This window comes from Callospermophilus lateralis, chromosome 13 (genome assembly GCF_048772815.1).
Source record: "Callospermophilus lateralis isolate mCalLat2 chromosome 13, mCalLat2.hap1, whole genome shotgun sequence".
Classification (NCBI taxonomy): Eukaryota; Metazoa; Chordata; class Mammalia; order Rodentia; family Sciuridae; genus Callospermophilus; species Callospermophilus lateralis.
The window spans coordinates 84065872-84210050 of record NC_135317.1 but is presented as its reverse complement, the minus strand read 5'-3'; the positions used below and the strand labels follow the sequence as shown (position 1 = coordinate 84210050).

The following is a 144179-nucleotide window of genomic DNA, read 5'->3' as shown; positions in this document are numbered from 1 at the left end:
TTGCAGCAATATTCCCAGATTCTGGCTGCTAGCCACCCCAACTACTGTTACATGGAGGGTTGCATGTGCAGGTGCTCCTGTAGGTCTCAGCACAGCCTGTTTGGCACTCTCCTGATATTAACCCTGTGGCTTCTGGGAGTTTGCAGTACATCCCACAAACCTCTTCACTCTGTTCTAGTGGCCATGTTATTCTCTGTTCCTTGGAACAGCCCACCCTACCGGCAAAGTCCGACCTCCCCATTTTCCAGGACCCTACTTATAATGCATTAGCCTGTGAAACCACAGAGCAAGTTCATCTTGTAATGTCTGCATCCTTCAATGATTGCAATAGGAATGTCAGTGCCCTGCAAAATGAAAGAGGTTGTTGGACAGGAAGGCTCTGGTTGTTTCTGTAGTGCTCAGCTTAACAGCTGGTGGGAGAACAGATTGCAAACAGGTTTGGGGGATATGGGTGCAGAGGTGACTGGTCCCCTTGGGCTGGTTTTTGCGTGGTTTTGGCTTCCTGGCGATAACATGTTGAAGAACTGGGAGCCATCCCAGATCTCACTCCAGGAGCACCCACAGTGTTAGTCCCATGATAACTCAGGTAACCCAGATCTTCAGCTAGAGAAGATCAGTGCTGAAATATGGACAGCACCCATTTGGTCAGTTGGACCAATCAGTTTTGAAGACATTCCACTGTAGAATCTCAGAGCAGGAAAAGAATTTGGAGAAAAACTGCTTCAATTCACATCTTTACAGTCAAGAAAAAGGCTCAAGCAGTGGCATGGCTTGCCAGGGATGGCACAGGGGCCCCCACAATTGAGAAGCTTAGCATCCTCTCTTGGGAGATCCTCTGAAGCAAGAGGTTTTTAACACCTCCAAGTGCCCCCACATTGATATTTATGGCCTGAAACTATTATGAACTCTGACTCATTCCCAACTGCCCAGAAAAATCAAAATGCAACCTGTCCAAGTAAAAACCTCCATGCCTTCACTGTAGCCTTAATGATGGTTGCCCACACAACAAAGGCTGAATCCTGATGCAAAAAGTATCCAGAGGTGCCTCTCAAAGGGGATTAGGTCACATGGATATGTCCTTATGAGTGAAATTAGCTTAGCATTCTTATCAAAGAGGCCCAGGATCTCATTTACCTGCAGGGATGCATGCAGAATGCCTCTCTGTGAGCCAGAAAGGGCAAGACATAAAATCTGCTGGCACCTTGATCTCAGACTGTCCAGCCTCCAGGATGGTGAGGAACGACTTTATGTCATGTATAAGCCACTTGGTCTACGGTATTCGGTTCTAACAGCCGGCACAGATGGAGACAAACTCCCTCTAAACCTGCTGGTCCTGGAGCATCTGAGGAAATGGCAAGATCATGGTTCCAGTTCTCAGGACCTAAGCTGGGAGTCACCTTTGTCACGTCACTTTCACCAGTCCATCTGGACAATCAACCCCATCTCTGGAACATACCAAGCCTGGCCCAGGCTTTCCTCCACTGTCCCCACTGGATCTCAGCTCCATTTCTCCCAGCCTCTTACCTCTTGCCCTTCAGGCCATTAACAACTCCCAGACTCTTCTGCTCAAGAGAGCACTCTGAAGGATGTCCCCCAGCTTGGAGCAGGCCCTATGAGTCCTCTGCTCCAAGCCCTCTGTTGATTAGTCACCTTATTCTCAGTGACAAGAAGGGAGCCACCAGAAATCTAGGTAAACTGACTGTGACCATAGGTGACCACAGGTGAGAGCCTGGTGAGCTACATTTGGTGGACATCAGCATCGTGATCTTGTTTCTAATGTTATTTCCCTCAGGTCCCAATATCTACTTTAAAATTCAGAACTTTTTTCAGCATCACAGGTCACTCTGAATGGGTCTCTACATCCAGCTGCCATTGTGCAAGAGACATGGAGGAAAGAGAAAAAAAGGTGTGGACTATATTCTAAATATGAATTAGCAGAATCCAGATGTGAGGACCTCCATGGGTCACAGAGCCAGCCACTGTAACAAAGGCAGTCCAAGGAAAAGACACATTTGGAGGGGAACCTGCAAACGAGGACCCGCACCAAGACATACCAAGTGGTGCATGGGATGTCTCAGTCTGTGAGCATGTGGGCCGTGGGGCTGGTGAATTCTGGAGGGAGGAGGAACTAGGTCTAGGATGCAGCCATGCAGGATGCAGGCAAGGTGCTGTTCCTGACTTGGTTCTAGGGTGTTTCACCCAATTTTTCCCTAAGTTACACCTTTTTCCTGTGGTCCCCTCCCCTGTTTGTACTTCCATTGCCTTCCTTTACTGGGACAAATATCTGAGGTGATCAGCTTAGAAAGAAAGGTATATTCTAGCTGACTGTTTGCAGGCTTCAGTTCATGGTTGGTTGCCCTGTTGTTCTTGGACCTGGGGTGAACCACAGAGCACCCTGGCAGTGCATGGTGGCAAGTGACTCACTTCATGGTGGCTGGGAAGCACAGAGTGGGAATAAGAGGCCAAGGCTCCTCAGCCCCCTGAAATCAGGCACCTAACAGAAAACCCTTCACTTGCCTTCCCCCCAAAGGACCTGTCTCCTCCCAATAGCACCTGTGGCTATGACCAAAGCTTTCCCACCCACGCCCATAAGGGTCATTCCAGATTCAAACTTTAGTAGTGGCAGTGCTTTATTTAAAAAGGAAAGGATTGGAAGTATACCCTCATGGTCTTTTCCTACAGATAGAAGTCTACAGGTGGGAGAAGCCAGGAGCCCACCTGGGGTCATCCCAGCAACCAGGAGAGAACACAGCTTGACCAGGGAGGCCAGAGCAATGGAGGCATGGAGTGGAGGACAGGTTCTGGATGCACTGGAAGTAAGAACCAGCTCAGCTGTTGACAACTGAATGAAGCATAAAGAAAGAGAAGATGGCACCAGGGTGGAGCTCAGGGGCAGAGCACTTGCCTGGCATTGGTGAGGCCCTAGATTCCATCCCCTGCAGCACAAGAGAATTGTTTTAAAAGAAAGAAATAGGAGATTCAAGGTCAGGCCTGTGCTTCTCCTTCCTTTGTTGCACAACCAGACAATAACAAACTCTTTCACCTTAGGTTGATATTGGTCACCCCTGGGGCAAAACAGCAATATGCAGGGAGCTGTCAGGGAGATCTGCTTTGCAGCCATTAGAATTCCAGTTCCTCTGGCTTGCCTTCCTGTCCTGGAAGGTGCCTGAAACTTTGTTTCTGTTCTCCCACTAGCTGAGGGTGCCTGGCCACGGCCCAGAAGGTAATGCAGGCACAGGATGCATTTACCTGGTCCAGGGTCACTGCAGTCTAGACCCCAGGAATGTCTTCGAGTCCCCTGTGTCACCAGATCAGTCACTGTGAAGGTGCTCTTGGCAGGAAGGCTGCCTGCAGCTTCAGTTGCTACAGGGTGGGGCCTGGGGAGTCTGTAGCCACCTGCCCTTGGAGTGAGGGAACTGATCCCAGTGATGAATGCAGCTGCCTCCTCCCCAAACTCACATTGTTAGTTGATTGGTGAGCCCAGAAACCTGCTGCTTTGGGAAAAGAGAAAGTGTAATATTTTCTGCTACAAATGGGCCAAGGACCTGAACAGAGACTTTTCAGAGGAGAATATACAATCAATCAACAAATACACAAAAAAATGCTCACCTTCTTGAGAAATCAGAGAAATGCAAATTAAAACTTCTCTAAGATACTATCTCACTCCAGTAAGAATGGAAGCCATTATGAAGTCAAACAACAACAAGTGCTGGCAAGGATGCGGAAAAAAAGGTACTCTTGTACATTGCTGATGGGACTGAAAACTGATGCAGCCAATTTGGAAAGCAGTATGGATATTCCTTGGAAAGCTGGGAATGGAACCACCATTTGACCCAGCTATTCCCCTTCTCGGACTATATCGAAAAGACCTAAAAAAAACATAGTACAGGGACACAGCCACATCACTGTTTATAGCAGCACAGTTCACAATAGCTAGACTGTGGAACACACCTAGGTGCCCTTCAATAGATGAATAGATTTTAAAAATGTGGCATTTATACACAATGGAATATTACCTCCCTTAAAAGTGAGGTATTGGTAACATATAGGGACACTATAAGACAATAGGGCAGAAACTGTCATACCTAGGGTCTACACTGCAAGAGAGGAAGACTCATAGTCATCATGAAAAAACAAGGGAAGAAAGTGCCTCAAACAAACCAGGATACTACAACAATAGAATCCATAGATAGTGAAGTAGGTGAAATGTCAAAGAAGGAGTTCAGAATATACATAACTAAAATGATTCGGGAATTAAAGAATGACGTAAGTGAGCAGATACAGGCAAAAAACGGATCACTCCAACAAAGAGATGAGAGCAAATACAAGTTGCAGGAAAAAAGAGAAATAATTGAAATGAAAGAAACAATAAGCCAATTTAAAAACTCAATAGATAGCATCACTAACAGACTAGATCACTTGCAATTCAGGACCTCAGACAATGAAGATACAATATACAATCTTAAAAATAAAGTTGACCTCACAGAGAAGATAGTAAGGAACCATGAACAGAATATCTAAGAATTATAGGATACCATCGAAAGACCAAATTTATGAGTTATCGGGATCAAGGAAGGTTCAGAGATTCAAACCAAGGGAATGTACAATCTCTTCAATGCAATAATAGCAGAAAAATCCCCACGCATGAAGAATGAACTGGAAAATCAAATACAAGAGGCCTATGAGAAACCAAATGTACAAAATTACAACAGATCTACATCAAGACATGTTATAATGAAAATGCCTAGCATACAGAATAAGGATAGAATTTTAAAGGCTGCAAGAGAGAACAATCAGATTACCTATAAGGGAAGTCCAATTCAGATCTCAGCAGATTTTTCAACCCAGACTCTCAAAGCCAGGAGATCCTGGAACAATATATACCAAGCTCTAAAAGGTAATGGATGCCAACCAAGAATCTGATATCCAGCAAAATTAAGCTTCAAATATGACAATAAAATAAAAACCTTCCATGACAAACAAAAGGTAAAAGAATTTACAGCAAGAAAGCCTTCACTATAGAACATTCTTGGCAAAATATTCCATGAGGAGGAAATAAAAAACAACAATAAAAATCTGTAAAGGGAAGAACTACAAAAGGAAAAGCCCCAACCAAAGGAGAAACCAAGTCAAGCTAAATATCAAAAATAAAGGAAAATGACCTGTAATACAATTCATGTCTCTTTCAACTTTTCGATAAATTTTCACACATAAAAATTTAAACTACAATATCATCTAATTTTTCAGGTGTTTGTTTATTTCATATTTTTTGTTTCCCATTTCTCCTCACAAAGTTATATAAATATGTTTTCTAAAAGTGTTAGCATTTTATATGTTATATTTTAATATGTAATTAATCTAGTATGTGTATATACATACTAGATTACATGAGATATGAGATGAGGTATACTTTACTCTCTTATAATTAAAAGATTCAAAGATGGAAAAGATCAATCAGAGGAAAAATTGTTTACTAAGGTATTTATAAGGATAAGGGCAAGGTTGAAGGTAACTAATAAATTTTGTGAAGCACCTTTCCTTCTGTAAACTTGGAGAGGTAGGAGGTGAAGTAAGAGAGAGCCATTATGAAAAACTTGTAGGGGAAGGTGACCGAACTGAAGTTATTCCCACTCAAAGCATGTAGAAACCAACTCACCGTCTATAATAGAGTCTTATAGGAAGGAATAAAACACCTTGCTCTACTCTTGTATATTTTAAGTTCATCTCTTCGGTGTCCCTTTCTGATAGAATGCAACAAGAAACCACATAACAAGGAGACTTATCATGCAGCCTACAGCATGTGTCTCATCCAAAAGTGAAAGATGGATAAAGGAGCCAATAGGGCAGCCATTGGTTACATGAGGCCACTGAGTATTTGAAATGTGTATATTCTAAATTGAGGTGTGCTATGTGTTAAATAGACATTAGATTCCAAAGAATTACTAGGACTAAGAAAATGAACATGAAATATCTTGCTAACAATTATTTTTTTTTGCAAATGATAGTGGTTATCCATTGGGTTAAATGAAATATATTAAAATTAATTTCTCTATTTGTTTAAAAAAAAAGAAGGAAAGGAGAACAAGGTAACATTCTGTACCTTGCTGGTAGTACCATGTGTCCATGTATACATGTTGTCACTTTTTATATTTTTGTTATCAAAATACATATAACTATAAAGTAAATGGGGTAAATTGTATCATATATAAATTATATCTCAAGACTTTAAAAAGACTTTAAAAAGACTTTAAAACATGACTTTAAAAAGAAATCTAGTCTATGAAGTGTTTTAACAGTTTTGGTCACACACTAATGACCTGATAAATAATGACTATTATTATGATTCATTAAAACAACCAGCATCAAGCTGTTTCATAGTCAGGTAGGAAGGGGGAGAAATAGACAAACTCTAGATAGAGTGGGAGGGGAAGGGAGGGGACATGGGGTTAGAAATAATGGTGGAATATGATGGACATAATTATCCAAACCGCATGTATGAAGACAGGAATGGTGTGTATATACTTTGTTTCCAACCAGAGATATGAAAAGTTGGTCTCTATATATGTAATATGACTTATAATACATTCTATTGTCATATAAAACAAATTAGAATAAAAAAATAAAATTTGAAAAAAAAGCTAAGAAATGGAAAAAACATAACTATAAATGGCTACATTTGGACAAAGGCTATGATATTGGACAGTGCCACCATTTGAGTCTCTTCTCCTTCCAGACTTAAATATGAGCATGACTCCAGGCTATTTTTGATTTTCTGCCTTTAAGCTTTCCTTTGAAGCCCATCTGCTGGTTTTTAAATTTTTTGTTTTTGCTTTTTGTTTCTGTTTCTTTGTTTAGTAATGGGGATTGAACCCATGGGTGTTTTACACTAAGCTAAATCCTCAGCATTTTTTCTTTCTTTCTTTTTTTTTTTTTTTTTTTGTTAGTAGGGATTGAACTCAGGGGCACTCAGCCACTGAGCCACATCCCAGCCCTATTTTGCATATATGAAAGGGTCTGACAGAGTTGCTTAGTGCCTCGCTTTTGCTGAGGATGGCTTGGAACTCTTGATCCTCCTGCCTCAACCTCCTGAGATGCTGGGATTACAGGAGTGGGTCACCTAGCTCAGCTTTTATTTTTAAACAGTGTCTTACAGGGTTGTTAAAATTCTAAATTTCCCAGGCTGGCCTGAAACTTGCGATCTTCCTGCCTCAGCCTTCCCAGTCCCTGGGGCTTAACTTTAGAGAGGTGGGCTGGAATTGCAGGAATGTTAAGCTTCCACATGAACCTACAAAATCCAGTGTGATGGCACATACCTGTAATCACAGAGACTCAGAGTGCTGAGGCAGAAGGGGTCACAGTTTGAGGCCAGCCTCAGCAATTTAGTGAGAAACTTTCTCAAAAAGCATAAAAAAGGTGGGCGATGTAACTCAATGATAGAGCACCTCTGAGCACCAAAATCCTCAGTATTAAAAAAAATAATAATAATAGAGTTGGTAATTGTATTAAGTGGTAATTGGCCCTGCTAAATTTTATTGGTATGAATTTCATAGTCCTAAGGGTAAACATGTCCTAATAAGATAATAGCTACAGATGCTTTTTTGCCAAATAAGCATAATATTACAGGGCAGTATTCAATACACATTTTTAATAAAATATTTCACGGTATGCTATCTCTATATAAGAAATCGCTGCAAAGTTTTTGGCTTAAAAAAATTGTGCTGACAAAATTGCAGTCTAGCCAGGAATTGACAGGATGGTGCTTCTCTAGTCACCAGAATTTCATTAGAGAGGACTTGATTAGAAATGGAATATCTGCTCCCAAGATGGCTGACTCATGGGTAGCACATGACGGTTAGCACATTGGTGCTGCCTGTTACTGGGAGACTGAGACTGTAGACCTGGGATTTTAGTTCTACTCCAGGAGGGCTTTTAAACAGAAATGTTTGGACTTTCTTACATAGTAAGTATTCCAAGAGACAGCAAGTGGAGGTAGCCACAAACTTAATACCCGGGCCCAGAAATCTACATGATACAGCTTCTACCATACGCTATGGGTCAAAACAGTTAAAGAGACTGTCCAGATAAAGAGAGTTCCTTTTTCAACCACTTCTTGATGTGATGAGTATCAAAGAATTCATGTTCTTCTTACTTCACAATAAGCCAGCAAGAAAGATGACTTATGGGTTTGATTCCCAAGAAGTCTTTGGGTGAATATGTCAGCTGTAGAGATTCTGAATTGGAACTATGTTCTGAGACTGAAACAAAATAAAACAACAAAACAACTGAAATGAGCAATAAGACATTTAGAACAAAGGAATCTCAGAGGATACAGAATGAATAGAAGACTAAAGGCCAAGTGACCTTCCCCAACCCTATAAACTCCTAGCTTTTGGCCTGTGTACACTGTAAAAAACTTAGTTGCTTTACAGAAGATAAAAAAATGAATCAGTTCAGTTGCTTAATATTAGAAGTTCTGTCTCACATAAAGGCCTTTCAAAACACAGCTTGACAAAATCTAGAGATTCCGGCACCAACTAGGCTCCCTCCACATACCAGGACTAGTGGATCCTATTCAAGACTCGGCCTTGGACCTCAGACCCTGTTTCTGGAGACTCCTTCCAGGGAGAAGGAAAGCAGGAGGAGATGTGCACAGACCCTTGGATGTGTCACGCCCTCTCCTATGATCCGCCTCGTGTCTGTGCTTCACTGTTCATGAGGCTAAAGTGTGGGTCCTGTTTTGTCACAGGGCATAAATATACTTTCATGAGTGGTGGGATCCTGGGGCGAATCCCAAAGACAAGCATGTGTAAACACACACACACACACACACACACACACACACACAGACACAGTAGGCGCTCAATAAGGCCTCTGGAATAAACAAGAACTCTAAGGCTTGCAGAGTTCTGTGACATGTCCATAGTAACTCAAAGGGTCAGTGGAAGAGAATGGATCTGAATTGAGTCTTCTGACCCCATGATCAGCCTCAAATCCACATTCAAAGCACAGTCTACACCCCTCTTGTTCTGCTCTGAATCTTCCCAGTCCCCAGAGAGCTCCTAACTTGAAGGCTTGCACCTCAGGGGAGCAGTACTCTGTTGGGGTCCTGGGGTAGGTGAATGATCAAAGGCGCTGTAAAAGGCGCTTTGAGTTCACGAATGGATGGAGACATTGGTGACTGTGTATCTTGGTGGGCTAGGGGTAAATGGTAGAGATATTAGGACGTGGGCCCAGCAGGAGGAGATAGGTCACCGAGGACATGATCTCTGGGCACATGTTTTGTCCAGGGCACCTCCCCTTCTCCACCCTCTTCATCAGGGACCAGCAGGGCCAGAAGGTGCCCCACAGGGTCTGCACTGCTGGCCCCCAGGCAGCTCAAGAGCCTCCCACCTTCCCAAGCACTTGAGAGTCCTTGTTTGCCCAGGGGACCTCCAGAGGACCCAGGAGTCCCTCTTGCCTTGCTCTATTCCCAATACTACAGAACCACCCCTTCGCTCTAATGGACGGTGGCCCAGCCCCAACTCAGAGCAGGATGCAACCCAGACAAATCTCCCTGGTCCCCCTGAAAGCATCCAAGCAAGGAGATCTGTGAGGAAGAGAAATTTATTAAGAACCAGCCGTGTCTGCCATGGCAGAAACAGGGCACAGAGGAGAGCAAGAGGAGGGAGGGGCATCCCAGGAAAAGGATTCCCAAGTCTTTCTTGCAGGCCAGGGAGGGGGTTGGTGGTAGAGCACTTGTCTCCAGGCATCCTGTCCCCAGCAGGCCCTCTGGACTGGAACTCATAGGAAGGAGGTGCCTGCAGGTGGCACGCCTCTATGGAGCACCGGCGCCATGCTGATCAGATCCTTGCCAACTGCCTGAGGGGAAAGACAGGGACTGGCCTGAGCCTGAGCGCATCACGCCCCCTTCTCGGTACCCACCCAGGGACAGCGGGTTATGTCCTGGCGAAGGCCATCAGGGATGGCGCAAGGGCTGCATCAGGCTGCACCCACCCACCTGCTTGGCTGCGCCTCCATCTCAACTGGACACCATCTCAGGAACCACTTTGTTCTGCAGTCTGCGTGCCCGCCCTTCTGGGGTCCCAGCCACCCCGTTTTCCTGCCTGGGCCCTGTCCTGGGGGCCGCCACGCAGCAGCAGCACATTCGTGTGAGGCAGGCGAGGATCCTCCTGGCCACCCTCCGCCAGGCCTTGGTGCCTTCCTGGGAGGAGCCCGCTGTCCCTCCTTGGGCTTGCTGCCTGGGGAGGGCTTGCTCTCCTCTTGACACTCCCTGGGGGCTCCTGCTGCCCTCCACCTGTGACCTGTGGCCTCCAGACCCAGGGCCAGGAGGCAGGGCGGCAAGGTCCTGCTGCGGGGCCCTGCTGGGGGCAGCTGGGCTCTGGGCCTGCAGGCTGGGGAGGGCCAGGGCAGGCAGGCTGCCTCCCTTGCTGCCCCTCTGCCCAGGTCGCAGGTGCTCCCCACGCGGCTGCTGTACAGCTGGCACGACCCGCCTGGAGTGAGAGGTGGGCTTGCTGGCGCTCCTCTGGCGGGGCAGGGTGGCTGGGAGAGAACCCGCAGAGGACTTGGGCTGGAGCCCCGAGTGCACAGACCTCCTCTGGACCGTGAAGTCCACCCCCTGCGTGTGCTGGTGCCTGAGCAGGAGATAGGTAGCCATGGCTTCGTCAAACTTTCGGCCCTTCAGGGACGTCCAGGTGTCAGTGAGGTCGAAACCCAGGTCAAGCATGGCCTTCACTGTGGAGGGATCTGGGCAGAAGCGGCGGCGGGACTTCCTGGTAGCAATCTCAAAAGGCCGCTGACCCCCTTTCAGCCACTTGTGCCTGACGACTTCGGCCATGCTGGGCCTCTCCATGGTGTCCACGGTCAGCATCTCCGCCACCAGGTCCTGAGCGTCGAAGGACACGTGAGCCGGTAAGACCCAGGAGCGGTGCAGCACCTGGTGCCTCAGCTCCTTGAAGGTGCCCCCTTCAAAGGGCAGGTGCCCCGTCAGCATCAAGTAGAGGACGACACCCAGGCTCCACACGTCCACCGCGGGCCCGATGTACGCCTGCTGGAGGAACATCTCCGGGGCCCAGTAGGTGACCGTGCCGCACACCGTGTCCAGCAGCTCTCCCCGCCTGAACTGGCAGCCCAGGCCAAAGTCGCACAGCTTGATGCGGCCTCGCGAGTCCAGCAGGATGTTCTCCGCCTTCACGTCCCTGTGCGCGATGCCCTTGGAGTGGCAGGTGCGCAGGGCGCTGGCCACCTGCTCGAACAGTCCCTGCGCCTCCCGCTCTGGCAGGCCCACCCCCTCTGGGATGTACTGCAGCAGCTGGCCCCAACCAGCGTACTCCATCACCAGGTACACGTGGTCAGCCGTCTCCATCACCTGGAACAGCTGCACCACGCTGGGGTGCTCCAGGGCCTTCATGATGGCCACCTCGGCCTGAAGGAAGGCCAGGTCCAGCTCGCCCTTGCGCACGGTTTTCACAGCCACCTCCGCCCCCGTCAGGATGTGGCGGGCCAGCCTCACGGTGCCAAAGTTGCCCTGCCCGATGCACCTCAGCACCTCATACTGGCCCGTCAGGGCATCCTCCGAGGACGAGCTGGCCTCCAGGCCCCGCTGGGGGCTCCTGGGCGCCCTACTCTGACTCTCTCTACTCTCTCTAGGCATCAGGAGCGGCCACGCCACCCGAGGACGCTACCTTAAAACAACACAACAAACAAAACCAACAAACAAAGCAAGACTAAAACAACAAAACAACACAACAACACCCCAAACCAAAGAACCAAGACACAAACCAGAACCGCCAACCACCAACCACCAAACGCACTAACTAGCTGGGAGTCCGACAGGTCACCACCAAGAGCTTCCTGCACAATGGACGAAGCCCAGCTGTTGCCGCTGCCTTTTATAGAGCCCCGCGGAATGCCCTGACAATCGCCCCTTGTGAGGTCACGGCCACAAATGGCCCTGTGCGCCCTGCCTGGCCCATGGTGCTCCTCTCCCTGGGGGTTCTGGCCCCCAGGACCTTGGCACTGGTCATGATGCGAAGATCAAAGTCCACAAGCTCACAGATAGGTGCGTCCTGCCCACCCACAGTGTCTTGCGCACCTACCAAAACCTGTAGTGGGCTCCAAGGCCCTGGCGTGTCTGGTCCCAACACCCGCAGCTCCTTTGGCCTTCGGTCCATAGCGCCTCCACCCTCCTTTGTCTGCCGCCTCAGGGAGGTTGGTGTCCTAATGTGGTGGCCCTTCATTCACATCACCGCACCCTCACACAATGCCCTGTCCCCTAAGACACCCGGGTCTAGCTTCTTCACTCCAACGGGGCTGAGAGCAAATGAGCCTTGGTCCACATTTCCCCCAGAATTTCTGAGACACCTCCCTCTCTAGGAACCCTGGAACCCCCAAGGCAGTGGTTTCAACTAAAAGCGATCCAGGACACACTTGTAGGCCACCAATGGGTCCTGCCTTGGCACAGAGAAACACAGGTGTGCCCAGAGGCCTTGCCCTGTCACACTCCTGCCCCTCGCCATCTTAGGCTAGCTCATCACAATAAATCCATGGGTTCAACTTCTGGGTTTCCCGGGGTCTGATGAATCCAAGGTCAGGTGGCCAGGAGATTTGGTGTGTGCACAGAACTAGCTTCCTTCTCCCTCACTTAGCTTCCTAGCTTTGTCCTCAAGAGGAGGAGAGGAAGAAGGAGTAAACTCAACTCTACCTCCTCCTTCCCCCAGCTTTCCTACTACCACCTTCCTTTTTTTTCTATCTTCCTTCTTTCTTCCTTACATTTTTTTTTTTTAATCCCTCTAGTTGTGGACACCGGAGACTAATATACCACACAAGAACTTGACCCCTTAGCTCTACACTGTTCCCCAGATGAACTTCAAAATGGTGCTCCCAAGTTCTCAGTCTCAACATTTGAAGGCATTTCAAGTGAGCACCATCTTACCAGGCTTCGTAAATGTGTCTGCGTGTGCCTGTGAGAGTGTTTGTGTGTGTGTGTGTGTGTGTGTGTGTGTGTGTGTGAATGCATGGGCACAAGTGATATTGGGCACATATGATATTGGGGAGCTATCTAGAGTGTGCCTGCTCCCCGAGTGTACCAGAAAATGCCATAATTTCTTCCTTAAGGCTGAATAATAGTCCATTGTGTATATATGCCACAGTTTCTTTATTCATACATCTGTTGAAGGGCACCTAGGTTTGTTCCATAGCTTAGTTTTTGTGAACTGAGCTGCTCTAAACATTGATGTGGCTGTATCAATGTAGTAGGCTGATTTTAAGTCCTTTGGGTATAAACCAAGGTGTGGGATCGCTGTGTCAAATGGTGGTTCCATTCCAAGTTTTCTAAGGAATCTCCATACAGAGTTGTTGCATCAATTTGCAGTCCCACCAGCAATGTATTTAGTGAAACTTTTCCCTACATCCTTGCCAATATTTGTTGTTATTTGTATTTTTCATAATTGCCTAACTAGAGTGAGATAAAATCTGAGTTAGTTTTAATTTACATTGCTCTAATTGCTAGGGGTGTTGAACATTCTTTTTACCAGTTTTTGAACAATAGTATTTCTTCTTCTGTGAAGTACCTTTTCAGTTCCTTTTCCCATTTAATGATTGAGTTATTTGGGTGGGTTGTTTTCTGGATTGCTTTTGTTTTGTTCTGTTAGTGTTAAAAGTTTTTTTTTTTTTTTTTTTTTTTTTTTTTTTTTTTTTGCGTTCTTTATATATACTGGAGAGTAATGCTCTATTGAGGTGCTGGTGGTAAAGATGTCCCCTTCTGTAGGCTGTCTCTTTACACTCTTGTTTCCTATGTTGTGAAGAAGCTTTTTAGTCTGCTATCATCCCATGTATTGATTCTTGGTTTTACTTCTTACACTCCAGGAGTCTTCTTGACTCCTAAAGCCAAGATGATACAGAGTTGGGCCAACTTTTTCTTCTAGTTATGGCAGGGTCTCTGGTCCATTGCTTAGGTCCTAGGTCCACTTTCAGTTGAGTTTTTGCACAAGCCTTTTGGTGCTCACATCATACCACCCTGTGACATAGATGTTGAATATGGACCTACAGGAATTGATGTTTAACCTGGGAGGATCTGGTCTTGCTTTGAACTATTCCTCTTTGTCATTTTCCTACTCCTTCCTTTGGTAATGGGGACATTTATCCTGTGTGTGTGTCTTGGGAACGTGCAACTGTTTGATTTTTTTACAGGGGCTCACATCAAATATTTATCCTGAGTCTTGAGAGAAGACTCTGAACTTAGATGTTTGAGCCATATTGGAACTATTGACTACAGGAACTCTTGGAGATTAACGAAATGCAATTCACATTGTCTCACAGACAACAGTTCTGGGAACTGTGGGCAGAATATTATGTTTTGGATCTTACATGTCCTCATTAACCCATGTGTTAAAGACTTGGTCCCCAATGCAGGAGAGCTCAGAGATTAGGCCTTGAGCAGAAGACGGGATCATAAAGGGCTCTGACCTCACAAACAGATTATAAGAATGCTAGTGGATCCATCACTCAAGGGGTTATTTGGAGGTAAGAACTGGAGAATGTGCTCAAGGTTGGAGGATATAGATCATTGGGGGAATGCCCTTGAGGGTACATTTTGTCATTTAACCCAGGCTCCTTTTCTCCCTCCCTCCTAATCTTTGCTTCCTGGCCACGATGAGGTAATCAACATTGCTCACTACATGCTTTCTGTCATCATGTTCTATCTTGCCAGAGGCCCAAACAAATACAGTCAAATAATTATAGACAATAAACAGAAATAATACTCAGATACTATGACATGGTACAGTAACCAGAGATGTAGTCCTTTACTGTGACTTTGTATAATTATCAGAAACATACAGAGAAATTGTGATCAGGTACAGAAAACACAGACAATACCCAGATACTGTGACATGATACACTATCCAAAGACATTATCCAGATATCATGACCAGGTACACTAAACAGAGACATTACAGAGATACTGCGACCAGTAATGAAAGAGTATTAGTGAGGTTTCTCTAGAGGAACAGAACCAACAGGATATAAATAGGTATGGTTATAAAAAGGGGATGTGTTAGATTGTCTTATACAACCAGAAACTGGATAGTCCTACAGTGGCCATTTGCAGACTGGAGAGCTGGAGAGATCAGTAGCTTCTCAGCCCATGAAACTGGAGTCTCAGAATAAAAGAAACCATGATACCACCCCTGTCCTGGACCAAAGGCCTGGAAACCCCCTGGAGAGTTGCTGGTCAGGGTCTGCTTTGGAAGAATGAAGGAACTAGATTCTGATGTCCTCAGGTGATCACAGCAGTAGTCAAGAACCCATTCAAGAAGAATTGAGCTTGTTTCTGCTGCTGCTTCCTTGTTCTTCCAACTTTTATTCCATCCAAGCCCCCAACCTATTGAATCCCCACGCTTACAATGGGTATCCACTTAGCTTGCTGTCCCATATGCCAATCCTTCCTAGAAACAACCTCACTGAGACACCCAGAAGCTTTTAATACTAGGCATCTCTTAATTCCATCAAGTTGGAAATTCAGAATAACCATCACACCAGATATACAGCAGGTAGAGTAACCAGAGATGTCAGCCAGATACCATGACTAGGCATAGCAACCACAAACAAGTATGTACCATGACCAGAAATCGTAACCAGAGAAGAAAATCAGATATGTAAAGTGATCAGAGACAAAATCCAGGGTCCAATATCAGGTATAGTAATCACAGATGTTGGGCAGTATGACCTGATCCAGCAACTGGACATTATCCAAGTATTGTGAGTAGTTACTATAATCAGACTTTAATTAAATAATGTCACAGACTTAAGAGACATTAGCCAGGTTCTGTGACCAGATGAAGTAAACAGAAATGATACTCTAATACAGGGACCAGATATAGTAAACAGATATAATAACCCAATGCTGTGACAATGTACAGTGAACAGAGACCTTAGCCAGATACTTGACCAGGAACAGTAAGCAGAGACTATGCTACTGTGACCTATTACAGAAAGGAGAAGCATAGTCAGATACTGTGACTAGGTACAGTAAACAGAGAAATTGGACAACTACTGTGGCCAGGTATGGTAACCAGAGACATTAGCAAGACACTGAGACTAGGTACACTTAACAGAATCATTATGCAGATACTGTGACCAACTACAGTAACCAGATACATTAACCAGGTACCATAATCAGGTATAGTATATAGAGAAAATACAAGATACCATGAGTAGGTACAGTATCCAAAGACTTTAGCTAGATACCAAGTTCAGTAACCAGTGACAATATCCAGATAACTGTGACCAGATATAGAAATTAGAGACATGAGTCACATACCACAAATAAGTACACCATTCAGAGACAATTGCCTGATATTGTATCGAGATACATCCACTATAGCCCAAAGCCTGTTACTGTAACTGGGTGCAGGAACCACAGATAATAGCCATAAACCATGGAGAGGTACCAAAATCGAACATTATCCAGACTGTATGACCAGGTACAGTAACCAAAGGTATTAGTCAGATAACCTGACCATGAATAGTAAACAGAAACAGCCAGATAACATGACCAGGTGCTGTACCCAGAGACATTTGTCTCATACCATTACCAAGAACAGTATATAGAGATGAAACTCAGAGATAGTAACCAGATACAATCTTGGGACACCTTAGCCTCCTACTATAACCAGTTCAAGTAACCAGAGACATAGTCAGATGTAGTGAACAGATCCCATATCCAGGCCTGATACAATGACCAGGGAGAAACAATGTCCAGATATTATGCCTGAATACAATCAACAGAGATATTAGCCTACTACTGTGACCAGGTAAAGTAAACAAGACAATAGCTAGATGCTATAAATAGATATAGTAACCAGGCCTGATTCAGTGACCAGGTAGGTAATGCTCAGATACTGTGCCTAGATACAGTTAAGAGAGACATTATCCTGATATGGAAACCAGTCACTATAACCAGAGGTAATATGCAAATTTAGTGATCAGGTTTGGGAATGACAGACAATAGCAGATACAATGACCACATGCATTAGTATGGCAATTAGACACAGAAGCCGGATACTGTGATAAGGAATAGCAACAGGAAACATTATCCAGATACCCTGAGGGTGACATCAGCCAGGTACTGTGACCAGTTACAGTAAACAGAGACCATATTCAGATACTGTGACCCAGTACAGTAAGCAGAGACATTTTCCAGACACTGTGACAAGGTACAAGGTACAAGCAATAATACCCAAATATTTGACTGGATAGAGTAAGCAGAGCTATGAATCCAATACTGGGACCAGATACAATAATCAGAGACATTAGCCAGATACCATGACCAGTTATGGTAAACAGAGACAATATCCTAACTCTATGACTAGGTATAGTAAACAGAGACCTTAGCCAGATTTTGTGGTTAGGAACAGTAAGCAGAGACAATACCTCATACCTCAATGAGTTACAATAACCAAAGGCATTAACCAGAGATTGTGACCAGGGACAATAACCATAGACATTAATCAAATACCATGACCAGATACAGTAACCAGAGTCATTAGCTAGGTATAGTGACCAGGTACAATATACAGAAACAGAATCCAGACATTTTGGTCACGTATAGTACACAAAACAATACCATGATGAGTCATTAGCCATATACTGTGACAAGATACAATAATCAGAGACATTACCTAGATACCATGACCAAGCATAGCAACTAGAGACATTAAACAGATTCAAGTACCATGACAGAAAAAATATGGAGACACCTTGCCTAGGTACACTAAACAGAGACAATATCCAGATACCATGCCCAGGTACAGCATTCAGAGACATTAGCCAGATATCTTGTCCAGGTATTGTAACCAGACTTATCAGCCAGATACCATGACCAAGTTGAGTAACCAGAGATAATATCAGATACCATGACCCAACACAATAACCAAAGACATAAGCCTAATATTTTGCCCTGATACAGTAAACAAAGACATCACTCTAATACCAGATACAGGTGCACTAAACAGACACAACAACCTGATGCTCTAAATTAAACAGAGATTCTGTGGCTAGGAATAGTAAGAAAAGACAATACCTCATACCTCAACCTGTTACAATAATAAGAGGCATTGTCCAGATACCATGTCCAGGTACAGTAACTAGTGATGATAACTAGATTACATGTGGAGCTACAATAAGCAGAGATATTAATAAGATGCTATGAATAGATAATAGATTATCTAGAGACATTAGCAAGATACTGCAACCATATTCAGTAGCTGAGACTTTAGGAAGACATGGAGAACCAGTAAAATAAATAGTCATTACCCAGACACTGTATCCAAGTAGAGTAACCAGTGTCATTAGCCAGATACCATGAAAAAGTCCAGCCTACAGAGACATTAGCCAGATAATATGACCAGATATAGTAATCTGAAACATTAGCAAGGTATGGTGACCAGACATAGTAACCAGAGACAGAAACTGTTACTGGGTACAGTAAACAGATTCTGTCAGTAGGAACAGTAAGTAGAGACAATACATCATACTCCAACCTGTTACAAAAAGGAGAGGCATTAACCAGAAACATTAGCTAGAACTTTGACCAGTCACAGAAAACACAGACATTACCCAGATACAGTGTACAGCTACTATCACCAGAGATATTGGCCAGATACCATGACCAGGTATAGTATGCGGAGAAATGGGTCAGACATCTTGAATAAGTACAGCATAGAGAAAAATGTCCAGTTACTGTGATCAGACACAGTCACCAGACATTAATCATATACTTTGACAAGATACACTAACTAGACACATTACCCAGATCCATGACTGGGTACAAGAACAGGAGATATAAGCCAGACAATGTGACCATCTACAGTAACCAGAGAAAATATTCAAATACCATGACTTGGGTACAGTAATCAAGAGACATTTCCCAGACATTGTGATCAGTTATAGTAACCAGAGACATTAGTTAGATACAGTGGCCAGATACTATAACTAGAGAAATTAAACACTTACCATGACGAGGTACGGAAACCAGAAAAATTAGCTAGTTACCATAACCAGGTTCAATAACAAGAAATATAAGCCCAAAACCATGACCAGGCTCAATAAATAGAGGGAGAAAGAAAAAACAAAGCAGATATTGTGACCAGTTACAATAAGCAGAGTCATTAGGCAAATACCATGACTAGGTACAGTAACACATAAGATGACCAGGTACAGGAACCAGAGACATTAGCCAGATATAGCAACAAGCACAGAAACCAGAGCCATGAGCAACTCCTGTGAGAAGTATGATAACCAGAGACTATTTAGCCCGATTCCATGACCAAGTACATAAACCAGAGAAATTATACACTTACTCTGGCCAGGTTCACGAGCCACAGACGTTAGCCAGATACTGTGACCAGTAACCAGAGACATTAACCAGATACCAAGGCTAAGTAGAGTACACACAACAAGATACCATGACACAGTACAGTAGCCAGATACCAAGACCAGACACAGTAAAAAGAGTCATTACCCAGGTACTGTGACCAGAGAAATCAGACACTTTATCAACTACTATGACAAGATACAATAACCAGAGAATTAAACCAGATATTGTGACCAGGTACAGTGAACTGAGACAATACCCAAGTATGGTCAAGAGGTACAGAAATTTGAGACATTGGCCAGATCCCATGACAGGTACATCAAGCAGAGACCCTGATACCTGACCAGGTACAGTAACCAGAGTCATGAGTCACATACCATGACCCAGTACAATAACCATAGTCCTTAGCCATGTAGGGTCCAGGTACAATAACCAGAAACAGCCAGGTACTCTGACCAGACACAGTAAACAGAGACAATACACAGATACCACGACAAGGAATGCTAGGTAACCAGAGAGGTTTAGTCAAATACTATGACCAATTACAAAGCCAGACACTGTGACTACATACAGTAAACAGAAACAATATTTAGACACTGGGACAAGGTACAATAAACTGAGAGACAAATAAAATAAACAAAATACTACCCATATACTGTGACTAGATACTATAACCAGAGTCTTTTATGCAGATACCTGACCAGGTACAGCAAACTGAGACACCAGCCAGATGTCATGACCAAATAGAGTACTAGAGACAATACCCAGAGAGATGACCAGATATTGTTCCAATTAGCATTAGCCACATATTGTGATCAGATTCACTAACAAGAGACATCTGATACTGTGTTCATGTAAAGGGAACAACATGCAGATACTATGATCAGATATAGTAACCAGAGACATTAGCCAGGTATCACGACCAGGTACAGTAAACAAAGATAATGCCTACATACTGGGATCTATTACAATAAGAGACATTACCCAGATACTGTGACCAGGTAGAGTAACCACTTAGACAATTGCGGTGACCAGGTACAGTAAACAGAGACAATAATTAGATAACCATGACCAGTTACATTAAACAGGCATTAGCCACATATTTCTGACCAGGTATAGTGTGAAACACTGGACAGATGACATGACCAAGTAACCAGAGACTTTAACCAGATTCCATGAATAGGTACTGTTCAAGCTGCCCTGGGCTCAGCCCACCTGTCACTCCCTTGGTGACTTGGCTAGGGATGCCTGGGGCCATAGAGGTTCTGCCCTGTGCTGGGTTGCACTGGAGAGGTGGCCCTACTTCTCCATATGCCCTTCACCTCTGCACCAGCTCTGACCACAAGGGGTGGGGGCCAGCTAGCCACACAGCACCCTTCCTGGTTCCCCAGGCCTGACCTCCAGTGCCAACCTCACCCCACCTTGCCCACCTGGGCACCTTTCCTACCTGAAGTTCAGTGTGGGGATTCTGAAGCCTCTGCAGTTACCATGTCCTGCAGCATGGCCATGGCAGTCCAGCGCCGAGTCCCCAAATGTCCCCAAAGGAATGGAGATGAGGGCTGCACCGCTACACCGCAGACAAGGTGGTCAATAGGAATGCAGGGCGGACAATGGACTCCTAACATGGGGCCCAGCTTCTGAACTGGGAACCTTGGATCAGGATTATACCGTGTCCAGGCCGGAAGGAGCTCCAAGTCCCTGTTCAGCAAGTTTAGGGCCGCCGCGCACTGGGCAGTTGGTCGTGGGCCCTTGGCCAAAATACACATCAACCGCCATCCCAGTGGAGCACGTGGATCATCCACAAGTAGAGCTTCTGAGCATCTGAGCCCAGGAGAGCTAAACCACGAGGGGGTGGGGCTGCCGAGGGCTTGCCACAATGTGTGAAGGTGGACCCTATTGCCCTAGGCCTCGCCCCCAGGGTGCCCTCATGGTGCAGTGAGGCCAGGGCTTGAGGGCCAGGACAGGGGGGCAGTGTGGTCCTCTTTGTGGAGCTTAGGGCCCCCAGGGCTTGCAGGGATGGTCAACGTGAGGGCAGGGATGTCAGGGCAACTTCATGGAGTTGCATGCTGAATCCTCCAGTCCTGAGACCCAATTCCCCAGGGGAAGAAGAACAGGTCCCAGTTCCAGGCACATATGTGTGCAAGCTTGCAGCTGTATGCAATGTGGCCTTTCACCTACTGCTTGAGATGCAGGAGCGGGCACTCACTAAGCCTGTGGCACGCATGTAGCTCAGCTGCCTCGGTGCCCTGCTACAGAGGGTCATGAACCCACTGTCCCAGGAGGAAGGTTTTAGAGATGGCTGCTTGCCAGGCACAAAATGGAGAGCCAGGGCTGGGACCTCCAGGTGCAGGGATCCCACCCTAGGCCTGTGGGACAAGGTTCTGATGGCTGAGTCTGAGCTGGCCCACCATTCTGGGGCACTGCAGGTGAAGACATATTCCTGCCTAAGGTGGGAACTGGACAATCAGGAGGACATAGCCTGGGCACCTGATGGGGTCAACAAGCAGTAGGTAGACTTGTGAGGGTGTTTGAGATCCCTCAAACCATGACAAGTGGATTCTATGTCCACTCTCCTAAGGCAGAGCCATTTTGTCCCCAGTCAGGAAAGCCAAGGGAGTTCCAGGAGACAGGGAAAAGGTGAGACCTTGGTCCAGTGCTTCTGGCCCACTTCAGTCTCATCACTCTCTCTCCACCTTTCCCAGCTCACTGTATAGTGCTCACCCTGCAGCTCCAGGTGCAGCCTGTGCTTCCAGAAGTGGGGAACATATATTCCACCTCAGGCCCTGGGTGGGACACAAATCAATTAGTCCTCACGCCCACCCCCTGTGTCCACATGACACATATCAGCCCCTCTGCCCTCTGGCACCCTAGTTGCCTACCCTGACCAAGCACATGTCCATCTATACTGTCTGGGGCCCCAGGCCCACTGAAATCAAAATGGACTGCCTAGCCTCCTCAAGTACATAACTCCAAGGGGCTGTCACATGGGACCCTTCCCACGATGCCATGGGTGGGGGGACATAGCAGCATATTTTATCCTAATCCATCATGGAGCAAACAGTTATTGGATATATGGGTCTGATCCCTGACCCCCTGGACCTCATTTCCTCTGGTGAGAGGACTATATTGGGTTTTCTGATGTGGGGCAGGCGTCTGGGCTGGGACAGGGAGGAGGGGACAGCCAATGAACTGAGCCCCTGGAGTCTGACTTCCCATCTGAACCTCCTGAAGATCCAGAGGGGATCCTCATTCCTAGGATGGTGCTCAGAGTACACCCTGGAGCTCCAAGAGGGCCGACTCCCTCTGCACCCTACACCTGCTGGTCTCTGGGAGGAGACCATGCCTCCAACTTTGTGCACTGAACTCTGCTTCATTTCTACCAGTTCCTTGGCAGAATTGCTGTTCTCTCTGTGCCAAAATGAGGAAAAGGGACTTGAAAACTCAAAAATATTGAGAACATTGTTTTAATGTATTTAATTATGTTCTGGTCATTTTTCTCAAAATTTGTCACAACACATAGTGTGATTTCTATCTTAGATATGTGAATTAGATTGCATGCCAATTTTTATTTCCCTGAAGCTTATTTTGCATATATGTGTATATGCCAAACATTATATTGTGGGAGGCCATTGTTGCACGTGATTTGAGTTACCTCCCTGGCTGGGTGAGAGGCCCTCAGACACAGCTGTGTCAGAGCTTTCCCCACCCTTCTCCAGGTCCTAGGGCTTGTCCTTGCAGAGGCTCAAAGACCCAAACGTAGCCCTGATCTTGGGATGCTGCCCCGATTAACCTTCATTGGATGGGATTTTCCTCAGAATTTTTTGTTCCCCAATAAAAGTCCACTCCCTGGTGTGTTCTCTCGAATGTGCTAGCCTCTTTAGTAAACCTCACTACTGCATTAGGTGGCTGGAGGTTGGAGCTAGGAGAAGCCATCCTGGAGCTGGTTTTCAAGGTAATTAGAGTGTTGCCTCTTTAATTTAAAATTCCCTAGCATTTTGCTCAGAGTTCGAACCTTCTTTAATGAAGCCAGCGCTAGTTGCTGGCTAGATTATATGTTTACTTTCATTTATGCTCAAATTTTTATTAAGAGTTTTATAGGCAAAATCTGAAAAAGCATAATGTTTCACATGTATTAGAATGAAATACCATTTTATCTTAAATATTATATGTGAATAGGCCCTATACATAAATATCACTGACTTATAACTACATGACAATAAATTTTTAGTTTCCATGCCATACTTGATGGTTAAAGGAAAACCCTTAAACCAGTTAAATTTTGTAGAGTTCATTTAAGCAAGAAAATGGACGAGTGGCCGGGTGGCGTACACATGTAATCCCAAGTAGCGCAGGAGGCTGAGGATCACAAGTTCATGCCAGCCTCAACAGTGAGACACTAAGCAACTCAGAGAGACCCTGTCTATTAATAAAATATAAAATAGGGCTGGGGATGTGGCTCAGTGGCTGAGTGTCTCTGAGTTTAATCCCTGGAAGCCCCCACCACCAAAAGAAAAAAAAAAAAGGAAGGGGGAGAAGAAACAAGGACCCACTGACTTGGCAGCCCAGGACTGGAACAGCTTCAAAGAACTTGGGTTCCCTGTGTGGCAAGACAGCCCCTGTAAACAGGAGCCTCATGGGTTGCAAAGACCTTGAGTCCCAGGACTCTGAAGTTGATGGCTCAGTCGCTGCCCTGGGCTGAGACTTAGCTGTGTTACTTTAGTGTCCTCCACTCTAGACTTTCAAGTAGTGTGAGCACTAAACTAGTTGGAGTTTGTAACCTGAGGACTCAAGTGTGCAGACATCCTCCCACCAAACCTAATGGGATAATAACACAACAAATACAAGATTAAAGGATGAGTAGCATCTCTGATTTTTCACAAGTTATTTTAGAAAAAAATATACTTGAGGACTGTAAATACTTTATATGATTTCCCCTATTTTTTATTCAGAGCAAAATGAAGTGGGCAGTAACTGAACTATTATCAACACTGGTTTGAATATAGTAAGCAAAATGACTATCTCGTGAAGTGTGAAGTCAAAGCATTGTGAAAGGTGTGAACAAGGATTTCTCAATGATAAATAGTTGTGGGACCTGTATTTTAGGAAAGACCTACAGTGCAAATAATGATACATAGAAAACTGAAGTTGAGAGCTGGAGACACAGCTCAGTGGTAAGGCACATGCCTAGTGTGCGAGAGGACCTGGGATCACTCTCCAGCCCTGGAGGGAAAGAAAATTAGGTTGAATATTTTCAAAGCTCAATATTCATATGTAATATACTTCAGAATGCAAGATATATTAGTGTAATGATCATTAAAAAGTCTCATTTCACTGGGTACAGTGGGGCCAAGCCTGTAATATCAGTGACTTGGGCGCTGAGATAGGAGGACCACAAGTTTGAGGCCAGCCTCAGCAATTTAATGAGGCCCTAAGCAAATTAATGAAACTCTGTCTCAAAATTAAAAAGCAAAAGGGCCAGGGATGGAGCTCAGTGGTAAAGTGCCCCTGGGTTCAATCTTCAGTAATAATAATAATAGTAAAAGGCTCATTTCAGCTCGGTGTGGTGGCACACATATATAATCCTGTAATCCCAGCTGCTCTGGAGAGGCTGAGTCTGGAGGATCAAAAGTTCAGGGCCAGCCTAGACCACTTAGTTGGACCTGTTCTCAGTTGTAGAGTGGCCCTGGGTTCAATCCCCAGTACCAGAATAAATAAGTAAATACATATATACTTATATACATACCTCACATGAGACATTATTCTATGCCATATAAAATTGAAATAGCTCAATATGTAAGTAAAGGAGAAAAAAGAAATGATGAATACCCCATCACGGAAATTATTTTCACCAGTTCCTGATCTCTCTTGCACATATTTGTTCTTAAAGGAAATCATCAGTGTACTTTTATTACTAAAATATCAAAGCTATGAGGATCCTAATATTTACTGAGCACATAATTTAATATTTATGTTTAATTAATTTTTATGAAGCTTATGAATGCTTCCTAAATTCAGGTCAGTACACTTCAAAAAAATAGATTTTAGATGAACAATAAACTGGCATGTTTATTTTTCAACTATATAACGACCACCCTTTAAATCTATGTTCAATACTATCTACTGACATTTTCTTTTACTTCTATTGCATATTGAAGAGCACTGAAAATTGAAAATTTATTTTTCTACTGATGAATTAGCTGTACTGTTGGTTTATATTGCTGATCATTTTGTATAAAATCACAGTTAGTCATAGGAATGTTTGTCTTCCAAAAAATAGGATTCCTAAAAGCTGCAACAAAGAATTGTTCTTCCTTGTGATAGATAACTATTCAAAATTAGCTTACACTTACGCACCATGGAACCATAGAAACACTTTTAGAGGTAACATACTCACCAACACTTATTGTTATTTGTATGCTGTTCTTGGACCTGGGTGAACCACATAGCACACTGACAGTGCATGGTGGTAAGTGACTCACTTCATGGTGGCTGGGAAGCACAGAGTGGGAATAAGAGGCCAAGGCTCCTCAGCCCCCTGAAATCAGGCACCTAACAGAAAACCCTTCACTTGCCTTTCCCCCCAAAGGTCCCTTCTCCTGCCAATAGCACCTGTGGCTATGACCAAAGCTTTCCCACCCACGCCCATAGGGGTCATTCCAGATTCAAACTTTAGTAGTGGCAGTGCTTCATTTAAAAAGGAAAGGATTGGAAGTATACCCTCATGGTCTTTTCCTACAGATAGAAGTCTACAGGTGGGAGAAGCCAGGAGCCCACCTGGGGTCATCCCAGCAACCAGGAGAGAACACAGCTTGACCAGGGAGGCCAGAGCAATGGAGGCATGGAGTGGAGGCCAGGTTCTGGATGCACTGGAAGTAAGAACCAGCACAGCTGTTGACAACTGAATGAAGCATAAAGAAAGAGAAGATGGCACCAGGGTGGAGCTCAGGGGCAGAGCACTTGCCTGGCATTGGTGAGGCCCTAGATTCCATCCCCTGCAGCACAAGAGAATTGTTTTAAAAGAAAGAAATAGGAGATTCAAGGTCAGGCCTGTGCTTCTCCTTCCTTTGTTGCACAACCAGACAATAACAAACTCTTTCACCTTAGGTTGATATTGGTCACCCCTGGGGCAAAACAGCAATATGCAGGGAGCTGTCAGGGAGATCTGCTTTGCAGCCATTAGAATTCCAGTTCCTCTGGCTTGCCTTCTTGTCCTGGAAGGTGCCTGAAACTTTGTTTCTGTTCTCCCACTAGCTGAGGGTGCCTGGCCACGGCCCAGCAGGTAATGCAGGCACAGGATGCATTTACCTGGTCCAGGGTCACTGCAGTCTAGACCCCAGGAATGTCTTCGAGTCCCCTGTGTCACCAGATCAGTCACTGTGAAGGTGCTCTTGGCAGGAAGGCTGCCTGCAGCTTCAGTTGCTACAGGGTGGGGCCTGGGGAGTCTGTAGCCACCTGCCCTTGGAGTGAGGGAACTGATCCCAGTGATGAATGCAGCTGCCTCCTCCCCAAACTCACATTGTTAGTTGATTGGTGAGCCCAGAAACCTGCTGCTTTGGGAAAAGAGAAAGTGTAATATTTTCTGCTACAAATGGGCCAAGGACCTGAACAGAGACTTTTCAGAGGAGAATATACAATCAATCAACAAATACACAAAAAAATGCTCACCTTCTTGAGAAATCAGAGAAATGCAAATTAAAACTACTCTAAGATACTATCTCACTCCAGTAAGAATGGCAGCCATTATGAAGTCAAACAACAACAAGTGCTGGCGAGGATGCGGAAAAAAAGGTACTCTTGTACATTGCTGATGGGACTGAAAATTGATGCAGCCAATTTGGAAAGCAGTATGGATATTCCTTGGAAAGCTGGGAATGGAACCACCATTTGACCCAGCTATTCCCCTTCTCGGACTATACCGAAAAGACCTAAAAAAAGCATAGTACAGGGACACAGCCACATCACTGTTTATAGCAGCACAGTTCACAATAGCTAGACCAGGTGCCCTTCAATAGATGAATAGATTAAAAAAATGTGGCATTTATACACAATGGAATATTACCCAGCACGAAAAATAACAAGACCATGGCATTTGCAGGGAAATGGATGGCATTAAAGCAGATTATGCTAACTGAAGTTAGCCAATCCCTAACAAACAAATGCCAAATGTCTTCTCTGATATAAGGGGGGGTGACTCAAAATGGGGTAGGGAGGAAGAGCATGAGAAGAAGATTACTACTAAATAGGGAAGAGAGGTGGGAGGGAGTGGGAGGGAGAAGGGGAATTGCATGGAAGATGGAAGGAGACCCTCATCGTTATACAAAATATATGTATGATTATGTGAGAAACAAAAAGAAATTTGTCACTTTAGATTGGGTAGAGATAGGTGATGAGAGGGGAGGGGTGGGGAAGGCGGGACAGGAAGGGCAGCAGAATAAAATAGACACTAGTATTGCTGTATGTATATACGTGGATGTATAACCAACGTGATTCTGCAACCTGTACACTTGGGAAAATGAGAAATTACACCCCATTTGATTCAAATGTATGATATGTCAAGATCATTGTATTGTCATGAGCAAGTAATTAAAAAAACCCTGAGAACCAGTTATCTCATTTGTACAGAAAAAGGGATTTCATTTTCCATGTATTAAATGTACACTCAGAGCCAAGGAAATGAGCAGCTCAGATGGGGATCCACACCTTGCCTTGACCTTTATCCCAGAAGACTTGCCCCTGAGGTAGAAAATCTCCTGTCCTTCAGGGGCAGCTGTCCTGGTTTTCCCAGCTTCAAGGAACAAATTTCTTCCATACTTTTTTTCTAATTTATCTCATGTCTTTGCAATTACAAAATCCCTGTATACATTCAAAAAAGTTAATTTTGCATGAGTGAATCAAGGAGTAATCCAATAATATTTCTGAAGCATCCTTAGAGTCAATATGTAGCCCATACCTCATGATGCTTTCCTTACACAGTCACTCTAACTTGCAGGTCACCTGGCAGAATTCCTTATTTTATTCACCAGATCCACATTTTAGACTTATAGGTAGTTTTGCATTCACTCACACAAGCATTTATACTGTACCCACTATTTGCCAACCACTGATTCACATTAGCTTATGATTCATCAATAAAAAAGAAAAATAATCATCTGCCTTGTGGTGTCATTGATCTACACTCAGACATTGGTCTAATGCATCTTCCATGGTGTCTCACACAATTGTCCAACCCAACCCCAGCCAGGCCCTCCACCACCCCGAAGTCCTCTCATGTGGTGTCCTCATGCAGGCCAATGTCAAGAGACAGCTTATCAGTTAAAGACCACCAGGTGGAGAGGCAGCACAGATACTAAAAACACAGAAACAGAAGTGATTACTCAACATGTATAGTCACAGTGGAGTCCTGTTCTGACAAATGATTTTATAAGTGTCTCTCTCTGCTGCTTAGACTTCTTCTAAGAATCGGGATCCCTCTGCACAAAGCCCATGTTTTTAATGGCTGAGGCAGAACAGCCCGAGCACAGCATACATTAGGAGCAATATTCAAAGGAACTCTGTGATTTTTACCTCATAAAAGACTAAGGAAATGTTCTGTGTCACAACAAGACAAGTAACTGGAGATTTGTTTCTACATGTCTCACTTCATGTGATATTCATGATCTCCAGCTTAAGCAAAGTGTGATCTGACAGTGAGAACTGGCTACCAAGCAGAAATTGAGAAACTATTCAATTTTATCTTCTAGTTCTGTTTTCCCCACATTTTTTTTTAACACTCTGAAATCCATCCAGAATTGCTTGATTTTGGTGTGCAAGATGTCAATTTACTGAAATGAAATTTGATTGTGCATGTGTTTCCCTAGGAGGAATTGGTTTCTCTCCATACTATCATTGCCTCCAAACCCTAGGTTTTCTTAACTGTATGGTCATGAAGAAGTTTAGGGTCATTTTTCAGACCAAATACCAGCACCCTGTTAAGTGCTATAAGGAAGAGGACACAAAATGAATGTGGTATGAGCTTGTAGTACACCACCAACTGCACAAAGCACACTTAGAGCCAGTAAAAACAGGACCATGTGAAGAGGACACAGAGATTGTTCTGGTGATTAGGAAAGGCCAGGCCCCTCTCTGAAAGCTTTGGACAATGAACGCACAGGCTATAAAATTCCCATAAATGGGACAGGGCCCATCCAGCTAATGGTGGCCAGTGAGTATGTGAAGCAGGAGATGAACTGATTGGGGGGAAGTCAGCACCACAGGGATGTGTCATCTATGTGACCTGGAGACTTGGACTTGGCCTGCTGACTAGGAAGCACTAGCTCTCATGGTTATAGAAGAGGCTTCATGGGTCTCCAAACCTGTATTGAGTAAGCACAGGACTGTGTGTCTAACCTAGAGACAGGCAACCCACAGGCATTCCTGAAGTTCACAGACTTCAGATATGAACTGTGTTAAATGTCTGTTTATACTATAGAAAAACTAACAACTTTACATTTCTCAGACTTCCCAGACAAAAACAAGGTGATGCCTGATGAATCTTCTGTGAACTTCCTCAGTAATATTACAGTCCTCAGCACTGCAGTTATTAACAGACATACTGTCTTCTAAGTTTCACAGTAACATTGAGGTAGATATAGATGCTATAATTATTCTACTAACTTCATTAAGTTCCAAGGAAGCATGGACTTGGCCTATTCACTCTGTACTCCACACAGAGTATAGTGCCTAACACACAGAAGTTAATCAAGCAAAGTGATTAAAGGACCCCCAAAATTTTTCAGACACAAAAAAGTTTAGAAAATCCAGCAAAGTATCCCAGGCTGTGTGGTGGCCAAGTGTGCCTGAACCCAGACCTCAGCACCAACATGCAGAGTAGACTCAACTCTGAGACACCCTTAACACCAAAATGCAAAGAGTAACCTCAGCTTCACCACCAAGTGTGCAGGAGATAGTGGCTGGGCCAACAGACACCAGTGATCAGACAGCTGTCAGGTCCATGGTGAGCTGGGATTCATTTTCATAGTTTTAACAAATTTGTGCTAGGTCATAAATTTTCATGCAATTCATATGAAAATCCCAAAGACAATTCTCCACAGAACTAGAAAAAACAATTCATGATATTCATGTAGAAAAATAAGAGACACAGAATACCCAAAGCCATCTTTAGCAAGAAGAGTGAAGTAAGACACATCATAATAGTATGGCTTAAACTGTACTACAGAGCCACAGTAACAAAAACAGCATTGTATCCTCATCAAAATGATACATAGACCAATGAATGGCACAGAATCGAAGACACAGAGACAAATTCACAAAAACACAGTTATCTCATACTAGACAAAGGCACCAAAAACATTCATGAAAGAAAAAAAAAAAAGCCTATTCAACAAATGGTGCAGGGCAAAAATCGGAAAGCCACATAAAGTAAAATGAAAGTAAAGCCCTCTCTCTCACTCTGCAGAAATCTCAACTGAAAATGGATCAAAACTTAGAAACTAGAACAGAGACCCTGTGCTTAATGGACGAAAAGTAGGGCCAAATCTTCACTATGTCAGCCTAAGATCTGACTTCCTTAAGGGGACTCCTACATTCCAAGAAGTAAATTCAAGAATCAATAACAAAATGGATTCAAATTAAAAAGCATCTTTTCAGCAAAGGAAATAATCAATAATGTGAAAAGAGAGCCTACGGAATGGAAGAAAATCTTCACCACATGCACCTCAGAGCATTAATCTCCAGGTAATATGCAGAACTCAAAGAACATAACACACACACACACACACACACACACACACACAAACCACAAATAACCAAATGAATAAATGGGCTAAGGAAGTGAACAGACACTTCCCAGAAGAAGCAAAAAACACATGAAAAAATATTCAAAGTTTAACCATTAGAGGAAAGCAAATCAAAGTACTCCAAGATTTCATCTCACCCCAGTCAAAAACATGATTATCCAGAATACAATCATCAAGTAACAATATGTTGGCGAGGATGTGGGGAAAGGGCACATGCACACATTGCTTCTGGGACTGCAAATTGGTGCAACCATTATGGAAAGCAGTATGGAAGTTCCTCAGAAAACGTCAAATGGAACTTACATTTGACACAGCTATTCCTTTCCTCATTTTATAACCAAAGAATTTTAAATCAGCATATTACAATGACATGTTTATGTTTACAGCAGCTCAACTCATAACAGCTGAACTCTGGAGCTAACCTAGGTGTCTTTCAACAGAATACAACTCAGCCTTTAAGAACAATGAAATCATGACATTTGCTGGTAAATGGATGGAGTTTATTATGCTAAGTGATAATCCCATCTCAAAAAACCAAAGGTTACAAGTTTTCCCTGATATGCTTATGCTAGTCACAGGAAGGGCGCAGGAGCAGGTAGAGAAGAATATAGTTGCTTAGATTGCATTGAGGAGTGAAGAGAGAGGCAGGGGTATAGTGGGTAGAATGGATAGTAGAATGAATCAGACATTATCATCCAAAGTACATATACAAATACATGACTGGTGTAATGCTATTTCTTGCACAACCAGAAGCATGAGGGATCATCCTCATTTATGTATGATATGTCAAAATGCATTCTATTGTCATGTAGAATTAGAACAAATTTTTTAAAAGTAGATTAAAAACATATCAATTTGCAGAAAAAAATATGACTACAATATCTGCCCATAAATGGATCCACGTGGAGACAATCATGATAACTGAAGCTAAGCCAGTTTACAAAAAACAAAGGACAAATATTTTATCTGATATGTGGAAGCTAACCCACAACAGGAGGGATGATGGGAACAGAAGTCCAGTAGATTAGACAATGGGGAATGGAGGGAAAGGAGGGGGCATAAACAAAGGAAAGACAGTGGAAAGACTCTGATGAAGCTTTCCCATGTATATATGTGTAAACAAAACAGTGAATCCCACCGCCATGTACATCCTAAGAATGCAACTCTAAATAGATAAGGTCTAATTATACAAATATGGACTATATCAAAATGAATTTTATGGGCCAGGGTTGTGGCTCAGAGGCAGAGCACTTGCCTAGCATGTGTGAGGCACTGGGTTTAATTCTCAGTACCAAATATAAATAAAATAATATAAAGGTTCATTTACAACTTAAAAAATTTAAAAAAACGTATTTTATAACTAAAAATGACCAATAAATAAAATTAATAAAATGAAACATTTCCTAGGTTTCTTTAAAGATTTTGATAGCACTGAACTCAACTTCGAATGAATGGAAAGAAAAAGGGCTTTTAAGAGTGGGTTTAGTCTCTCCCACTTTTCTGCCAAATGGTGACACAACTATTGGGACAGACTTTTCTGACTTCTAACCTCCAGAACTGTGGGAAATAATTTTCTATTCTCTATGAATCTCATAATTTTACTGATAGAAATTAAAATTTAAAAATTGCAATATTTATATATTTACATATAATATATAAATGTCTAATATATGTTATAATATATAATGGACATGATATATAATAGATATATTTGTAAATATTATATATTTATATATCTATTACATATGATACATTTAAATATGTATTTATATATCTTACATATAACAGTACCTTTGAAACCGGAGTTCGAAGATGAAAATCCATGGCTTCTGCTGGTAGGTAGGATCTGTGCGCACAGGGTGGGGAAGCCTCTGCAGCAGAGAGGAGTCCTAGCTCCTCATGGCGGGCCATTCCATCCAGTGCTGCAGCAGACCCCAGCAGATTCTCAACCATTTTTCTTCTTCTTTCGCAGTCTCTTGGAAGTGGAAGAATCATCTCCAGGAAAGCAACCAGGCTGCAACTTCCGTGGAACTCGGGCGGAACTCAAGCAAATATCCAGCCCACCAATCTTCAAGGTCTGGGCAGCTTCTCTTCTCCAAAACAGCCTCCAAGGGTTTATATAGCACTTGGTCCAATGCTATTGGTCCAAACTTATGCTAATTAGGACTTGAAAGAAGTACCAATGCTATTGGCCCAAAGTTATGCTAATTGGGTAGGACACATACCAACGCCATTGGTCAGTCTTTTGTGAAATATTCATAGTAGATTCATTCATAAAAGCAGCCCCGAATTCCCACACGGGCAATGAATGTATGGGCTGGGAAGCAGCTTAATGGGAAAGGGGCTAAGCCCTTGCCTCCCATTCTCCAAGCTGTGCATTCGATCCCCGTTCTGAAAAGAAAAAGAAAACAAAATTACTGGTAAATTTTTGCTGGCAAAAAGGAAATAAACAAACTATAAATACATAAATCCTTATTCATAAACATACCTGCTCTGCATTCTGCAGGATCTGTCAAGTGACCCCTTATCCTTTACCTCTTCAAAACAATTTTCCCCTAAAGTTGAGAGTCATGGACGATGTCTTAGTCATCTCTCTTCTGCATCTATGCCAGAGGTGACGTGGATGTGTGGAATGTAATCTGGCTGAGGATCAAGGTCTCATTTGGGGCCAGCTTGGGAAGCATTGCTAGCGATATCACATAATAGCTACTTGTTAAAATTCAAATGCATGCATGAACAATTGCTATAGAACCAAAAGATGGTATGATTAAAGGTCAAGAAGCAGCAAATAGGGTTGGGGTTGTGACTCAGTAATAGAGCTCTTGTCTCGCACGTGTGAGACATTGGCTTTGATTCTCAGTACCAAATACAAACAAATGAATAAAATAAAGGTCCAGAGACACCTGCCCAAGCTTAGGCCCTTTGCAGATGCACTGGAGCCAGGGCTCACTGTAGCCCAGTTTCATCCCACCAACAGCAAGATTCTCAGGCCCAGCCCAAGAATGCTTCCACTCACTTGCAGACACCTGCCAGAGCTCATATACAGTCCAGATCTCCCCCCACCGACCTGCTCAGGAGGCCAGACACAGGGTAGGCCCATGTCCACCCCTCAACTGGGAGACCTGCACTGCGCTCTGGTCCGGCCCAGGACCACCTGTGCACACCAGCAGACACCCACCGGAGCTCAGGCTCTGCCCAGATCAGCCTCGTGAACCTGCATGGAGCCCAGGAAACGGTAGGTCCAGGTCCATGCCAACGCTGGCCAACCCTCACCAGAGCTGAGACTCAGACCAGGCCTGCCTCTGCCCACCGGCAGACCACTTCAGGAGCTCTGATCCAGTCTAGAGCCACCCTAAGGACCTGAGCCGGAGAAGGGGCCCAGGGTAGCCCGAGTCCGTCCACTCACCCTGAGACTGTCCCCAGAGCTCAGGTTCTGCCCAGGACTGACTCCACCCTCCAGCAGCTCCCTCCAGAGCTCAGGTTTGGACCAGGATAGACTGCCTACCAACAGACACTCCCTGGTGGCCAATCCCGGTCCATTTCAGCCTCAACGACCTGAGTGGCAGCTGAATCCCAGAGTAGGCCCTGCTGCTTCCCGCCACCAGCTGACCCCTGCTCTATCTCAGCATTCAACCAGAGAAACCTTGCAGATGTGCACAGGACCCTGGGCACAGGGTAGCCCTGGGAACATATGGCCACCACCAGACCCCCACCTGAGTTCAGGCTGAGCCAAGGACCAACTCGGCCTACAATCAGACCCCTGCCAGAGCTCATACATGGCCCAAATTGGCCTCACTGACCTGCACTGGAACCCTGGCAAGGGGAGGTCCAGATCCATCCTGCCACCTGCAGAACCCCACCAGAGCTCCAGTTCTTCCCACATCCAACTCAAAGACCTGGCAGGAGACAAAGCTCAAGTCCAGGATAGCCCAAGTCCATTCAGTCACCAGGAGACTGCCACCAGAGCTAAGGCTCCACCCACGACTGACTCTGCCCACCAGTAGACAGTCCCTGAAGTTCAGTCCCAGCCCAGATAATCCTTGCTGACAGGCACGGGAGCCTGGCCCAAGGTAGGACTGGGACCAACTGCAACAAGCAGGCCCCAAGCAGAGCTCATGCCAGACACAGGACAGTCTCCGCCCACAGGCAGACCCCTGCCCCAGCTCATCTGCGACCCAGATATGCCTTGGTGATCTGCTCAGAAGCCCTGGAGTGAGCTCCGGAGTGTGTCTTCCTGTCTTCCTTCTTGGGTGGATGCTAAGCTCCAGCCAGTGTATCCTGGTGGTGGGATGAACTCCGGCCTAACCTGTGCTGAGGCGCCCCTGCAAATCTGCATGGTTGACTGAGCTCCTGCTGGGGTCTGCGGTGGCGGGAAAGACAAGGGCTTACCCTGTGCTCCGGCTCCCGCTCAGGTCATAGAAGCTGATCTGGGCCAATACTGAGCCCCGGCTGTAGTCTGTCTGTGGCCAGAGGAGATCGTGGGCCATGCCTGAGTTCCGGCGGGAGTTCCAGTGGGCAGAGGCATTCCTGAGCTCCAGTGTGGTTGGCTGGTGGATGCAGGTTGTCCAGACCGAACCTGAGCTCTGGTGGGGGTCTCACAGAGGCTTTATGGACCTGGGAATACACTGTCCCCTGGCTCCCAGACATGTCAGCAATGTAGATCTAGGCGGAACCTGAGATCCAGCAGGGGGCAGTTGGTGGAGCAACGGTTTTTCATTGGGCGGAGTCCGTTGTGGGCGGAGCCTGAGCTCGGGTGACAGTGTTGGCAGAGCCTGAGCTCCTGGTGACTGGATGGACTTGGGCTATCCTGGGCTCAGGCTCTGTCTCCTGCCAGGTATATGAGTTGGATCTGGGCAGAGCTGCAGTTCTGGTGGGGATCTGGAGGTAGCGGGATGGATCAAGGCCTACCCTTGCCCGGGCTCCCCTGCAGGTCTGCGAGGCTAGGGATGAGCTCCAGCAGGGGTCTACCTGTGGGCAGAGGCGGTCCTGTGTCTGGCATGAACTCTGCTTGGGGCCTGCTTGTGGCAGTTGGTCCCAGGCCTACCTTGGGCCAGGCTGTTGAGCCTGTCACCGAGACCGATCTTGGTTGGGGCTGAACTTTGGTGACTGACAGTGGGCGGAGTCAGTCGTGGGCGGAGCCTGAGCTTGGGTGCCAGTCTCCTGGTGCCTGGATGGATTTGGATACCCTGGGTCTGGCTCTGTCTCCTGCCAAGTCGTCGAGTTGGATCTCTGGTCGGGATCTGCAAGTGGAATGATGGAGCTTGGTTTCCCCTTGACCGGGCTCTTGTGCAGGTCAGCAGGGCGATCTGGGCCATTTATGAGCTCCTGCAGGGGTCTGCCTGTGGGTGGAGGCAGTCCTGGCTGAGCCTCAGCTCCAGCAGGGGTGAGCCAGTGGAGGAATGGAACATGCCTACCCTTGCCTGGGCTCTGGTGCAGGTGTTGGAGGTGGACCTGGGCTTGGTCTGAGCCCTGAGCTCCGAAGGGTGTTTGGCCTGTTGGTGAAGTCAGTCGTGGGTCAAACCTGAGCTCGGGTGGAGGTCTGGTGGTGGCCATATGTTTCCAGGGCTACTGTGCTCAGACTCCTATGCATATCTGCAAGGCTTATCTGGTCAGAGCCTGAGATCTACTGGGTGTGTGTGCGGGGGGTGTGGGTCGTGGCTGGATGGAACAGCGCCTACCTTTTCCAGAGCTCCTGAGCTGGTCAACACGATGGATCGGGGCCTCATATGAGCTTGAGCCGGGTTCTGCCTGTGGGTGGAGGTGGTCCTGTTCACTGTGGTCTCTGTTCACTGTACATTGTCACAGCATTGGGTTATTATATCTGTTTACTATATCTGGTCCCTGTATTAGAGTATCATTTCTGTTTACTTCATCTGGTCACAGAACCTGGCTAATGTCTCTTAAGTCTGTGACATTATTTAATTAAAGTCTGATTATAGTAACTACTCACAATACTTGGATAATGTCCAGTTGCTGGATCAGGTCATACTGCCCAACATCTGTGATTACTATACCTGATATTGGACCCTGGATTTTGTCTCTGATCACTTTACATATCTGATTTTCTTCTCTGGTTACGATTTCTGGTCATGGTACATACTTGTTTGTGGTTGCTATGCCTAGTCATGGTATCTGGCTGACATCTCTGGTTACTCTACCTGCTGTATATCTGGTGTGATGGTTATTCTGAATTTCCAACTTGATGGAATTAAGAGATGCCTAGTATTAAAAGCTTCTGGGTGTCTCAGTGAGGTTGTTTCTAGGAAGGATTGGCATATGGGACAGCAAGCTAAGTGGATACCCATTGTAAGCGTGGGGATTCAATAGGTTGGGGGCTTGGATGGAATAAAAGTTGGAAGAACAAGGAAGCAGCAGCAGAAACAAGCTCAATTCTTCTTGAATGGGTTCTTGACTACTGCTGTGATCACCTGAGGACATCAGAATCTAGTTCCTTCATTCTTCCAAAGCAGACCCTGACCAGCAACTCTCCAGGGGGTTTCCAGGCCTTTGGTCCAGGACAGGGGTGGTATCATGGTTTCTTTTATTCTGAGATTCCAGTTTCATGGGCTGAGAAGCTACTGATCTCTCCAGCTCTCCAGTCTGCAAATGGCCACTGTAGGACTATCCAGTTTCTGGTTGTATAAGACAATCTAACACATCCCCTTTTTATAACCATACCTATTTATATCCTGTTGGTTCTGTTCCTCTAGAGAAACCTCACTAATACTCTTTCATTACTGGTCGCAGTATCTCTGTAATGTCTCTGTTTAGTGTACCTGGTCATGATATCTGGATAATGTCTTTGGATAGTGTATCATGTCACAGTATCTGGGTATTGTCTGTGTTTTCTGTACCTGATCACAACTTCTCTGTATGTTTCTGATAATTATACAAAGTCACAGTAAAGGACTACATCTCTGGTTACTGTACCATGTCATAGTATCTGAGTATTATTTCTGTTTATTGTCTATAATTATTTGACTGTATTTGTTTGGGCCTCTGGCAAGATAGAACATGATGACAGAAAGCATGTAGTGAGCAATGTTGATTACCTCATCGTGGCCAGGAAGCAAAGATTAGGAGGGAGGGAGAAAAGGAGCCTGGGATAAATGACAAAATGTACCCTCAAGGGCATTCCCCCAATGATCTATATCCTCCAACCTTGAGCACATTCTCCAGTTCTTACCTCCAAATAACCCCTTGAGTGATGGATCCACTAGCATTCTTATAATCTGTTTGTGAGGTCAGAGCCCTTTATGATCCCGTCTTCTGCTCAAGGCCTAATCTCTGAGCTCTCCTGCATTGGGGACCAAGTCTTTAACACATGGGTTAATGAGGACATGTAAGATCCAAAACATAATATTCTGCCCACAGTTCCCAGAACTGTTGTCTGTGAGACAATGTGAATTGCATTTCGTTAATCTCCAAGAGTTCCTGTAGTCAATAGTTCCAATATGGCTCAAACATCTAAGTTCAGAGTCTTCTCTCAAGACTCAGGATAAATATTTGATGTGAGCCCCTGTAAAAAAATCAAACAGTTGCACGTTCCCAAGACACACACACAGGATAAATGTCCCCATTACCAAAGGAAGGAGTAGGAAAATGACAAAGAGGAATAGTTCAAAGCAAGACCAGATCCTCCCAGGTTAAACATCAATTCCTGTAGGTCCATATTCAACATCTATGTCACAGGGTGGTATGATGTGAGCACCAAAAGGCTTGTGCAAAAACTCAACTGAAAGTGGACCTAGGACCTAAGCAATGGACCAGAGACCCTGCCATAACTAGAAGAAAAAGTTGGCCCAACTCTGTATCATCTTGGCTTTAGGAGTCAAGAAGACTCCTGGAGTGTAAGAAGTAAAACCAAGAATCAATACATGGGATGATAGCAGACTAAAAAGCTTCTTCACAACATAGGAAACAAGAGTGTAAAGAGACAGCCTACAGAAGGGGACATCTTTACCACCAGCACCTCAATAGAGCATTACTCTCCAGTATATATAAAGAACGCAAAAAAAAAAAAAAAAAAAAAAAAAAAAAAAAAACTTTTAACACTAACAGAACAAAACAAAAGCAATCCAGAAAACAACCCACCCAAATAACTCAATCATTAAATGGGAAAAGGAACTGAAAAGGTACTTCACAGAAGAAGAAATACTATTGTTCAAAAACTGGTAAAAAGAATGTTCAACACCCCTAGCAATTAGAGCAATGTAAATTAAAACTAACTCAGATTTTATCTCACTCTAGTTAGGCAATTATGAAAAATACAAATAACAACAAATATTGGCAAGGATGTAGGGAAAAGTTTCACTAAATACATTGCTGGTGGGACTGCAAATTGATGCAACAACTCTGTATGGAGATTCCTTAGAAAACTTGGAATGGAACCACCATTTGACACAGCGATCCCACACCTTGGTTTATACCCAAAGGACTTAAAATCAGCCTACTACATTGATACAGCCACATCAATGTTTAGAGCAGCTCAGTTCACAAAAACTAAGCTATGGAACAAACCTAGGTGCCCTTCAACAGATGTATGAATAAAGAAACTGTGGCATATATACACAATGGACTATTATTCAGCCTTAAGGAAGAAATTATGGCATTTTCTGGTACACTCGGGGAGCAGGCACACTCTAGATAGCTCCCCAATATCATATGTGCCCAATATCACTTGTGCCCATGCATTCACACACACACACACACACACACACACACACACACACAAACACTCTCACAGGCACACGCAGACACATTTACGAAGCCTGGTAAGATGGTGCTCACTTGAAATGCCTTCAAATGTTGAGACTGAGAACTTGGGAGCACCATTTTGAAGTTCATCTGGGGAACAGTGTAGAGCTAAGGGGTCAAGTTCTTGTGTGGTATATTAGTCTCCGGTGTCCACAACTAGAGGGATTAAAAAAAAAAAATGTAAGGAAGAAAGAAGGAAGATAGAAAAAAAAGGAAGGTGGTAGTAGGAAAGCTGGGGGAAGGAGGAGGTAGAGTTGAGTTTACTCCTTCTTCCTCTCCTCCTCTTGAGGACAAAGCTAGGAAGCTAAGTGAGGGAGAAGGAAGCTAGTTCTGTGCACACACCAAATCTCCTGGCCACCTGACCTTGGATTCATCAGACCCCGGGAAACCCAGAAGTTGAACCCATGGATTTATTGTGATGAGCTAGCCTAAGATGGCGAGGGGCAGGAGTGTGACAGGGCAAGGCCTCTGGGCACACCTGTGTTTCTCTGTGCCAAGGCAGGACCCATTGGTGGCCTACAAGTGTGTCCTGGATCGCTTTTAGTTGAAACCACTGCCTTGGGGGTTCCAGGGTTCCTAGAGAGGGAGGTGTCTCAGAAATTCTGGGGGAAATGTGGACCAAGGCTCATTTGCTCTCAGCCCCGTTGGAGTGAAGAAGCTAGACCCGGGTGTCTTAGGGGACAGGGCATTGTGTGAGGGTGCGGTGATGTGAATGAAGGGCCACCACATTAGGACACCAACCTCCCTGAGGCGGCAGACAAAGGAGGGTGGAGGCGCTATGGACCGAAGGCCAAAGGAGCTGCGGGTGTTGGGACCAGACACGCCAGGGCCTTGGAGCCCACTACAGGTTTTGGTAGGTGCGCAAGACACTGTGGGTGGGCAGGACGCACCTATCTGTGAGCTTGTGGACTTTGATCTTCGCATCATGACCAGTGCCAAGGTCCTGGGGGCCAGAACCCCCAGGGAGAGGAGCACCATGGGCCAGGCAGGGCGCACAGGGCCATTTGTGGCCGTGACCTCACAAGGGGCGATTGTCAGGGCATTCCGCGGGGCTCTATAAAAGGCAGCGGCAACAGCTGGGCTTCGTCCATTGTGCAGGAAGCTCTTGGTGGTGACCTGTCGGACTCCCAGCTAGTTAGTGCGTTTGGTGGTTGGTGGTTGGCGGTTCTGGTTTGTGTCTTGGTTCTTTGGTTTGGGGTGTTGTTGTGTTGTTTTGTTGTTTTAGTCTTGCTTTGTTTGTTGGTTTTGTTTGTTGTGTTGTTTTAAGGTAGCGTCCTCGGGTGGCGTGGCCGCTCCTGATGCCTAGAGAGAGTAGAGAGAGTCAGAGTAGGGCGCCCAGGAGCCCCCAGCGGGGCCTGGAGGCCAGCTCGTCCTCGGAGGATGCCCTGACGGGCCAGTATGAGGTGCTGAGGTGCATCGGGCAGGGCAACTTTGGCACCGTGAGGCTGGCCCGCCACATCCTGACGGGGGCGGAGGTGGCTGTGAAAACCGTGCGCAAGGGCGAGCTGGACCTGGCCTTCCTTCAGGCCGAGGTGGCCATCATGAAGGCCCTGGAGCACCCCAGCGTGGTGCAGCTGTTCCAGGTGATGGAGACGGCTGACCACGTGTACCTGGTGATGGAGTACGCTGGTTGGGGCCAGCTGCTGCAGTACATCCCAGAGGGGGTGGGCCTGCCAGAGCGGGAGGCGCAGGGACTGTTCGAGCAGGTGGCCAGCGCCCTGCGCACCTGCCACTCCAAGGGCATCGCGCACAGGGACGTGAAGGCGGAGAACATCCTGCTGGACTCGCGAGGCCGCATCAAGCTGTGCGACTTTGGCCTGGGCTGCCAGTTCAGGCGGGGAGAGCTGCTGGACACGGTGTGCGGCACGGTCACCTACTGGGCCCCGGAGATGTTCCTCCAGCAGGCGTACATCGGGCCCGCGGTGGACGTGTGGAGCCTGGGTGTCGTCCTCTACTTGATGCTGACGGGGCACCTGCCCTTTGAAGGGGGCACCTTCAAGGAGCTGAGGCACCAGGTGCTGCACCGCTCCTGGGTCTTACCGGCTCACGTGTCCTTCGACGCTCAGGACCTGGTGGCGGAGATGCTGACCGTGGACACCATGGAGAGGCCCAGCATGGCCGAAGTCGTCAGGCACAAGTGGCTGAAAGGGGGTCAGCGGCCTTTTGAGATTGCTACCAGGAAGTCCCGCCGCCGCTTCTGCCCAGATCCCTCCACAGTGAAGGCCATGCTTGACCTGGGTTTCGACCTCACTGACACCTGGACGTCCCTGAAGGGCCGAAAGTTTGACGAAGCCATGGCTACCTATCTCCTGCTCAGGCACCAGCACACGCAGGGGGTGGACTTCACGGTCCAGAGGAGGTCTGTGCACTCGGGGCTCCAGCCCAAGTCCTCTGCGGGTTCTCTCCCAGCCACCCTGCCCCGCCAGAGGAGCGCCAGCAAGCCCACCTCTCACTCCAGGCGGGTCGTGCCAGCTGTACAGCAGCCGCGTGGGGAGCACCTGCGACCTGGGCAGAGGGGCAGCAAGGGAGGCAGCCTGCCTGCCCTGGCCCTCCCCAGCCTGCAGGCCCAGAGCCCAGCTGCCCCCAGCAGGGCCCCGCAGCAGGACCTTGCCGCCCTGCCTCCTGGCCCTGGGTCTGGAGGCCACAGGTCACAGGTGGAGGGCAGCAGGAGCCCCCAGGGAGTGTCAAGAGGAGAGCAAGCCCTCCCCAGGCAGCAAGCCCAAGGAGGGACAGCGGGCTCCTCCCAGGAAGGCACCAAGGCCTGGCGGAGGGTGGCCAGGAGGATCCTCGCCTGCCTCACACGAATGTGCTGCTGCTGCGTGGCGGCCCCCAGGACAGGGCCCAGGCAGGAAAACGGGGTGGCTGGGACCCCAGAAGGGCGGGCACGCAGACTGCAGAACAAAGTGGTTCCTGAGATGGTGTCCAGTTGAGATGGAGGCGCAGCCAAGCAGGTGGGTGGGTGCAGCCTGATGCAGCCCTTGCGCCATCCCTGATGGCCTTCGCCAGGACATAACCCGCTGTCCCTGGGTGGGTACCGAGAAGGGGGCGTGATGCGCTCAGGCTCAGGCCAGTCCCTGTCTTTCCCCTCAGGCAGTTGGCAAGGATCTGATCAGCATGGCGCCGGTGCTCCATAGAGGCGTGCCACCTGCAGGCACCTCCTTCCTATGAGTTCCAGTCCAGAGGGCCTGCTGGGGACAGGATGCCTGGAGACAAGTGCTCTACCACCAACCCCCTCCCTGGCCTGCAAGAAAGACTTGGGAATCCTTTTCCTGGGATGCCCCTCCCTCCTCTTGCTCTCCTCTGTGCCCTGTTTCTGCCATGGCAGACACGGCTGGTTCTTAATAAATTTCTCTTCCTCACAGATCTCCTTGCTTGGATGCTTTCAGGGGGACCAGGGAGATTTGTCTGGGTTGCATCCTGCTCTGAGTTGGGGCTGGGCCACCGTCCATTAGAGCGAAGGGGTGGTTCTGTAGTATTGGGAATAGAGCAAGGCAAGAGGGACTCCTGGGTCCTCTGGAGGTCCCCTGGGCAAACAAGGACTCTCAAGTGCTTGGGAAGGTGGGAGGCTCTTGAGCTGCCTGGGGGCCAGCAGTGCAGACCCTGTGGGGCACCTTCTGGCCCTGCTGGTCCCTGATGAAGAGGGTGGAGAAGGGGAGGTGCCCTGGACAAAACATGTGCCCAGAGATCATGTCCTCGGTGACCTATCTCCTCCTGCTGGGCCCACGTCCTAATATCTCTACCATTTACCCCTAGCCCACCAAGATACACAGTCACCAATGTCTCCATCCATTCGTGAACTCAAAGCGCCTTTTACAGCGCCTTTGATCATTCACCTACCCCAGGACCCCAACAGAGTACTGCTCCCCTGAGGTGCAAGCCTTCAAGTTAGGAGCTCTCTGGGGACTGGGAAGATTCAGAGCAGAACAAGAGGGGTGTAGACTGTGCTTTGAATGTGGATTTGAGGCTGATCATGGGGTCAGAAGACTCAATTCAGATCCATTCTCTTCCACTGACCCTTTGAGTTACTATGGACATGTCACAGAACTCTGCAAGCCTTAGAGTTCTTGTTTATTCCAGAGGCCTTATTGAGCGCCTACTGTGTCTGTGTGTGTGTGTGTGTGTGTGTGTGTGTGTGTGTTTACACATGCTTGTCTTTGGGATTCGCCCCAGGATCCCACCACTCATGAAAGTATATTTATGCCCTGTGACAAAACAGGACCCACACTTTAGCCTCATGAACAGTGAAGCACAGACACGAGGCGGATCATAGGAGAGGGCGTGACACATCCAAGGGTCTGTGCACATCTCCTCCTGCTTTCCTTCTCCCTGGAAGGAGTCTCCAGAAACAGGGTCTGAGGTCCAAGGCCGAGTCTTGAATAGGATCCACTAGTCCTGGTATGTGGAGGGAGCCTAGTTGGTGCCGGAATCTCTAGATTTTGTCAAGCTGTGTTTTGAAAGGCCTTTATGTGAGACAGAACTTCTAATATTAAGCAACTGAACTGATTCATTTTTTTATCTTCTGTAAAGCAACTAAGTTTTTTACAGTGTACACAGGCCAAAAGCTAGGAGTTTATAGGGTTGGGGAAGGTCACTTGGCCTTTAGTCTTCTATTCATTCTGTATCCTCTGAGATTCCTTTGTTCTAAATGTCTTATTGCTCATTTCAGTTGTTTTGTTGTTTTATTTTGTTTCAGTCTCAGAACATAGTTCCAATTCAGAATCTCTACAGCTGACATATTCACCCAAAGACTTCTTGGGAATCAAACCCATAAGTCATCTTTCTTGCTGGCTTATTGTGAAGTAAGAAGAACATGAATTCTTTGATACTCATCACATCAAGAAGTGGTTGAAAAAGGAACTCTCTTTATCTGGACAGTCTCTTTAACTGTTTTGACCCATAGCGTATGGTAGAAGCTGTATCATGTAGATTTCTGGGCCCGGGTATTAAGTTTGTGGCTACCTCCACTTGCTGTCTCTTGGAATACTTACTATGTAAGAAAGTCCAAACATTTCTGTTTAAAAGCCCTCCTGGAGTAGAACTAAAATCCCAGGTCTACAGTCTCAGTCTCCCAGTAACAGGCAGCACCAATGTGCTAACCGTCATGTGCTACCCATGAGTCAGCCATCTTGGGAGCAGATATTCCATTTCTAATCAAGTCCTCTCTAATGAAATTCTGGTGACTAGAGAAGCACCATCCTGTCAATTCCTGGCTAGACTGCAATTTTGTCAGCACAATTTTTTTAAGCCAAAAACTTTGCAGCGATTTCTTATATAGAGATAGCATACCGTGAAATATTTTATTAAAAATGTGTATTGAATACTGCCCTGTAATATTATGCTTATTTGGCAAAAAAGCATCTGTAGCTATTATCTTATTAGGACATGTTTACCCTTAGGACTATGAAATTCATACCAATAAAATTTAGCAGGGCCAATTACCACTTAATACAATTACCAACTCTATTATTATTTTTTTTTTTAATACTGAGGATTTTGGTGCTCAGAGGTGCTCTATCATTGAGTTACATCGCCCACCTTTTTTATGCTTTTTGAGAAAGTTTCTCACTAAATTGCTGAGGCTGGCCTCAAACTGTGACCCCTTCTGCCTCAGCACTCTGAGTCTCTGTGATTACAGGTATGTGCCATCACACTGGATTTTGTAGGTTCATGTGGAAGCTTAACATTCCTGCAATTCCAGCCCACCTCTCTAAAGTTAAGCCCCAGGGACTGGGAAGGCTGAGGCAGGAAGATCGCAAGTTTCAGGCCAGCCTGGGAAATTTAGAATTTTAACAACCCTGTAAGACACTGTTTAAAAATAAAAGCTGAGCTAGGTGACCCACTCCTGTAATCCCAGCATCTCAGGAGGTTGAGGCAGGAGGATCAAGAGTTCCAAGCCATCCTCAGCAAAAGCGAGGCACTAAGCAACTCTGTCAGACCCTTTCATATATGCAAAATAGGGCTGGGATGTGGCTCAGTGGCTGAGTGCCCCTGAGTTCAATCCCTACTAACAAAAAAAAAAAAAAAAAAAGAAAGAAAGAAAAAATGCTGAGGATTTAGCTTAGTGTAAAACACCCATGGGTTCAATCCCCATTACTAAACAAAGAAACAGAAACAAAAAGCAAAAACAAAAAATTTAAAAACCAGCAGATGGGCTTCAAAGGAAAGCTTAAAGGCAGAAAATCAAAAATAGCCTGGAGTCATGCTCATATTTAAGTCTGGAAGGAGAAGAGACTCAAATGGTGGCACTGTCCAATATCATAGCCTTTGTCCAAATGTAGCCATTTATAGTTATGTTTTTTCCATTTCTTAGCTTTTTTTTCAAATTTTATTTTTTTATTCTAATTTGTTTTATATGACAATAGAATGTATTATAAGTCATATTACATATATAGAGACCAACTTTTCATATCTCTGGTTGGAAACAAAGTATATACACACCATTCCTGTCTTCATACATGCGGTTTGGATAATTATGTCCATCATATTCCACCATTATTTCTAACCCCATGTCCCCTCCCTTCCCCTCCCACTCTATCTAGAGTTTGTCTATTTCTCCCCCTTCCTACCTGACTATGAAACAGCTTGATGCTGGTTGTTTTAATGAATCATAATAATAGTCATTATTTATCAGGTCATTAGTGTGTGACCAAAACTGTTAAAACACTTCATAGACTAGATTTCTTTTTAAAGTCATGTTTTAAAGTCTTTTTAAAGTCTTTTTAAAGTCTTGAGATATAATTTATATATGATACAATTTACCCCATTTACTTTATAGTTATATGTATTTTGATAACAAAAATATAAAAAGTGACAACATGTATACATGGACACATGGTACTACCAGCAAGGTACAGAATGTTACCTTGTTCTCCTTTCCTTCTTTTTTTTTAAACAAATAGAGAAATTAATTTTAATATATTTCATTTAACCCAATGGATAACCACTATCATTTGCAAAAAAAAATAATTGTTAGCAAGATATTTCATGTTCATTTTCTTAGTCCTAGTAATTCTTTGGAATCTAATGTCTATTTAACACATAGCACACCTCAATTTAGAATATACACATTTCAAATACTCAGTGGCCTCATGTAACCAATGGCTGCCCTATTGGCTCCTTTATCCATCTTTCACTTTTGGATGAGACACATGCTGTAGGCTGCATGATAAGTCTCCTTGTTATGTGGTTTCTTGTTGCATTCTATCAGAAAGGGACACCGAAGAGATGAACTTAAAATATACAAGAGTAGAGCAAGGTGTTTTATTCCTTCCTATAAGACTCTATTATAGACGGTGAGTTGGTTTCTACATGCTTTGAGTGGGAATAACTTCAGTTCGGTCACCTTCCCCTACAAGTTTTTCATAATGGCTCTCTCTTACTTCACCTCCTACCTCTCCAAGTTTACAGAAGGAAAGGTGCTTCACAAAATTTATTAGTTACCTTCAACCTTGCCCTTATCCTTATAAATACCTTAGTAAACAATTTTTCCTCTGATTGATCTTTTCCATCTTTGAATCTTTTAATTATAAGAGAGTAAAGTATACCTCATCTCATATCTCATGTAATCTAGTATGTATATACACATACTAGATTAATTACATATTAAAATATAACATATAAAATGCTAACACTTTTAGAAAACATATTTATATAACTTTGTGAGGAGAAATGGGAAACAAAAAATATGAAATAAACAAACACCTGAAAAATTAGATGATATTGTAGTTTAAATTTTTATGTGTGAAAATTTATCGAAAAGTTGAAAGAGACATGAATTGTATTACAGGTCATTTTCCTTTATTTTTGATATTTAGCTTGACTTGGTTTCTCCTTTGGTTGGGGCTTTTCCTTTTGTAGTTCTTCCCTTTACAGATTTTTATTGTTGTTTTTTATTTCCTCCTCATGGAATATTTTGCCAAGAATGTTCTATAGTGAAGGCTTTCTTGCTGTAAATTCTTTTACCTTTTGTTTGTCATGGAAGGTTTTTATTTTATTGTCATATTTGAAGCTTAATTTTGCTGGATATCAGATTCTTGGTTGGCATCCATTACCTTTTAGAGCTTGGTATATATTGTTCCAGGATCTCCTGGCTTTGAGAGTCTGGGTTGAAAAATCTGCTGAGATCTGAATTGGACTTCCCTTATAGGTAATCTGATTGTTCTCTCTTGCAGCCTTTAAAATTCTATCCTTATTCTGTATGCTAGGCATTTTCATTATAACATGTCTTGATGTAGATCTGTTGTAATTTTGTACATTTGGTTTCTCATAGGCCTCTTGTATTTGATTTTCCAGTTCATTCTTCATGCGTGGGGATTTTTCTGCTATTATTGCATTGAAGAGATTGTACATTCCCTTGGTTTGAATCTCTGAACCTTCCTCGATCCCGATAACTCATAAATTTGGTCTTTCGATGGTATCCTATAATTCTTAGATATTCTGTTCATGGTTCCTTACTATCTTCTCTGTGAGGTCAACTTTATTTTTAAGATTGTATATTGTATCTTCATTGTCTGAGATCCTGAATTGCAAGTGACCTAGTCTGTTAGTGATGCTATCTATTGAGTTTTTAAATTGGCTTATTGTTTCTTTCATTTCAATTATTTCTCTTTTTTCCTGCAACTTGTATTTGCTCTCATCTGTTTGTTGGAGTGATCCGGTTTTTGCCTGTATCTGCTCACTTACATCATACTTTAATTCCCGAATCATTTTAGTTATGTATATTCTGAACTCCTTCTCCGACATTTCACCTACTTCACTAATCTATGGATTCTATTGTTGTAGTATCCTGGTTTGTTTGAGGCACTTTCTTCCCTTGTTTTTTCATGATGACTATGAGTCTTCCTCTCTTGCAGTGTAGACCCCAGGTATGACAGTTTCTGCCCTGTTGTCTTATAGTGTCCCTATATGTTACCAATACCTCACTTTTAAGGGAGAGATCAATATTACAGCACTCAATGTACCCAACGTGCAGCCATATATCAGTTAGCTTCTATTTTTACATCTTGCTGTATTTTACTCATCAGAAATGATGAGTTCGGTTATCTTCTACCTTATAGTCAGGTTTGCGTAATGGTTTACAGTTTCTCATGGTAGAAGTGGGGCATGGGGGTTGGCTGAGATGTTTATGAAGTAGGATATTAGAATATGGAGGCAGTAGATCATATGACACGTGAGAGTGTAATCATGAGAAGTTGGCTGTTAGTAGGAGAACCATGAGATAGGTAACCCCATGCAAGACTCCCTGTTACCGCAGCAACAGGATAACTGTTAGCTCCCCCAGTAGAGAAACCTCTGGTGCAGCCAGGGACCTTTATGATATCTTACCAGGTCCTTATTGTTGTGCCTTGATACAAGTGATGATATCCCAGTTTTGTGGTGGTGGCATCCTCAAGCTTATATGTACCCTGATGTTAGGCTGTGGAGCCATGCTTTGGTGAATAAGGAACCCCAGTGTGGGGTGGCTCAACGCATATCTCTGGGCCCTGTACAGGCCTCTCCTCCTGACCTCCTGGTGGCCTGTGGTGGGCCTCTCCTCCAGATCTATGGGCCATGATGTGGCAGTCATGTCTCTCTGGATCTCTGGGCCACGTGATACAAGGGGGTTCTTGTTTGGCTTTAAATGTCTCACTCCATTCTACCTTACATTATTTTCTTAAAATATATCATAAAAAACTAACATTGCCCTCTCAGATCCCTATGTTTTTTCATGCTATTCTCTCTCTTTTGAAGCCTCTTCACAAATTCCTAGAAGCAGACTGAGAAAGCCTTTTGCATATGTTAGACTGAGAGTTTAAATAAATCTAAACCTGATTAAATATCTAGAATCAGTTTTCCTTCTTCTACCAGTTAGAAAAATTTCTGCCTAGTAATTTGCCTAGCAGAAATCACGATGACTGTTTATCTGGTAATGATGACCTGAGAAAATCAAATGATTGTTTACTTTTACAAGTATACTTCTTTACACAGCAAGTAATACCTGCTATCTCAGGTTATAGTCCATACCCATCAGTGTAGATGATTGTCTGTCTTTTTCAAATCACAATGGCAGTTTATATCATTCTTCCCTAAGGAATATTTCTTATTTAAAGACATAAAAAATAAGATGAGATTAAGGTATAATATTGTGATGTTTGTATAAGTTAAATATAAGCTAGTATAAAACACAGGTAATATTCTACCAGGTATATCCCTTGATTTGTTATTTCTTAATTTACATAAATAATCAATGCAATAATAGAACAGAAGATATTTTTTTTCCAGAAAGAACAAAATGGCACAATATGTTGTCAAGACTTTTAATATTCCAGTACAGTATTCTGGCGTTTCATCAACTAGGGAAATATGCATGCTTTTCTCTGACTTGCTGTTGTCTTGTTAGTGAATTAATCTGTTTAACCTTTGAGCCTCTACTATGTACCATGGAGAAGGCCATATTTAAAATAAATCAAGATGTCAATGCTGAGTTTAAGGAAAGACAGTGAGGAGAAAAATGTGGCCAGAGGAAGAAAGAAGTTAGAGCCTGCTAATTATATCTCATAGCCATATCCAAGGGGGATGCATGGTATACAATTGATGCCATTGATATTCTGCTCTCAGATTTTCTTAAAACTAAATATAAAAGTTAGGAATTATGAATTCAGGTCTAAGAATTTTCTCTAAATGCTACTCTGTTATAAAAAATTAAATCAATCCACATGTCAATGTGCTGATAGATCTAGTGTATTTTAGATGAAAATAGAAGCTTTAGAACCACGATATAGCATAATATATAATATACATTAATTTTGTATATAAGTGAATATTGGAAAATATATATTTACATTTGAGAAGACACAGAGCGGATTTGTTACAATGCTAACCTCTGGACTGAGAAAATCAATCTAGGGTATTGAGGAGAATATAGGGAATTTCATTCTTTATCTTATTTATATTTGTATTGTTTACACAGAGTTGCCAAAGAATTTGTATTGTTTAAAAGAGTTACCAAAGAATTGTTTCTATATTTGAGAAAAATAATAAATATTTTAATATTGAAATTCTTAAAACATCTTGTCATAGAATAATCTCTTTGATACAAGCAAAATTATTAACTGAATTTTTACTTTCTCATATTTTGAAAGTACATAAAAACCAAAAGGTCTTATTGAAATCTTGCACACTGTCTAATAATTAGTCTTCTATTTACATTTGCAAAAAAATATTTTAGGCAAACTACTTCTCGTTTGGGTTGGTCTTTTTAGAGTTCCCATTTTTGCCTCAAAGGAATCATGCTGGGTTGCCCTGAATTCAGTTTTAATGTATAATGTTCTCCAGCATTTTGGTCTTTCTTTTTTTAAGAAGAAAAAGATAGATAAGTATGTGTTTTTAACTACCCTTTGAAAAATTAAAGTTCCTCTTTGCAGAACCAGGCAGCACCCTTCTCAGCTTCATAATACCTTAGGGTGATCATCAGGTTAGGAGTTCTTTGATCTTTGATGTAGTGTGTCTGTATCACAATGATTGAAAATTACCTAGTCAAAGTCTGCTTTCATATTCATCATGAGAAAAATTTTCTTACAACACAGTTCTTTAGAATGCAAAATGATACTTATTATAACATTATGCTCAATAACTTATACATTTAATTAAGTGATAATTCTCTGAAACTATTATAGTTTGTTAAATCACCTTGGTAGTTTGTTCTTCCTTCAGCTTCTCTCCCCATCCACCTATCCCTCATTCTCACAGCCAACTTCTTCTCCTTCACAGAAGAAGCAGAATCCAGAAATGACCTCTTTGTAGCCACAAACCCAGTCCCTCCTCCCACAAAAGGTCAGGTGCTTCCTGTGCCTTTGATCTCAATGTCCTCAATTTTTAAGAAAACACTGAAATCTGCTATGAAAAATTTTTTCTCTGCCCTTCTTTCCTTTTTTTATTTAATTTGAACAAATGCTCAATTTTTTTATTAAAAAATTCATTTCATTTTATTAAAAAATATCTCTTTTACCAGTATCTCCCCACTCACAGTCCTACTTATTGACAAGCTCATCATGTTCACATCTCGTTTTCTGTACCTTACATTTATTCCTCAACTACTTCCATTCTCAATTTCATACTGGATGCTGTTTCTTCTTTTGGGGGTAACCAATAAGTCAACAGTATCCAAACAGTAGTTTTAGTCTCATCTCTTCTGGTTTCCATTGAACCAGTCCAGCCATCCCTTTACAGTTTATTTGTTGTACCTTGTCTTATCCCAAACCACTAAACTTTGAATATGCCATCATTTTACCTTGTACTTGCTTTCACTTTTGCACTTTTCACACTTTTCTTTCTTTAGCATTGAGCATTTGCAAACAGGCAGCTTTGAACTATATTGTCCACAGAAATTTTTATCTCCCTCCAAAATATTAAAATTAGTAGGCCTCACAATTAACAAATCAGAAGATTAAAGTATAGCCATTACTTCAAACAAGAGAGTGACAGTGATGCTCTTTCAGGTCTGAAACAGGTCTGTGTGATACAGACACTGTCATCATGCTTGCAGGATTGGCTAATTTCAGACCATATCATTTGCATGACCCCAGTAATTTTCTGACCAAAAAGAATTACTTGGGAAGCATAAAATCTAAAAATACCAATGGCCATTCATTTTTCAACGATGTTCCTTTAACAATATTTTAACAGGTAGAAAGTTGACTATCATAAAAACAATTAACCTTATAGCAAATATCACAATTAATTTTTATTAGTACATTATAGTTATACACAATATGAGGGTTAATTTTGATGTAATTACACAAGCCTAGAATATAATTTGCTCCAATCAGTCCCTAGTACTTCCCATTTCCCTTTTCTCCTTCCTCCTCTGGTTCATTTTTTCCTACTCTACTGGTCTTCCTTCTATTTATCTATAGTATTAAAAAATTATTTCTTTATACATATGCACAAAGGTGAAGTACACTTTGGTATATTCATACATGCACCTAAGATAGTTTGGTCAATTTCATTCCACCATTCCTCCTGTTTCCTGTTCCTCCTTCTTCCATTTCAATACTATACTTCACTAATTTCTCTTCTATTTTCATGTATTTCTAGGAACATTGCCAAAGCAGAAGGAAAATATGGACATGTGAAACTTAAAAAAATTTGCAGACATTTGGATCAACTGGCCCTGCAGAAGTCCTGGCTTATGCAAACACAAATAGTAAAACCTTTGAAAATAACACTGACTTTATGTTTTTCATTTTATCGTAGTGCATTTGACTATAGACCCTATAGGGCTATTGAGTATTTTGTACATACTTCATTGACTTTGACAGTAATGATGCTTTTACAGAGATGTAGTAATTTATTTGGGTTTACATATGTGTAATATAAATATTAAGCTTTATCTGAATTCATATATTTTTAGTATTATAGTCTCGAGTACATGACCAATAGCCTTACAATTTTTAGGTTGCTAGTGTTGGACCAGGAGCTTGGTAAAGGTAAATTTTAGTTAATATTGAGATAATATTGAGATGATATGCTGTATGTCTGGAAACACCATTTGATGTTCAGTTCATTTGGGAGAACAATGTCATGGACTACTGGAAATCCATCATTATGTTAGAAGGCTATTTTATTTCACCAAATTAATTTTTCTGGAGGCGGGCTAATAGTGAACCGTGTTGTTTTTGTGTCTAAAATTAAACTTGTTAGGATACCAAAGTTCTGCAGTCTCCATTGGAGTGTTATGCCTACTTCTTGTGAGATCATGGGACTATATAGGGCAATTTATAGGTGCTATGCAGCAGGAAGAAGTCTATGAATGCAGAATTCTGAAGGCTAAGTGGGTATAGTTGGTCTGTGCCAAAGGTTTTAATTAGCTATGAGGCTGGACAAAGGTATTTGTAATGTAATGGGATCTGAAGGTGATATGGGCTGCAGGAAACACTTGTGTAACTAATTCTTGCATTGATTTCAAGGCCACTACCTCTAGAGAGTAGTCTGAATGTCTTTTGAATTAGTGCAGAGACTGAAGAAAATTTTCCAACTGTGATATTATGCTATGGGTAATATCCAAAGGAATCAATTAGGTATTGAACATCTTTTGTAATAGTTGATGGTTGTAGAACCAGTGGTTCACCTTTACCATTTCTTTGAATTATAGTTCAAGAAGCTCCCAAATTAGTAAGTGGAGTAATGTCTTAAACTTCAGCTTCATTCGAAGTCAACCTGTTCTAGTCATATGTTCTAGGATTGCCTTGATTTGCCATGAGCTGATTTTTTAGTAGAAGTCATTATTAAAAATCATTGCTAAAGGAACCACAACAAGAACCAAAATGAAGTGAAGTACTTAAGGTGTTCAAAGAACAGCCTACCAAACTAGAATTCTATGTCCATCAAAATTATTCTTCCAAAGTCAAGGAGATATGTTTTCTTGCACAAAAGATAATAATATAAATATTTTTAAAACCCTATTTTTATTTTAATTTATCAATCACAGTATCAAATGATACTATATCAAATGATACTGTAGTGGTCAATTCAGGATATTATACATTTGCCAAAAAGTTATAACAATTTCTGTCACTAAGAATAAAAATTAATGCACCCAAATATAAAAAAATAAATAAATAAACTAAGAGGTTGGAGAATTTCAGGATGGAATGTGGATTTTAACAAAACAATTGACTATATCCTAACTTATCACATAACCTCATTGACAGGGAAGTGGAAAATATTCTAATAATGTAACTTTGAAAATTATTGGAAATTGTAAGACTAAATACCAAAGGAGCTGTGCATAAGCACTACTCTAGTTGATAAAGTCATTTTTCTTATGGGTGTAGGTTAATAAATCTGAAAATGCTATGCCTATCTACTAGGATTAAAGAAAGGTAAACAGATGTGAGATGATGGCAGCTGGCTTCTCACTGCTGGAGAAAGATGTTATAGATTGCAAAGAGGGAGAACAGAATAAATCACTGCAGTCTTGGGTTAGAATCAGAGCCATTAGTCTGAACTCTATTTAAGTTAATATAAATATTAATTGAAATTAATTGTTATTAATAGTTATTTAATATAAATATTGAATAACTATTTAAATTAATATAGATTACACATATCTATAAAAATCCTCATATCTAATAAATATGGGAGTTTTGATGGATATGTGTATATTCACAAATTAGTAAACATGCATGTTTTCTAGCTCTGCTGGCTGAAGAGGCCTAGAAGCTATAATAGCTCAGTGCTAACAAGCACACTCAAGACCCAAACTTGGCTTCTAATACTATCCTCCAATAGAGGAACCAGGGCTTCTTGCAGAAATGGCTTGCACTAGGGATAAGGGAGAAAATATACAAAAGAAACCCAGATCATCTTGTGTGAAAAAGTAAAGAAGTGCTAAAACTGAAATGATTGGCATGCCAAAAGCACATGGAAACAAACTGAAAGAGTTCCCAAGGACCAAGGACCTAATGAAGAGCAATTTGAGAAACAAAACAAATAAATAGTACTGGATTATAACCCAAAGTATGAACTAAACATACCCAAGTCCATGTTGATATAGTGAATAATTGAATAAACAAATGGAAGAGAAGAAATACCTTTCTAGTACTTAAGAATTTGAAATAATTAATGTAGATATGCTCTACTCAAAGAGGTAGAGCACAATTCCTCAGCCCTTGAATATGGGCTGTGCTGAGTAAAATGCTTTTAAACAAGTAAACAATATAAAGAGAGAAAAAAGTAACTTGATGGTGTGGAAATCCAACAAGCACTTCTTGATTCCAATTAACAGCATCAGAGGGGGCATGTACCATGAATATGATGTAATGAGAACACTGCATTCCATTGGGTCTTTCTCTACAGACACATTACTAATCTAATCATGAAGGAAAATATAAGACCAAGTCCACCAGAGAGACATTGTTCAAAACACCTTATCATCACTTCTCAAAACTGTTAAGGAAACAAGAGATCTAAAAATTGTCAGTCTGGGCAAGCCTAAAAGAGACATGATTACTAAATATAATGTGATATCCTAGATGGGATTCTGGGACAGGAAAAAAAAAAAACATTAGGTAAAAACTAAGGAAATTCAAGCAAAGCATGGAGTTTGATTAATTTTAATATATCACTATTGATTCATGTCTACATAAGTGGTGACAATTATATTGCAGTAATACAAGATGTTGATAATAGAAGAAACTGGGTAAGAAGTATCCAGGGAGTCTCTATATCATCCTTGCAAGAGCTCTAAAAATGGGAAATTATTCTGAAATTAAAGGTTTATTTTAAAATGAATACAAAGAAAAGTAGAAATGTTAATATTATATCTGTTATGTAAATTTACTCATTAATTGTGTTAGTCAACATTCTATCACTATAACTGTCAAGGTTTTTAGCCCCCATCTCCTCCTGACCTGCAGGAGAAATGGAAAAAGCATGCCCTGACCAGGACAAGCCAAGAAAGGCAAAGGCCGACTGACTGCCTGGCACCCAGCCCTCCCTCACCAGAGGACAATCAGACATGCCAGGGAGACCAGTCAAAGCAGGATTTTGTTTAATGAGAAAACACACACAGCTAATATAATGTACAGGAGCCAATCAGGATAAAGGTCAGCAGGGTGGAGAGAGTTCACATGTACACCCATCCTATAGGGAGACATGAGCTGTCCACAAGGGTGGAAGGGTTCTTGAGCCTATCCTAGAGGTCGTCTGATTTTTCATCATCACCCACAGCACCGCCTCTTGGCTGATTGCCAGGCACCATCTTAACTACACATGGCCCCAGGACCGGGAAGCGGGTAGCAAGTTAGGTATCCTCCTTTCTGATGCAACATGCCCCACATGTTACATCATGCCCTACGTATAACAAATACAGAGATAAGAAACATATAAAGAGAAAAAACTGCCTCACAGTTTGGGTGGTGTCAGTCCATGATCAATTGACCAGGAAGGCAGAGTATGGAAGGCAGAGCATGGCAGGAACATGTGGCAAAGAAAAAGTGCTTACTGTATATCCAGGAAGGAAAAGAGAGATAGAAAGTGAAAGGGTCTGGTGTCAAATTATTCCCTTTAAGGGCACAACTCCAATGACCTAAAGGCCTCCCATTAGAAACCCACCTTTTAAAGATCTCCTAATAGCACCACATAATAGTATCTTCTAATAGTACCACAGGCTGGAGACCAACCTTTAATACATGAACTTTTGGGGGGAATTTAAAATCCAAACCACAGCAACAAGACTTTTTCACCAAAGAAAATGTTTTGTAAAAAATTGCAAAACCTAACCTCTTAAACATTGTCATGGTTTAGATGTAATGTCCCTGAAAGCTCATTTGTGAGACAATGCAAGAAGGTCTGGAGGAGAAATGATTGGGTTATAGCTTTAACCTAATCTGTGAATTAGGTCTTGATGGGATTAACCGAGGGGTGACTGGATGCAGGTGGGGTTTGGCTGGAGGAAGTGTGTTGAGAGCCACAGCTGAGTCGGGGTGGCTCCTGGCATTTTGCCAGAAGGAGTATTTGAGAGGTGATGCTAGTGAGCCATTAAGATGATGATAATTAACTTAAGCTGTGTATAATTGCTGACCAGCCTTATACAGAGGGTACTCAGGCTACCTACAAATGCCACCCTGGCTATAGTACCCTTGGCACCATCAAAAGGGCATGCAGAAATGGAGAATGGGTGGCTCTTAATCCAGGCAGGATATGTCAGAGTAAGTACTTCACTTTAAAAAATATATATATTTATTCTTAAGTTTTAGGTGGACACAATATCTTTATTTTACATTTATGTGGTGCTGAGGATTGAACCTAGTGCCTTGTGCATTCTAGGCGAGCATTCTACCACTGAGCTGTAACCCCAGCCCCGACTCCTTCACTTTTTTTGTGAAACTTATGAAATCTTTTAGTTGTAAAAATGCTTAATACTTGATATGTTAACAATACTGGTTGAATTATATCATTCTTATCATTTTAATACAAAACAACACATGATTATTTTTAAAAAGAGGTCAGTAATCTGACAAAATTTAAAAATGCATTTAATTATAAAATAATAGCTTTGCTATTTTCAATTTCTTTAAATTCAATGTTGTCCTCTCATTAAATACCAAATATATTTGTCCACCAACTCCTATATAAAATGTGTTCCCTGTATAACATACTAATACATATATATATATATTTTTTTTATTTTAGAGAAGCCCTGTGGACATCCTGGGGATACTCCCTTTGGTTCTTTTCATCTTGAAGGAGGAAATGAATTTGTATATGGTGCAAAAGTTGTTTATAAATGTGATGAGGGGTATGTAGTCAATATTAAAAAGGTTTATAACTCAAATACTAAAGAGGAACTATACTAATTTATATACACAAATAACTTGAAAATTATGGCACAATATAATTATTATATGTGATATCATACTGTCTCCTTAACACTAAGAAATTCAAGCTGTAATTACTCTGTATAGTATTATAAGTATATGGAAAAGCAGTTCACATGTAAGTTAGTGTTCACCCAAGGCATCTTTTCTACATTGTACTTTTTGCAGGGTATTTTGGGTCATTTATGTTGGGGATAATTGGACATACAATAAAATTATAAATTTATAAAATTTAAGAAGAAGCAAGTCTTTGGTTGTAAGTTTTACTTATAAATGCTATTATTTAAATTTCAATGTTTTAAAAATTCTTATCATTCATATCAAAAATACTACTCTTTCAGAATCATTGATTTTATGCCTTCTAACCAACCAATTAGGTTTCCTGACTGATCTCATCACAGTACCTCCTTAGTATTTGTTCTTATCTATTGTTCCTCTCTAGGACAAAACTTATTTTGCAGAAAATTTTGTACATTAGAAAGCCATGATCAGATCACTGTAATCTTATACTGAACAAGAAGTATCAAGAGATTATAAATTGAATCATTAATCTCCCCTTATACATTTCTCAATTTGGAGCAAGAAAATGTAATAGTTTAAAGGTCAGACTTCACACTAAATCCACATTTCAAACCTTCAACTCTCAGTATCTGTGTTATAAATAGGTCTTCACTTATATTTTGCTCTCTTTTTAAAGTGAACACATATCATGTGCATCATGGGATTAGTGAGAGAAAGAAATCATACTTGAAGCTCTTAAAAGAGATCCTGGAATATTTCAAATGCCCAATAAGTGTCAGTTCTTAATAGTTTTGTCTCTTCAGAGGAAGTTTTTGAAATACATTTTCAGTCCAACTCTCAATCATTACTACTGTTGTCTTCATATGTAACCAAGTAGGTTAAGCCAATCTGGGCCTGAACTTTTCAATTTGCTCTACCTCTGAAATATCACTTTATTTCTGGAAAAGTCTTCCTTTTAGGTTCCAACAATGACTTGGAAAGGAATCAAAATCCATAAATTTCTTTTACTTGATTTCCTCAATTGTAACAATTCATATTTACAACGTGTTGAAGAAATTAACTACAGACTTGCCTCTGATTCTGGCTCTCTTTACCTCACTCTGTCAACTAGGGGTAAGTCTGCTATAACCTCACTGTGAGAGTTCCTGCTCTTCTCTTAGTATCCAACAGAATTTTGTCAGTGAAATCACTGATATTTATCAGTGAAATTAAGTGTTCAGATCATCCAGCAAATGGAAGTAATTTATGTTATTTTAAATTTTTATTATTTAAAATAAATTTAATTCTTAAATTTATTTTTAAGGGGATGTAAAGCTTTTGGCCCAGTTGTAGATGGTGAAGTAGATTTAAATTTTTTTTTTTTTTTTTTTTTTTTTTTGTATTTGCAAGTGGACAGCATGCCTTTATTTTATTTGTTTATTTTTATGTGGTGCCGAAGATTGAACCCAGTGCCTCAGAGATGTGCAAGGCAAGCACTTTGCCACTGAACTACAGCCCCAGCCCAGTGAAGTAGATTTTTTTTAACCCCTTGGTTTCTGTCAGTCAACTAACCCTTTTTGATCTTTTGCCTGTAGTTATTTCCCTTGGTGAATACCAATGATTTGATTGGATATTCAATGCAGATATCTAGTTTTATAATTCTACAGGAAGGCAGTTTTGAAAAACTTTTTTAAAAAATTTTATTATTATTCTGCTTGTCTGGGTTTGAGTATTGTGAGCTACTGTCTTTTGCCAATCACTGTCAAATAGGCAACTTTGCTCTTTTTCCTCCCCTCCTCCCTCCAAATATTTGGGCCATGGGAGGCTTTTGTAGAATGTTGCAGAATATCTGAAACATCTTTGGGAAACAAATGGATCTCTGGTGCAGGTGGAAGAAAAAATAACCAGAAAATCTGCTTTCTCTGTTAAGAGGGTACATTCTAGCTAGTAGAGAAGTTACAGGATTATTTTAGTAGTCAATTATTTTGTTTCCTTTACATGATACATAGAATAAATGCTTGGCTCTGTGACAGAAACTTGGTTTATGAAAATGCTTTCTTTCCTTACAGAATTAGTAACAAATAAAAACATTTTCCTTTTTTTTTTGAGGAAGAACATTTATTTTACTTGTATAATGAGCAGAACAATCCTTATTTACAAATGAAAAAAACAATGGTCCATGAAAATTATTTAGTGAGTCTGCAGTTCTTTCAAAGAAAAACAGAGAGGGGGAGAGAAAAATATTTAAGACAGGAAGAAAGGAAGGAAAGATCAAATGATGGTAGGAAGGGAGAAAGGATAGTAGGGGAGGTAAAACAAAGGAAGAGAAAAAGCAGGAAGGAAATGTATTAGTTGCTAATTTTCCATTAAAAGGAGTTTTTGAGAGATATTCAGAATAGGATTAAGCTAAAAACTGCATGCAAATACGTAACCTCTTGCCAGTCTGTTTTTTGTTTTGTTTTGTTTTGTTTTTTTGTTTTGTTTTGTTTTGTTTTGTTTTTAGGTATAGAATGTTAGGTGAGAATAATTTCCGTCAATGTGATGCAGAAGGATAGACAAATAATATTCCTATAGGTGAAGGTAATATAAAATTCATTTACAATCTGTCAAGATAGCTAAACTATTTAAGCTTTTTCAAAATGTTTGACATCAAAACATCCTTAAGTTTATAATTAAATATTTTTTTATTTAAATTATTTTTTTGGTTTATAATACAGTGCAGTTACTTCCCTTGCTGAATACCAACCACTTAACTGGATATCCAATGTGGATATCTAGTTTGTTATCCTACAGGTAGGTGGCTTTAAGAAATATTTGAAAAATCTCTAAGTTTTTCTTTCTGCATTCTTGCTTGTCCAGTGCAGCAATGTATCTAGTCATTCAGTTTTATTTTTTATGTGTAAATTTATTTTTGGTACCAGGGAATGAACTCAGGAGTGCTCAATCACTGAGCCACATTTCCAGTCTTTTTTGGATTTTATTAAAAGACAGGGTCTTGCAAAATTGCTTAGGGCCTCACCAAGTTTCTGAGGTTGGCTTTGAATTTGTGATCCTCCTGACTCAGCCTCTCAAGTCACTGGGATTATAGATGTGTACCAAACACGCCTGACAAGCCATTTTATTACTACATATTTTGTATTTTGATATATCAAATATCGGAGTTAAGGTTATAGCTCAGTGGTAGTGTGTTTATTAAGCATGCATGAGGACCTGGGTTTTATTTCCACTACCTCAAAAATAAATAAATAGATAAATAAGAAAGAGAGAGAATAAATAAACAAATAAATCAAAATCCCTTAGAATCCTTGTTAAAACTGAGGTTTGGGTTACTGAAAAAAGGCCTATGAATCAGTATCTTTGGGATGAGAGAGAAGCACTCTAGAATTTTGATTATAAGAAGAATCTAGGGTCCTTCTTCAGTAAAAATGTTTGACTTCCATAACCTTGGAAATTTGAAAATATTAAGTAAAATCAAAATAAGTACTCAAGTTATTTTGAACACTGAGGTAGAAAAGGAAGGTAATTTAAGAACATTTTTTCTATTGAAATAAATATTATGTCTACTTTTTATCTTTTAGAATGCTGGTTTATATTATTTCAGGGCATAAATGGAAATTTTGTATTTAGTCATTCTAAACTTTTATTTCTTAATAATTTGAGCTACTTGTTACCATAAAAATGCAAACTACCATTCAATGTAGTAGTTGTTTGTTCACTTCCACAGAAAAGAATCAGCGATAAACAGTAATTTTAATGTTACCTAGCTTTTATCTTTTGCAAACAGGTGTATCAAATGCTTCTAAAAATATCTAAGTAATTTTCTCTATTTTATCTTTCTGATGATTTTACACACACACACACACACACACACACACACACACACATGCACATGCACACACCCAATTTCATTATAAAGTTTTCAAATTCTACTAGAAAAAAAAATTTTTGTTTTTTTCAGTTGTTAAGTGTTTGCCAGTGACAGAACCAGAGAACGTGAGAATTATCAGTAGTGTGACAGAACCAGATGAGGAATATTATTTTGGACAAGCAGTGCAGTTTGAGTGTAATTCAGGCTTCAAACTTGAAGGACAGAAATATATTGTTCAGAAGATGGTCATTGGAGTAATGAAAAACCAAGATGTATGGGTAAGATGTATTTAACTGCTTGCTTGATTGTTCTTAGTTTTTCTTATGAAAATATATATTTGAAAACATTGTACATAATAATGAATATAAATAATTCTTAAAAAGTGAATGTTTATTAAGCATGTACAATATCCCTGTAGTTGATCTTAGTTTTCTATATAAGTTATTTTATTTTCTACCTATAAAACAGTTTTATGATTTATGTACTAGTATCATCTCTATAATTGAAGAAATTTTGGTGCAAAATTGTTTTAGTCAGCTTCTTGGTTGCTTGATCAAAAAAACTAACAAGTACAATTTGAGGAGGAGAAGTTTATTTGAGGTCTCTCGGTTTCAGAGGTCTCAGTCAGGCCATGGATAGCCAGCTCCATTCCCTGGGGCTCAAGGGACATGATGGTGAAATAAGGAAGCAATGGAAAGTAGCTCAGGACATGATGATCAGGAATGAGAAAGAGAGAGAGGGAGAGAGAGAGAGAGAGAGAGAGAGAGAGAGTGTGTGTGTGTGTGAGAGAGAGAGAGAGAGAGAGAGAGAGAGAGAGAGATACTCTCCTCACAACATACAAAATGCATACCCCAAAGGTACACCTTCAATGACCCACCTCTTCCAGCCACACCCTACCTACTTTCAGTTACCACTCAGTCAATTTCTATCAGAGGATTAATGCACTGATAGGGTTAAGGTTCATTTCACCTCTAAATCCTCTTGCATTGTCTCACACATGAGCTTTTGGGTGTTACTTCACATGTAAACCACAACAAAAATCAAATCATGCAGCCTAGATTACCATAGCATAGGGAATCTAGATTTAAGCCTAGGTTATTGTCTGACATCAACATCCATGCGCTAACTATAAACATATTGTTGTTGGCTCTTTTTTCAGGGTGGTGTGTACCAGGGATTGAACTCAGGGGCACTCAATCATTTTGCCATATCACTTGCCCTTTTTTGTATTTATTTAGAGACAGTGTCTCTATTTATTTAGAGACAACTCATTGAGTTGCTTAGTGTCTTGCTGTTCCTGAAGCTGGCTTTGAACTTGAAATTCTGCCGCCGCCTATGCTGCTGGGATTACAGTGTGTAACACCACTCCTGGCTGTGGTTGGCTCTTACAGGTTGAAAGAGAATGCTCATCCTTTCTGTGCTGATCTCCAGAAAAGTCTATTCTTAATTGCTGTGACTGGATGATGCTGGATTGGGGCAGGCTGTGTATTCAGTTGTATATGGGCCCCTGCTGTCTGGCAATAGGGTGACTCCTGCTGCCTCAGCTCCTGCTACTTTTGAGTTCTCCCAGAGTCCCTGTTGAGTTCTTGTAGAGCCAGGTGGAGGGCAGAGAGAGTTCCCTGGGAGAGCCTGTGGAGTGCCTGTGAGAGTTTGGACAATTAAGTAGTTCCTGTTTGAACCTACAAGTGGGACTTGGTTATTTGTGCCCAGCCAGACTGTGGCATTTGGTGCTAATAACACCAAGGTCGCAGGTTCCCCATACAGGCCACCAAATGCTGCACTTGTAGGTTCAAACATCATCATTATACACAGCTTAACTTAATTATCATCATCTTAATGGCTCGCTGACATCACCTCTCAACCACTCCTTCTGGCAAAATGCCAGGCACCACCCCGACTTGGCTGTGGCTCTCAACAGAAGTGGTTCATTGGAGGCATGGCTATGGGGTATGTATTTTGTATCTAGAGAGTGAAGTGTCTCTCTTTGCTTTTTGATCACTTGTGAGCTGTTTCCCTCTGTCATGCTCTTCCACCATGATGATTTGCCTCACCTCAAGCCCTGAGGAATGAAGCCAACCTTCAATGGACTAGCACCTCTGAAACTGTGAGCCTCCAAATAATTTTTTCCTCTCCCAAAATTGTTCCAGTCAGGTACTTCAGTCATAGCAGTGAAATAGCTGATAAAACATTTACCCATTTTCCCCATGTGAGGTTCTTATCTATTTATATAAGGTTTTCTTTTTCCATTATTTGTTTTCTTTTTAGCTCAGTGATGCACTTATTGGTATATTTATATGTGTCACTCTGTTTTACTTTAAGTTCCTAGGTCAGGAAGCATGATAAATTTTCCTCTACACAGACAATGCCCATCAAACACAGCATATATAGTTGCTGATATGTGCTTATCAAATGCACAGAGACAGAGACTATGGAGGAAAAATAACTAAAGGCAATGTTATATGAATGCAATGGAAATGACTGCAAGAAGACAAAGAAATCAAGAAAATATATTTACCAAAAGATTAGAGAATAATATGAACAGGAAATGTCAGTATTGTTGAAGACAGAAGGAAAAGTTTAAAGAGAAAATGTCAGTAGTGTCAACTACATCAAAAAGACTATGAAAAGTTCAGGATTGAATGTTATGGGATGAATTCTGTGCCCCCCAAAAAATCATGTTCGAGTCCTAACCTACAGTAACAGTGAACCTGAACTTATTTAAAATCTATATTTTATAATTATACATGTATATATATAAATTTGCAAAGATGCACTCTCTCTCTCTCTAATATATATATATATATATATATATATATATATATATATATATAAATTTCCTTCAAGTTATAATTATGTTATGTTATAATGAATTAGGTATCTCTATAAAAAAGAAGAGAGAGATTTAGAAAAAGAAATAGCTACCCACAGTGAAGAAGGCCATGTGGTCACATAAGGAGAGATGGAAATGATGTTGCTGCAATCCAGGGAACTTTAAGGAATTACAACAATAAATTGAGAAAAAGCACTAAAGGATTCTTCCTCATTAGTTATGGAGGTAGAAAAACTCTAGGGATACCTTGACTTGAGACTCCACCATTCTGAGAAAACTTTCTAACTGGTGGTACTTTGTTATAGCAGCACTAAGAAAATAATACATTGAAAAGAACTGAATGAGAGCTGGGTAGAGTGGTCCACACCTGTAATCCCAGGTACTAGGGAAGCTGAAGCAGGAGGATTAAAAGTTTGAACCCAGCCTAAGCAATTCAGTGAGACCCTGTCTCAATATAATATAAAAAGGGCTTGCAGAGGTGGGGCTTGTAGCTTAGTGATAGAACACACCTGGTTTCATTACCCAATAATCCCAAAAAGGAATAATGAGAAGAACTGAATAATTACAGGACATACTAGAGGCATTTTAAGATAATTGTTTTCTAGGAACAAAGGGAATCAAGCTAGATTACAAATAACTGGGAAAGTGTGTGGGTGATTAAATTAATGCTAAAATTATAGCCCATTATTTCAAAAAAATTTAAGTGATCAAAACAAAAAATGTTTATCTCTCATATTAAATTATTTAAGTTTTATACTAAGTGATTTTACAAGGCTGTGATAAAATATATTCCTTTAGATACTACTGAGGTTTTGAGAAAATAATATACTGAAACAAGAATTTAAAAATATCTTTTGAAAATAAAAATTAGTGACCCTGACCTCACAAATTTACTCTTATTTTAGAAATTTCCTTACTCAGTGTATTTTAACCAATATCACATACTGCCACAGTCTGGCTGGGCACAAAATCACGAGCCACTCAAGCAGAAACAAACTTTATTTTTGAAACTGCCGCCAATGTCCGGTACGCTCCCGGGAAGATTGCCAACTGACACACGCGGTTCACCCGGATGCCAACAGGGACTTCCTCCTCTGGAATTCCCTCCTACCACACTTCCCCAACCAATGGGAACTCTCCAGGAGTCCTGTAGCAGGTCGAGGTGAACAGCAGGAGTCCAATATCCATATGAATGCAAATCTTAACATAATCATATCATCTCAATGGCTTGCTGGCATCACCTTTCCAAAAATGCCATGCATCATATTACTTGGCTGTGGCTCTTAGCATCTCCCCCCTTCTGTTTAATTAAGCAACAAGCAATGTGGCTAGGGACCGTGCCTGTTAGGTTTGTCCAATTCAACATATGGTTCTTACCCATCATTGGATGAACTGACCTTTAGGCGTCAGCCTCCTGTCTTAGTTTGATACCACTGCAATTGGATCATACCCGTCACTGACTACCAGTCCAGCATATAGCCATACTTGTGGATAGGCCTATGCACCAGTGGGGGCATGAGGTTCTTTGCCTCACCTCTGTTGGCCCCCAGAATTAGACCATCACTAGTAGAAGGGAGGAGGATACAGAAATGCCACGACACCAAGCCAATTGACGGTTCCTAGGAAAGATTGCATCACTGGTGACACATCAGCAAAGATACGCCAACACTACCATAATTCGCTGCATCAACAGATAGATCACAATGCATACAAGTGATACATAGTCCAGGCAAGTTCTGTAAGCAGTTCAAAGCGGAGGAATCTATCAATATGTTCATTTCCTCCCAAAATAAATCGACACATTGATTAAGCATCACTTCTTGAGTTATTATTCATTGATGTATCAGTTTATACAGTTTGTTGTAGTTTGGTTTCATCTTTGTCTTCACCGGCACTGGGATGAAAATAGGAATTCTGACAATGATGCTAAAAAAATAAATATGTAACATTTCAACAGGTACTAAGAAAACAATTTTCGGAACAATTTACATTATCCTGAACAGAATTATTAAATATAATGAAAAGGAAAGGTGAAAGTAAACAAACAGATCTGTTAACCTCCTATTTGTTCATATATTAAAACAATCCTCAACAGCTGTTTACCCAATTTAAATTAAACCATTAAAATTACGTGAATAATAAAAAAAAATTTGGATTCATTTATTCATGAATGCTCCTCATATAAGATATATGGACATACACACACAGAGACATACAACACAAAACAGAAGTGTGCACACGTAACATACAACACGTAAGACAATAGTAAAGGCCTTGTAGCTTTACATAGGTGAAATCTCCATTGCAATGTTTAAAGACTACACAATCAAAAAATAAAACTGATCAGAAAAACATTAACCTAGGTCTGTATGAGCTCAAAAATAAAATAGAACTTTATGATGTGGGAAAAAGCAATAATAAAATAGATATTGAAAAAAGCATCCTGGTTAATCACTGTCGAAGATGTAAGAATAGCCAAGCTGGAGTTCTGGATATCAGCTGTTATGGATTTGAGTCAAATCATCTTCTTTTTGGTCTGTAGAAATTGTTTTAGTTAATCTCTCTAGAATCCAAATCGGCTGCTGTTCTACTTGTTGTTTAATTAATCAGAAGGGGGGAGATGCTGGGAGCCATCAGCCAAGTAGGTATGACAATTTCCTTGCCAGCGTACCCCCATGTTTCTTTAGTGGAAGGACTCATGGAAATAGGACATTTTGCAGGACATTGCATGTAAGGTGACCTTGCTCAAGGACCAGGGCAGGATCCGTGTTTAGGGTGTTCCCCTTTAGAATAGGGCGGTTTAGCATAATAGGAGATTAGGGTGTTCCCCCTTTAGAATAGGGCTGTTTAGCATAATAGGAGATTAGGGTGTTCCCCCTTTAGAATAGGGCGTATCCTGCTGCTGAGTTCCTCTTGAGTTCTTAGGGTCAGACAGTATATTTGGGAGACAGAAGCCCATGCGGAGTGGATTTGGGCAGAGTGTGGATTAATGCTGGCAAACACACAAACAGAGCCCTGACTCCAGACAATCACTGGGTCAGGACCTTTCCATTATCCTGTTAGAATATCCCCTTCCAAAGTACCTTAGGCTTATGTACATTTTTTGGATACAAATGTCATTCTGCAGCACTAAGCCCTGATGAATCCAAATTTAAAAAGTTTAGAGTAAAAAGGGTTATTTTAAGTTTATCTTTGGGGGATATATACCCCTTTCCAATTCCCTCCTTTTGTTTTAATAAGTACATTTTAATAGTTTGATGAGCTCTCTCAACTATGCCTTGTCCTGTGGATTGTATGGAATTCCTGTTATGTGAGTAATGCCAAATGATGAGCAAAATTGTTTAAAAGAGGTAGAAGCATAACCAGGACCATGATCTGTTTTTAACTGTTTTGGAACGCCCACAATGGCTTGCTGGCATCACCTTTCCAAAAATGCCATGCATCATATTACTTGGCTGTGGCTCTCAGCAACATACATCTATCTTCACAGTCAAGTTCGTATTGACAGGTATTTTTTTTTTCTTTTCATCCTTCTTTTCTTTTCCTGCTGTGTAATCGAACTCTGATTTTCTTGCAGTCAGCTCTGTGTGCAAAGAATCAGGATACAATTTCACTTCATGTTACTAAGGTCAATGGGTAGTTCAATCTTAAAATAACATGAACACTAGACAAATACTTCTGACAAGCTACATCCAACCTGTAAGCCTGTGCTGCGCAGGCTATTACTGCTAGAAGAGGGATTGAAACAACCAGAGCAAGCATTTTCTCAAGGATACATTCCAACTGACTTTGAACTTGTTTATGTTTTTTAAAATCACTTTATCAAGGTATGATTGACATGTAAAAAGGTACATATTTAATGTATACAACAATTTTTATGAATCAAAAAAGGTATCTATTACAAATCTCATTGTAGCAATTGCCTTTACATAGCCAATATTTTTTCTATTCTTTTCTAAAAATCAAATGTGGTAACCATTTCAAGATATCATATAAAAATAGTCATCCTTACCCTTCTGTCCCATAAAATAAATCATTGCAATTATCCTGACTTTGGACCGATGCTGAAACAAGACTCAAGATAACAATGAAGAAAAGTATAATTGTCTATTTTGTTCAGCTGTTTGATCTTTGTGTGTGTGTGTGTATGCATAAAAACATAGCATCATAGCCTTCAAGGAATGTGGACTTTATCTATAAACAATTAAAAATAGTTATAATATGTAACCTAAGAGGATCTTTATCACCTTGGCTTCAAATTAAGCTGTAATCATTTGCATTACTGAGAAAAAGGAAATCTCTACATTATTAAGAAAGTTCCCAAGTAGTTAAAAGTTTGCTCCTTTAGTTTATTAAAACTATGGTGTGGGTTTATTCTCAAACAACATTTCTATAAAATTAAATTTTGAAGTATACTTTAAAATTGTTTTTAAGAAGGAATGTGTGAATAATTTTAATTCCCTTAGACTATCTAATATAGTTTCAGATGCCTTTTTGTTGAATTGTATATTAAAAAGGTATATTATTACTAGTGTGATGTGCTAGTACATCACACTAATTGAACTGGACTAATTGGGCTGCATGAAATAACCACACAAGAGACACAAATACCTTTTTCATTGGGGTTCCTGTGATGGCTCCTCTGACCTTAAGGGTCCACAGGAAGGGAGAGAGCAAGAGCATGCACTGACCCCTTTTATAGAGAATTGTTGCTTTATGGTCACCAAAAAAGCTAAAATTACAAAGATTGAATGAGGGGAATGCCAGTTGGTATAACCAGTTTGGAAAACTGTCTGATATTATCTACCACACCTAAACATAAGTTGTGGCCTAATGGTTTACTCCTAACTAGGTATTCCCTGGAAATGTGGACACAATGTTGCCAAAACCCATATAATTTAATGTTCATAGCAATACTATTTCTGTTAGCTCCAAACTAGAATCTAGCCACAGACTCATTATCAAATATACTGATAAATAAATTAAAAATGGTGAATATTTCAAACAATGGATATTATATAGAATTAAGAATTAACAATCTGTAACTATATCCAACAATGCAGTTGACTATCCCAAACATTGTGAAAGACTAAACACAAGAGCAAATAGCTTATTTTCCATTTATATAAAGTACTAAAACCAGGTAAATATATCCCATGTTCTTAGAGATCCTGATAGTGTTCACCCCATATGGAGGGCCAGGAGGACAGAGGGAAAGGGGCACTGACTGAAAGGCAGTATTGATTCGGGAGATAGTGAAGTTCAGTGATTTGACCTTGATGGTGGTTGTGTGTTTTTACATTAATATTAAGCAAATCATTTGCTCTTATTCTCTTTATGCATATTATACTTCACTATCAAGTTTTTTTATAACATTTCAATTTTTCTTGAATGATTAAACTCATTTATGTCAGAGTGAACCAGTTGCTTCACACATGCATATTAAAAAGTCTTTAAAGACTGATTTCACAAATTGCTGGTAAAGCAAGCTCCCCTTATCAGACAGGACTATGTTGTTTGCTTATGTTGTCTGGGAGTTGATTGAGAAACCACTGCCTCAACTGAAGTTCTGTAAATGGTTTTAAAAAGACATTATTACATTACTTCCTGTTCCGTGGTTTACATGCAATAGAACTGAAGAGAGTTGGATTACTGGAGAGTTTATGAAATCCCAGGAGGTGATAACCCCCTGCTGCTTCTACATTTCAGGAGACCTGAGCTTGTTCCCAATAGAGAACATGCCTTCATTTACCAGAACAAATCAAAGAAAGGTCACAGCATTAGAATTCAGTGGGAGTGCAGTAAGAATCTTGATCAAGTTCTGGTGATGCTAGGATTAGTAGGTTTAGTAGGTTTGGGGTTTTTTTCTTGTTTTATTGTTTTTTTCTCCTTTGCTTTGCGAAAGTTTTCTGATGGGTGGAGCATCCAGTAACCCCTATTTCCCAAGCTCTTTCAACTTCCTTTAGAAGCAAGTACTTTCCTGTCCTGATTGCGATTTTTAGCAGAGGTGAACTGGACCCTGTGAGCACTCTCAGCTAATAAATGTGCCCTTAAAAGATTCAAAACATGAGATTGCCTGCAAAGATTATTTGGTTGATATTGTGGACTGTTTGTACAGCAGAAGGTAAGATGAAAACAAAAAAGCTTTTTCTTCATAAGTGTATTAGGAAACATTTGCTGATGTTGTTTTCACATAATTAAAATTTAGTCTAGAAAATGTGATTTAATTAGTAGTCTGTAGCTCAGTTTTTGGCTTTTGACATTTTATACATTAAAAATGTAATTACCTGGGCTGGGGCTGTAGCTCAGTGGTAAAGTGCTTGCCTCGCATGTGTGAGGCACTGGGTTCAATCCTCAGCACCACATAAAAACAAATAAAGATACTGTGTGTTCATCTACAACTAAATAAATATTTTTAAAAAATGTAATTACCTTATTTGAATGGCATACCTGACTATTCATAATTTTATTTCATGTATAATTTAAGAAACTATTTCAATAAGTGTTTCTGAAAACTAATCTGGTATGATCATTTCCCATGTAATTAACATAAGATAGAATCTACTCTTTTTGTTTACAAGCTTTATCAATATGCTTTATGTGAAAGTAGTAAGAGATAATGTGCATATATACATAATCAAAGAAAGCCTTCAAATCAATAATGATTAGATTTATTTCAGATATAATTTTAACTCTTCCTAAAAAATAATAATTTACAAATGATATTACCATGGCCTTAAAAGTCTTGTAGAAAAGCATTACTTGTATTATTAGAATGAGAAAACCCTATCAGTTTGAAACACAATTGAATATACAATATTTGTCACATTTAACTTTTTCATTTTAGTTTCTTTTTTCCTATGGTTATCTATAAAGTATGTTGTCTAAGAGCAGTCTTTTGGATTAGTAAATGTAAGCACTAGGATTTTTTTTTTCTGATACTAGTAAAACAAATTCTAAATTTATAATTAAATTTTTAAAAAATCTTTTTAGTCATAGATGGACACAATATCTTCATTTATTTATTTTTATATGGTGCTGAGAATCAAACCCAGTGCCTCATCCGTGCGAAGCAAGTGCTTTACCACTGAGCCTCAACCCCAGTCCCTATAATTAAATTTAATTCTACCTATAATTACCAATAGATTAAAATTTTTATCCTCAGTGAAGTTTGCTTTCATAATTCATGATAGGTAACTAGATATGTGATAGGTATCTGAGAAACATTACAATGTCAACTGAAAAACATATCATTCATAATTTCCCCGAACTTTTTACTTATCCAAAACATTTTGATTGAGAGCGTACAATATAGTATCTAGCCCCTGAAGAGTATTAGCAAATGTTACAGAACTTTTCTCCTTTGAGGTTTTTCCAATCTAGAAAATAAATTCAGATTTTTTTTCAGTTATGTTCTTTAGGAATTTTTTTTAAAAAACTATTTAAAATTTATTTAAAGTTATTTAAAAAGTTATTTCAGTTATGTTCTTTAGGAATTTTTCTTTAAAAAGTTAATATGTTTTTTAAAATATTGTACCTTATTTGGGAGAGAGAGAGAGAAAGAGAGAGAGAGAAAGAGAGAGAATTTTTAATATTTATTTTTTAGTTTTCAGTGGACACACATCTTTACTTTTTATTTTTTATGTGGTGCTGAGTTTTGAACCCAGTGCCCCACGCATGCCAGGTGAGCACGCTACCGCTTGAGCCACATCCCCAGCCCACCCTTTTTCTTAGTTATATATTCTAATATGTTATTGCTTGTTAGCTCATAAACCTTATATCCAACCACTTCCCCCCTCCCCAATACTGAGGATTAAACCAAAGCCTTTCATGTGGTGCGAGGCAAGTACTCTCCCAGAATTACATCCCTACTCATATCTAGTGATTTTAAAAAAAACTTTATGTATGTGCTTTTTAATTTATTTACTTATTTTATGTTTTTATTAGTGCATTCGTTGTGGTATATTCATACAAGTACATAGCATAATTTGGCTACATTTAGAACCAGGCAGATATCAGTTTCTTGCACATATAAATACAATAATTGGAAGTTGAAAATAAAGTATTATTACATTTGCAAAATGTTCTAAAAGAATGTGAATATTACCAATCATAGCAAACTTTCTTTTCCCTTAAGTAAATGTTTTTGTCTTTCTTATTTTATGGGAATGCTTTTAATGTTTTACATTACATACTGTTTGCTGAAGTTTTATGTAGATATCATTTACTCTGTAAGGAAGATTTATTTTATTTTTAAAATTTTTTTAAAATGAAGAATTAAGGCCAAGTTAAATTGTCTTGTTTAAATGATTACAAAGTAGAATTTGAAATATTATTAAATTGGAGTGCAGCAAAGTCTACATGATTATTCAGTAAGAGTGATTTAAATTCTTCATTTGCATAATCAATTCTAGCTGGCTTGTTTCACTTGTATTTTATTTTTCTTCAATGTGTGTTTAAATGTGATATCAGTTCCTCCTGGTGAATTGAGCAATAGCACATCCATGTTTTAGAAGAAACAACTCTTTATCTGGCTGTATTCCTAACAGATAAAAAAAAATTCTAGAATTTAAAATGTTATTTAGGTCAGCCTCATAATAGCCATCAGACCACATGTAAGATAGTAAGCCAATAAGAAAAATTTCATGAATTTCCAGTGGATATAGGATTCCTATTTTATTCCTTACTTTTCAGAAAGTCTCTGAAACAACTAGTTGAAAATGTCATCAATTTCATCTGTCGATTATGCCTCAGAGAAATTTTACCAAGCAGAATAGTGTTGATTGCTGAAAGTATTCATATATACTTCAACATTTGCTTCTGTTTTTATTTTTTTTCATTGAATACTGAATACTAAATTGAGAGATTGAAAGAGTTTTGAAAACTACCACAATCTGCTCTACTCCACTAGACACAAAATGTAAACATTTCATAAATTTCTTTTGCCTTGATAAGAGTGAACATTCCTCAGAAAACCAATACTCTTACAGAATAATAATAGCAGGGAAAATGTGTAACCTCAGCTTTCTGGTTGTTCTCCCCTTTTACTATGTTGGGAACCAAGTGGCACTTTGAATGTAGTGCTTGATCTGCATTCACATTCCTCCTTGTGTAGGAGCATAAGTTGTTTTTTTCTTGTGAAAGGTCTTGGCTCCAGGAGAGAACACAGGCTACTGAGAATTGGGTGGGACTTATAAGACAGAATATAAATTACAGTTCCTTAATCAAACCAGAGTTTCAGTTTTATTGAATGTATCATGACCAAGCTTTTCCAGTAGATCTTGAAATTTTAGGATCTAACAATTGAATTCTATTTGTGATTAGGCCATAACCCCCAAATTACAAGATCATTAAAGTAAACAGATTAAAACTATACTGAACTATGTCCAACTGAAATATGCGCTGGCTTATGGTGTTTTTGGATATATGCGTTTTCTGATCCTGGAGGTTTAGAGGGCAAAAATGTTCTTTGAGGCCTAGAAAGATCTTATAAAGATTGAGAGGTTCCATTTCAGTCAAGAAAAGGAGAATTGGTTTTGTTACAAAATACATTGTTTCAGGTGTAAGATATTTTAAAATTTGAGTTAACCCTAATGTGAAAAAAACTGATATATCATATAAAAACTAAATACACATCAATAAAAATTGTTCTTAATAAAGATATACATATAAGTGTTACATGTCATTTTCTTATCCAAAAAAGTGATAGTATATTATCTCAAATTGTTTTAATTTCAGTGTGACAGATAAAATCCCCCATTTCGTCCAAACTCCACATAATCAGAGATAGGTATATGGGTTTTTACCTATATGACGAGAATACAAAGTGTAATCCCATGCAATATCTCAGTTGTCTTTAATATCTTCTCTTCTCCTGAAATACTTTGCAAGTTGATATTGTCATAAATTCAACCAATCTGTAATTTACATGTAATGACAAACACTCTGAATCAATACTTTAATTATCCTCCAGATGTCCTGTGAATTATTATAACCTGGAAATGTTATAACCATTTTAGTAGGGAAAGGTAGAAATGGATGGTACCAAGAATAAGAACAGGACAGAGTAATTCTTGAACACCAGGTGCTTCCAGGTAGAGGGATGAAGCACTACAGAGAGTGACCAGGGGTAGACATCATCCTCAGAGATTCACTGTAAATTTAGGCATATTCTGGCAAAACATATGCTGCCCTTCCTGCATACAATTTTAAACTGAAACTAAATATTTACACATTGGAAACTGACACAATTCTAAGGGAGAAGTAATTTTCTACATGTAAGTTCAGAAACAGGTCAGTAAACAGTTTTCATTTTTGGCCTTTGGTTACTAAAGTCTGATCTAAAGTTAAAATTGATCGGTTTTTATCCACTAAGTCTCTTTTTCTTCAGTCTACCACTTTTCCTTTTTTGCAACTATGTCTCCTTTCCCCACACCATTTCAAGCTGTTTTCTGATGATAATGTATTTCAACCTAATTATGGCATACCTATTATTCTACCCAGTTTCTTATGGCTGTTACCTGTTTTTCCATTCTCTTTTTATGATCCTGGGATAATCTTTTTTTAAATATATTTTTTTTAGTTGTAGATGCACACAATACCTTTATTTTATTTATTTACTTTTTATGTGTGCTGAGGATCAAACCCAGAGCCTCACACACCTTAGGCAATCTCTTCACCACTGAGCTACAACTCCAGCTCCACCCTGGAATAATCGTCATATTCTTTTTCACTATTAAAAAATGTTACACAGAAATTGTGCAATCATCTCTTTAAATATAAAAATATATATAATTTTATTTTTGAAAGCTTATTATTAAGTGCAACATAAATTCTATTCCTTTTTTAGAGTTTATTTTTTTAAAAAACTTCCTTACTGCCACTGATATTTTCTTTACACCACTTTTCCCAATTATCTTTCTTCTCATGATACTTATAATTTGAATAACATTTTTAGAAGCTATTTGGATCAGATCATATATATAATCATATAAGGTATATTCATGTATATCCATGAGAAGATAGGAAAGAAATTTGATGCAGAATATCTGCTTTTTTCTATTTCCATTTTGTTCACTTGCCTTATTTTTTTCTAAATTGATTTTGTAGTTTGGGTTTTTAGTGTATTCTACCATAATCTAAGTTATTTAAAAATATCTCCTACTGTACTCTTCCCCCTCCCAAAAAAAAGTGATTTTAGAAAAATAGAGCAAATGTACAAAAAAAATGGTAAAAATTTAAGTAAAGTTTTCTGAATCTCACTATTATCTATAATAATAATTGAACAATAAAAATTTGAAAGATACAAAGAAAATAATACCATTCTCTTAAATTTGAATGTAAAAAAAAAGGTGAATGATGATTAAATGCATAGGGTGAAATATTTGTTGTTTAAATCCAAATAAATACTTGGATATAAGAACACTGACTTTACTTATTAATCTGGAAATGAAAGTATACCATGGAAATTTTTTAAAGTTAAAGATAAATCAAGCATAAAAAAATATTTTCACACTTTGGAAAATATTTTTATGCTGCCTATTTAATAAGTCGCTCCTCAATTTTCTTTAAGAACTGCCAATTTAATTCAAGAAAATTTTGTACATACATTGATTATTTGGAGCAAAATAACTTTTATTGCTTAATTAGAAATTTTTGAGAAGGTTTTAATTAAGCTTAAACATATAGTTATTTTGTTGATTCAGGCAAATAAACATCCTAACATAAGAAATGCTTTACTATTGTTATAACTCAATGTGATGAATTATTACTTGAACTATTTTTGCTAAGACATAAGTTGGTAATAAAAATTCCATGTATTCAGGATTAGAACAAAAATAGACAAGATGTATTTGACAAGAGAAGACATTAAATATTATTGAAAATTATTCTATCATACAAAAAGAGACAGTCCTCAATTTCAGTTAGTTTATACTTTGACAGTGATAGACTGAATTATAAATGAAGTTATGAAGGAAACAAGGACTTGGGGTGGAACTGTGTGGCAACATTAGATGAGCTAGACTTGGGGACCGACTAGTAAAAATGGATGGCTTTGAGCAAGCAGCATTTGAATAGAGGTTTGAAAAATTAAGCAAAGCCAGTCATCAAAAATCTGTAGTACAAATATTCTAGAGGAAGAAACAACTAGAGAAATAAAATCTTTAAAAAAGAAATAAAACTAAAGAGAGACCAATTTTGAAATGCTTGACAAATTATAAACAAACCAGGGTAGATCTGTCCCAGTTAATGAATGGAACACTTCTGAGAAGAGACCGGAGAGAATGGCAAGATCCAGATAATGTGTTTCCGTCCAGGTGGAGGTAAGGAATGAAGACTCCTTAGTAAAAATGAGATGTCTGAGAAGAATTTTAATCACAGGAGTGATGTGATCAGATTTGCAAAAATCACTTGTGGTTTGTACAGAATGGCCTGAAGAATAGAAGAACTGAGGCCTAGAGACAAGTTATGGCTGGTCAGTTCCATAATGTGGAGAAATGGAGAAGGGATGATAATTTTTTTTCTTACAAAATCCAGTGATGTCACTTAAAATTGTAAAAGAAAGCACTGGAGTGTTAAAAATTATTTGTGGTTAAAAAAAAAAAAAGAAAAAGAAAAGATAATTGTATAAGAATTCCTTAGGTCTGATAAACACCTATACACGGAGTAAGGTTTTGAGGAGTTGGTAGGAAGAGATATGGCCTTATACTTTATATCTTATTAAAAGTAACTAAATTTGAAAGATCAAGTATTAGAAGTATAAATATATTGTTTGAAATTGGAATGATCAGCAGAAAAAAATTATTGGCCTCTGGGCCAAAGTCTTTGCAGATGAACTACATTTTGGGTAGAGTATTCCTTTAATAAAAGTGATTTTAATCAAATAAATTGATAGGAAACTTTGCATCTCTTTGTCCCATTAACTTAATAAAAGCAAAGGAACGGGATTCATCAAAATCTTAAGGTCATGGAAAATAGTCTCTACTTACAATGTTGGGAACTACATTTGAAATTTAACTAATGTATTTTCCCAGTAACTGGAACAACACAAAATTGATCTGAATTTTGAAAGATAAAGACACACAGTCCAACCTATAACTAAAGAGAAATTCTCTATGTAGCAACCTAGACGTGAAATTTCAATATCAACACAAAAACATCAGGCTTCTGTGGTAGTGGTGAAGGATGGAGAGTGGTGATGTTTTGTAATGGGATATTGGCACCACCTAGTGAAGATTTTGTTCCTTTAAATTATGAATCTCAAAGTTCACATTAACTTCACTAACACTAATGTTAAAATATTTTGCAAAATCTTCTGAGGAAAATCAATGAATATTACAGCCTACACAGATATTTTATTTTTTCACAAAATGTAATTTCACAGGAGTATTTTTTAATGAAATGTAAAACATTTTTGCCTGAATATGTCTATGGTAGGACTTGGCGCAGTTGGTTGTCTTTTTTCCCCCCTCTTTTTTTTTAAAAAAATATTTTTAGTTGTAGATGGACATAATACCTTTTTATTTATTTATTTTTATGTGGTGCTGATGATCAAAACCCAGTGCCTTACACGTGGCAGGCAGTGCTCTACCACTGAACCACAACCCCAGACACTTTCCCCTTACTTTTTAAAAAGAAATTCTAGAACAGAAAGTTAAATAATTACTATTATTTATAAAACCAAGTAATAAAAGAAGTTTGACAATTGAAATAATAATCTAACAAATATGTATAATAATATCTTAAAATTTACCATTTTTAAAACTAATATACAATGTTTCTAATATCACTGTTATTGTATCTTAATAGCACACAGTCTTAAAAACATTAACAATTAAAATCAATAACCAGCATATTTATTTTTTCATTTGACTTTATTTACTTTTGTTTGTTTTAATTAGTTATACATGACAGTAAAATGCACCCTAACACATCACACATAGATGGAGTATAATTTTTCATCCTTCTGGTTGTACAAGATGTAGAATCCCACTGGTCATATAGTCATATGTGTACATAGGGCAATAATGTCTGATTAATTCTGCTATCCTTCCTACCCCCAAACCCCGTATTTATTAATTTTTTTAAATTTTGTATATCATATAATTAATATTACAAATAAGAATAATATGTAGATTTTTCTTTCATATTTTATTATAAAATATAATACATATAAGTAAATAAAATATGAACATAATAATCTATTACAAATAATTCTAATCATTCTGTTTTATTCCTAATGATGATTATTTGTGCCCCCTCCCTTTACTTTTGATTAGTCTTGTCAGGATTGCGTTAATTTTGTTTTGTCCCCAAACTAGCTTTTAGTTTCTTTAATACTTTATATATTGTGTATTTTTTTTCATTTTATTATTTCTGCCCTTTTTACTATTATTTACTAATTTCTTTCTACACAGCAATTTTTCTAGCTTTTTGAGAATTCTCACTTCCTTAAGTTTTACCTCCTTCCTGTATTTTCATTTATTTTACTAAATGTTTGTGTACAATTTTGGTTATTGTTCACTTCAAATATTTTCCAATTCTTATTGATTTCCTCATTGACCTAGACTTTATGTATTTGTAAACCAATTATTTTTTATTGCAATTTTCTTGGTTTTTTTTCTTATAACATGGGGGAACAAGAATATATTTTGATTTTGATAGTTTGAAATTTATCAGAACTTGCATTATTATCATCTAATGTAATTTATTTTCATAAATATTTTACGGTGTTTTTTTTTTAATATTGTTGGGTACAGTGTTCTTTGTATATAAAGTAAGTCTTTTGTAAGTTTTTCAAAATATCCTTAAGAATTTTTCTTGCTTTGTTCTCATCAATTATTAATAGGTACACACTGTCTCCAACAGAAATTTTGAAATATATACACTGTAATATTTTATATATGTGTGTGTGTGTGTGTGTGTGCGCGCGCGTACTTTTTACTAGGTGCTTCACATTATATTTTAGACTTTTTTTGTGTGTGTACTGGGGACTGATACCAGGGGTATTTAACCACTGAACCATATCCCAGCCCTTTTTATATTTTATTTAGAGTCAGGGTCTCGCTGAGTTGCTTAGGGCCTTCCTAAATTGCTGAGGCTGGCTTTGAACTTGAGATTCTCCTGTCTCAGTCTCCTGAGTTTCTGGGATTAAAGGCATGCGCCACTGCTCCCAGAATTATTGGTATTCTTGATGATAGCCATTCTGACTGTTGTGAGATGAAATCTCAGTGTAGTTTTGATTTTCATTTCCTTGATTGCTAATGACATTGAACATGTTTTTCATATGTATTTGTATGTCTTCTTTTGAGAAATTTGTGTTTAATTTGTTTGCCCTTTTAGTAATTGGGTTATTTGATTTTTTTTTTTTTTTGGTGTAAGGTTTTTTGAGTTCTTTATATATCCTAGATATTAACCTATGTCAGAAGAGTCACTAGTAAAGATTTTCTCCCATTCTGTAGGTTCTCTCTTCACATTCTTAATTGCTTCCTTTGCTGTGCAGAAGATTTTTAATTTGATACCATCCCATTTATTAACTGTTGGCATTATTTCCTGAGTGTTAGGTAGGCTGTTGAGTTGGAGTGATGATCCTACATTTTCTTCTAGGAGTTGCATAGTTTCTGGTCTAATTCCTAGGTCTTTGATCCATGTTGAGTTGATTTTTGTACAGTATGAGAGATAAAAGTCTAGTTTCATTCTTCTACATATGGATAGCCATATGTACAAATGGATTGAAACATTCAATCCATTTCTGTGTCATAAAACTACGGATGTGTTGCAGTTAAAATCTAACCCTTTAGCTTAATCCCTTTTACTGTATTTGATTCCTCTTTACAATCTGTTGCCTTCTGAATTGGTTAATTTTCATGATTTAATATTTCCCTTCAAGTAGGTTAAAAATTTCATCTCAATTCTGCTTCTATAACTTTGGCAATTAACTAGTTGTCTTAATTCATTTGGACTGCTATAGCACACCATCATTAACTGGGCAGTTTATAAAAACAACACATGTTTATTTTTGACAGTTCTGAAGGCTGGGATGTGTGAGAAGGTGCAGCAGAGGATCAACTGAGGGCACCTGCTGGTTCATAGACAGCACCTTCTACTGTGTCCTCAACACAGTGGAATGGACAGGGCAGCCTCCTTTGTAAAACCACTCTAAAGCTTCTTTTAACATAGTTCTAATCCCCTTCATGAGAGCTCCAACTTCACAATCTAATTACCTCCCCAAACCCCACCTCCTAATACCAACACATTGGTGATTAGGTTTAAACATGAATGTTGAGGAAGCAACAAACATGGATATCATAGCATGAGCCTTCTTAACAAAGTCTGATGCTAATTTATCACTCAGACAGCAGAAGATTATGTAAATGTCAATCAGTTGATCAATATACCCATTTATCTATTTAGCTCTTAAAATAAGAGATTCTTCCTAGTTGCTTAGGAAATTGTGGGAACAATCTAAGCAAGTTTGAAATCTACATGGTGAGAAGTCAGAAAGAGAAGGTCACAAGCAGACTGGAACTCACAGGAAGGCAACTGCTGTCCAAGTAAAATTCCTTCCAGAATTTTTACCTTGAATAGTCACCTGGAGTAAAGTCAATAGATTTATTGCCTGCCATCCTAGTAGCACATAGATTAGTGTTTGATCGAATACCAAAAGATGGAGGCCCAGCCATTTTCATCTATCAGTTGTTACGCCTATGTATGAGTATGAGTGCACGAATGGTGTAACCCTACATCATGTACAACCAGAGAAATGAAAAGTTGTGCTCCATTTGTGTAAAACATAAAATAAAAAAAGAAAACTATCACAGATAGTTAATACCTTTCCACTCTTATCAACACTGAGAGCTTATAAGACATCAATTCTCTTTTCTCAGTTTATGCACCATTGTCATGTAGTTTATATATGTGTGTGTATGCACACTTGTGTATTTAAACAGTATAAGATTATATATGTACATATATTATATATATTTGTTTTGTAGTCAATGTTAATTTCAATTTACTCCTGTGTATATCATTTTCTTGGCTCTTCATTTCTTCTTTTATCATAGACCCTATATCCAGGGGCATTTTCCTTTTCCTGAAGTATATCTTTCAGTTCATTTGTTTTTGTTTTATTAATGTGAATTTATGGAGGCAATTTTCTCAAATTTTATTGATCAAATTTTCATTCTTGAAAAATTATTTCTGTATGAAGAATTCTAGATTGGTAATTACAGCTTTCTCCGAATTAAAAATATCTTTAATATCTTCTAGCTTGTTATCGCTATTGAGAAGTCTGCTGTAAGTCTAACCATTAACTGCCATTAAATGAATCTGACTTTTTCTTTGACCAGTTTAAGATTTCACTCTTTTCTTTGGTTTTCTGTGTATTCTTTAAAATGAAGCTAGGCATTCACACCAGTGATACCACCAGTTACCCGAGAGGAATCCTGCTTCCTCACATGTTGAAGTATAACATTAGAGAAGCACACTGAGGCAAGCCTATAAAGCAGGGTTTATTTAGAAAGGGGTAACATAGACTTCTCCCAGGAGGAAGAAGGGGGCCATGGCTGGTATCCTGGTATCTTAAAAAGTGAGGGTATTCTGCCTTTTTTTTTTTTTTTTTTTAATGTCTTAGGCTTCCTTTGTTCTCCTGCTCTCTTCCCCGTATCTCTCTCCTTTCTGTGTATGTGACTAGGCCCAGGAGATGCTCAGGTGGAATGACCCAAAGGTTAGAAGCAGATGGACAGGGGGATTGGCCAGATGAAGCAGCCCAGGACACATTAATTAACAATTTTTACAACTCCCTGTAGGGAGGGACAATTCCTGGGGCAGATTACCTTAGCAACAGGCTGGAACAGGGCAGGTTATCATGATAAGGGTGGAGGAAGGGCTCTGAACTCCCTGGGGGGGCAGACTCCAACTTCAAATTGGCCTCCTTGATCCGACCTGACTTGATTTACCTATCTATGTTGACTGCCTGTCTAATGCTAGCTTCATAAGGGTGAACCCATTCAGGGTTTAATTTGACTTTCATCACTTTTATTACTTTTACCTAATAAACCTAACAAGTAATGGTCATGTTAATGACTGTTCTTAAGATAATGAATTTTTTTTTTCATTTTAACATTTGATTTTTGGTAGTATTGGTGCTTTTCTTACTGAAAAGGAGAATGTAATTATTCAGTTGTTTAATTTTGCATAGGTTTTTTTAATTTTAAACTACTCTAATATATATGTTGTTTTTGAAGTTTGTTTTATTCATTAAACTTTATATTTTTGATATTTAATCATAGTGTTTAAAACATTAAGTTTTCATTGTATATAGATGAGTATTAATTATGATAATGTACTGTGTATTTCAAGAGCTAGAGAAAGGATTTTGAATGTTCTAACTGCAAAGAAATAAATGTTTGAGGAGAAAGATATTTGCCCTGATTTGGACACTGTGCAAAATATACATGCATTAAAACATCACAAAGACCCTATAAATATGTGCAAATAAGCATCAATTAAAAAGATGTTTTCACCATGAAGAAATGATAGATCATTGAGAAGATAGATGTTTAGCTTGACTTAAACATTGCACAGACTATACAAATAGGGATATACCACATAGTAAACTGTTATTAGGTGTAATTTTGGTTTTAATCTATCAATTTTTCAAAAAATAAAAGAGAAAATGAAAATATTGATAAAATAAGCAGTTATGATAGTAGGTTAATGGCACAAAAAATAATAGAGAGTTAAACAACTGACAGAGTGTCACATATAGTGTTCAGTTAAAGAAGATTTAAGAGAATGTGTATTCTCTTACATAGATTGTGGTAAGATGTGAATCCCTTTGCTTTGGTGCCCCACACCTTTGGCCTTGTGGGCTGCAACCAACATGGTTTCTCTTTTAGATGGCTCTGCCCATTGCTTCCTACAGCTTTCCTTGGCAGATGTTCCATGTTACTAGAATCTCTTAATTCCTGAGGTCTCTACTGCAGCTGCAGCTTCATTCTCACATTTTAATGCATTTCTGTCTCAGGGGTTACCTGAAAGGATTCTGACTCTCCTGCACTTTTCCTGGCCTCCCAGGCCTTCCTTTGAAACCTCAGTGGGGGCCTCCATGATCCCCAACTCCAAAATCCTACATTCTTGAACAGTGGCACCACATAAATGATGCCAACTTTTGCTGCCAGTTCAAGGAATAGCTGGGCTCCTTGACTATGGTTGCAGGGGCCCTTGAATCTAGACAACTGAACATTATATAAGGAATCCTGGGGGAAGCAACGTCATAGATCCCTCTTATGGAGGCAGGGTGCTCCTATGATCTCTTTTCAAATGAATTTTTATTTTATACTCTTAAGACTTCTATGGGTGTAGTTTTCTAAGATGCCCTCAAAGAATCTTTCCTTGTATCTCTGTACAAAATACTTAGCTTCTCTTTAGTGGTGGTAATCTCTTCAGCAACCACATCTTCTTGGCCCCAATTTTACATTTATTTTTTTGGCAAAACTGAAAAGCTTTTTAAATCTTTCTTGTTGTTTTTTTTAATTTAATTTTTTTTTTTTTTTTTTTGCTTTTCATTGTTATAGTAAACTTGGATTAAGAACCACCAGCAATACTCATGCAACTTTCTGAATTTGTGCTGCCTTGAAATTTCCTCCCCCAGATCAATTAGTCCATCAACCATAGATTGAGACTCAAAGTTTCAGGTCATGGGCAAATTGCAGACAAGTTCTTTGCTGTCATGTGACTGTATCTAATGTGACTTGTCTCTAATCCACTTCCTAAGAGTCCTCATTACCATCTGCAACCTCATGAGCATAGACTTTTTACTGTTCATATTGTTATCAACATTCTGGTCTTCTCGGCTCCCATCAGAATTACCTAATAAGCTTTGCTTTTAACATTCTTAAGTTTTCTCCAGCCTGCATCTCCAAACTTATCAAACTCCTGCCACAAACCAGTTCAAAATGCTTCTGAACTACATGGTCAGATTACTCACAGCAATAACCCTACTTTTCAGTATCAATTTGTATGTTAGTCAGCTTTTCATCTCTGTGACCAAAGTACCTGACAACAGTTACTTAACAAAGAAAGAATTTATTCTGAGTTTATAGTTTTAAGGACTAAACCTCTGAGTTGGTGAGCCTAAAACAAGTTTTTCTTTACGAATTCTCAGTTAACATATAATTTTAAGCGCCTAATTTTAGAAATGAAATTTTAAGCACCTAATTTTAGAAATGTAAGACAATGATTTCATGCTTCAACATTTACTATTATAGACTCAGTTGTTATTTTAGTGTTATCAAAATAATTTTTTTTCTGTATGTGTTTAAGGTATTTTGCTTTTGTTTTTTGATGTGTGTGTTTTATCAGAGCCTGAATATAGGTTTCCTTTGTGTATATACTCAGGGAGTTTGCCAAGATTTACATTTGTGTTTTGATTTCTCTAATCAATTTTAGGTACCTTTGAGTTATTAATTTTTCAGTTATTACTTCTGTCAATTCTCCCTCCTTTGAAACTCCAGTTATTCATATGTTGTGTCACTTAATTCTGCATGACACATTTTTTTACTCTGTTTGATTTGTTCTTGTTTATGCACTTTAGCCTTTCTGTATTTCACTTGTAGCATTTCTACATTAGACTTTCTTCAAGTTTAATATATTTCCCTTTGTGTCCATATGACTCATAAGACATTATTTCACATATTTTTCTGTAGTTTCAGAATAACACATGATTTTTAGAGTCATTTTGTTTTGGGTATCATTTTATTTTTACTCATTTACATCTTCTTTATATACATACTTAAAAGAGTTATTCTAAAGATATTGATAGCAAGCTAATTGTCTGCTATTTACTAACTTTATTTTCTCTTCCTGGACATACTTTTTCTCCTTTCATGTATGCTTTAATTTTCATTTGAAGAGATGGAATGTTATGACTTAAGTTTATATAATTACTCCCACCAACAAGAGTGTTTTCTTTCTTTTGATGCAAAGAGAGGACTCTGTGTGTGTGTGTGTGTGTGTGTGTGTGTGTGTGCATGTATGCATGCTCATATATTTTCAATTGAGAACATGGTTACAATCTTGTTCCTCTATCCCAAAAGTCTGATAAATTTATCTGCTTCTTTGATGCTTTGACTCCTGTTTGAAAATTTGATCCTGAGTGATTTTCAAATATGTTAATAAAGATACTAACTGTTTACTTAAAGCAGGACACTTTTCCTGTTGGAACTTTTTGTCTGAGACTATGGGAAATTTCAGTCCAAAGCTCTACCAGGGAACTCTGATTCTAAACAAGTTTCAGAAAATTTTATGCTAGACGTAATCTCTCAAAGTTCATCGGGTTCTTCCTTTCTTCATTACCATTCCTCTATTTATTCAAATTCTGATCATCAATCTATATCCAGAGCTGGCAGTCAAAACAAGGTAATAAATAGCCAAAGACCATATGTTTGCATGAAATAGGGATTTTTCACTTGGATTTATTTCATTTAATTCTCTCAATCCCACAATTTACTTTTAAACACACACACACACACACACACACACACACACACACACACACACTGTTTTACATGCACACTGTTCTAGTCAGCTTTCTGTTGCTGTGATTAAAAGATCTGACCAGAACAATTGTAGAGGAGGAAAAGTTTACCTGAGGGCTCACAGTTTCAGAAGTCTCAGTTCATAGATAGGCAGCTCCATTCCTCAGGGCTCAAGGTGAGATGAAACATCAGGGGGAAAGAGTGTGGCAGAGGGAAGCTGCTCATATGATGATCAGAAGGCAGAGAGAGAGACTCCACTGGCCATGTACAAAATATATACTCTAATGACACATCTCCTCCACCCACACCCTACTCACCTTTATTTACCACTCAGTTAATCCCCATCCCCCCATCAACAGATAAATTCACTGATTGGGTTAAAGCTCTCATAACCCATTCATTTCTCTTCTAAACTTTCTTGCATTATCTTATAAGTGAGCTTTTGGGGACACATCACAACAAATCCATGACACACATTCCCACAGGGATGGATCAGTAACCTTATAGGTATTTTTAAAAGCAAAGCTAACCCCAACACACCATATGTTTGCTTTTATTTGCAGATTGCCAGGGACCTCCTCCAATAGGAGATACAGAAATCCTGTTAGGTTCCTGGCCTGACCAGCCTTATACAGAGGGTACTCAGGCTACCTACAAATGCCGCCCTGGCTACAGAACCCTTGGTACCATCAAAAGGGCATGCAGAAATGGAGAATGGGTGGCTCTTAATCCAGCCAGGATATGTCATAGTAAGTACTTCGTTTTTTTTAAACAATATTTATTCTTAAGTTTTAGGTGGACACAATATTTTTATTTAACATTTATGTGGTGCTGAGGATTGAACCCATACTAGGCGAGCACTCTACCACTGAGCCACAATCCCAGCCTGAGTACTTCACTTTTTTGGTGAAACTTATGAAATCTTTTAGTTGTGAAAATGCTGAATACTTGATATTGTAACAATACTGGTTGAATTATATCATTCTTATCATTTTAATACAATCAATACATGATTATTTTTAAAAAAAGGACAGTAATCCAACAAAATTCAAAAATACATTCAATTATAAAATAATAGCTTTGCTATTTTCAATTTTCCTTATATTCAGAATCATCCTCTAATTAAATGCCAAATATCTTTGTCCACCAACTCCTACATAAATGTGTTCCCTGTATAACATACTAATACATATACATATATTATTTTTATTTTAGAGAAGCCCTGTGGACATCCTGGGGATACTCCCTTTGGTTCTTTTCATCTTGAAGGAGGAAATGAATTTGTATATGGTGCAAAAGTTGTTTATAAATGTGATGAGGGGTATGTAGTCAATATTAAAAAGATTTATAACTCAAATACTAAAGAGGAACTATACTAATTTATATACACAAATAACTTGAAAATTATGGTACAATATAAATTATTATATGTGATATCATACTGTCTCCTTAACATTAAGGAATTCAAGATGTAATTACTCTGTATAGTATTATTATAAGTATATGGAAAAACAGTTCACATGTAAGTTAGTGTTCACCCAAGGCATCTTTTCTGCATTGTACTATTTGCAGGGTATTTTGGGTTATTTATATTGGAGATAATTGGACATATAATAAAATTATAAATTTATAAAATTTAGGAAGAAGCAAGTCTTTGGTTGTAAGTTTTACTTATAAATGCTATTATTTAAATTTCCATGTTATACAAATTCTTCTTATCATTCATATCAAAAATGCTACTCTTTCAGAATCATTGATTTTATGCCTGCTAACTAACCAGTCAGGTTTCCTGACTGATCTCATCATGATACCTCCTTAGTATTTATTCTTCTCTATTATTCCTCTAGGTCAAAAACTTATTTTGCAGAATATTTTGTACATAAAGCCATGATCAGATCACTGTAATTTTATACTAAAAAAGAAGAATCAAGAGATTATAAATCAAATCATTATTTTCCCCTCATATATTTCTTGATTTGGAAGCAAGAAAATGTAATAGTTTAAAGGTCAGGCTTCACACTAAACCCACTTTCCAAACCTTCAACTCTCAGTATCTGTGTGTATAAATAGGTCTTTACTTGTATTTTGCTCTCTTTTTAAAGTGAACACATATCATGTGCATCATGGGATTAGTTAGAGAAAGAAATAAGACCCATATTGAAGCCCTTAAAAGAGATCCTGGAATATTTCAAATGCCCAATAAGTATTAGTTCTTAATAGTTTGGCCTCTTCAGAGGAAGTTTTTCAAACACACTTTCAGTTCAACTCTGTCATTACTACTGTGGTCTTCATATGTAACCAAGTAGGTTAAGCCAATCTGGGCCTGAATTTTTTGATTTGCTCTACCTCTGAAATATCCCTTTATTTCTAGAAAAGTCTTCCCTTTAGATTCCAACAATGACTTGAAAAGGAATCAAAATCCATAAATTTCTTTTACTTGATTTCCTCAATTGTAACAATTCATATTTACAACTTGTTGAAGAAATTAGCTACAGACTTGCCTCTGACTCTGGCTCTCTTTACCTCACCCTGTACATTAGAAAGCCATGATCAGATCACTGTAATTTTATACTAAACCACTAGGGGTAACTCTGCTATAGCCTCACTGAGAGTTCCTGCTCTTAGTCTCCAACAGAACTTTGTCAGTGAAATCACTGATATTTATCAGTGAAATTAAGTGTTCAGATCATCCAGCAAACTGAAGTAATTTATGTTATTTTAAAATTATTTTATTTAAAATAAATTTAACTCTTAAATTTATTTTCAAGGGGATAAAATTGTTTTGACCCGGTTGTAGATGGTGAAGTGGATTTAAAAAAATTTTTTTTTGTATTTGTAGATGGACAGCATGCCTTTATTTTATTTGTTTATTTTTATGTGGTGCTGAGGATTGAACCCAGTGCCTCACATGTGCAAGGCAAGCACTTTGCCACTGAGCTACAGCCCCAGCCCAGTGAAGTAGATTTTTTTACCCCTTGGTTTCTGTCAACTAACCCTTTTTGAACTTTTGTCTGTAGTTATTTCCCTTGCTGAATACTAACCATTTAACTGGATATTCAATGCAGATATCCAGTTTTATAATCCTACAGGAATTATAAAAATTTTGAGAAATTTCAAAAAACCTTAAAAATTTTTTTTTTATTATTATTATTCTGCTTGTCTGGGTTTGAGTGTTGTGAGCTACTGTTTATTGCCAATCAGGCAACTTCTCTCTTTTTCTTCCCCTCCTCCCTCCAAATATTTGGACCATGGGAGGCTTTTGCAGAATGTTGCAGAATATCTGAAACATCTTTGGGAAACAAATGGATCTCTGGTGCAGGTGGAAGAAAAAATAACCAGAAAATCTGCTTTCTCTGTTAAGAGGGTACATTCTAGGTAGTAGAGAAGTTACAGGATAATCTTAATAGTCAATTATTTTGTTTCCTTTACATGAATGACACATAGAATAAATGCTTGACTCTGTGACTAAAACTTGGTTTATGAAAATGTTTTCTTTCCTTACAGAATTAGTCACAAATAAAAGCATTTTCCTTTTTTTTTTTTTGAGGGAGAACATTTATTTTACTTGTATAATGAGCAAAATAATCCTTATTTGCAAATGAAGAAAACAAAGGCCCTGAAAATTATTTAGTGAGTCTGCAGATCTTTCAAAGAAAAAAAAAGAGAGGGGGAGAGAAAGACATTTAAACAGGAAGGAAGGAAGAAAGGAAGGAAAGAACAAATGATGGTAGGAAGGGAGAAAGGATAGTAGGGAAGGTAAAGGAAGAGAAAAAGAAGGAAGGAAATGTATAAGTTGCTAATTTTTCATAAAAAGGAGTTTATGAGAGACATTCAGAATAGCATTAAGCTAAAAACTGCATGCAAATACGTAATCTCTTGCCAGTCTGTTATTTTTTTGTTTTCAGGTATCGAATGTTAAGCGAGAATAATTTCCGTGAATGTGAAGCAGAAGGATGGACAAATGACATTCCTATATGTAAAGGTAATATAAAATTTATGTACAATCTCTCAAGATAGCTAAATTATTTAAGCCTTTTCAAAACGTTTGACATCAAAACATCCTTAAGTTTTTAATTAAATATTTTTTATTTTAATTATTTTTTTGGTTTATAATACAGTGCAGTTCCTTCCCTTGCTGAATACTAATCACTTAACTGGATATTCAATGTGGATATCTAGTTTGTTATCCTACAGGTAGGAGGCTTTAAGAAACTTTTAAAAAATCTGAAAAAGTTATTCTTTCTGCATTCTGCTTGTCCAGTGCAGCAATATATCTAGTCATTTTCTCTTATTTTTTATTTCTAAATTTATTTTTGGTACCAGGGAATGAACTCAGAGGTGCTCAATCACTGAGCCACAGTTCCGTCTTTTGGGGATTTTATTAAGAGACAAGGTCTTGTAAAGTTGCTTAGGGCCTCACTAAGTTTCTGAGGCTGGCTTTGAATTTGTGATCCTACTGCCTCAGCCTACCAAGTCATTGGGATTACAGATATGTACCAAACACTCCTGACAAGTCATTTTATTACTACATATTTTGTGTTTTGATATATCAAATATAGGAGTTGAGGTTATAGTTCAGTGGTAGTAGTGTATTTATTAGCCATGCATGAGGACCTGGGTTTTATTTCCAGTACCACAAAAATAAATAAATAGATAAATAAGAGAGAGAGAGAGAGAGAGAGAGAGAGAGAGAGAGAGAGAATAAATAAACAGATAAATCCAAATCCCTTGGGATCCTTGTTAAAACTGAGATTTGGGTTACTAAAAAAAAAAAAAAAAAAAAAAAAAAAAAAAAAAAGGCCTATTGAATCAGTATCTTTGGGGTGAGAGAGAAGCACTCCTAGAATTTTCATTATAACAAGAATCCAGGGTCCTTCTATAGTAAAAAAGTTTGACTTCCATAACCTTGGATATTTGAAAATATAAAGTAAAATCAAAATAAGTACTCAAGTTATTTTGAACACTGAGGTGGAAGAGGAAGGTAATTTAAGAACAATTTTTTATTGAAATAAATATTATGAAGTTTACTTTTATATCTTGTAGAATGCTGTTTTATATTATTTGGGGCATAAATGGAAATTTTGTATTTAGTCATTCTAAACATATATTTCTTAATAATTTGAGCTACTTGTTACCATAAAAATGCAAACTACCATTCAAAGTAGTAGTTGTTTGTTTACTTCCACAGAAAAGAATCAGAGATAAACAGTAATTTTAATGTTACCTACTTTTATCTTTTGCAAACAGGTGTATCAAATGCTTCTAAAAATATTTAAGTAATTTCCTCTATTTTATATTGCTGATGATTTTACACACACACACACACACACACACACACACACACACATGCACACACAATTTTATTATAAAGTTTTCAAATTCTACTAGAAAAAAATACTTTTGTTTTTTCAGTTGTTAAGTGTTTGCCAGTGACAGAACCAGAGAACGGGAGAATTATCAGTAGAGCAACAGAACCAGATGAGGAATATTATTTTGGACAAGTCGTGCAGTTTGAGTGTAATTCAGGCTTCAAACATGAAGGACACAAAGAAATATTTTGTTTAGTAAATGGTCATTGGAGTAATGAAAAACCAAGATGTGTGGGTAAGATGTACTTAACTGCTTGCTTGATTGTTCTTAGTTTTTCTTATGAAAATATATATTTGAAAACATTGTACACAATAATGAATATAAAAATTTTTAAAAAAGCTAATGTTTATTAAGCATGTACAATATCCCTGTAGTTGATCTTAGTTTTCTATTTAAGTCATCTATTTTCTACCTACAAAACAGTTTTATGATTTATGTACTAGTATCATCTCTATAATTGAAGAAATTTTGGTGCAAAATTGTTTTAGTAAGCTTCTTGGTTGCTTGATCAAAAAAACTAACAAGAACAATTTGAGGAGGAAAAGTTTATTTGAGGTCTCTCAGTTTCAGAGGTCTCAGTCCCTGGATAGCCAGCTTCATTCCCTGGGGCTCAAGGGACATGATGGGGAAATAAGGAAGTGATGGAAAGTGGCTCAGAACATGATGATCAAGAATGAGAGAGAGAGAGAGAGAGAGAGAGAGAGAGAGAGAGAGAGAGAGAGAGAGACTGATTCTCCTCACACATGAGCTTTTGGGTGTTACTTCACATGTAAACCATTCAAAAATCAGATCATGCAGCCTAGATTACCACAGCATAGAGAGTCTAGATTTAAGCCTAAATTATTGTCTGACATCAACATCCATACTCTAACCATAAACATATTGTTGTTGGCTCTTTTTTCAGGGTGGTAGGCACCAGGGATTGAACTCAGAGGCACTCAACCTTGGAGCCATATCCCTAGCCCTTTCTTGTATTTATTTAGATACAGGGTTTGAATTGCTTAGTGTCATGGAGTTGCTTAATGTCTTGCTATTCTTGAGGCTGGCTTTGAACTTGAAATTCTGCCTCAGCCTATGCTGCTGGGATTACAGCGTGTAACACCACTCCTGGCTGTTACAGGTTGAAAGAGAATGCTCAGCCTTTCTGTGCTGATCTCCATAAAAGTCTATTTTTAATCCTGGATGCCAAATATTTATTATTTGTTTCCACTGCTGCATCATGATGGTATTATATTTTTGAATAACTCATCTTTGATAACTTATTTCTAGGAAATGATTCTCTTTCTTATTTGTGCTGAAAGTTAATTATGAACTGCTGAACATAATTGAATCCACCAAATAAATAATTTTATTTACTTTAGAAAAATCTCTAAGTCAATTGTAAGCCATGATTTCTTCAATTTATTTTGTCATACTACAGCTGATTTGTATATCTTGATTCATCAATGATTTTGGCTTTTAAGTTAAACATTATGGCCAATTAGTTTAATAGTACCATACTTCATTTAACCTATTCTTATTGGAAAGGAGTTTCTGTCATATTTATTTATTTATTTATTATGTAAAACCTCTGATTTATTCACATTTTTTATCTAGTCTACCTTACAGTATTCTAACAGAATACTGTGATAATAATATTAAGTTAAATACTTTAGAGGTTCATATATGGGATTTCTATGATCACAGCTAGATGTCATGACTAGCAGAACCTTCCTGGAATTGCAGATGCTTAAGGAAAGTCTTACAGGAAGAGAGGGCTGTTTTTAGGTGACCATGAAGAAGGCAAAAGCATGCCAGTCCCAGGAAGGTCAGAAGAGGAACCTAGAAAGGCAGTGAGGCTTCAATAAGTGTGAAGTCCTATTGTTCCTTGTCCACTGTCCACAGGGGCCTCGAATAGGAAGGTGGTAAGTCAGTGATGAACTGAAGATAGGCCAGTACAAGGTACTGAGAAGCTAATGCACCATTCTTAAGAACTTAGCTTTAATGCAGACTCATTTGGGAACTGGTGAAGGATTTCAAGTGGAGGAATTAAGTGACCATTTGGAAGTTTTCGTAGTTAAACCCAAGAAAAACAGATTAGGAAGATGGAAGAAGAGGATTTGGGAAAACAGTTATCATTGTCACTATCTCAGGGAAAAGTGTTTGAGAGAAGTGGTGTCAAAGATGATGGGGGCAGTTTTCTGTTGTTATTGTTGTGTTTTTGTTTTTGACAGAAAACCTGTATAGACGGTGAAGACACAAAAGCAGAATCTCAGTTACTTCCAAAGATGTAATGAAAAATGAGTTGAATAAATTTCCTTGAGAAAGTTTTCTGTTGAATAAGTACTCTAATCAATAACAAGAAAATGTTTTATTTTTACAGGTCACTTGGAAAAAATATTTATCACAGTAAATCTATATTCAATATCACATATACATTTGATGAGTATTACTATAAATCACTGCCAAAGGACTAATTTACCCTTAAACTAAAGTTGAAATATAATTTTACTCAGAATTTTAGCTTCTGGCAAAAATGAAGAGCAACAGATGATAACAACTGATGTTAAGAATAACAGATAAAACAGAGAGTCAAGCCAAAAGAGAACTTTTGTTTGGTTGGCTGATTTACCTAATGGAAACAAAATTTCTATTTTTATATAAACACAACTTGGTTATAGTCCTTTAGTTCATAATAAACATTTTAGAATTTAATCCCTTGCATTTAGAAATTTCCTGCACATCGCCAGAAATTAGAAATGGCTATTCTGTATCTCCTAAGAAAATTTATAAGGAGAATGAAATATTTCAATATAAATGTAATCAAGGTTTTGAAAACAGTGAAAGAGGAAATGCTACATGCACTAGTTCAGGATGGATTCCAATTCCCTCATGTGAAGGTAAGGTTATTTTTATTTTCTGTCTCTTTTGTTAAAAATTTTATCAGGCCTGGTTCGGTGGTGCACGTCTGTAATCCCAGGGCTTAGGAGGCTGAGGCAGGTGCATCACAAATTCAAAGCCAGCCTCAGTGACAGCGAAGTACTAAGGAACTCAGTGAGACCCTGTATCTCAATAAAATACAAAAGAGGGCTGGGAGTGTGGCTCAGTGGTCAAGTACCCTTGAGTTCATTCCTTGGTACCCCCCCACCAAAAGAATTTTATTGGTTATTTATTTATTTATTATTTACTTTTGTGGTACGTGGGATTGGGCCCAGGACCTTCTGTATACTAAGCAAGGATTCTACCATTCATTGAGCTACAGTCCCAACCCCAGTTATTTTAATTAATATAAATCATTTTATGTAAGCAATCTATTTTTCTCAAAAACAGAGTATTAAATTTGTAATAATTAAGTGTGCAAAGTCCTTTTGACACTAATTTGTATGATATTCTCTCAAGATAAAAATAAATAGGACCAGAGGCTTAAATATACTATTAAGTAGCTAGTTCATGGTGATAAAACATTCCAGGAGCAGAGCCAGGACTGTCATAGGCTTTCCAATTTTAATAATCTGTAATTCTCAAGTACATAGATTGCTCTTCTAAAGCCTAGAATTTCGCTCTAAAGAGTATATTATATTAATATCAGATGAGGTAAATCTCTATTGACAATGGAATTAAAGGGATCCAAAAAGTGGAGGTTTTCATGAGCAATGGGTCTAATTTGGAACAACAGTGATGATGGTGCCAAAAAAGAAATCCTCTCAGCTTCTTCATGGAAGGATGTCATGCAGAAAGGCAGAGTGCTTTTCTCCACAAGAAGTATATCTGAAGATTGTGTTCTTTTTTGTCTACCTTCTTTTAAAGGGATGTCTTCCAACTATCATGACTTAGAAGAGAGAATATAGATGATTGAGGAGTTTAAGAAATCATAACCATAAAAAGAATAGCAAGAAGACATAGCTATATTGTAGTAATTCCTGTCCTCAGATATTTGCAAAGCATCTAAAAAGAAATGTTGTATTGGAGCACAACAATGTCCATTTATTTATGTATTGGGTATGGTTACTTTTATATTACATTGCCAGACCTAAGTAGTTGCAAAAGAGACCCTTTACAAAAAAGGTTTTCCAAAAAATAGATTGCAGTATATCAATATCTTAACAAACTGCACTTTGTTTCTGGTTTGTGCTCACTTCTAATACAGTTCAGAATGGTCCCTGCACAGTATTTCACTGAAAAATCATTGCAGATTTTATGCATTTTTTTTTTTTTTTTTTTTTGCCAAAAAGTGAAGTGCTACTAAATGTTTCACATATGAAACTTTTTAAAAAAATTGTGCAGGTATTACTTGACATTCTTCATTACTAAACTGTCTTGGTGCAAGATTAGAATGCATGGAATACTCATTAACATATGTTAATACAGTGGTATGGTAGGGACTTTCTCAGAACAAAAGAAAGGTAACATGGCACCATCAAAATCACCATGCACATTCCACAACTCTATTGTAACACTGTTGCAAATCTATAGTATAGAAATATAACGCCCAATTAGAATGTATATTACCTTATATGGGAGACAAAGAGCTAGCAAATAAAGAGGAGCTAACAAGATGTATATAAAGCAACACCTCCTGCTTTGGGGCCTCAGCCTTTGGATACAAATCTGCTGGACCAGTGCCAACACTAATATACTCTGCTTACTGTGAATGCCCTCATTTCTGGTCTCTCTGTGGAAGAATCCTGTAACAGTGGCAATGAAAATGCAGTGAAATATAGTAAACTAGTTCTAAGAATCAGGTGAAAAAAGGCATCATCTTTCCAATGTTCTTCTTCAGTTATTGCAGATGTGGGAGTGAGAACATGAAAATTCATACAACGTCTTTTAAAAATCCTTTCTGTTTTTATTTTCATTACATTGAATTATCCAAGTCATATGGCCACATTTAATTCAAAGAAGGGATGTGATATCCTACCAGTTGTGTGGAAAGAAGAGTCTATGTATATTTGTAAACAATCCTTATGAGAGCAACAGTGCCCAAAGAAATAGAAGAAAGTGGAAGATATATTTGAAGTTATAAATGATGAAGTCATTGCCAGACATGGAGTATCATGAAGTATATGATAGCTTTGGACAAAGAGGGATTTAGAGTTCAGGAGAAACAAATATATTGGTGAAAACCACAGTAAGTTAAACAGGAGTGATATATGAGGATATATATATAGTGATATGTGAGGATATATTTATTTTAATGTCATTTTGTGCTCCTCTAGGGACAAATAAATATCACCTATAGTCTTACTTTCATATACTTAATTTTAATGGATACTGATTTTCACACTATTCACACATCTTATTTTTTTTCCCAGAAGTAACATGTAATCCTCCTTATATTCCAAATGGTGTTTACTCACCTCAAAGGATTAAGCACAGAACTGAAGATGAAATCAGATATGAATGTAAAAGTGGTTTTTATCCTGCAACCAGGGGAAATACTGCAAAATGTACAAGTAGTGGCTGGATACCTCCTCCAAGATGTAGCTGTAAGTTTCATTTATATCTTGAGCTACTTTGGAATTCTGAATTGATTTTTCTACTAAACACACTCACACACACACTCACACACACACACACACACACACACACACACACACAGTGACAAGACCAAATAGTTGTCTATGTTTATGTACATAATATGTACATAGAGCATTCTTTTACTTTTCTTAGGATGAAAATCACGTCTTAGTAAACTAAAAACAGTTTCTTGCGATTCAAAAAATGTATGTATGTATGTGTATATATATATATATATAAATGTATTCCTCTAATTAATAAAATTCTTCCAATATGTGAATAAAACATTGGGTAAAAAATACTACCTTCTAACAGGTAATATCTTAATATGTTAGTTATTTGTTTCATTAAAACAAATATCCCCCCAAACATATTTGTTTAATACCAAACATTTGCTGTCTCACAGTGTAGCTGTAAGTTTCATTTATATCTTGACCTATTTTGTAATTCTGAATTGATTTTTTTCTCCTAAACACACACACACACACACACACACACACACACACACACGGAGGGAGAGAGAGAGAGAGAGAGAGAGAGAGAGAGAGAGAGAGAGAGAGACAAGACCAAATAGTTGTCTGTTTATGTACATGATATGTACATAAAGTAGAGCCTTTAAAAGCATTCATTACTTTTCTTAGTATGAAAATCACATTTTAGTAAACTAAAAACAGTTTCTTACAACTGAAAAAATTTATGTATGTGTATAGTGTATTTCTCTAATTAATAAAATTCTTCCAATATGTGAATAAAACATTGGGTGAAAATACTACCTTCTAACAGATAATATGTTAGTTATTTGTTTCATTAAAATAAATATCCCCCCAAGCATATTTAATACCAAACATTTGCTGTCTGACAGTGTCTGTGGGTGAGGAATTTGGGAATGACTTCCCTGGGTAGTTCTGAGTCAATTTCTTCTTGTGGTGCAGTCAGTACATCGAAGTAATAGACTGTTCTGCAGGATCAGCTTCCCACATGTTTCATGCACATAGATTTTGGCAGGAGGCCTCAGCTCCTGACCACAGGGGCCTCGCCTTAGGTTACCTGAATGACAGCTAACTTTCTCCAGAGCTACTGATCTGAGTGAGTGGAGGCCCGAATACCACTTAGGATCTACTCACACACTCTTGCTGCCACCACATCTATTCTTCAGAAATGAGACACTAAGTCCAACATGCCCCCAAAAAGAGAAAAATAAAGCTCCCCTATTGTGAGAGAGGAGTGCTGAAGGACTTATGTAGTTTCCTACAAATCTTACATGTGGCAAAATTCCATTCTGGTCAAGACTATTTTATTTATGGAATGCTTTCTTGGCCCTCTTCACGTTTTAGTGTGTCTCCACAGTCATATTCCTTTTCTTTCTGTCTAGCAGTACATTTTAAAGGTGTATCACACTTAAACAAAAATGTGATGACACAAATGATTGGTCAATGAGTTCAATGTTAGTTCTAGGCAAAATTCCAGTCACTAACAGAGAAAGCTTTTATAACTGTGAAACAAATTTCAATGTGCATAAGAACTATAAGGTCAATGTTTAGTGATTTTATAGTTGACCTTTGACAATATGGATTTGCTCAAATATATCTGAACCTGCCTTCCACAGGTTCTTATGGATAAGACAATGAAATTGACGAGTTAGGTGGTTTATCTCTTTGCAATTTCATTAAATAATCTTATCTGATAACCGACCAAAAGAACTTTCTTCTCAGAACAACTCCATTACTCATTGGTGACATCAAATTATTCAGTGATTCAGGGAAAATGTAGTATAAATTCACAACTTGAATGACACAAAGGATGATGTTAGTGAATCTACACTAGGACATATCATTCAAAGAAAACCCTAATGTCAAATTGAATCAAATAGGATAAACTTCTGCAATGGTAACTCTAAAATCCTGGGCTTGAGTCAAAGAAATAAACTTCCCTAGGACAGATGGATTAGCAACAGTTATGAAAATTAGTGAATATTCAATCTTAAGATCAGTTTGACTCAACACTAGGATGGAACAACTATAGCTGGTAATGAGACTATGAGCTACATTTAGTGAAAGTATAAGCAGGTGGATTCTCTAAGTAGTAGAATGAGGCTTTTGTGAGAACCACCAATCTCTGCTGATCAGTCCCTAGTGGAATATTAAATTTGCTTCAACGAATACCCTTTTAATGAGGTTTAGTTGTGCACACATGAGTGTGAAGAATATAGCCAAGTGCCTCTGGCCTATCATAATAATTATACCTGTCAATTCTCTGCTTTTTGTGTATTTTGAAAAGAGTGAACTAATTTATTTTATTGATGTTCTATGAAATAGCATAAGGAGGTGAATAAACACATTTGTTCTGCAACCACCAGGTTCAAATTTCTTATCTACAAGTGGGAAATTTAATTGATTAATCTTAAAATCTTACTTCTTGCAACTCAAAAGACTCAAGCATGTCCAAGGCACAGTACTTGCTGAATAACACAAGTTTGGACAGTTCATGATGTAATTTCTAAAACCCATGGGTTAATATAGAATATTCAAAATCTTTTAAAAAGCACTACAGGGGAAAAAGTGAATGTTACATAAAAGGAACAAGACTAAATGCTAAAAAGCATTTTAATTTCAACACTGGAAGCTTCATAAAAGTGAGGAAGTATTTGTCAATGATAAGAGATATGGACTGTAGACCAAGAAAGTATACTTATAAGAAATCATTTCCTCACGTTTGTTAAAAAAAAAAAAAAAAGACATTTAGGTTGAGTAAGAATTCAAAATATATAATCCAAAATTCAAATAATATATCCATAATAACACTGAAAATAAATAGTCTCAACTCACTCATTAAAAGACATAGACTAGCAGAATGGATCCAAAAACAAGATCCAAACAAATTCTGTTTGCAGGAGACTCATTTCATAGGTAAAGACACTTGCAGACTGAAGGCAGAAGGATTGAAAAAAATTTTCTTCATGCAAATGGACTCTGTAAACAAGCTGGAGTAGCCATTCTTCATATCTGACAAAGCAGATTTCAAGCAAGAATAAATCAGAAGAGAAAAAGAGAGCCATTGCATCCTAGGAAAGGAAACAATCCAACAAGAAGAAATAATGATAATTAATATATATGCCCCAAATATCATCAGTTTACATTTAAAAATTCTTCTTAAGAGGCTGTGGCTATAGCTAGCAGTAGCACACTTGCCTGGCATGTGTGAGGTACTGAGTTCGATTCTCAACACCTCATATAAATAAATTAAATAAAGGTTTATCAACAACTAACATTAAATCCCAGATAGATCCCAGTACAGTAATATTGGAAGATTTCAATACATCCTTATCACTAATAGACAGGTCATCAAAACATAAAATAAATAAGGATATATCCAAACTGTATGTATTCAAACCCAATTTATCTTTTTCTCAGCAGTTCATAGAATCTTCTCCAAAATAGACCATGTTCCAGGTCAAAATGTAAGTCTAAGCAAATACAAAAAGAAAATTGATATAATCCCATGTATCCTATTAGAATGTACTGAAATGAAACTAGAAACCAAAAGCAAGAAAAATAACAGAAACCACACAAACATGTGGAGATTAAACAATATCCTTTAAATAAAGAATGGATCAAAGAATAATTGAGGGAAGAAATAAAAAATATTTAGAAACAAATGAAACCAAAGATATATTAAATCTCTGAGATAGTAGGAAAGCAGTACTAAGAGTAATATTTCATTGAGTATCTACATTAAAAATATATAGAGAGCCCAAATAAATAAGCTTATGTAGCACTTCAAGGCCTTAATTACAAAATCAGCAGAAGGTTGGAAATAATAAATATCAGAGCCAAAATTAGAAGAAAACATAAGATCAACATTCCATCATATCGGTGCAGAAACTGATTTTCCAAACGCAACCCCTAAAGCTCACAAAATAAAACTAAGAATCAAAAGGTGGGATACCCTTAAATTAAAAAAGAATCTGCCCAGCAAAGAAAATGATTAATAGAATTGAAGAGAGAGCCTCTGGAATGGGAGAAAATATTTGTCAGTTACTCCTCTGACAAGGGACTAATATCCAGATTATATAAAGAACTAAAAAATGTGGTACATACATACAAAAGAGTTAACTCAGCCATAAGAGTGAAATCATGACATTCGCTGATGAATGGATGGAAATGGAGAAAAATCATGCTAAGTGAAATAAGCCAGACTTAGAAACTCAAAGATTGAAAGTTTGCTCTCATATGAGGAAGTTTTAGTAAATTTAGGGAAAGAAGGCAGTGGGGGTGGGGATCAGATATCATAAAGATATAGGGAAGATCAGTGGTAGTAGCTATTGAAGAATGAGAGGGAAGAAGGAAGAGAAAGAGGAAGATAAATGGCATGAATTTAACCAAATCATGTCGTATTCATATATAAACATCCCAAAGGAAATTTCCCTTTTGCATGTGTAAAAGAAAGAAATTTTAATAGAGAAGAGGAGGGAACATAGAGGGAGAAGAAGGGAGGAAAAGGGTGGATGGGGCTTAAAATAAAATTCCTTGCATATTCAATTGTGTCAAAATGAAACCAATATTTATGATGTTCTAATACAAAAGATGAGCAAAAATTCAAGATGTATATTGCAAATTAACATTTTTAAGAGTAGAAACTTCTTGAAAATGGTCTGTAATCAAACATAAAGGAAAGTGGAAAAATTAATTAGAAGTTGTAGAATATTTATTGTATTTGTGTATACATGAAGGCGATGGGGGATTCTTTATAACATATCATGCAAGATTTCTTGAAATAGAATCATATTACATGGAAAAAATTAATACTATTTGTATAGTAAAAGGACTAGGTTTTCTCTAAACAATCTCATGAAAGACTACTTTTTCAAGAAAATAAAAATAAACCTGACAAAATAAATAACAGCACTTAAATTTGTGTTAAGTTATTTAATACATAAGAATAAGTTACTAAAATATAATTATATTATACCTCATTGAAAAACATTTTAGCACATTAAAAACATCCCACTTCCCAACTGAAATTAGAAGAAAACTTTTGTTTATTATAATCTTATTTGTTTTGATATTAACAGATATTTCTAGTTGATTTCTCTGGTGACTGAAAAGATATAATTTGACTTCACTAGCAAAGACCTCACAGAGCATAATCATCTGATTTCTGTGACTTTTCTTGTCCTGGAAACCTTGTAATTATGTTAATAAAAAGACATAATTCATTACTTAAATGGTTTATTTCTGATATGTTGCTCAATAAAATAAAATATTATTTATCCTATTTTTTTTTATCACAAGTGAAACCTTGTGATTTTCCAGAAATAAAACATGGACGTCTATACTATGAAGAAAGATATAGACCATACTTTCCAGTACCTATAGGAAAACAATATGCCTATGTATGTGATGACAATTTTGTGACTCCTTCAAAATCATACTGGGGTTACATTCGTTGCACAAAAGAAGGGTGGCTGCCAGAAGTACCATGCATCAGTAAGTAAATGTCTTTACAATGATATATGTGTCTTTCAATGAGGGAAGAAAGAAGCACATAAGTATTTACAGTTAAGTCTTGCATGACAAATTAGGGCCAAGGGAAGAATTGTGTGCACAAAAAGACCCAATTAGTTTTTGTCTTTTATATGAAACTCTTCATAAAAATCACATGCAAACCAAAGATACAAGAAAACCTGTATCATCTACACATATTTTAGCTACAAAACTAAGGATGAATTCAATGTTATTGATTTTTATTTTTTAGCAAACATTTGGTATAGTAGTTTTGGGTATTTCTTAATTGCACATTTTTCGGATGCTTATGCATTCTCTAAATATTATAAAGGTAATTTTTAGTCCAATATTTTGTTCAAATTAATGTTTTCACTTTTTATCACTTTATGCTCCTTAGGACAATGCATTTTCAATTATGTGGAAAATGGATATTACCCACGTGCAACAAGACATTCACTGCATGAATCTGTTAAAGTTGACTGTTATCCTGGCCATAGTCTTTCAAATGGTCAGAACACAGCTACATGTACAGAGAATGGCTGGTCCCCTCCTCTCAAATGCATTCAGATTAGTAAGTAAAATGCTCTGATACCTATACTCATGATTTTTTAAAGACCCATCTACATTAAACTGGGACAAAATATTTATAACAATTTGTTTTCATGTTTCAAGTGTGTAAAAGTGGAAATCAAAATTTATTAATAAGTATGTAGCACAATAAGTGCACGTTAGTAAACAATATTCAAGAATATAGTAAAGAATTTGAATACAGGGACTGGAGCTGTAGCTCAGTGGTGGAACACCTTCCTTGCATGTGTGAAGCCCTGGGTTCGATGCTAAGCACCATATAAAGAATAATAAATTTAAAGGTATTGTGTCCATCTAAAACTAAAAAAAAAAAAATTAAAAAAGAATTTGAATACAACATTTTTTGGTTTAATTAAGTCATATGCATATACATTGAAATTAATCATTTGACTCAAAATTATTATAAAATTATGTTATAAATAAAAAATAAATACAATAAGAGTAAAAGATGTCAGTCAAGAAGTGATGGGACATTTTTGCAGTCCTTCCCTTTGTCTCTGAGTATTTCTGGGACAGGTAACAGAAATGGGTCTTCTGGGACATTGTGCATATTTTGTTTTAGGTTTTCTGTAGTGCTTGTACTAATATACATTCTGGTCAGTGCTGCATTCTTGCTCTATGTTCTTGATAATGATTAAGTGATGTTGTATCTTAATATTTACTAGATAAATGGCAATAAGGTGGTAAAACACTGAAGTCTTGATATGTGCTTCTTCCATTAATAATTGGGTTTAGTATACATTGTTATGGGCTAATGGGTAGTTGATTTTTTAATCTGTAAAATGCAGATTGATGGGTTTTTTTAGATTATCTTTTTAGAAGCTTTGATTTTTGTTGGATTCTTTTAGTTCTAAATATTATTTTTCTTTCAATTATAGGTATTACATATGTGTTCTTAATTTATGTGGCTTTTATTTTTTCTTTAATGTTTACTATGAATAGTATTGTTCCTTTCACTATAAAATTATCAGTGAATTTTATTGCATATTCGATTGTGTCAAAATGAAACCAATATTTGTAATGTTCTAATACAAAAGATGAGCAAAAATTAAAAATGTATAATGCAAATTAACATTTTTAAGAGTAGAAACTTCTTGAAAATGGTCTGTAATCAAACATAAAAGAAAGTGGAAAAATTAATTAGAAGTTGTAGAATTCTTCAGAAAGTAGACATACTTTTTATTCTAAAAGTTATATTTTGTCTTCATATTATTAATTAATTTTCAGGTGCTTTTTATGCATGATAATGACATTATTTCCTTTAAAAAACAATATGGGAAAATTCAACTTTTCCCCAGGAATCCTATATTGTACCTTTTCATATATCATAAAAATGGATACTATTTATACTGTGTATTCTACTTTGCAATATTAGCAAATAAAGTTTTAGTAATCTTCTACCTTAATCACTGTAGATTCATAATAAGTATCGATATCTAATCATGACTTTTCATCCCAATCTTTTTTGTATCAGTTTCTTTGGGAGATGACACTTTGATCTTCTGAAAACTTTTAAATTTAGCTGACCATGTTACTTTAATTACCCTGTTTAGATTTTGTTTGCAGGTCTCTTGAGTCTGCAGAATAATTTACAAAGAATTCACAGCTTAATGATATTGACCTTTCTCTTTTAGAAATGAAGTATATTTCTATGCATGTATTTCTACATATATATTCTATATTTCATATCTAGGCCTTTTAATACACATTTTTGTTCATGAGAAGCTTTGAGCTTTTCTGGACTTTATTCTTTTTTAGGTAACAGGTCTCTCCATTACTTGTTTGAGCTCTAAGAATGTTCTTTTATCTTTGGCAATTTTAAGTTTTACAAGATTTATATTATTAATTTGCTTAAAATTTGTATTGAGCTTTTGTTTGATGGTTTTTAACTTTCTCTTCAGAACTATTTTTTGCTTATATTCTTATTTTTCCTGTATTTTTTCTATCCAAAGTGTTTGTTATTTGGGTTAATCTGCTTTGTACATATAACTTTTATTTCTATGTCTTTTTCACTTTTTATGTTTTATGTAGACAGATTGCTTTGACTTTTTTCTTTCAGTAACTTAATTATATTTAAAAATGTTTAAAAACTGCATATTTAATTTCTAAGGGCTAATTTTAAAAATTATATTAGTATGTATTTATAATATAGACTAAAGAGCTTTGTTGTGACATATTCATACCTGCACATGATAGCTTAATCAGTTTCATTCCCCACTACCTCCTCTGGCCCTTCTTCCTCCCTTGCCTGGTCACTTTCTCACTTTTCAATTTCTAAGGGTTCACTTTTTAAAAAGATAAACTTTATTTAGGTATGAAGTATATACAAAGAAATTCACATGATTTTAGTGTGAAGGTGAAAGACTTTGATAAATTATATAAGTATAAACATAATGAAGTTTGAGATAGTTTTAAAATTATGAGAAAGTTCTCTGGTTCTTTATCCACTGAGTCTACTCTCAATTCCATCAACATAGGTAATCAATGTTATTCTGTCACTACAGATTAGTTTGCCTTTTGACAACTTTGTTATCAATAGATTTACACAGCATATTCATTTATATTTGGCTTTATTTTTCAGCAAAATATAATTTTTTTCTGTTGTTTCTTGCATTAACAACTATTTTTTTTTTCATTATGAAGTCACATAACATTATACAAATCGATGAGTATTTGGTTTTCTATTCCACTACTAATGAACATTTGGGTTATTTTCATGTTTTGGTAATTATGATTGCACTCTTTATGAACATTTGAACAAATATTTGAACAAAGTCTTTGTATAGACATATTTTTACTCTTTATCTAGGATAGATTTCTAAAAGTGAAATTGCTGAGTCATATGATATGTACATGACTAAATCTATAAGAATCTGCCATATTGATTTTCAGGATTATTGGAATATTTTATACATTCAATTGGCCACATATAAGAGTTCCAATTGACTTGCATCTACACTGATAAATAGGATGGCTAGTTTTAAAATTTTAGCCACATTAGCATATACGTAGTGGTATGTCACTGTGCTCTCATGTTTATTTTCCTGGTTGACTCTATATGGTGAGCTCTATTATATCTGCTTAGACATTATATCTGCTGGGACATTGTTACACTTTTTTGTTTTTGTAAATTTCAATGTTTTTCCCATTTAAATTGTGTATATTATCTTATCATTCCATTGTGAGAGTCCTTCATATAGTTAGGATGCAATTCCATTATCAGATATATGTTTATACATATTTTCTCACATTTTGTGATTTTCTTCTGAGGTTCTAAGAGATTGTTTCCAGTAATATATATTCTAACTTTTGATGAAATCCAAATTAATAATTTTTGTGAGTGATTTTTTTGATCTATATAGATCATTTTTGCCAATGCTAAATTTGCTCAAAAATTGCCATATTTTTCCAGTAATATTTCTATGTCTCATATTCATATGTTTATTGACATACTGTTATGATTTTTATGAAATGGAATTTATTTTTATATGGATTTCATTCTTAAAAAATAAAAATTTTAGAACTTGTGTTTTAATTGAATATGCATTTATTTACTGGTACCAAAGATACCCATATATCCCAAATATCCATTTTCCCCTTCTTATAACAGAATCTGCATACATTGTCTGGGCACATGAACATCTAGAATAAAGGCTCCTTCCAATTTAGATATATCTACATAAATAAGTTTTGAACAATACAACATAAGGGAGAGTAGTATTTGTGTTTTTTGATCAATGAGAGACTTGCACATTTGTCAAGAAATTGTTAAATGTAGGTTTTTGTGGTTTTTTAAAAATACACATTTTTTATTTGTATTTGGACATAATACCTTTATTTTATGTATTTATACATGATGCTGAGTATTGAACCCAGGGCCTTGATCATGCTAGGCAAGCGCTCTACTGCTGAAGCACAACCCCAGCCCAGTTTTTGTGTTTTTTATAGGCTTTTTACTCCTTTATTTTTTAATTGATGTATGTATTTATTTCTTATATCAATATACTCTGTCTTGTTTACTGATGTATGAGTCCTCCACCTTTGTTCTTAAGTGTAGTAGAAATAATAATGGCCTCCTAAAAGATGTCTATGTTCTCATTTTTGGAATCTGAAATGCGTTACTTTAAATGATAAAATGGACTTTAGAGATGTTACTTTGACCTTGAAATATGGAGAGTATTCTGGATCATCTGGGTGAAATCAAGATAATGTGTGGAAAGAAAGAGAGAAGGAGGGAGAGAAAGAGAAGGAGGGAGAGAAAGAGAAGGAGTTATGTTACTGTGGTAAAGGGTCAGATAGAAGTTCAATTGTTTCTGAGTTTGAAAATGAAGGAAGGGGACATAAGCCAAACAAAGGGGAAAGCCTCTGGAAATGGAAATGACAAGAAAATTGATTCTTCCCTCAATCTTCCAGAAAGGGATGCACCTCTTACAACATCTCAATTTTACCTCAGTTATACATGACATATTTTTGATATTTGGAATTTTAAGATAAAAACTTAGTGTTGTTTGAATTTATAAGATAATAGAAGTCTTTTTACAGAAGCAATAAAATACAAATACATTATTTTTAAAAATAATTTGCCTTGTCTAGCTGTTTTCCATTTTATTTTACTTTTGATATCACCTTGTTGATTTCTATAAAAATTCTGCTGGGGTTTGATTGAGAGTGAGTGTAATATGTATATAATTGGGAGATTCATATAATAAAAATATTAATTCTTCCCTTTCATGAACATGGTAGGTCTATTTATTTAGGTCTTCTTTAATCTGTTTAGTAATGCTTTTTAACTTTTAAAATGTGGGTTATGTACATATATTGTTCAATCTTTTCTTAGGTAGCAGGAGATTTTTTAAAATAATATTACATATTATATTTATTTTTCCATTTTTATTAAATCACATAGGATTCTAATGTTTTTCTTGTATATTAGGATCTTATTAAATTTACCATTGGTTTTGCAGTATATATCCCTCTGATTACATTCTTAAAGCTTGTTTGTGTAACTAATTATACTATAAATCTATATATTTTTAGATAATTTAGATATGCTTATAAAGGATGTCTCCAGGGTAGTTTTGAACATTAAATAGAAAATTATTAATCACTACATGCTGTATCTCATGCTTATCTTGGTCAAGGTTTAACACTGGAATTCCTAACATCTTTGGAGATAACCACAGAAGGTATTATTCCTCTATCAAAAGAATCCTGTCCTGACAGTTTATCTTCCCATTTATTGGTCAACTTTTCTTAGTTACAAGTATCTCATTGTCATTCTTTTTCATGCATTTTTAATAATATGTACCGAATTGAAAAAGCAAAAAAGAAGAACTACTGGTATGTAGGCATTGCTTTCCAGAAACATTAGAGTTTTAATAAATATTTCAGCATAAATTTATCTATAAAGTATGTTACTACCCCTGATTGTCTACTCCATGAATACAATATGAATATGTACTTTTACGTTATGTTTTTTCATTTGGAATGCCTCCCAAAGGCATGTGTGATAAATGCTTGATCCCCAGCTGATAGCACTATTAGGAGATGGTAGAAATTTCAGGAGGTTGGAATAAGTTTACTGGCAGACGTGTCTTTGAAGAGTTTATTTTGTCTCCAGCCTCTGTCTCTGTCTCTGTCTCCCCTCCCACTTTCTCTATTTTATTCCAGGCCCATAGCAATGGAGGCAGCCACCATGGACTAAAACCTTGAAACTTTGGGCTAAAATAAATCTTTCCCATTTATGTCTTTTTTTTGGCAGGGTGGGGGAGCGGAGTGAGTATTTTGTAATGAGGGAAAACTGACATATTTTGTAACTAAATTATAGGCTTTTCCATATATTTTTATAAAGGTGGTATTTACCTGACATATACATTAATTTGAATATTCCAAAGGCAGGTACCCTTGGCAAGCACTAAGCTTGTTAATAGTTGGTATGGAAGGCATAGTGAACTCTTATTCTGAATTGGATCCAGTTTATGAAGCATTCTTTACTTTGAATATTGACAGTCATCCACAAAACAAAGAATTCTCCATCCACAAAGATATCATCTACAGCATAGACAAGACAATAAAGGACAGACAATAAATATTTTGGGTTTTGCAGCCACACATTTTTGTTGCTGTTATTCAACTGGCATTTTAGCATGAACATTGTCTTAATGTAAAAATCATTAATGTAGCTGTATTCTAACAACATTTATTCACAAAAAGAGACAGGGGCCAAAATTTAGTCCACTGGCAATTTTTTTTTTCGCCAAATCACGGTCCAGATGTATTGTAATACATGATAGTATGACTAGTTAGACATCCCACAGATATTTGTTTTCATCTAGGTTGTTATATGGTTTTCTCAAGATTTGTTTTTGAACAATGACCTCATGTGTTTCAGGGAGTTAATATTTCCCATAATTCACTTCCCAAAATAAGTCCTGTCATACAAATATCCTGTCAAAATGAAACCAAAAAAAAAAAAAGAATATTAAGTCTCTTCCAGGTGTTTACCTTCAAGGTGCTATTAGCCTCATTGTAAAGCATCATGTGCATCCATTCATTTGTTTCAATCCCCCAGTACCTATTCTAGACCTTCACCTGCAAAAATAAAAAAAATTAAAAAATAAAAAAACAACCAGGGAGGATTTCTATAGGCAAACAGCTATGATTTTGAGTATTTATAAACACTGTCATAAAATTACTGTACATTCTTTTGTTCTCAAGTTTTCACATGGTATCAAGGCAATAGTGACTTTTCCTTTCTGCATTGGTGTTTTTCTTTGTTTTGTTTTTAGTTGACAATATTCTCCCTCTGTTTCATTTAGCATTAATTTTTTTCTTTAGTTTCCATATGTCAATGCAACCAACGTAGGATCACTAGGTTCAACAGAGAATTGAGTCATAAGATGGTAGCAATATCCTTTTGGCTAATATTTCTCCTTGTGTTCCCCATTACATGGAGCAGGAATGAATAGATACATGATTACAAATCTCTCAGCCACTCTGTAGAAAAGAAGTAGAAATCATTAATTCTAGTTTAAACAGTGGAAGAAGGAACAATCCATGAGTTAACTTTTGGAGTTTGATCTGCAACAACTAGAAATACTGCCATGATATCATATTTAGCAATTGATCCTTTCTGTATACCTGCAAAGACAGCCTAAGTCCCAGCTGTATATGATCAGACAAAATAAAATTAAAAAGTCTTACAAACCACTTGATTCAAATGTATGAAATATGATGTCAAGAGCATTGTAATGTTTTGAGCAATCAATAAAAAAATTTTAAAAAGAGAAAAAAAAGTCTTAGTGAAGATGTTTGAAATTTCTGGTATCATGACTTATTTTTCATCCCTATCTTTCCCAGGGTATTTCAAATATCTCTACAATGGTGATTCTGTTTTACATCCACCAATGTTGAGTAGCACACATTGACTCATGCAAACTATCCATTTATTTTCTAAAACACTATCCACTCTATACACACACCCAAATTATTAAATAGAAATGTTCTCAATCCAATTTTTGTTCAGTCAACTACATTTTAGGTCATGAGGAATTTAGTTCATTACATATTATGTTTCTCAGTCCTCTGTTCTATTGCACCTACAGTAAAATAAATGCATTCCTTGGCCAGATAATACACAACCCGTGGGTCTAATTTAAGTGCAGTTCTTAAATTGCAATCCTTACCTATTTACTCTGCACTATTGTAGAGAAATTTGTTTCAGACCAGGTATGGAAATCCATATCCAAAATTACATTATGGCTAAAGCCATCTGAAACTGGGGGAAAACAAATTTACCAGATTTCTTCCAAGGTAAGGAACAGATATATTTGGTATGCAGTGATCTTATTACTTTTTTGTCTGGTAAATGAAAAAAAAAATAGCAGAGCCTAATAATATTTGTTGATTTGACATAAAATATTTTTGTTCTTTTTAATTATGTATAATATTAGAATACATTTTGACAAAATCACAAAAGCATGGAATATGATTTGTTCTAATTCAGTCCTCAGCACTTCTTTCCTCCCCTATTTCTGCCTCCCCATGCTCCCCTCTCTCTCTCTACTCCACTGATCTTTCTGTACTTTATTTATACTTTTTTAAAAAATGGAGTGTTATAGATATACTTGGTGTTGTTATTCACTCTGCTATATTCATACTATAGTTTAGTCACATTCATTCTACTCTACTTCCCTTTTCCCGTCCTTCCATCCTCCGCCTTCATCCTTTCCATCTACTCAACTGTTCTTTCCTTTACTTTGATGAAATTCCCTCTCTCTTTTTCCCCCTCTCTCTTCTTTTTTATTTCCCCCCTTAGTTTGGATTAGCCTTCACATATTTGACCTTTGACTTTTTGGGACTGGCTTATTTTGCTTAGCATGATAGTCTCCTATTTTATCCATTTACTGGCAAATACCATAATTTCATTCTTCTTTATGGCTGAGAAATACTCCACTGTGTATATATACCACATTTTCTTTATTCATTCACCTGTTGAAGGGCATCTAGGTTGGTTCCATAGCTTGTCTATTTGTGAATTATGTTGCTGTAAACATTGATGTGGCTCTATCTCTGTAGAATGCTGATTTTAAATCTTTGGATATATACCAAAGAGTAGGATAGCTGGGTCATATGGTGCTTCCATTCCCAGTGTTTTGAGGAATCTTCTTATTGTTTTCCAGAATAACTGCACTATTTTGGGGTCCCACCAAAAAATGTATGAAGATACCTTTCCCCCCACATCTGTGCTAACATATATTTTTTAATTTTTTTTTTTTTGTAATGGCCATTGAACCCCGAAGTGCTTAAACACTGAGCCACATCCCAAGGCCTTTTTATATTTTATTTTGAGACAGGGTCTTCCTAAGTTGCTTAGGGCCTCACTAAGTTGTTGAGACTTTGACTGCTGATTCTCCTGCCTCTGCCTCATAAGCTGCTAGGATTAGAGGCATGAGCCAACACACCTGGCAGCACTTATTTATGTTTGTATTCTTGATGATTGCCATTCTGACTAGAGAGAGATGAAATCTCAATGCAGCTTTGATTTGCAATTAATTGCTAGAGGTGGTGAAGGTTTTTTTTCTTATATTTATTGGCCATTTGTATTTCTTTTTTGGTGAAGTGTCTATTTAGTTCTTTTGGCCATCTCTCTCTCTTTTTTTGGTGTTAAGGTTTTTTTTAATTCTTTGTATGTTCTGGATATTAATGCCCATCTAAGGAGCACGTGGCAAAGATCCCCCATTCTGTAGAATATCTCTTCACAGTTTTTGTTTTCATTGCTGTTCAGAAGCTTTTTCATTTGATGTCATCTGACTTATTGATTTTTTTATTTTACTTCTTACAGTTTAAGAGTCTTTTTAAGGAAGTTGGTTGCTGTACTGACATGTTGGACTGTTGGGCCTACACTTCCTTTTATCAGCTGCAGGGTTTCTGGTCTAATTCCTGGGCTTTCAATCCACTTTTAAGTTGACTTTTGTGCAGCATGGGAGATAGAGGTTAAATTTCACTCTTCCACATATGGATTTTCAGTTTTCCTGGAACCTTTGTTAAAAATGCTATCTTCTCTATAACATATGTTTTGGGCACATTTGTATATTGTCAGAAAACTGTATTTATGTGAATTTGTCTATATCTTCTATTTGGTTCCACTGGTTTTCATGACTGTTTTGGTGCCAGTACCAAAACATGTGTCTTTGTTACTGTAGCTTTGCAGTGTAGTTTGAGTGATATTATTTTGTTGCCTCCAGCTTCACTCTTCTGGGTCTCCTATTTTTACAAATGAATTTCAGACCTTATTTTTCTCCTTCCATAAAAAATGTCATTAGAATTTTGATGGGGAGGGTTGGGGTTGTGGCTTGGAGGTAGAGCACTTACCTAGTATATGTGAGGAACTCGGTTCAATTTTCAGCACCACATAAAATAAAAAATAAAGATATGTGCCCACCAGTAACTAAAAAATAAATATTTAAAAGAAAAGAATTTTGATGGAGATCGTATTGCATCTGAATAGTACCTTTGATAGTAGGGCCACTTTGACATCTATCTAAGAACATGGGATATCTTTCCATCTTCAAAGTTTTCCTTCAATTTTTTTTCTTTAGTATCCTCTAGTTTTCATTGTAGAGTTCCTTCACCTCTTATTAGATTGATTCTCAAATGTTTTTTGCTTGTTTGTTTGTTGAGGCTATTGGAATGGGATAGTTTTCCTAATTTCCTTTTCAGTAGATTAATTATTGGAGTACAGGAACTTAATTGATTTCTGAGTGTTGATTTTATTTCCTGCTACTTTGCTGAATTCATTTATGAGCTATAGAAGTTTTGTGGTAGTTTTTTTTGTGGGGGGGTCCCTTAAATATAGGATCATCATCAACAGAGATAATTTGAGCTCTTCTTTTCCTAAAGTTTCAAGTACTGTGATGTACAGGAGGGGTAAAAGTGCCTTGTTCCCATTTTTAGAAGAAATGCTTTTAGTTTTTCTCTATTCAGTATATTGTTGGCCTTGGGTTTATCATATGTAAGTTCCTTCTATTTCCAGTTTTTCTAATTTTTAAACATAAATAGGTGCCATACTTTATCAAATGCTTTTTCTGCATTTATTGAGATAATTATGCAATTTTTAACCTTGAACTCTTTTTTGTGGTAAGTTACAGTTATTGATTTTCATTTGTAAGTTACAGTTATTGATTTTCATTTGTTGAACCAACCTTGTGTCCCTGGGATGAAGCCCATTTGATCACAGTGCACTATCTTTTTAATGTGTATTTGTATGCAGTTTGTCAACATTTTATTAAGAATTTTTTCATCTATGTTGTTCAGGGACATTAGCATGAAGTTTTCTTTCCTTAATATGTCTTTGTCTGGTTATGATATCAGGGTGATTCTGGCTTCATAGAATGAGTTTGGCAGTATTCTCTTCATTTCTAATTTATGGAAATGATTTCAGGAGGACTGGTATAAATTCTTTTTTCAAGGTCTAGTAGAACTCAGCTGAGAATCTCTCTGGTCCTGGGCTTTTGTTGCTGTTGTTGTTGGAAGGCTTTTGATGGCAGCTTTAATTTCTTCACTTGACACTGAAATGTTTAAGTTTTCTATATCCTCATGGTTTAATTTGGGTAGGTCCTGTGTCTCTTGGAATTTGTTAATATCTTCAAGGTTTTTTAACTTGTTGGATGATAAATTTTCAAAATGGTTTCTGGTGATTCTTTGAATTTCGGTAGTGATATTTTCTTTTTTCATTTCAAATTTTGTTAATTTGATTGTTTCCTCTCTTTGGTTAGTTTGGCTAAGTGTTTATCAATCTTGTTTGTCCATTCAAAAGACCAACTCTGTGTTTCATTGATCTTTTGTATTTTTTTGATTCTCCATTTCACTGAGTCCTGCTATGATTTTAATTATTTTCTGATTTTTACTGATTTGGGTGTTGGTTTTTTTTTCCTTGTAGGGCCTTGAGATGAAATGCTAGATTTTTATTTGATATCTTTCTATTCTAAACTGCCATAAACTTTCCTCTTAAAACTGCTTTTATACTATTCAGAGATTTTGATATGTTGTATGACTATTCTGATCTCTTCTAAAAATATTTTTTTTATTTCTTCATTGATTTCTTTTTTATCAATTCATCATTCAAAAATGTATTATTTAGTCTCCAGGTGTTATACTGGTTTCTGTTTTTTATCTTATCATTTATTTCTAATTTTATTCCATAATAATCTGATAGAATGCAAGGAATTATCTCTATTTTTTTGCATTTGCTAAAATTTGCTTTCTGATCTAAGCTATGGTCTATTTAAGAACATTTTCCATATGCTGCTGAGAATAAAGTAAATTCATTCATTGATGGATGAAATATTCTGTATAATTTGTTAGGTCTATGTTATCAATATTATTTTTAGTTCCATGAAATGTTTACTTTGTTTGTATCTGGATGGTATATCTAGTCATAAAAGAGGTGTGTTAAAGTTAGCCAGTATTATTGTATTGAGAAGGGTTTGCTTTATGTATATAGATGCACCATTTTGAAGGGCATAAATATTTTTAATTTTTATATCTTGTTGTCTGATTCCCTTAAGCAGTATGAAGTGAACTTTTCCATTTCTTCTGATTAATTTTGGCTTGAAGTTCGAATTTCTGATACATGCATAACTTTCTCTGCTTGTTTTCCAGTACCATTTCATAGTAAGTCTTTTCCCATAATTTTACCTTCAGTAAGTGGATGTCTTTCCCTGTGAAATAAAGACAGAATATTATTGAGTCTTGTTTTTTATTAAAATCTGCCAATCTATGTCTTTGATAGAAGATTTTAGAGCATTTAGATACATTTTATTTTAGAGAGATGATTTTTATTTCCTGAGTTTTTGATTTATTTCTAATATTTAAATCAGATTTGATTCTCTGTTAATTATCTACTAGTGTAATTTCTCCTTATGCTGATTTTCATTTCTTCTTCATGAAGTATTTCATTGAATAAGTTTTATAGCAGGCTTTCTGGTTATGGATTCTTTTAGCTTCTATTTATTGCAGAAGATTTTTATTTCATCTTCACTTTTGAAACTCCATAATGCTGGGTATAATATTCTTGGCTGGCCTCCATTTTCCTTCAGAGCTTGTTATATATTATTCTAATCCCTCCTGGTTTTTAGGGTCTGGGTTGAGAAATCAGTTGAAATCTAGACTGGTTTACCTCTAAATGTGATGAGCTACTTTTCTCTTGCAGCTTTTAAAAATTCTATCCTTCGTCTACATCTTAGGCATTTTCATTATAATGTGTCTTTGAGTGGATAGATTGTGATTTTGTGTATTTATAGTCCTGTATAACTCTTGTATTTGAATTTCCATCTCATTCTTAAGGTTTGGAAAATTTTCTGATATTATTTCATTGAAAAGATTGTATATCACTTTAGCTTGAATTTCAGAGCCATTATCCTCCCCAGTGCTTCTTAAATTTTGCTTCTTGATGTTATCCAAGATTTTTTAATATACTGGTCATAGTCTTTTAGCATCTTTTCTTTTTGGCCAACTTTATTTCCAAGTTTATGTACTTTGTCTTCAAGGCCTGAAAATCTATTTTCAAAGTGGTTTATTCTATTGGTGATGCTTTTCATTGAATTTTTAATTTGGTTATTGAGTCTTTCATTTCAAAGTCAGATTTTTTCAGAATCTGTATCTCTTTTATGAAGTGATTTTTGACTTCCTATATTTTCTTCTTTAATTTTACTCCTTACCTCTTCTTTTAGCTCATGGATCATTTTACATATGAATTTTCTAAATTCTTTCTCTGACAATTTCCCCACTGTAGCATTGATGCAATCAATTGCCTAAGCATTATGGATTGTTTGGGATGATTCATTCCCTTTCTTTTTCATATTGTTTTTATGTCTACCCATCTATTGGGATAGTTTTCATTTCTTCTTTTAAGCAAGGGACTACTTTGTGAGCTCTTTTTCTCTTCAGAGATCTGTGTTGGTTGAATATCCAGATATTGATACTTTAAGTCAGTTTGTGACATATGCTGATCCCAATATCATACCACTTTGAGAGATGTCACTGGATACTTACTATTATTATTTACTATGATCACTTCATAGTCAACCTATGTATTAATAAAAATAGTTTAAGAATGCTTATATATGTGATTATAAGCAGATACATGCTGTGTGCAGCCAGAAGCTTTTACAATAAGTGTCCATCTTCAAAAAAGGCTGATGCATTAGCTTAATGGTAGAGTGCTGGCCCAGCCCAAAGCCCTGGATTCAATCTCAAGCACTGAATGAGAGTTATGAATATATGATTCTTATTGCTTTTACACTGTCACTAGACATGATCGGAAAATGTGAAAATGTGCAGAAGAGGTGACAAAGTAAGAGTGACAGAGATATAGCAATAGATACAAATTCAGTCAAAGTAGCTTATTATTGCCAAATTTATGAAGACTAATAATCACATTTCCAGGAGATGTAAGTCTCCATATATTGAGTGAATAAATGACAGGTTAGTACTTTTGCCTCAGCCATGTAGCAGAAAACTGCACACAGATTGACAGATATACAACTTTATTTCAAATGTCCTGGGAGTTCTTTTCTATGGGGAGATGTAAACATCTTATTTATTATCTTAAACCACTTAAGCAAAACAGACTTACAGAAATCTTAAAGTAATAAACACCTTAGAGTAAAAAAATCCCTACTAACATTTCTGTTCATCAGCACTAAGATATATGATTTGGACTTCTAAACAAAGACAAATATTTCTCATCCAGTGTTTGACAACTCACACTTCTCTTTAAATCACACATTTAATTAATATCTCTGTATAGATACAGCAGTTCAATAGTACTCAACAGTCAAAATCATTTTTTCTTGTTACAAGCAGTGTTTTCTATAATATGATGAAATGGAGAATTTATATAAAATGAGCATAAAATAAATAGATACACAAAAAAGAATTTTTAAGTTTGGGAAATTTTCTAATATTATTGCATTGAAGAGATTGTGCATTCCTTTGGATATTCTAATATTATTGCATTGAAGAGATTGTGCATTCTCTGAGCTATCATCTATCCCGATAAATTTTAAATTTGGTCTTTTCAGGTTATCTCATATTTCTTGGAAGTTATGTTCATGGTATCTTAACATCATTTCTCCATGTCAACTTTATTTTCAAGATTATATATTTTGTCTTCATTGCCTGAAACTCTGTCTTCCAAGTGGTCTAGAATGCTCATGATATTTTCCATTGAATTTTTAATTTGGTTTATTGATTCCTTCATTTGGAGATTTCTGCTTGATTTTTTTTCAGAATCTCTCTTTTTTGAAGTGATCTTTTACTTCCTGTATTTTCTTTCTGATTTTACTTCTTATATTGTCTTTACTTTGCAGATCAGTTTAACTATGTAAATTCTAAATTCCTTCTCTAACATTTCTTCCACTGTGGTGTTGGTGGATTCTGTTATTGAAGTATCTTGATTTGTTTGGGGCGATTTGTTCCCCTTGATTTTTCATGTTGTTTATGTGTCTACCCATGTGACAACATGGACCTGAGGCAGCAGAGTGTCTGCCTTGTGAACTTGCAGTGTCCCTGAAGGTTTCTAGTACCTCACTGTTTAAGTGGGAACAAATAATCACAATAACCAATGCAAACAATATATAGCTTCAAACCAGACCTTTCCTATTATGACATCTACAATGCTAAATATTTGTCACAATAAACAGAAATTATATGATCAATTATTGCCCACAGTAAAAACAATATGTTTGCAAAAGGGTTTAAAATTTCAAATAGTAGACTGGAGAAAATAAAAGTGATGTGGGATATGATGATTATGAGGGAGGAGGAGAGAAGATAGAAGTGAAAAATTAAAGGAAGAGTGGAAGGGAGAACAATGGAGATTGGCTTTTAGCAGAAGAAAAGAGAGAAAGAAAATCAAGAAAAACATATGAGTGAGAGGAAAAAAATACATATTATATATGTAAATTTTTAATTAAAAACAAAAATAAAAGAATACAAAACAAAACTGAAATATAGTAATCAAACATCCTAGTCCTCAAAATACTGATCCATGAAACATAACTGGTTTCAAAAATACTACAAATGAGGAAAAAACAATAAATATGAATATGTATAAATGTTCATGAATAACTCAAGGTCACAATTTGACAGAGAAAAGAAAAAAAGGAAAAGAATTTGAATTACCTAGAGATATTTTTAAAGAACAACATGAAATCATGATATTCCTTCTGATTTAACAAACTGGGAGGAAAGAGTATTTTCCACATTAAAGATAATAATCTATTTTTAAAGCAGTGAGTTAAATTAATGCCATGTAAAAAAATTAAATTAAAAACAAAAATAAAAGAATACAAAACAAAACTGAAATATAGTAATCAAACATCCTAGTCCTCAAAATACTGATCCATGAAAAATAACTGGTTTTAAAAATGCTACAAATGAGGAAAAAACAACAAATATGAATATGTATAAATGTTCTGGAGAGATGGAGAGATGGTGGCTTCTTTCCCACACAAACACACTGTGAAGCACCCCATTCCGTTTAGTTGGGCAGTGTCTTTGATCTCTAAACTTTCTATATCTAGATAAGCCTCAAGTCTACCCAAAATGTGGGCTCCTTTAATTCCCTTCTCACTCCACTTTGGTCATGGTGGGACTGCTGTGGCTGGTGCTTCCAGCTATGGTAGTGGCTGTGGAGCTGGGGATTTCTTCCTTATTTTATTTTATCCAACCTCCTGAGTCCCTGATCTGCTTCGAATGTCCAGCATTAAATTCAAATAAACCCCCACCACCACCTTTTTTGTTTTATTGTTTTGTACACCCACCTTGCTAAGAAGCTACCAGTCTGCTTTCTTGGTTTCATGCCTTGGGCAGCCACAAGAGTGATTTCTCTAGTCTACCATCTTGAAACCCCTCCAAAATGACTTTAATGTAGACAATTGTAATAGAATTCAAGGAGAGGAATCCCAATGACTCTCATTCAGGTATAGTTTTTTTTCTCAAGTATCTGCAAAACTCAAAAGAATTACAAAATTAATTGGGGTTCTGGGGATTGATTCAGGGCCTCACACCTGCTAAGCATGAGCTGCATTCCCAGACCCACAGAAAAAACTTTTAGTTTTTGAAGCATTATTCTTAAAACTAGTTTTATTGTACATTTAGTTTTATAAATGTTTTAGTACTTGAATTTCGATAGTATGTATTTTCTTTCTACCATGGTTCTAATTTTTTAATTACAGCCTTTAATTTTTTGAATTTGTAAGGAAGACATATTCCAAATAAGAAAATGATTTTTCAATATTATTTGCTAATGTTACCTACTTTTTAAAAATTAAAAAATGTGAGAGAATTTTATACAGTATTCCACATTTGAATTAAAATTATTAATTCTCATTAATAAAAATTATAATAAAATAGTTGAATATTAATGTAAGGATTCAAGACACCTATCAGTTTGTCTTTGAACTATTTCTTAGTTTGTTTTCTTTATTTGTAATATATTAATTATATGATTTTTTTAATGTTCCTCTAATTTCAAATACATTAGAAATGCTTTTTAATATAATCTATTTCCTCAATTATATTAAAAAGAAAATCTAGTTTTTTAAAAAATGTACAACTTAAAATTTATACATACCAGGTTGATTTAATATGAGAATAATTCTGTGTTTTAAGGGTGCAAAAATATAACATTAAACTTTACAAATATCAATAATAAGCCAGATTCAGTGAAAACTAGTTGAATTTGCAAGTTAAATTTCAGGAAAGATATATTGCCATTCAATATCACCATATTTCTCAGAGTCCTAGATAAGTAAATTTAGGCAGTGAATAAAACTAATCTGTAACATTTTTTCCCCCGGAAAAGGATTTGTGTGATACTCTTCTGTATATGTATCACTGAACTCCTACCTCATTTTAAAATGACATGTAAAATGTAATTTGTCAAAGATTAATTATATATTCTTATCAAATTATCTTATTTTTTATTTTAGAAAGGGAATGCAGGATTCCCAAAATGGGAAAATACTTAATGGTTGATTCCATGAAAGATAAATATAAAGTTGGAGATTTGTTGAAATTTTCCTGCAGATCAGGACTTACAAGAGTTGGACCAGATTCAGTACAATGCTACCATTTTGGATGGTCCCCTGATATCTCAATATATAAAGCTGAATATTTATCTTCCTGTTGTAAATATGATGATTAGAATTTTGAATATAAACCTTTTTTCTTCCTTCTATTAATTTTGTATTGATTTCCACTGTATATCTGTAATCTAATAAATGAAGTTGTTGATATGTGCTCTCTCCACATTTGATTTTCTCCTAGTCACTTAGACACACTTTATGTCATGAGTGTGGGTCATGAGTGTGGGTTTTCTAGGCCTGTATTTTGGGCCAAATTCGGGTTTTTCAGGAATCAGCTCTCCTGGCTACTGGCCACCACACCACCACTGCAAAATGGTTCTTTCCTCTGTTCTCCGCATAAAATCTGGAGAGATAGTGGCTTCTTTCCCACACAAGCATACTGTGAAGCACCCCATTCAGTTTAGTTGGGCAGGGTCTTTGATCTCTAAACTTTCTATATCTAGATAAGCCTCAAGTCTACCCCAAATGTGGGCTCCTTTAATTCCCTTATCACTCCACTTTGGTCATGGAGGGACTGCTGTGGCTGGTTCTTCCAGCTGTGGTAGTAGCTGTGGAGCTGGGGATTTCTTCTTTATTTTATTTTATACAACCTCTGAATCCCTGATCTGCCTTGAACGTCCAGCATTAAATTCCAGTAAAGCCTCCCCCCACCTTTTCTGTTTTCTTTTTTTGTACACCCACCTTGCTAAGAAGCTACCTGTCTGCTTTCTTGGTTTCATGCCTTGGGCAGTCACAAGAGTGGCTTCACTAGTCTGCCATCTTGAAACCCCCTCCAAAGACAAAATGACTTTAATGTAGACGATTGTAATATAATTCAAGGAGTGGAATCCCAGTGACTCTCATTTAAGTGTAGTTTTTTCTCAAGTAATCTGCAATACTCAAAAGAATTACAAAATTAATTGGGGTTCTGGGGATTGATTCCAGGTCCTCACACCTGCTAAGCATGAGCTGCATCCCCAGACCCACAAATAAAACTTTTAGTTTTTGAAGAATTATTCTTAAAAATAGTTTTTATTGTACATTTAATTTTATAAATGTTTTGGTATTTGAATTTCGATAGTGTGCATTTTCTTTCTACCATGGTTCTAATTTTTTAATTGCAGCCTTTAATTTTATGAATTTGTAAGGAAGAGGTATTCCAAATAAGAAAAATGCTTTTTCAATTTTATTATAATAAAATAATTGAATATTAATGTAAGGATTCAAGACACCTATCAGTTTGACTTTGAACTATTTCTTAGTTTGTTTTCTTTATTTGTAATATATTAATTATATAATTTTTTAATGTTACTCTAACTTCAAATACATTAGAAATGCTTTTTAATATAATCTATTTTCTCAATTATATTAAACAGAAAAGCCAGTTTTTAAAAAAATGTACAATTTAAAATTTATACAAAGCAGATTGATTTAATATGAGAATAATTCCGTGTTTTAAGGGTACAAAAATATGACATTAACTTTTACAAATATCAATAATAAGCCAGATTCGGTGAAAACTAGTTGAATTTTCAAGTTAAATTTCAGGACAGATATATTGCCATTCAATATAACCATATTTCTCAGAGTCCTAGATGAGTAAATTTAGGCAGTGAATAAAACTAATCTGTAACATTTTTTTCCAGGAAGAGGATTTGTCTGATACTGTCCTGTATATGCATCACTGAACACCTACCTCATTTTAAAATGACAATGTAAAATGTAATTTGTCAATGATTAATTATACATTCTTATTAAATTATTTTATTTTTTATTTTAGAAAGGGAATGCAGGATTCCCAAAATAGGAAAATTTTTAATGGCTGATCCCAAGAAAGATAAATATAAAGTTGGAGATTTGTTGAAATTTTCCTGCCGATTAGGACTTAGAAGAGTTGGACCAGATTCAGTACAATGCTACCATTTTGGATGGTCCCCGGATATCCCAATATGTAAAGGTGAATGTTTATCTTTCTGTTGTAAATATGATGATTAGAATTTTGAATATAAACCTTTTTTCCTTCTTCTATTAATTTTGTATTGGCTTCCACTGTATCTCTAATCTAATTAATGAAGTTGATATGTGCTATGTGGCAGAAAGCACAACTAAACTTAAAGTTTATTTAAGAATTTAATCACCAATTATTTCTTGAAATATGTATTGGGAGTGTTCATACATACAAATATGGTGGCTGAGACTAGAGAGATTTACTTTGTTACTTTCCATTTTTCCTACACTGTTACCATTAATACTGGACATTTTATATAGTACAGGACTTCTCTCAAGTTTCATAGAGTATATCTAAACAATATTTAAACAGTTTATAGTTAATTCAATGAAGTACATTAGAAAATCATTTAAAGATGTTGATTAAATGCTTGTCTCATTGATGATACTTTCTCAAAAAATTATGATAAAGTGTTACTATAGAATGAAAAATTAATATAATTTACACAACCACATTTGCTAACAGTTTGTATGTATCTTCAAAATATCTACATCATTGAAAATATTCAAAGCTTTAAAATATTTCCAATGTTACTATAATAGAATTAATCCAACTTGGAAATATGAATATAATGTAAAAATTTATTTTTAATTAAGAATTTTACAATTAATCATATGAAAAAATAATCAATTAAAAAAGAAGTCTCTCCATTTTTCTGGATTTTTTATGTGCAAGATAGACAATTTAACCATTAACCATTGTTTCTACTATAGATCAAGTACAGTCATGTGGTCCACCTCCTCCACTATTCAATGGGGAAGTTAAAGAAACAAAGAAAGAAGAATATGGACACAATGTAGTAGTAGAATATAATTGCAATCCTAGATTTTTGATGAAGGGACCTAATAAAATTCAATGTGTTGATGGAACGTGGACAACCTTGCCAAAATGTATTGGTAATATATTAAAAATACTAAATTTAAACTGAAACATTTTTGTATTTATTTAAGCATACATACTGTGTCTTCATTATCAACATGTATTTGTGAAATTTACATAGAGGAGAAGAGAACATGTGGAGCTATACCTGAACTTGACCATGGCTTTGCCCAGCCTTCTGACCCTCCTTATCACCATGGGGATTCAGTAGAGTTCAATTGTACAGAAACCTTTACAATGATTGGAGACAGATCAATTACATGTATCAGTGGAATGTGGACCCAACTTCCTCTGTGTGTTGGTAAGACTACCCTCCTCAAATTCACACTTAATGAAGTTTAAGTTTTATGGAAAAGATATTTGCAATCTATTCATAAAATTAGAGATATTCTTGAAAAAAGTCTAGTCTTAACTATAATGAATTTTATTGCTCAGCATTTAATATGAGTTTCCAGAAGAAATAAATAAAAGTAGTGATAGAATTTATTAATGTTTCTATCCCTATTAATATTATTTACCTTATAAGTGTAAAGCTAGATTTTACTTAATTACATGATTAAAATGTGAATATTCCTTTCCAAAAAATATAAGTATTTTACATAGATATTGTTGTTGTTCTATATGGCACTCTGTCTTTCAAGCCCTGGAAAACAAATAAAGTCCACAAAATACTCACTTATTACTAGCTTTTCCTATAAGAATCTTTCTCTGTCAGAGATTCTGACAAGGATAAATTCTCAGTTTCAGTTAGCAAGCTGAAGTTCATGAGCCTCTGCACAGGTGTTAGTAGTAACTTAGCAACATTACATATCTGGTGTTGGGCCAGGAATCAAATATCACTGATTGATTTCACACTTTCCCTGTTGGTGATCAAGCCTTTGATGACCAAAGGAAAGATTCTTCACTTTTCTCTTAGACTGAGTTCTTTCCTAGCGTTCCCCTAGGTCCTTCATTTTAAGTCTGTCCTGGGTATCCAGTCTTATTTATTCATTGGATTTCTAGACATAATTAATCTCAGAACAGAGTAGAGTTCCTCCAGAACAGGAATTACCTTTGTTTTGTTCTCATGACATTAAGATGGCTGACATACAGAAGCATTTATTAAGTTTTTGTCAAATGAAACAATAAATTATGTTGATTATTAACCCTTACATTTTTTGCTAAACACATTTCTGTGAATAAAGTGTCTTCAATCCTTTTGGACCTCACCTTATCCTTGTCCTTTTTCATACACAGATGGTTTTATCTGATTTCATATGGGAGGAAAACTAATATTAGGGATGAGAAACTCTCAACTTTTCATTTTAACTTACACTCAAAGTTGTGCTACAATTATTATTTTTTCTGATCTCAGAGTTTTTCATCCTGTGATTCATCTTCTGCTTACTGCCTATAGTCTGCTTCATATAAGTCCTTCCAGCTCTCATAGTTTGGTCTATAATTCTACCCTTTCAATATTCATTTTGTACTTTCCACCACTCTAGCTTTTCATGCTTCTCAATATATTTATTTACTCCCAAAACCAAAGAAATCCTTTCAGAAACCGATCAAATCCAGGGCACAAACAGTTTCCCTTGACCAAAGATCTTCCTTTAGTTTCTACCTCTTGCTTTTCCTTTCTCAACACTGTGGACCAGCCCCAAGGATGAGACTAATTCTCAAGTACCTCATGTACTTTTAAATTTCCCATTTCATTGTTTTGTTTTTAAAGACTGGTTTACAAACTTACTGTGCTTTGGTAGTTACTGATTTTTCTTTGCTCTGTTCATCCTCACTTTTCAAATTGTTAATAACAAATATTTACAGAGACCAATACAGAAATTTTGTCATTTTCAAAAAGAACTCTCATCTTCCCTGAGTTATTGAAATATATGGTACATTGAAAGCTTCCGTAGTACTTATTGAACTCATAACAGAGTCAGCAAAATTTTGTTGTTATGGTATTATAATATTATTTGATTATAGTATGATCTGGTATACATAATAGTTTCTTAAAGACTCTAAGAATGGAAAAAGAGAGATTATGATTTTAAAGCACCTGATTTCTTTTTTACTTTTTCTTTTTATGATGTAGGGATTGAACTTAGAGCCTGGAAATGACAGGCAAGCCTCTACCAAGCTACACTTCTAATGAAAGCACACAATTTCTTATTCCAAGCATTTCCTCTCTCTCTCGGATCATATAACAAATCTTCTTAACTATTCATATCCTATAAATTATATTTTAGATAGATTTTATTATGTTACTACTCTCAAAAATATGTTTAAATGAACAACTTGTTATATTATATTTCCATAGATGATGTTTTTATTTTAATATTTAAGGATTCTAGATTATAGATAATATAGTGGTGGTTGCAATTAGGAAAACAAATGAATATGAATCTTTTGCAGAGATTTCAAATATGGAACCAAATCTAGTGTTTTAAAAATTTTTTCCAAATTTAGTTCTTTGATAACTATTTAGTATGCAAATCTTCTGAGAAAATGAGTCTCTTGTGCTCTTTCAGTTACCAAAGTACAAAATATCTTTATGACAGGTATTCTCTATAATAGTTCAAAGATAGGACATAAAGGCTCATCTCATGCAGTGGTGACCAGGAATAATTTGGTTGATAGAATTTAAAGGCACAAATCAAAATTTCATTTGACATTGACTGTAGAGCTACTTTACATTGACTTGATTCTTATAATTGGTCTTTTCATGGAAATATTTTCATTTTATAGCAACAGATCAACTTGAGAAGTGTCAAGCACCAAGACTAACTGCATATGAAGCAAATCAATCAGATAAAAATGAATATGATCATAATTTTAACTTCAGTTACCCATGTAGGGGAAAGTTGGAGCAGAAACATTCAATCTGTGTCAATGGACGATGGGACCCTGAACCAACCTGCACAAGTAAGTTCTTTTGTACAATGTTTTCTAAAATTCATTACATTTTTCCTCACTTATAGAAGTAGTATTTTGTGTTTTTTAAAAAATTTAGCTATGTGTTGATATAATTTCTTTTGAAGTTGGAAGGTAATTTTTGTCTCCATCTGCCTTGAAAATTCTGGGTTGTACTGACATTTGCAATTCCAATTGAATAGCAAAGAACATTCTAGTCTTTCAGTTTTTTATATCTTTTTCTCTATAAAATTATAAGGACTAGCTTCAATAGTTTTTAAATTCTGCCATACCAATATATAGGAAGTATGGCCATACCAATTAAAAAAAGAAATGTAAGGCATATATGTTAACTTGATAATTTTCTTTTTCTATTTTATTTTGGTAATATTTATTTATTTATTTATGTTTGCATTACAATTCTTAATACACAATTATATCATAATTTATCATATCTCTGATTATATATAATGTATGTTGAGATAATTTTTTTAAAAGGAAACAATATACATGCAGTGAAGAACACATGTTCTTTTACATTTTCTTCCTGAATCTTTATAGCTTTATAGTATTAGAATTTAGTTTTATCACCTTACATTAATTTTGAGTACAAGATTAAGTAGCAGTTGTTGTTTTTTTTCTCTGTATGGATAGCCAGTTGTTCAAGCAATATGTATGAAAAAGAATCAATTTACTACGAAAGTATTGATTTATTTCAGCACTCTTCATTCAATATTTTACCATAAGTGTCATATGTTATTTTGGGATTTCCATAGGTGCTGTTCATCAAATTGAGGGGGTTTCTTTCTGTTCCTAGTTAGCTGAGAAATTTTGATCATTGGGGGATGTTGAATAAATGCTAAATACATTTTCTTTATTGATAGTACAGTGAATTTTACATGTTTGTGTGCACACATACATATAAAAAATCTTAAATCTTTCATTCTTTTTAAAAAATATTTATACTTTTAGTTGTAGATGAACACAATATTTTATTTTTATGTGGTGCTGAGGATTGGACCCAGGGCCTCACGTATGCTAGGCGAGTGCTCTACATCTGAGCCACAACAGCAGCCCTTAAATCTTTCATTCTTGAGGAAAAACTCTACTAGTACATGATATGATGTAATTCTCAGTTCTGCTGTGCTGATTCTATAAGTTTGGGGCAAGATATATTTTCATTTCCATGTGTCTCAAGATACTATCTAAATTTTCTTTTGATTTCTTCTTTGGCTTATTGGTTATTTTTATGTTTTAGATAAGTTGTCCCCAAAAAACTCATGTGTATGAAATGCAGGAATGCTCAGAGGTGATATGATTAGGTAATGAGAGCTATAACCTAATCAGTGGATTAATCCATTTGATGGATTATTCATATGAAAAAACTACTGACTAAAAGTATTGTACTGTACTTCCAGCTTAAAAAGAATTTATATAGGCAGGTGACTAAAAACAGGTAAGATATGATTGAAGGAGGCACATCACTGGGGGCATGTCTTTGAGCATTTGAAGTGTATTCCATCGAGTCATGACTTTGAGACAATTGACACAAAATTTAAGAAAATTCAGGGCATTAACGCAAGCTCCAATCTTCCTTTCTTTGCCCAATAAAAATCTGGAAACTGGACTTTATTATCAATTGTGTAGCTATGTGCTAGGGGAGAGGATATGGAAAGACATGAATTTTCCTACTGGCTTTGATACATTTGTTTAGGGCTCACCTGGCATTAAGAACCTTTCAACCACTTTGTAGATTTCTCTCAAAGGGAATTAGTTCATGTATTGTTGACCAGTGTGTCTATGGGAAAAAGGAGGATTGAGGATTCCTGCTCTGTCACTCCTTTGTTACATTCTTGATATGTTGTCCTCTATCATGATTTGCCGCAGTCTGGCTGGGCACAAAATCACGAGCCGCTCACAGCTTTGTAGATTCAAATAGCAATTCTTTATTCCCAATCTCACACCGGCCCTCTACAAACACGTTCTGAGGAAAAACACGTTCTGGGGGAAAATCCCAAATACTCTCTGAATCCCACGAGAACTCAACGGGAACTCCAGGAGCCGGCACACCTGAGGCAGCAGGATACGCACTATTCCCAGCAGGGTACACCTTAAACCTGGAACCGCCCTAAACCCAAGGAGAGCCCTAAACCCTGATCCGCCCTAAACCCGGATCCGCCCTGGTCCTTGAGCAAGGTCACCTTACATGCAATGTCACTGCAAATGACCTGGGTCCAATATGGAGAGTCCTTCCTCTAAGCAACATTGAATAGGCTGACAAAGAAATTGCCATGTGTCATCCCTACTTGGCAATGGCTCTCAGCAATGATTCTTTATCATTTTTCTGTTAGTCAGCTTTTCATTGCTGTGATGAAAATACCTGAGAACAGCTTAGGGAAGGAAAAGTTTATTTGGGGCTCACATTTCAGAGGTTCAGTTCATGGTTGGCCAAATCCATTGCTCTGAGCCTGAGATGAGGCAGGGTATCATAGCAGAGAAGAATTGCTAAAATCATGATAGCTTGGAAGCAAAGAGTGGGGAGCCACAGGGATGGTGAACATCCTTTTAGGGCATATTCCTAGTGACACACCTCCCCCACCTTTCTACAGTTACCATTTAGGTAGCCAGGTCATTAAAAAACTAATCACATCTGTGTGATAAAGGAAATCTAGATGAATTTTAAATAATTAACTTCCTAAGGTATTTTCTCTAAACTAAAAGTAAAAATTAAAGTAATGAAAGTGCTACCTACATATCTTGAATGCTCATCTTGCAAACTTGGAAAATAGGAAAACAGACAAATAACTTCATTATCAATTGCTTACTACCAAAAATTACTGTAAATTAAATGACAATAATTGTAGTATAAACTGAAATCTATGGAACAGATTTAATGCAGAGATACTTATAGCATTAAAACATACATTAGAAAACAAATAACAAAATAAAAGCAATATATAAAACAATCTAGAAGCCAAAAAGGAACATACTTAAGGAAAATAGGAAGAATAATTAAACATTATTAGTAATTGAGGAAAATAAATTTATGAAATTTATGAAAATGTATAATGAAAACATTGAGAAATATGTGAAAATATTTAAGAATAGAAATTAGAAAACATTATTGATAAAATATGATTATATTGCCTTAAACAAAAACAGAAACCTTGGAGTAAATAATAATCATGAATCAAGTTTATTCAGTAAAATATCTCTAGGAGCTATTAACAGCATAACACACACTTGAAAAGATTTACAGTATTTACCAGTGTGCACTTGCATAAGGCTTTTAATGAACTAAAAAATGCAGTAAAAGAGGAGAAAGCAAGCTCAAGAAATCAGAGGTCCAATTGCTTTCAGATTCATCCAGAGCCCTCCCCCAGTCAAAAGGGACATAGTTTATCTTCATATTGTAAACCATCAAGATACATCTGAGGAATTTAGCTTTATGAGAACTGAGATATAAGTTTGCAGAGGGGTATTTTATACCCTACTAATTGTGTAACTACAATTAAACTGTGTAGTCATTAAACTGGGTATATACCTTCAATTTATATACCCCTAGGCAATGTGAGTGTGCTTCTAAATGGTAAGTTCAGGAGGGCTGAGACTTCAAATGGCACCACTGTAAATTATTTGTAATTATGGTTAATGATCTAGAAGCAGTACAAATTGATTGTTAACCGACAACAAATTTTTACTCTAGTTAATCAGCTTCTGTTGGTAGATTTCAAAAGGGTTTTAATACAGTCCCAATACATTTGTTCATCTATATTTCTAAAAACACCTTCATTGCATACTTTATTTAATACTTGTGATTAAAAATGTATTAATCAGTTAAGATTATCTAAAGATTACAAATAATAAGTTTTTTGTAAATAAAGAAGTTTGCTTAAAAAAGAATGGGAGGACCATCAAAATAGGTAATATTAAACTGCCATCCAAATTGAGAAGTATAACATATATAAATATGGAACATAATTACATCATCATTTTGTGATACATAGTTATGAATTTTCTATTTTTTGAAAAGTATTTTATATATTTAAATTACTATTTTTATTCAAGAAATCTAATTTTAATATTTTCTAGAAGTAGAGATAAACTTCTGCCCACCTCCACCTCAGATTCCCAATGCTGAAGATATGAAAACCACAGTGAAATATCAGGATGGAGAAAAAGTATCTGTGCTTTGCAAAGAAAATTATCTGATTAAGGAAGCAGAAGAAATTGTGTGCAAAAATGGAAGATGGCAGTCAATACCACGCTGTGTTGGTCAGTACTGTGCAACTTGCTTTATAACATGCTTTCAGTTGAAGTTAATAATCCCCTCTGCTTTATGTAAATGAAAAAGATGATGACTTTTTCTCTTTCTCTATCTATTACACTTGATCCTAAAACTGTAAGTTATGATCTAGGTTCATAAACCAGTCACCATCTTTCATTTCTGTCAACAAAATTGGACAACACTTTGGGATATTATGTAACTAGCAGATAAATTTCTCTTTATGAATATTTTTCATATAATAAAATAGACACAAGTCAAGGGAGATATTGGGCAAGAGGATAGCATAGATATTTTGATGACAGACTTAAATAGTATTTGATTTTAGTTTTAATTTAAACGTTTTATTTATGTTTGACCCTTTGATTTCTGTTTTTCATACAGAAAAACTTTCATGTTCTCAACTACCTGACATTGACCATGGAAGAATTAGCCCATCTAGATCTTCAGAAGAAAGGAAAGAAGGAATTGAATCCAGACAGTATGCACATGGCACTAAACTGAGTTATATTTGTGAAGAAGGTTTCACAACCTCTGAGGAAGATGAGATAACATGCTACATGGGCAAATGGAGTCCTCCACCTCAGTGTGTAGGTGAGGACTGCATGAAAACTCAAATTCTGATTTGAGAATACAAATACTTAAATAATTCAGAGTACAAATAATTGAATATAATATGCTTTTGTCAAAGTCAGGGTATAGAATAATATAGATTATCATATGTATTTAATCATTTAAATATTTTACAATTAAAATACTATTGCATTATTGAATCAATCCTATTATTATTAATTTTATTGGTTCATTATAGAGTCACTTTTTAATTTGGCATTTCTTTTTAAACGAATATAACATGTAGTGAATTTAAATTTATGTAAGTTGTAGTGTTTGCTTTGCAAACAAGATTTTAAATATTTTAAAAATATTTTCCTTACAGTGTTCCTTCTGATGTCTTACAATACTTGGTATATTCATCTCATCAATTTATTCAATGTTATTAATTCTGAGGATGTTTCTGTTTATCACTCATGGTTGAATTAGAGAATCTCTGGTGGTCTCTTAAAAGCATCGACATTTTTATTTCAATTTCTTGCTCATGTTTTTACATGAGAAAGGTGGACTTAAGAAGCCTTTCTGCACGTTTGCTGTGACTTTATAATAGCATATTTATTATTATTTCTTTTCAAAAACTGTGAAATATCAAAATTGACCTATAAATTGAATTTCTGAGTTGTAAAACATGGATTCATTCTTTCATTATTTTATTTCTTAGGACTTCCTTGTGAACCTCCACCTTCCATTCCTAATGGTTTTGTGTCTCATGAGTTAGACAGTTACCCATATGGACAAGAAGTTATTTACAATTGTTCTGAAGGTTTTGGGATTGATGGACCTGCATTTATAAAATGTTTAGGAGGAAAATGGTCTTCCCCACCAGAATGCATAAGTACAGTGTATTTAATTTTATAATATGTGTGATAGATTCCCTCATTCAAAGTATAAGTGGTACAAATAAGAAAGTAAGCTGTAATTCTAGAATTTTACAAGGTACCTGAAGTTTATTGAGTCTGGCAGAGAATTATAGCCTAGTCACTAAAAGAAGTTTGACACTAACAACCAAATTATTTCACTTTCACATCATTTTGTGTGAACATTTAGCATCCTCTAATGTACATTCTCAGAATTCTTATCTCTCTCTGTTCCTAGAGAAACTGGCCCCTATTCATCCATCTCATGCTCAGTTCATCACCAATCTCACTACTAAATACATATTTCATAAAACTTTGAAATAATTATTGTAAGTAATTCACATTTTCAGAATCCAAAAGTAGAAATACATAATACATGTGGCAAGTGTGAGCAAAAAAATAATTTGAATGTAAAAATCTGATCTAATGCATTAGAACTACTAATATTTCTTCAATTAATTTTCCTATCTTATACATTTGATAAACTTTGATAAACAGTTCAATTGAAGTCAAAACATCATATTTTGTTAAGTTGTCAGAAGTATATTATTCATTATTCATTGGTTCTATAAGTAGCTAAGTATTATTTTAGAATATGACTATTAAATATTACATATTTTTTAATTTAGTGAACAAATACATATTTTTTTCTTTCAGGAACAGATTGTTTTAATTTACCCAACTTTGATGATGCCACGCTTTTAGGAGAGAGGAAAGAATCATATAAGTCAGGAGATCAAGTGACTTACAGGTGTCCAAAATTTTACCAAGTGGATGGGTCCAATACTATAACATGTATTAATGGCAAATGGATAGGAAAGCCAATGTGCAAAGGTAGGTTGATGGCATTATAAATTTATGTATAGTGTCTTATGAAATATTAAATTTTCTATACCATTCTTAAAAATGAGTATAGATTAATTTTCAGGCCAGGACAAAGTAAGTTTAAGATTAGAAATAAAAGGTTGGAATTAAATATACAGTGGTTAATCTCACAGCCCAGTGGTTTCAGAGTGTGGTCCCTAGACCAGCAGCATCACATTTTTGAACAGATTTTTATGAATTCAAATGAAAATTTCTGAGCTAATCTTAGGTCTCCTGGAAAAAATAATCTTGAGATATGACTTGAAATTATTCATCAAGTTCCCCAAAGGATTTTACATACTCCTCAATTTGGGAACCATTGCTATAGCCTGTTATTACTATCCATGCACCTAAAACTCTCTGAGGAATTACATATGGTTTATCGTAGTATCCAAAAGCACTTATAAATAAATTTTAAAAGCTATGTTTCTATAAATATAGGTGTACTTTTATGTTACTTTCTCACATCTTTAGTTTTTTAATTGATAATCTACCTATTTTTTTAAAGTTTTACTTAACTTTTTTTTTTGCTTTTATTGGTGCATTATAGTTGTACATAACATCTTTGAACTGTGTTTTAAGAATAACAAATTATTCTTCAAACTATGTTCTTAATTCTTGACTTATTCTCTAAAGAGATGCATCTTTCAATTTTTATTTTAAGAGGCTAAAATGGTAATTAATGAGCAAGATAATTATATACCAAAGAGTGATGCTATATAATCTTGTTACTCTTTTTTTGTTGAATTTTAAAATTCATGTTGCACTTATGGAATTTGTAATATTTGTTGTACTCAACCCAAGGGGAAATATTTCATTCTGAGTGGCTTTCAAGGGGATAAAATATCTATCAGTGTTCTGGCAAAGGATAGCAAAGAGATTTAAAGGCATGAAAGGTTAGCTCTGACAAAAAATATTGCTATATCTTCTTTTCCTTGTATTACATGTGAATTTATTAAAATCAGAAAAGTTCTTCATGACAAAGTATCTATTGATTTTCAATCCTACTTAAAATGTATTCAGAATCTTATTTATTGTTTGGCTACTCAAAATGAACACTAGGTGGAGATACTTTCTTTTCTTTCTATTCAGATATGTCCTGTGTGAATCCACCCAAAGTGGAAAATGCTAATATAATATCAAACCAGATGCTTAAGTACCCATCTGGTGAGAGAGTACGTTATGAATGTATCAAACCTTTTGAAATATTTGGGGAAGTAGAAGTGATGTGTCTAAATGGAACTTGGACAGAGCCACCTCAGTGCAAAGGTAGAAGATCATATTTTCTAATTTTTCTTTGCTTGAGGACATAATGTGAGTAAAATATGTTGATAAAAATAAAATCAAGTCATTCTTAGGGATTATATTTTTCAAAACCAAATAATATGATTTTTCTAAAGATTTATTTTCTGGCAAAATGAACTAAGAAATATGGTGTATTTTTTTCAAGACACATTTAACCAGATTAATAGAACAGTTACAATCTGAGAAAATTCCTCATTTTAAAAGTTAAGACACTCAGTACATTTGGACAACTCCAAGAGGTATCTACTTTGAGAAAGAGAAAATAGGTCATTGAAGGCTGATCATAGACTATAAATATAATTTGGGCATCTTCAGTATATAGAGTATATTTGAAAATATGTGATTGAGGCCAGCCAGGGAATCACTTATTTATAAAAATAAGTCTGGATATTAGTTCATCAGCATTCTAATATTTATAATTCAGGAAATGAATAATGGAGATATTATATCAACCATTTCTATTTTTAAAAATTAAATTTTTCTAATTTATTTTCTCTTACTTTACTTTGATTCTACCTTTTGCTAATGGTGAAGTCAGTTTTATGTAAACCACAGAATTAAGTTTCATTTATGTATCTATCTTACCATACTTGCTCCTTCATATAGTATATTTAGATCATTTATATTTAAAATAAATATTGGGCTTTTTGTTTCTTGTTTTATTTGTTTATTTTCTCTATTTCGCATTCTTGTTTCTGATTTTTTCCATTCTTTTCAGGGAACATTTTAAAAGAATTTCATTTTGATTTATCTTCCTTTTTTTGAGTGTATCTCTATGATAGCTTCCCCCACCACCTTTCTTTTTTAAAATTGTTGCTTTAGGAATTACAATATATACATAATATATTTGCAACTTACCACTCGACTAGTAATGGCATTGTATTTTCGATCAAAACATGAGAACCTTACTTCCATTTAAATCCATTTACCCTTTGTGTTTCCTGTACATACACTGAACATTGTTACCAAATGATATAATTTTCTTTCAAACATCAAACATAAATAAACAAACTGAGGAGGAAAAAGTCTATTATATTTTATATTCTTCCTTTTAGCAATTACAGGATCAAGAAAATGACAATGTAATTGCTAAAAGGAAGAATATATAATATAATAGACTTTTTCCTCCTTAGTTTGTTTATTTGTTTGATAACTCAATTATCCTTTCTTCCTTCTTTCTGGGCCTCCAACATTTTCTTTTCCTCTAAAGGTCTCTGAAGTTTGATTGATTCATTGATTGATTTTTCAGTCTATTTTCCCACTGGGTAATTCATGTTGTTATATCTTGAAGTGCATGGATTTATCCTTCTGTCATCTTCAAACTGTTCAGTCTGTACAGTGAGACATTTTGTTTTGCTTTTAATTTGTTATATTTATGTGTTCTAAACCCTACTGAGCTTTTAAGAAACATTGATTATCAATATCTTTATCACATCAGTATTCTCTTTTATTATCTTTTTTGTTTTAAAATGTTTCTGATCCTTAATATGATAAATAATTTTTAATTTTACACTTGATATTTTAGGTATTACATTTGAGATTCACCCCCCATTTTAGATAAATTTCCTGTTCAGTGGTTCTCCATTACAGTCATGTTGGATTTAAGTCCAGGTTTCTCATTCAGCCTCTACAAACATACAGGATCTGTTCTGCCACCTCTGTGGGTGGTCTCTGGTCATCAGTGCCTTTTAAGGTTTTAATATTTTCTCTAGATTAGGTCATGTATTGTTTTAAAGATCTCTTAGACTAGCAAGGCCGCTCCCTTCCTTGTCCTTAGGTTAAAGGGATGAGACTCTGCCTGAGCTTTTCCTTTTATCTCTACCTGATATCATTTGTGAGATTACCAGCCTTCTCCAGTGCTCCATCTAGAACACACAGGAGCCCCAAAGTGAACTCATATAGCAACCTGTTTGCCATTCCTTGAGTCCTGAAGTTCCTAGCCAGAGTGAATTCTCTGTACCTTCTAGAGACTTCTTTTATTGGCATTTAAAAATTATTATGTCCAAGATTATAAATTATGCTTAGTAAAAGGGAAAGGGAGGGGTCTTGGGGATAGGAAAGACAGTGGAATGAGATGGATATTATTACCCTAAATACATGTATGAAGACAAGAATGGTGTGATTATACTTTGTATATAGAGATATGAAAAATTATTCTCTGTATGTGTCATATGAATTGTAATGCATTCTGCTGTCATATATAACAAATTAAAATTTTAAAAAACTCAAAATACAAAACCTGAGAAAAAGGAATAGGTAACAATGATTTTTATTCATCTTGTCCAGATTAGGAAGACAATATTTCCCTATTATTTTTTACAAATTTACTTCCTTTGAACTTTTTTCAAGGAGTTTTTTTTTCTTTTTAATAAAAAGGAAAATTAAAAGAAGTCAGTAGGGACACAATAAATACTGTGTAATGTCATATATAATAAGAAACTTTCTTAGTTTGTCCTCACTTTATACCTGTTCAGCATTTATATATTAAGACACATTTGTTTTTAGTATTGAATCACTATAAAGCAGACACATTTGTTGATGGTATATATGCACCTTCAGTAAGATGAAAAGAAGAACTTAAAATGTAACTCTCATTTTCTATGACTAATATCTCTGTGAGCAATCATTTGTTACCAGAATCCATAAAATCTTGATGCTATCTGGAGTGATGTTTGTGCTGGCTTTAATTTTATCCTGTATTTTGATTTGTTCTCTTCATAAATGAAATGGTATTTTTCCAGATTCCACAGGAAAATGTGGGCCTCCTCCACCTATTGACAATGGAGACCTCACTTCATTCCCATTACCAGTATATCCTACGGGCTCATCAGTTGAATATCAGTGCCAATCCTTATATCAACTTGAGGGTAGCAAGACAGTAATATGTAGAAATGGAAAGTGGTCAAACCCGCCAAAATGTTTATGTAAGTACTTCAGTAATCTCATGGGACCTGGGAAAATCAGCACCTTGAGTATGATACTTTTCTGTATAAAATAGCAATAATTCACATTTTAAAAAAGAAATATTCTGTGGAATGCTTCTCTACCAACTATTCATATGTGAGGAAATAAAGATTAATAAGTTATTTTTTATTTTAAAATAATTCATAAATACAATTATATATTTTTTACAATTTTTTATTAGCATGTAATAGTTGCCCTTATTAATGGGTGTCAGTGTGATATTTCCATATATGCATACACTCAGCATGATCATATCCAACCTCTATTTACCCACCTTACATCCCTTTCAACCTCTATTGGTCACTATTCTACATTCAGGTCACCCTCTTTAATATTCTATATGAAAGAGAATGTATGGGACTTATCTTTCTGTGTCTGGCCTATTTTGCTTAACATAATGGCCTCCAGTTCTATCCATTTTGCTGTAAATGACAAAAGCCAATTCTTCTTTGTAGCTGAATAATATTCCCTTGTGTAAATATACTACATTGTCTTTATCTCCTCATCTATTGATGAACACAGTTCTCATTCAATATCTTAGCTACTGTGAATAACACTGCATGGCATGCAGATATCCCTTTGGTATGCTGATTTTGTTTCCTGTGGATATGTACCCAGAAGGAAGATAGCTGGGTCATAGAGCAGATCTAATTTAAGTTTTTTGAGAAAACTTCTGCTCTCCATAATGATTGTACCAATTTAAATTCCCACCAAGAGTGTAAGTGTTCTTTTTCTCTCACATCCTCACCAGCATTTATTAACTTTAGGGTTTATTGTTAATAATAGACCTTCTAACTGGAGCGATATGGTATCTCATTGTAGTTTTCATCTTCATTTCCCTGATGGCTAATGATATTGAGTGGGGTTTTTTTATGTATTTTTGACTGTTTGTACTTCTTTGAGATATGTCTATTCACAAATCATTTGTCCAATGTTTAATTGAATTACTTGTTTTTAGTTTTTTTGAGGTCATTATACATTCTAGGTATTAACCCTTTGTGAGATGCATAGCTGGCAAGTCTTTTTCCCATTCCATGGCTCCTCTCATTCTGTTGACTCTTTAGCTGTGCAGAAGGTTTTTCAATTTAATATATCAACTTTGTCAATTTTTGCTTTTGTTTCTTGTGCTTTTGTGGTTCTATACAGAAGATTGTTGCTTGAACCAGTTTCTTATTTCTCCATATTTTCTCCTAATAGTTTTAGAGTTTTCAGGTTTTACATTTAAGCCTGTGTGCATTTTGAATTTAATTTTGTACATGGAAAGAGGAATCAAGATTCAGTCATCTGTGTGTGGATATCCATTTTTAGCATCATTTATTGAAGAGGTGGTTTTTTACCCAATGTTTTCTTTTTTGGAAACTTTTTTGGAAACTTTGTTAAGAATTAGCAGATATAGATGCATGGATATATCTATCTATCTATAAATACACATATATATGTATACACACACATACAGAGAGAGAGAGAGAGAGAGAGAGAGAGAGTGAAAGAGAGAAAGAGAGGCAGAGTGTGTCTCTATTCTGTAGCTTTGGTCATTTTATCTGTTCTTATGCAAATACTATGCTGTTTTGGTTGCTATGGTACTGTAGTATGTCTTGAAATAAGTTATTGTGATGCTTACAGCCTTTATGTATTTATTTTTTTCTCAAGAGTTTATTAGCTCTTCAGGGTCTTTCGTGCTTCCATATGAATTTCAGAATTTTCTTCTCTAGTTCTGTGAGGAATATCATTTATATTTTAATGGGAATGGCTTTTAATCTGTAAATTGTTTAAGGTATTATTGCTGAAGGAATATATGCTTAAGGTATTATTACCAGCACTAATTCTTCTGATCCATGAGCATGGAAAGTTTCTTATTTATTTTGTGTCTTCTTCAATTTCTTTAATCAGTGTGTGGTAGATGTCTTTTGTTCTTTGCTGTTTTGTTTATTGTTGTAAAGATTAGTGAATGAGATTGTTTTTATTATTTGGTTTTCAGCACATTCATTATTGGTGTATAAAAATCTCACTGATTTTTGTATATTGATTTGTATCTTGCTACCTTAATGACTTTATCCATTCTAATAGTCTTTTGGTGGAGTCTTTGGGGTTTTTTTTATATATATTTAAACATATCATATGTAGACACAAATAATTTGACTTCTCTCCTTTCAATTTGTATGCCCTTTATTTCTCTTATTTCACTGTTCTGACTAAAATTTCTGGTACTATACTGAATAAGAGTGGGGAGAATAGATACCCTTGTTCCTGATATTAGAGGAAATATTTTCAACTTTTCTCATTTCAATATATTGCCTATGGCTAGGTCTTGTATGGTCTTTATGATGCTGAGGTATGATCTTCCTAAACCTTATTTGCTCAGGACTTTTATCAGGAAGTGTTACTGAAATTTTTCAAATGCATTTTCTATATCTATTAATCACATGATTTTTATCCTTCATTCTGTTAATGGGATGTATTATGTTTATTGATCTGAATATGTTGAACCACCCTTCCATCTCTGGGATGGAACCAATTTGATTATGGTGAATAATCTTTATGATTCTCTGTTGAATCACATTCAGATTTGCTCATCTTTTATTGAGAAATTTTACATCTATGTCTATCAGGTTATTAGTCTACAGTTTCTTTTATCTTGTGTTCTTGTTGCTATGGTACCAGCGTAATGCTAGCCTCGAGGAATGGGCAAGGAATGATTCTCTCTTTCAAATCTTCACAACAAATTTAAAAGAAATGGAATTAGTTCTTCTTTAAAGATTTCAAAAAATTAATCAGTAAAAGCATCTAGTCATGGGTTTTCCTCAACTTTTTATTACTGATTCAATCTCATTACTCATTATTGATCTCTTCTGGTTTTTATGTTTCATGGTTTAATTTTGGCAGAACCTATGTGTCTAAAAATTTATAAATTCCTTCTAGGTTCTCTAATTTGTTGGCGTACACTTTCTCATAATCATCTCTTATGACTCTTTGTATTTCTGAGGTATTGGTTGTAATGTCTTTTTTTCCACCTCTTATTTTTTTGAGTCGTCTCTTTTTCTTGGTTAGTCTTATTAAAGGTATGTTCATTGTTCTTACCTTTTATGATAACCAACTTGTTGTTTCTGAAAGAACGAACAAGGCTTGTTGTCAGAGAAAATGCCTGTTTATTGAGGAACAGCTCTGCATATTTATAGAGCCAGGGGTGGTATGACAATTATGACAGTTTAAAGGTTGAAGGGTTTGACAGTTGGCATGGGGTACTTTCTGATTGGTGGGTAAGGATCATATGGGTCAGCCGGGCTAGTCTGATTGATGGGTAAGGATCATGTGAGCCAGCACGGCTCACCATTGTATGGCTCTTCTTGGGGGATGGGGAAGTTAGTCTTTGGAGCCAGGGCGACTCCCAACAGTTTCATTAGTCTTTTTTTTTTTTTTTTTTTTTTTTAATTATTACTCTTTTTTTTTTGAGAGAGAGAGAGAGAGAGAGAGAGAGAGAGAGAGAGAGAGAGAGAGAGAATTTTTTAATATTTATTTTTTTAGTTTTCGGCGGACACAACATCTTTGTATGTGGTGCTGAGGATCGAACCCAGGCTGCACGCATGCCAGGCGAGCACACTACTGCTTGAGCCACATCCCCAGCCCTCATTAGTCTTTTATCCTGCTTATGTATTGTGACACCCTCTCTATCTTATACATTGTATCACTGAAAATTTGTAGCATTTGACCAATATTTCTTTTCTTTCTTCTTCTTCTTCTTTTTTTTTTTTTTTTTTTTTTTTGTGAGGCTAGAGATGGAACCCAGGGCTTGTGCATGTAAGGCAAGAACTGTACCAATTGAGCTATATCCCTAGCCTTTTGACCAATATTTTAATTAAAGAAAAACCAGCCAATCATGATAGTACACTCTTGTAATCCCAGAAACATGGGATCCTGAGGCAGGACGATCACTGTTTTAAGGCAAATCTCAATAATTTAATGAGACCTTGTCTCAAAATAAGAATAAAAGAAAGGAATGTGGATGTAGTTCCAGGATAAAGTGCCCCTGGTTTCAATCTCCAGTCCAAAAAAGAAAAACAAAATCAGTCATAATGCCATAATGGTTTTACACTCTAAAATGCCAAGCTCTTAATATGATAAATGATCTTAAGAATTGGTAATAAAATATAATTATCACACATTAACCACCTAATTCTTACATCATTGACTACTTTAAGTTTATTTTAATCTATCTGGTATTCACATAGAATTTGTTCAAGAAGAGTTTTCAGGAAGAATTTCTGAAATATTAAAAACATTCTACTTGAAAACTCCAAAGTCTTGGTAAAAGACTCATTTCTAACGTAATATATTATACTCATTTATCTCTTTCAGATGCATGTGTAATATCAGAAGAAATCATGGAAAGATACCACATAACCTTAAGATGGAAAGATCATCAAAAGCTTTATTCTTCATCAGGGGACACAGTTGAATTTGTGTGTAAATATGGATATTCTCCATTAACGCGAAGTCAATCATTTCGTACAAGGTGTATTGATGGTCACCTGGAATATCCCGCTTGTATTAAGAGATACTCTTAATTTCATCAAAATCTGCACTTAAATTCAGAATTTTTATTATTAATCTAGTTTTCAATTTTATTTTAAAGTATTGTTTAACTCATTTTTATTCATAAATTAGAATTTGTGTTGATACCTGCTAATGTGTTTAGAATCTGAGAGGCTAGAGCCCCACATCTTAAAAGCACTGCATTCAAATTTGGCAAACCAAAGTACCATGCATCCTATTCATAAAACATCTATGGCAAGAAATTAGATGCAATTACTTCCATGCTTGTCTGTATCCCTCATTCTCCAAACTGAAAGTTTTCTACATAACTTTTGGGGCTCTCTGAGACTCTGTTCCACAGTGCATGAAAAGATAGACTCTCCATCTTCAAAATTATAAAATTCAGAAAGATCTAAATACCAAACAAAGTCATGACTTATATTAGTCAAAAATATAATCAATTACTAATTATTATTTATCCATAAGCAAATGTAAAAAGATGACATGTGAGCTTCTAAAATATATGAATCTAGTACATTCAACAATGTAAACAAATCATAAAGAGGAATAGAAGCTTAATTAGATATATAACTATAAGACTATCATAACTGTTACTATATAACTATGGAAAAAATGGCAGAAAATGCAATAAAATCTGTAAAAACTATATTTGTGCTTAAAGGTAAGAGGATTGACTTGTTTAATTCCTTTAAAGAGACAGTCTCTAAATTATGGTGGTTTAATTTGTGATTTTTTTTTTTACTTTACAGTAGTATGAAAGTGATATGTATTCAGTAGAAATTGTACTTTAATCTGTTTCTATGACTAGAAATAGATGATAGACAACTTTTATGGTATTGGGTAAACAGCAGTTTACAGCATCCAATTGGCCTTTTGATCAACAAAGTATACTACAGGGTACTGTTCTGCTAAGCTATGATATATGATAGGTTGGTATATTAAATGTATGTTCAACTTAAAATAATTTTAATTTATCATAAGTTAATCAGGATTTAACATTCTAAATTGAGGAGTATCAGCATTTATATTATATTGTACAATTTTTAAACCTTTAATATACTCAGTTTTGAACTATGAGAATAAGTCGTTTTAAGACAATAATGCCTAAAAACCAAGGTGATCTTGTGGAGAAATATAAACGCCTTATTGGTAATGATCTCAAGGTCAAATAATGCTTTAATGAGTTTTTTTGTTGCAGAAATTTTTTTCTTTTGTTTTTAAAATTTCAGTAACAAGATCTTGAAGTGTAATTTTATATCTTTGCATTTCAGACAGGACTATTTAGTTAAAATCACTTTGTATAGAAACATTTTTTGATTTTTAAAAAGCTTTAATCTTAGGATGAAAATAAAGATAAAGATAAAAATGTACAAAACTTTAAGGTGATAAATTGTTACCTCTTATTGCATAAAATCATAAAGCTTATATTAAATGCTTTCCTCTTGTTTGAGATCCTGATTTAGATAAATTGAATTGAGACAGATTTTTTTCAATTTTAATGAAATTGGTTACAACAAGCAAGTAATCCTTGTGTTTAATTTTAACACCCGAATATACTTAACTCAGTCCCATTGGGCCACTATAACAAATATAACTTGTCCATTGGAGCTGAGATGTCCAAGACCAAGGCACCAGCTAACTTGGTGTCCCAGGAGAGCTTATTCTGTTTTGCAGATGGCGTCTTCTCTCTAGGTAGAAGTAGCAAGGAAGTGCTCTAGCCTTTCCTTGTAAGGGCGGTTTCTACTCTTGAGGATGGAACCCCATCACCTATTCACCTAAAAAGACTTCATTTCTAATATGCTCACTGTGGTCACTAGGAATGAAACGGTGACATTTAGGGGGACACAAGCA

The 144179-nt window shown here is 36.9% G+C and overlaps 1 protein-coding gene across 1 annotated transcript; it reads left to right on the top strand.

Annotated features, from left to right (window-relative positions):
- Nucleotides 1-81691: 81691 nt before the first annotated feature.
- LOC143637766 (complement factor H-like) lies at nt 81692-142718 on the top strand. Its single transcript, XM_077105068.1, has 21 exons — nt 81692-81712; nt 83401-83428; nt 87075-87269; nt 87736-87841; nt 90426-90502; nt 91933-92124; nt 94599-94769; nt 97182-97355; nt 102678-102872; nt 103288-103461; nt 122892-123068; nt 123833-124015; nt 124120-124299; nt 126726-126902; nt 130983-131165; nt 131560-131769; nt 132449-132622; nt 133302-133478; nt 134601-134777; nt 137555-137737; nt 142131-142718. The coding sequence occupies exons 1-21, from the start codon at nt 81692-81694 to the stop codon at nt 142337-142339; spliced, it is 3363 nt and encodes a 1120-aa protein (XP_076961183.1). The 3' UTR covers nt 142340-142718.
- Nucleotides 142719-144179: the final 1461 nt, after the last annotated feature.

What these genes read in the sequence shown, in the direction of transcription:
- LOC143637766 (XM_077105068.1), top strand. Translation starts at nt 81,692, where the DNA reads ATGAGTATGAGTGCACGAATG. An exon ending in CCTGATTTGGACACTGTGCA is followed by an intron (nt 83,429 to 87,074) that starts AAATATACATGC and finishes TATGTTTGCTTT; the next exon opens with TATTTGCAGATTGCCAGGGA. An exon ending in TTCCCCACCAGAATGCATAA is followed by an intron (nt 132,623 to 133,301) that starts GTACAGTGTATT and finishes TTTTTCTTTCAG; the next exon opens with GAACAGATTGTTTTAATTTA.